Here is a 103,562-nt window from a genome sequence, read left to right on the forward strand (position 1 = left end):
ATAGCGGAGTCAGGGGGTATGGGGAGAAGGCAGGAACGGGGTACTGATTGAGAATGATCAGCCATAATCACATTGAATGGCGGTGCTGGCTCGAAGGGCCGAATGGCCTCCTCCTGCACCTATTTTCTATTGTTTTCTATTGTGTATTGAAACTCAGTCAGCCACAAATTTGAAGTTTCTTCAGAAAAAAATGAACTCAGTTTTCGGTTAGTTTAGAGATACAGCGTTGAAACAGGCCCTTCGCCCCATCGAGTCCGTGCTGACCAACAATCACCCCAATGCTAGTTCTACGTTATCCCAGTTATCCTACACACTATGGACAATTTACAGAAGCCAATTAACCTACAAACCTGCACTGTGTTGAAAGGTGGCAAAAGCTATAATTCTGATCAAAATGAGTGTAGCAATGCACCCAAGCAATGTAGATTTAGATTTATTTTTTTTAGACTTAGAGGTAAAGCGCGGAAACAGGCCCTTCGGCCCACCGAGTCCGCGCCGCCCAGCGATCCACGCACATTAACACTATCCTACACACACTATGGACAATTTAAACATTTCACCCAGTCAATTAACCTACATACCTGTACGTCTTTGGAGTGTGGGAGGAAACCGAAGATCTCGGAGAAAACCCACACAGGTCACGGGGAGAACGTACAAACTCCGTACAGACGGCGCCCATTGTCAGGATCGAACCTGAGTCTCCGGCACTGCATTCGCTGTAAGGCAGCAACTCTACCCCTGCGCCACCGTACCGCCCGTTAGTAGACTGATAGCTTCACAGGACTAGAGGTGTTTCCAAGTTATGGAGCACTTAGGAACAGTCGGGCTAATCAGGGACAGGCCAAACAACTTCATATTGTATACAAATAAGAATCATAGTCATACAGCATGGCAACAGGCACTTCAGCCCAACATCCATGCCGACCAAGATGCCCCATCTAAGCTAAATCCATTTGCACGCATTTGGTCCATATCCCTCTAAACCTTCCCTAATCATGTACCAATGGAATGTCTTTTAAATGCTTTTATAATAACATAACATAACATAACATAACATAACAACACTTTATTGTCACTCGGCACAACACCAAGCGAAATTTCAGCAGTCACACAAAACACAGCAAAAAAGAAAAGAACACAGGACACCCGACCCCAACACAAACATCCATCACAGTGACTCCAAACACCCCCTCACTGTGATGGAGGCAACAAAACTTTCCCTCTCTTCCCCCCGCACACACGGACAGGCAGCTCGAACCCTACCGAGGCAAACGACACGCACAGCCACTGCAAGGGGATGGAAGGCCCCCTGGCCGAGCCGCCCCAGGCACCGAAACGTCCCGCGGCCACACCGGGCGATGTTAAGTCCAGCGGCCGAGCCGCATCGGGCACTGAAACGTCCCGCGGCCGCACCGGGCGATGTTAAGTCCAGCGGCCGAGCCGCACCGGGCACTGAAACGTCCCGCGGCCGAGCCGCGCCGGCGATGTTACGGCCCGCAGCCGAGCCGCGCCGGGCGATGTAAGGCCCCGCGGGCGAGCTGCGCCCCGGGGAAGAAACCTAACAAAAGAAAGGTTTCCCCCCGCCCCTCCCCCACCCCACACCCCCACCACACATACACAGCCAAAAACAGAAACAAAAACCATCCCAACACCGACACAAACAAAAAAAAGAAAAAAAGACAACAGACTGCCAGAGAGCCGCAGCCGTTAGGCGCAGCCAACTCCTCCCTGCCTCAACTACCTCCTTTGGTAGCTCATTCCATATACCCGCCACCATCTGCGTGAAAAAGTTGCTGGTCAGATTCCTATTAAATCTTGCCCCTCTCACCTTAAACCTATGTCCTCTGGTTCTTGATTCCCTGCCCTAGTTAAAGGACTTTGTGCATTCACCTAATATATTCATCTCATGATTTTTTACACCTCTATAAAATCCCCTCTCAGCTTCCAGCACTCCTACCCTTTTCAATCATTCCCTATAGTTCAGGTTCTCATGTCCTAGCAACAACCTCGTAAATCTTCTCTGTCCTCTTCCCAGCTTAATGACATCCTTCCTGTAACAGGATGATCAAAACAGATCACCGTACTCCAAATGCAGCCTCGCCAACATATTGTACAATGTCTTGTAATTTGGGCACTACAAAGAAGTTACTGAGCTTGTAGTCAGAAAGATTATTGTGCTTTTAATGTACTTGAGTGATTTAATGTGCTTTTTAGGAAGTGTCACACAAGGGACTAATTGAAATGAGTGCAATGGCTGACGGATAGAAAGTAGCGTACAGGAGTAAGTACATGTCTCTTGGATACGTACACACCCCAGAATTACTCGAATAATCCTAGAATCTGAAGAAGGGTCCCGAACCGAAACATCACCTATCCATGTTCTCCAGAGTTGCTACCTGACCCGTTGAGTTACTCCAGCACTTTGTCTCTTTATTGGTAAACCAAAATCTGCAATTCCTTGTATCCCCAGAATTATATGTCAAGTTCTTTCCTATGTAGAATTTGGATCTGGAAAGAGTAAGATAAATGTGGAATATTAATACAAAATTAGGAGAGACAAATATTAAATACGAATCAATCTGGCTAAAATATTTAAAGAATTAGTAGGATAGCACTAGACATTTACCATGATTTTGGTTTGCACACCAAAGTTACCACACAGCCACCACTGACAATACTTTATCTTTCTAAAGAACCAGTCAAAGGAATTGAACTTTCAAAGGATATTTTGAAAATACACTTTAGTTTAGTTTGGTTTGGTTTATTGTCACGTGTACCGAGGTACACTGGAAAGCTTTTGTTGCTTGCTAACCAGTCAACAGAGAAACAATACATGATTACAATCAAGCAATCCACAGTATATGATAAACGGAATAACGTGAATAACATTTAGTACAAGATAAAGACCAGTAACATCTGATCAAAGATAGTTCGAGGGTCTCCAATGAGGTAGATAGTAGCTCAGGACTGCGTTTATACTTGGTAGGATGATTCACTTGCCCAATAACAAATGGGAAGAAGCTGTCCCTGAATCTGGAGGTGTGTGTTCTCTCACAACCAACCTGTTCCAGAGAAAGAGGTTGGTCAAATGCACCAACTTTTGAAGATGGTAGATTTTTTACTTTATAACATTTAGGTTAGTTACAGAAAAGCAGAAGAAGCAATTCAACCTAAACACAATTAATTGGAGGAAGGTCAATTTCAATGGCATGAGAATGGATATGGTCCAGATAAATTAGAACCAAATGTTGACAGACAAAACAGGAACAGAACAATGGGCTGCCTTTAAATGTGAGATGGTTCAGGTTCAGTTGAGCCACATTCCCATGAGGGTTAAAGTATAATGAAAGAGATACAGAGGAATCAGAAAAAAAAAAGAATATGCTTATCATATATGTTGGGTTGTAAGTAACAACAATCACAAAAACAATCGGAGAACAAATGAAAATTAAAAATGGGGGGCATCAAGAGTGAATTCAATGGGATACAGCCAAACAAAAATTGAATCCATCAGTTTTCTAGAGGAAAATACGTGGGAAAGGAATATTACATGAAGAAATTGGGCCGATTATGGACAAAAATAGAAAATTGCTCGGATGCTGACAACTTTGTGAAGGCACTGAATGAGAACTTTACATGGAAGAGTGTGCTTCTAAAGTTATGTAAAGGTTAAAAGTTGATAGCACAGCAGTATTAAAAAAAGATGGCCAGTCTTAAGGTAGCTAAGTCACCAGGACCAGTCGAGATACATCCTTGGATTTTAAAGGAAGAAACGGGAATGGACTATGATCATCCATTGCTCTTTGAACATGGTGTGGTGTCAAAGAACTGGAGAAGGACAAATGTTGCTCTCTCAAAGAGCTGCCGGTCAGACGTTTAATCTTTAGTGGTGGGAACGCTTTTGTGAACATTTATCTGTTTCAGGATTAAAAGTCGTCTGGAAGGAATAGGATTAATTGAGGTAAACTTGCAAGATTTTAAGGGCAAATCGGGTTTAGCCAAATTGATAGAATGTATTGATGAGTTAATGTACAAGGTTGATGGGGGGTAATGCAGCTGATATGGTGTGTTGGACTTCTAGAAGGTTTTTGATAAGGTGCCACAGAACAACCTATCAGCAATGTTGAAGCACATCAGCATACAAGTTACGCTGATGGCATGGATAACAGTAACAAGCAACAAAGAGTTGAGCTGAAAGGTTGTGAAAAGCAAAGTTCACCAGATCTGTGGTTGGGGGCATTTCTTTCTGATCATTATTTAGGACCTTGTCCTGGGTATGCCAGCTTTAATTTCCAAATGTGTGGATGACCCAATTTTTCCAACTTTGGTAACCTCATGTGGGAAAGATATAGATTGCAGCAGAATATTGACGGGTCAGTGAAATGGGAAAACCCATGGCAGTTGAGTTTAATGTGGAGAAACATGAGGTGATGAAATTTGGTGGGAAGAATACCAATAAAGGATAAAAGGAGGTCATGACCAGAGGAATCAGGAGTATGTGTCCATGAAAGTGACATGGGCAGGTTAGAAAAGTGATTAATGAAGCAGGTTCAGTTCTGGACAAAGCGTAAAACAGACAGTCTCCAGGAGACTGAAGATGTCATAGATAGGAGGAGTAACAGTGAGATGGCTACACCTCGGGTATGGACAGAAAGTAGTTCGGTGATCTGCAGGAAATGGAATAGGTAGAGTGTCCAGGAAAAGGGATGATGTACTGCAGAATAAATTCAGGGAGCTCGGAATAAGTTTAAAGAGTAGGACATCAAGGGTAGTAATCTCCAGATCCCCTGCAGCCACATACTAGAGTGGGTAGGAACGGGAAGATAAGACAAGTGCAGGCGTGGCTGGGAGTGCAGGGAGCAGGGGTTCCAATTTTTGGACCATTTGGATCTTTCGTGGGACAGAGGTGAGCTGAACAAGAAGAATAGATTGCACCTGAACTGGAGGGGAACTAATATCTTGCAGCAAGATCGCTAGTTCTACTTGGGAGAGTTTAAACAAAATTGGCTGGGAGCCAGCATCCAATGTTATTCCAACGCTTCTTGTCTATCTTTGGTATGAACCAGCATCTGCGATTCTTTGTTTCTGCTTTTTTGGCTTGCTCCTCTGTGAAATCTCTTCAAGGTATGCCTACTTTAAAGTACTCTTCCTCTCTCCGATGGGAGTACTGCAAGATCCTCATTCACTGCTCCCCTCTTCCATTATAGATGAGGTTCTCACTAGGGTCTCTTCTACATCCCGCAGCTCCGCTCTTGCTCCCCCTCCCCCCATTCATAACAAGGACAGAATCCCCCTCGTTCTCACCTTCCACCCCATCAGCCAGCGTATCCAACAAATCATCCTCCAACATTTCCGTCACCTACAACGGGACCTCACTACTGGCCACATCTTCCCATCCCCTCCCCTTTCTGCGTTCCGCAGAGACCGTTCCCTCCGTAACTCCCTGGTCCACTCGTCCTTTCCTACCCAAACCACCCCATCCCCGGGCACTTTCCCCTGCAACCGCAGGAGATGCAACACCTGTCCCTTTACCTCCCCCCTCAACTCCATCCAAGGACCCAAACAGTCTTTCCAGGTGAGACAGGGGTCCACCTACACCTCCTCCAACCTCATCTATTGTTTCCGCTGCTCTAGATGTCAACTTCTTTACATCGGCGAAACCAAACGCAGGCTCGGCGATCGTTTCGCTCAACACCTTTGCTCAGTCCACCTTAACCAACCTGATCTCCCGGTGGCTGAGCACTTCAACTCCACCTCCCACTCCCAGTCTGACCTTTCTGTCATGGGCCTCCTCCAGTGCCATAGTGAGGCCCACCGGAAATTGGAGGAACAGCACCTCATATTTCGCTTGGGCAGCTTGCAGCCCAGCGGTATGAACATTGACTTCCCCAACTTTAGATAGTTCCTCTGTCCCTCTCTTCCCCTCCCCCTTCCCAGTTCTCCCTCTATCTTCCTGTCTCCACCTATATCCTTCCTTTGTCCCGCCCCATGACATCAGTCTGAAGAAGGGTCTCAACCCGAAACGTCACCCATTCCTTCTCTCCTGAGATGCTGCCTGACCTGCTGAGTTACTCCAGCATTTTGTGAATAAATACCTTCGATTTGTACCAGCATCTGCAGTTATTTTCTTATGCTCCTGCCCAACCCCTTCCCTAGCCAACAATGGGCCCCACCCTGCCTGAGGTAATTTGTGACTGGCCCTCCAGTTCTTCACCCCATCTCATCCCTTACTTTCGTCTGCAGAAGTGTCCCGACCCGAAACATCACCTATCCTTTTTTGCCAGAGAGTCAGCCTGACCCGCTGAGTTACTCCAACATTTGTGTCTATCTTTGGCTTTCAGTTAACGTGTTTACTATCATCCGACTATAAAGCTACCTTTTGTGGTGCAGCTAATCAGCTGACAACCCTTCCTCACAGGATGTAACGCAGATTAAAAATGTAACTGTATTTCTAAATAGATTAAGAGATAGACCAATGTAAATTGGCAAGGAACCCAGTTCAAATTGTCTTGTTGCAAATTTAATCTCAGTGTTACTGAGGGAAGGGTCTCGACCTGAAACGTCACCCATTCCTTCTCTCCTGAGATGCTGCCTTTGACCTGCTGAGTTACTCCAGCATTTTGTGAAATAGGTACTGAGGGAAAGGTGCACAGTTAGGGGTACTGCTCTTTTGGCCAAGCACTAATCTCTCCCCTCCCCACCCCCATCCCTTAGAGAGACTGAAAGAGCCCATGGCACTATTTCAAAAAGAGTTGGGGAAGGGGGAATGAAGGGGTTCTCCCTGTGGTCTTTTCAACACTATTCCTTACCCAACATTGCTTTGCACCTGTAGAAATTCAGGAGATTATTCGTCAACGTGCCAAATCTCCTCAATCTTCTAAGGATGGGCTCATGGGTTTTCTTTATAATTGCATCAGGGTCCAGGACAGATCTTGATAGATATGCACACCCTGGAACTTGAAGTTGACTCTCTACACTCCCAACCTGTTGATGAAGACAGGTTTGTGGATCCTCGGCCTTCCTCTTCTAAAGTCAACAAGCAGTTCCTTAGTTTAGAGCAAGGTCTTTGTTCTGGCACCATTCAATCAGATGATTGGTCTCTCCCCTATCTCTCACTCATCACTGTCCGTAATTTGTCCAACTTCGGTGGTGTAGTCAGCAGATTTAAAGATGGGTTTGGAACTGTGTCTGACTACACAGCCATGGGTATAGAGTGACTAGAGTAGGCGGCTGAGCCGAGTCACACAGCCTTGAAGTTCCCCTTTGCTGTTGGTTATTGAGGAGGAATTGTTGCTATTTCACACATGCCAAAATAATCATGCTTCCAAAGGTACATAGTTGACTGGGAAACATTTGAGATATTCTATCACGAGAGATGCCTTGTAAAAGTTAATTTTGCAAATATTCTTTGTGTATTCCACAGAGAATTGACAAAATTTCATGTGTTTTTATACTATGAATGACAAACATGTACCACATTCCTTGAAAGTTGTGTCACAAGTAGTTGGGGGGGGGGGGGGGGGGGTCAAGAAGGCTTTTGGCACATTGGCCTTCATCAGTCAGAATATGGAGTGTAGAAGTTGGGAGGTCATGTTACAGTTGTACAAGACATTGATGATGCACATTTAGAGCATTGTGTTCAGTTTGGGCCATGCTGTTATTGGGAAGAAAGTTGTTAAGAAGGCAAGGATGCAGGGAAGATTGACACGGTTGTTGCCAGAACACTAGGGTGCGAGCTGCAGGGAGAGGTTGAGCTGGCAAGTACTTTATTCCTTGGAACGCATGAGGATGAGAGGTAACTTTATAAAGGTGTTCAAAATCACGAGAGAAATAGATAGGGTAAATGAACAGAGTCTCACACCCAGAGTAGAGGAATCAAGAACCTAAGGAGAGGGAGGTTTAAGGTGAGGGAGAAACGGTGTAATAGGAACCTGAGGGGCAACTTTTTTAACACAAAAAATGGTAGGGGGGTGGAAGAAAATAACTGCAGATGCTGGTACAAATCGAAGGTATTTATTCACAAAATGCTGGAGTAACTCAGCAGGTCAGGCAGCATCTCGGGAGAGAATGAATGGGCGACGTTTTGGGTCGAGACCCTTCTTCAGTTACTGGAGGAGGTATTTGTGGCAGGTACTATCACAACATTTTAAGATACATTCAGACAGGTACAGGGACCGGATAGGTTTAGAGGGATATGGGCCAAACGCGGACAGGTTGGTTGGCGTGGGCATGTTGGTTGGCGTGGGCATGTTGGTTGGCGTGGGCATGTTGGTTGGCGTGGGCATGTTGGTTGGCGTGGGCATGTTGGTTGGCGTGGGCATGTTAGTTGGCGTGGGCATGTTGGTTGGCGTGGGCATGTTGGACCGAAGGGCCAGTTTCCACATGACTATGATTATGATTGGCTATATTTAAGAGGGAGTTAGATGTGGCCCTTGTGGCTAAAGGGATCAGGGGGTTTGGAGAGAAGGCAGGTATAGGTTACTGAGCTGGATGATTAGCCATGATCACATGGAATGGCGGTGCAGGCTCGAAGGGCCGAATGGCCTACTCCTGCACCTATTTTCTATGTTTCTATGATGATTCTTTATGACTATGATTGGAGAAGAAAGGGTTAACGCTAAGTAACTCAGCTTCTCTGGAAAGCATGGGCAAGGCGACGTTTCATTCTGCAGATGTTTGGCGAGGAGAGGGTTAACGCTGTGAACATGGTGAATGTGAATCCGAATCCGAATCCGAATCGCAGAGACGGCATTGTATACACAGCAATAAATCACCGCGGACCTTGATTGGAAGTTGCCTCTTGCAGTCAGTCGGGCTCGGTTGCAGCTGGGGCTTGGCCGCGCCCTGAGCCGCTCTCATTGGCTTGGAACACGGCCCGGTCCAGGGAGTAGGTGGCTGGAAGCTGAGGACAGACAGCGAGCAGACCAGAGACAGAGACAGAGACGGACACCAGAGACGGACACTGGACAGCACGCTCCTCAGCGGCGACAAAGACAGGCAGAGGGAGGAAGGATAGATCCAGTGTTGACCCAGTGGCGATCCAGTGTCCGGAGCGGCCCCAGAGGGCGGACAGCCAGTGTCCAGCCAGACCCCCAGAGGAGAGCCAGTGTCCAGCCTGACCCCCACCAGGGGAGGGAGAACCAGTGTCCAGTCTGACCCCCAGAGGAGAGCCAGTGTCCAGCCTGACCCCCCACCAGGGGAGGGAGAACCAGTGTCCAGTCTGACCCCCAGAGGAGAGCCAGTGTCCTGTCTGGCCCCCAGAGGAGAGCCAGTCCAGTCTGACCCCCCAGAGGAGGGAGAGCCAGTGTCCAGTCTGACTCCCAGAGGAGGGAGAGATAGTGTCCAGTCTGACCCAGGGGAGAGAGAACCAGTGTCCAGTCTGACCCCCAGAGGAGGGAGAACCAGTGTCCAGTCCAGAAGCCCTGAACACTCACAGTGAGGGAGGGACCCATCGCAGTCCAGGTGTGAGCCGAGAGAGGTCGGGAGCAGGAGCTGATCACCCCTGGCTCGGGGAGGCGGTCAGTGTGGGATGGTGGAGCGGCCAGCCCTGGTCTGACCCAGCGGCCAGTCCGGAGAGGGGTTGGGTGCAAGCGGACACCTTGTGCACACATACTTCGTCTTCGTTTGGACAACCGTTCCCCCCGTTAAACTCGAGAAGATGGGAGCCGGCACATCGGTGCAGGACAGCTCCGGCCCCAGCCCGCCCGACGGCACGGGTCAGCAGCAGGAGGAGGAGGTGGTGGTGGTGGAGGTGGTGGAGAAGGTGAAGAGCCAGCGGGAGGCGAGCGAGGTGAGCTGGCCAGGACTTGGTTGGGCAGAGATGTCCTAGGATGTGAAGGAATTGCCATGGATCAACCTGACTTTGTCAGTGACCCACTCCCACCCCCCCCCATCCACGCACCCACTCCCACCCCCCCATCCACTCCCACCCCCCCATCCACACACCCACCCTCTCTCCCCCCCCATCCACACACCCACTCTCTCTCCCCCCCATCCACACACCCACTCTCTCTCCCCCCCATCCACACACCCACTCTCTCCCCACACCCACTCTCTCCCCACACCCACTCTCTCCCCACACCCACTCTCTCCCCACACCCACTCTCTCCCCACACCCACTCTCTCCCCACACCCACTCTCTCCCCACACCCACTCTCTCCCCACACCCACTCTCTCCCCACACCCACTCTCTCCCCACACCCACTCTCTCCCCACACCCACTCTTCCCCCCCCATTCACACACCCACTCTCTCCCCACATCCACACACCCACTCCCCCCCCACCCACTCCCCCCCCCCCATTCACCCCCCCCATTCACCCACCCACCCCCCCCCATCCACTCTCCCCCCCCATCCACCCACTCTCCCCCCCATCCACCCACCCACTCTCACCCCCCCATCCACACACCCACTCTCACCCCCCCATCCATCCACCCACTCACCCCCCCATCCACTCTCACCCCCCCATCCACTCTCACCCCCCCCCCATCCACCCACCCACTCTCCCCCCCCCATTCACCCACCCACTCTCTCTCCCCCCATCCACCCACCCACTCTCTCTCCCCCCATCCACCCACCCACTCTCTCTCCCCCCATCCACCCACCCACTCTCTCTCCCCCCATCCACCCACCCACTCTCTCTCCCCCCATCCACCCACCCACTCTCTCTCCCCCCATCCACCCACCCACTCTCTCTCCCCCCATCCACCCACCCACTCTCTCCCCCACCCACCCACCCTGCACGAGATACCCCAGCTGTTGGCGGTTGTGCAGTAGAAAACAGAAACCCACTCTCTCTCCCCCCCAACCACCCACCTACTCGCTCTCTCTCCCCCCCATCCACCCACCTACTCGCTCTCTCTCCCCCCCCCCATCCACCCACCTACTCGCTCTCTCTCCCCCCCCCCATCCACCCACCTACTTGCTCTCCCCCCCCCCCCCCCATCCACCCACCCACGCACACTCTCCCCCCTTTTTTAACGACGATTTGGGAGGAATTTTGCTGTAAAGTTCTTGACATACAGTTCACTTAAACGTGTTCACTTTCTGCCGATTATTAGCCATTGCAGGATACTTGCTGTTATTATGTCTCACTCAGTCCGTGAGAGACGATTATGAATCGACAGTGTAATGAATTTTTTGGTGGGGACTTTTATTTCCAAGAACATCTCTTTTTAAAATAAAATGTCAGATGGTCTTGCATGCAACCTCCATCGCTTGTTGGAAAGATGCATAGATCCGCATATGGATTTAAATTGTTTTGCATTGGGCTCGTGCACATTAGATTAGACCTCCTTGAGACGCTCCAACCATAACATTCCAGGCAATGGGACTGATTAACAAGTCTGTTTTATTCTGAAGATTGAACTGTGAGTGAACCTGGTGCATTAATTGTGCGAGAAATCTCTTCACTTTAGAGCAGTTTCTGTTTAGTTCGAATTTAACGGGACAAAATTCTGCCAAATACCAACAAGTTGTTTTGCGATATTTAAAGTGATTGCACTCAAAACCTGTACATCAGTGTTGTTTCACTCGCCAAGCTAATTATTTTTACCACAAAAAAAGTAATGAAGACAAGGGAATTTAATGAACTTAATAGAGTAGTATTGAGGACAGTCTGTATGAAAGTGGCGGAGATGCTACATATCCTAAGATGTGTGAAGATGGATAAATCTCCTGGGCTTTATTAGATGCACCCAAGGACACTGGGAAGCTAAAGAACAAATTACAGGAGTCCTGGCTGAAATATACAAATCATTGTTTTCCATGGGAAAAGTGCTAGAACACTGGAGGATGGATGGTTAATGTTGTGCCTCTTTAAAAGAGGCTGCAAAAAAAAAAACCTGGGAACTATAGACCATCATCCATGATAAGAAAGTTACTGGAGAGGATTCTGGGGGTAAGATGTACATACATTTGGAAAGAAGGATTAATTAAGTATGGTTTTGTGCCTGGGTGGTCATGTCTCAGGAATATGATGTTTTTTTGAAGAAATATGTAAGAAGGCTGAAGTCAGGGCCATATATATAGTCTATATGGACTTCAGCAGTATCTCTAAAGGGTTTGCATGGTGGGCTGCTCTGGAAGGTTAGATTATGTGCAATCTAGGGAGAGCAAGCTAACAGGATCCCAAATTCGTTTCATGGCAGGAAGCAGAGGATGGTAGTGGAAGATTGTTTTGGGCTGCAGTATTGGGTATTGGGCTTATTGGCGTTTGTCATCAATATTAATGTTTTGGAAGAGAATGCACAAGGCATGATTAGTAAGTTGACGGATGTCGCCAAAATAGGTGGTATTGTAAATGGTGAAGATGCTTAGCTGGAATCACAGCGGGATCTTGATCGGCTGGGCAAGTGGGCTGAGGAATGACTAATGGAGTTTAATTCACATAAGTGTGAGGTGCTGCATTTTAGGAAGTCAAACCAGGGCAGGACCTTCACAGTCCATGATAGGGCCCTGTGGAATATTGGAGAGCAGAGGGATTTAGGACCACTTGTCTGTAGCTCCCTGAAAGTGGCCTTGTAGGCAGATAGGGTGGTGAAGACAGCTTTTGGCACATTAGCCTTCATCAGTCAGAGAACCATGTAGAAGGTGGTGTGTTACAGTTGTACAAGAGTTTGGTAGTAATGTGTTTAGTTTTGTTCACCCTGCAACATTGACCTAGATAGGGTGCAGAGAAGATTTACAAGGATGTTGCCAGGATTTGAGGGCCTGAGCTATTGGCAGAGCTTGGGCATCCTGGCATTTTATTTCTTGGAGTGCAGGAGGCTGAGGGATGATCTTGCAGAAATGTATAAAATCATGAGGAATAAATAAGGTGAATGTACAGTACAGACTTTGTCCTAGGGTAAGAGAATCAAGAATTAGAGAGCATAGGTTTAAGGTGAGAACGGAAAGATTTATAGGGACCTGAGGGGCAATATTTCTACGCAGGGTGGTGGGTATAAGGAAGGGCCTGTTAAAGGAAGGTCAAAAGTGATAGGAGTAGAATTAGGCCATTTGGCCCATCAAGTCAACTCCGCCATTCAATCATGGTTGATCTATCTCTCCCTCCTAATCCCATTCTCCTTCCTTTTGCCCCATAACTGCTGACACCTGTACTAATCAAAAATCTATCTCTGCCTTCACTTCAAAATATCCACTGACTTGGCCTCTAGTCTTCTATGGCAAAAATTCCACAGATTCACCACCCTCTCACTAAAGAATTTTCTCCATCTCCTTTCTAAAAGAACGTCCTTTAATTCTAGGGCTATGACCTCTCATCCTAGACTCTCCCACTAGTGGAAGCATCCTTTCCACTCTATCCAAGCCTTTCACTCTTCTGTACGTTTCAATGAGGCCCCCCCCCCCTCATTCTTCTAAACTTCAGCGAGTACAGGCCCAGTGCCGACATACGCTCATCATAGGTTAACCTACTCATTTCTCGGATCATTCTTGTAAGTAGTTGAGGCAGGTACAATAACACAATGTAAAAGACAATTGGACATGTACATAGAGAGAAAAGGTTTAGACAGGTATGAGCCAAACACAGGCAAATGGGACTAGCTTAGATGGGGCAATAGGTTGGTATGGTCGAATTGGGAAACAGGTCCAGTTTCTGTGCTCCATGGCTGTTTGACTCCCTAACTTAAGACTGAACCTATGACGGGCCAGCATCATCGTTTGAGTGTTTTCTATTTGGAGGCAAATTATCCTGTGCAGATCACTTCAGAATTCCTGCCTGGTTTTCTGAAGTTTATTTACTCTTGCTCCACTGAATAATAATAGCAGCAAAATCATACAAAAAACTAGGTTCCAAAAGCCGTTTAATGGCTCTTTATTTGGCACCTAATTACTTGGCACAACAGGTTTTTGCATGTCAATGTAGCATTCATTTGTTGCACACTTTCAGGCAGTTAACAGGTTCTTTGGCGAGCTTTGTTTTGGGGAAAAATGAGGAATGTGGGCCAGAAGGTTATGATTTAAAGAACAATGTTCTTGTCCACAACTGGGTCAGGCTGGGTTGTGGTCTTGTTTGAATCCACAACTGCTTGACCCCGAGATGAGTAATCCTATGTTGTCACCATATGAAAATAACCGTAGAAACAAGTTTCCAATTAATTTTACCAACCCTTTCCCCGCCACTGTTGTAGTAATTCTTTCTCCTGCAATGTCTTCGTGGGATACCTACTCCAGGTTATGCCCATTCCTTCTCTCCAAGATGCTGCCTGACCTGCTGAGTTACTCCAGCATTTTGCTACACCAGGTCAGACTGGATGACCTTGATTGCAATAACAGGGTGGAGGTTGGTTAATTTAACTTGGGGAAACAGTTGAATTTAAGTTAGTTTTACTGTAGCCGATGAATAGTTGTGAGTTGCTGTAAGTTTTTTGATTGCCAACTTTTTGCAATTGAGAATCCTCGTATTTGGAAGAGCTCCTGTACAGCCAGTTGTCAAGACTTGGCGTTATTGAGTTAGCAGGCAAACTCCTTCCTACACACCTAGTCCATTGAGCCTGACTTCCTGTTTTTCTCTTTCTTTTTCCACCACCTCCCAAATCTCACGCCTGGAACCATTTGCATTTCTCCGGTTGCAGCTGGAAAATGACTTCCTCTCCAACTCTTGCTCAAATGTTGCTCCTGGGGAACATCTGTAAACACATCGATTTCCAAATGTACTTTGGCAACAACCATTGGGACCATGTCTGTACTACTTGACTCTTGCGCTGTCTTGAAATTATTCAATTGCTTGTTTGATATCCAGCATTGTCATTTTCTCAAACTAAGTATTGGAAAGGGAAAATAATAATTCTCTTCAGTCTCTTGCACAACTCCTTCCCTAAAACTAAACCAGATTGTGTTTGCAATCTCGGTATCTTAATTGATCTGGACACTATATTTATGGGCGCACTCTTGCAGAGACTGCTGATTTCCTTTCCCAACTCAACCTGTTTGTGTAAACGTCCAATCATGCTCATCAGGAAAGGGCTGTAAAGAAGGGTCTCGACCCGAAATGTCACCCATTCCTTCTCTCCCGAGATGCTGCCTGACCTGCTGAGTTACTACAGCATTTTGTGAATAAATGCTCATCAGGAAGGCTGGCTCCGTCCTGGGGGCGGAGTTTGGATTCGTGGGAGGTGGTCTTGGAGGGGAGGATGCTCCTCAAACTTCGGAGCATCTTGGACAATACAGCTCACCCCCTCCATGACCCGCTCGCTGGTCAACCTGAGGAGTACATTCAGCAATAGACTGCAGCACAGAACACCACAGGAGATCCTTTTTCCCTGTGGCTATCAAACTGTACAACTCCTTCCCCTTCTGCCGTAGGGTAGACTGACTCCCTCCCCCCCTCTCCCAATCTTTGCACCTCCCCAATCCTTTACACTCGTCACTTTAAGTTCATATTTCATGTATCTTGTGTTTTATGACTGTGGGCAGACCAATTTCCCTCCTGGGATAAATAAAGTTCTATCGGACCGTATGTTGCTGTCTTGGTTGCCCTCTGGACCTGAATATTGCAAGGCATGGAGCTGCTTCCCTAGCTTTGATCTTTCCTCAAACCCTTCCCACCATTCCTGCCCATGCCATCTTCAAGACCTTGAGTTAGGCAATGGCCTATTTTACACTCCATTGCTTTCATATCCCAGCATGGTCTTGTGCTTTCCCTGTCATTTCTGCCAGCTTTCTTCATCACATTTAACCTTTGGCTGCCTGATCCAGCCCACCATCGGTGGGTAAACCTGCTAAGATCCTAAGTTCTAGACTTCCCTTCACAAATCTTCCCACCTTTAAACTTTTTGAAATGCTTGTTAAAATCTACCTCTTTGACCTGGTGTTTTGGCGTCTGATATTGTGAATTGTTTGTTGTTAAATGTCATTTCAGAAATGAAATTCTAGGGCGGCAGAAAAGTTGCTGCCTTTCAGCGCCAGAGACCCGGGTTCGATCCTGATACTAGGTGCTTCTGTAATGAGTTTGTACGTTCTTCCCCCCCCGACCTGTGAGGGTATTAGTATACTGAGTCAGATTGGTGACAACTCTGTGAATAGGACAGTTCCATTGACCTAGAAAGCAGAAGCTAGGAACTGCAGATACTAGTGTACAAAAAAGGGCACAAAACGCTGGAGTAACTCAGCGGGCCATGCAGCATCTCTGGGAAACGTGGATAATTCCATCGGTCTGCCGGCCTGTGGGGAGAGAGTCGGCCCGTGTTCGTCTCCCACGGCCCAACGCACGACCCGGTGGACAGCGGCCTACAGGGGGGAGATGTCGAGCAGGCCTCTGCTCATCCCACGACGATCAGAGAGGATGGAGCCGGTGTTGATGACGACAGACGCAAAGGTGGACTGGCGAGCAGAGGGACGACGTGTGCAAGGAAGGCGGTGGCTGGAGGCCCACAGAAGCCTGAGGCCTGCATCGGGCGCCGCTCATAAGAACTGTAGCGCAGGCTGGACTTTGAAAATGGTGCCAAACCATGGCTCCTCTTGCATGTGGGCTCAATAGACTATTTCTGTATAGATGCTAATCGAGAATGTGTAGGAAAGAAAACTGCAGATGCTGGTTTAAATCGAATGTAGACACAAAATGCTGGAGTAACTCAGCGGGTCAGGCAACATCTCGGGAGTGAAGGAATGGGTGACGTTTCAGGTTGAAGCCCTTCTTCAATTTGAAGAAAGGTCTCGACCCGAAACGTCACCCATTCCTTCTCTCCTGTGATGCTGCCTGTCCCGCTGAGTTATTCCAGCATTTTGTGTCTCCATTCCACTCCTCAGAAATGGTTTGTAACCAGGCGTTTGAGCTGGAAATGCCAGAAGCGCACCAGAAGACACCCGCAGCAGCCAGCATTTCCATCTTGCCGACTCCCAAAGGCCTATTTGTATGTAAAGGATAGACATACGTTGGGGTTTTGTAAGCCGGGAGTACCCGCAAGTGCAAGGACGACCGGGGTGTATTATAACGATGTGGCGGAGCATCGAAAGAGAATAAAGGCTAGCATGAACAGTCTGGCCGAATGGCCTTGCAGCACTGTAAAATGATGAACCACCTAAGCACTGCAGCATCTATGTTATCTTTTTTGTCCCCATTCTCTCCTGATGCTGAGGAACAAACACCATCTTGGTTGGTCTGGGTGTCTGCAGAATTGCACCATTGAATTTTATTACAGTTTAAGTAAAATTAGTTGCAAACTTTATATTGTTTACATGAGTTCTCATGGCCTCTCTTTCCCCTCCCCACCCCCCTCGCCTTGCTCTCCCAAACGAAGAGACGGAAGAAATTAAAACATTGGCTTTCTTTCTTTGTGCGAATCTTAATTGGACAACCCTGTGTATCTGTCCTTGTTTCAAGGGGGAATTAAGTGCATTGAGCCGTACGGACACCAGTGTCTCATGGCATTTGTGAAAAATATTTTAACTGGATTACATAAAACAATTGGAAGCGAGTCTACCTCAACAGCATAGTAAATGCGGAGTGATTGAAGCTGACAGCATTCTTGTATTTCAAGGGGTGCTTCATTTAAATATGTGCTGCAGAATTTAGGCGAGGAGAATGGGGAGATGAAGTATTTGGACTGGGGAGAGGTTTGTGTGGGAGTATAAACACTGGCACCAAACAATAGATTGCTTCAGTGCTACAGATCATATAACATCTGCATCCAACTGAGCAAATCGCTTATAACTTGGACAGATGACTCTCTTGTGGTTGTGGCCTGGGGTTATTGGATGAGGTCTGTTGCCTTTGGTCGTGTTGAGCTTAATTATAGTGACCAATAAATAATTCGGTGAGGCCAAATGTGGTGTTTTGTATCGAATACTTTTTGTGGTGGTTTATTGGTCTCCCCCTCTCGTTGTGTAACTTTTGTTTGATATCAAAATAAAACTGCTTTGAATTTTGTGCTGTCATGTGATCAGGTCTTGTAACTGATGATGCAGGAGGCCATTTTGCCCATTCTTTCCTTGGGCTAGGGGAGGTGGTGGCCATCCCATTAATCCCCTCCCTCCTTTTCCGCTTTCCCTATCATGTGAATCTTGCATACTGACCTCAATCCCTGAAGGGGGTGGAGAGGGAATGGTATGGTACTTTATTTGTCACGTGTACACAGTGAAATTCATTTTTGTATACAGTTCTGTACAAGTATCACTGTACATAAGCACTTAGATACACATTGGATAAGCATCTCAGATACAGTACAAGCGTAGAGCAGTGTTACACTGAGACAGCCTAGAAAGTCGCCAGTTTGGCGCCATTTTCAAGTCCCACTTGTTGTAAATGCAGGGACCTTGATCTGACCACGAAGACCCGTTGTCCTGGTGGCGTTGGAGGGCCGGCGTGGCTGATGGTGTCCTCCGCCACTGCAGGCCGCGTCTGGTCCACGTGCTCTGTCTCTGGGAGTGGTGCCCGGTCCGATGGAGGCCCACTCCCTCGTCGAGGCCGTGCACTGGTTCCCACCGCCGATCTGCTCACCGGACCTCCAGGTGGGGTTCCCATGGGTCCTCGATCCGCGGCGGGCGAGCCATGTTTTCCGGGTGTGTTTGGGTCCTCCTCTCTCTGTGTGGGCAAGTCCCCAGTGTGTGGTGGGCGGGTGGGTGGTCCGGGCCTACCGGGTGGGATCCGGTTTGTGACGTGGGGCCACTGGTCTCGGCGGGTGAGTGAGGCCTACCTGGCGGGCGAATTGGAACTTCCAGGCAGGTCCTCGTTCAACGGTCTGCAGCTCCCCAGGATACTCTCGCCAGCGGGTGGCTTCCCGGTCGTGGGGGGTGAGGAGAATAAAATTGTTCCTCGTGTGGCACAGTCTTTGGGGAAAAATCTTCCAGGAAATAATAGGTTTTTGTCAGAAATGAGGAACTGCAGGGTGCTGGTTTACAAAAAAATACACGGTGCTGGAGTAACTCAGTGGGTCAGGCAGCATATCATATCATATCATATGTATACAGCCGGAAACAGGCCTTTTCGGCCCTCCAAGTCCGTGCCGCCCAGTGATCCCCGCACATTAACACTATCCTACACCCACTAGGGACAATTTTTATATTTACCCAGCCAATTAACCTACATACCTGTACGTCTTTGGAGAGATGTAGGTGATGACATCTATAAGTGATGTTTTGGGTCAGGATCCTTCTCCAGAAATGCTGCCTGACCCGCTGAGTTACTCACGCACTTTGTGGATTTTTATACATTTTGTTAGTTTATTTAAGGACAAGCAAATGGAGTACAGATCATTCATGATCTTGGTGTGTAGGAAAGAACTGCAGATGCTGGTTTAAACCAAAGATAGGCACAAAATGCTTGAGTAACTCAGTAGGGACAGACAGCATCTCTAGAGAGAAGGAATGGGTGATGTTTCAGGTCAAGACCCTTCAGACTGAAGGAGTTTATGCGTTATTCCCATGACCATGCGTGTTTTCCCCGGGTGCTCCGGTTTCCTCCCACACTCTAAAGACGGACAGGTTTGTAGGTTTAAAAAATAGTAAATTGTCCATAGCGTGTGCTGGTGTAACTGGGATCGCTGGTCGGCACAGACTTGGTGGGCCGAAGGGCCTGTTTACATGTTGTATCTGTAAACTAAAGCTAAACGGGTCTGAGGGGTAGACTGACCTCGTAATCTTGATTGCCTTCCCTTGACCTTTTGATCCCAACTTTATTAAAGCTATATTTTTTCGACTCCTCTCCTGCGTCATGATATTGATTTCTGCCACTGTAATAAAACCGAGATTGTCTTGGTTATTTTCCATGAGGTAAAATATTTGTCTCGAACCCATTTGATCGCCAGGCAATGCCCAGTGTTCTTAATATTGATTGGCCCCCAGTCAGAGAAAAAATGCCTTGAATTATATTTGCACTAAATCCACACAAATCAATTTTGAACATCCTACACTTGGCCCAAATTATGGTAGTTCGCCCCAAGATAATTTCAAACATATTTTGGACAGAATAGTCCTTTTTTCAATTTGCCATTTTGTTTTAAAGCATAAAGATTTCTGCGTTTTGTTTTGAATGAAAGAACATAACTTTTAGATGGGCGAAAAGAGCTGGAGTAATTCAGCAGATCAGCCAACACCTCTGGAGATAAGGAATAGATGATGACAATGCTTGTCTCATTCTTGTAATAGGCCAATGAAAATGTTTTGAAAATGCAGTGATCTTTGAGGATCTTGTCAGACACTTGTGAAATTCCTAATTTCCTCCACTTCTTGCTATGTTGATGTTAATCTTAACTCTATTGTTCTGTTTCTTCTGACTCTGTAAACATTCCCCCTCTGTCCCTGACATTCAGAGGCTGCACTGTCAAATACCCAGGCCTGTAATTTGCTTCAGAAACCTCTCTACTTTTAGACTTTGGAGATACAGCGTGGAAACAGGCCCTTTTGGCCCACTGAATCTGCGACGACCAGCGATCACCCTGTACACTAACACCATCCTTCACATTTGAAACATATAAGATTATTAAGGGATTGGACAAGCTAGAGGCAGGAAACATGTTCCCGATGTTGGGGGAGTCCCGAACCAGGGGCCACAGTTTAAGACTAAGGGGTAGGCCATTTAGAACGGAGATGAGGAAAAACTTTTTCACTCAGAGTTGTGAAGCTGTGGAACTCTCTGCCTCAGAAGGCAGTGGAGGCCAATTCCCTGAAATGCTTTCAAGACAGAGTTAGAGCTCTTAATGATAGCAAAGTCAAGGGATATGGGGAGAAGGCAGGAACGAGGTACTGATTGTGGATGATCAGCCATGAGCATGGTGAATGGCCTACTCCTGCACCTATTGTCTATTCTTTGGATTTTCACATTCTTAAAACTCTCTGCCAAATTATTCTGCTCCCTTTCTAAATAAAAACAACTTAACACTTGTTTTGGTGCGTTTTTTTAAATCAAGTATGAACAGCTTCAAAATGGTCTGTAGGAAATTAATCCAACAATATATAGGAAGTATTGGGAGAAAGATTAAAAGGTTGGTCAGTGGGTAGGTCGTGAGGCGTGTTTGAAAGAAGTAGAGGTTTAATGTTTTGAGGCTTTGACGGCCAGGTTAGACAATAGACAATAGGTGCAGGAGGAGGCCATTCGGCCCTTCGAGCCAGCACCGCCATTCAATGTGATCATGGTTGATCATTCTCAATCAGTACCCCGTTCCTGCCTTCTCCCCATACCCCCTGACTCTGCTATCCTTAAGAGCTCTATCTAGCTCTCTCTTGAATGCATTCAGAGAATTAGCCTCCACTGCCTTCTGAGGCAGAGAATTCCACAGATTCACAACTCTCTGACTGAAAAAGGTTTTCCTCATCTCAGTTCTAAATGGCCTACCCCTTATTCTTAAACTGTGGTCCCTTGTTCTGGACTTCCCCCAACATTGGGAACATGTTTCTTGCCTCTAACGTGTCCAACCCCTTAATAATCTTATACGTTTCGATAAGATCTCCTCTCATCCGTCTAAATTCCAGTGTATACAAGCCTAGTCGCTCCAGTCTTTCAACATATGACAGTCCCGCCATTCCGGGAATTAACCTAGTAAACCTACGCTGCACGCCCTCAATAGCAAGAATATCCTTCCTCAAATTTGGAGACCAAATTTGACTGTGTCTGAATGCTGGAAGTCAGATAGGTAAGAGGTCTGGCTGGAGTGGCACGGTGGTGTGGCTGGTAGAGCTGCTGCCTCACAGTGCCAAACACCCAGGTTCGATCCTGACCTTGGATATTGTCTGTGCGCGGTTTGCATTTTCTCCCTGTGACCAGTTGAGTTTCCTCCCACATCTCAAAGAGTTTAGTTTAGAGATACTGCACGGAAACAGGCCCTTCAGCCGAGCAAGTCTGTGCTGACTGGTGATCCCCGCACACTAACACTATCCCACACACTAGGGGCAATATACAATTTTACCAAGCCAATTGTCCTACAAACCTGTACGTATTTGGAGTGTAGGAGGGAACCGGAGCACCCGGAGAAAACGGGCGCAGGTCACGGGAATAACGAAAAACTCCGTACAGACAGCGCAGTTAGGATCAAACCTGGGTCTCTGGCTCTGTGTTGCAGAAACTCTAAGCCTGTGCCACTGTGCCATCCACATGACTTGTGGGTTTGCAGGTCTGTAAATTCCCCTAAGTGTGTATGGAGTGGGTATTATAGTGGGGCCACATAGAACTAGAGCTAACAGGGTGATGGAAAGATCGCTGGTCTTAATGACCACAGGCCTGTCGCACTTACCTCTGTAGTCATGAAGATCTTTGAAAGACTTGTGCTGGCCCAGCTGAAAATCATCACAAACCCCCTGCTGGACCCCCTGCAGTTTGCATATAGGGCCAATAGATCGGTGGAAGACGCAGTCAATCTAGGCCTGCACTTCATCCTCCAGCACCTAGACTGACCGCAAGGGGACCTATGCCAGGATTCTGTTTGTTGACTTTAGCTCTGCTTTTAACACCATTGTGCCAGAGCTACTACACTACAAACTCTCCCAGCTGACTGTGCCTGAACCCCTCTGTCAGTGGATCATCAACTTCCTGACGGACAGGAAGCAGCATGTGAGGCTGGGAAAGCACATCTCGGACCCGCAGACCCTCAGCGTAGGAGCTCCTCAAGGCTGCGTACTCTCCCCTCTTCTTTACTCTGTCTATACCAACGACTGCACCTCCACAGACTCCTCTGTCATGCTCCTCAAGTTTGTAGATGACACTACCCTGATTGGACTGATCCAGGATGGGGAGGAATCTGCCTACAGACGGGAAGTGACACAGCTGGCGTCCTGGTGCCATCACAACAACCTGGAGCTCAATGCTCTCAAGACAGTGGAACGAATTGTAGACTTTTGAAGAGATCCCCCTCCCCTCCCCCACTCACCATCAACAACAACATAGTCACATCTGTGGAGTCATTTAAGTTCCTTGGAACCATCATCTCCAGGGACCTTAAATGGGGGGCCACCATCGACTCCACAGTCAAAGAGGCCTAACAGAGGATGTACTTCCTGCGGCAACTTAAGAAACACAATCTGCCACAGGCAATGATGGTCCAATTCTATACTGCTATCATTGAGTCCGTCCTCACCTTCTCCATCATGGTCTGGTTTGGCTCAGCCACCAAGCACGACATCCGGAGGCTGCAACAGATCGTTCGCACATCTGAGAAGGTTGTTGGCTGCAACCTTCCCCCCCATTGACGAACTGTACACTGCAAGGGCCAGGAAGCGAGCGGGCAAGATCATCTCTGACCCCCTCTCACCCTGGCCACAAACTCTTCGAAGGCGACTCCGAACTCTGGAAGGCGACTCCGGACTGTCAAAGCAGCCACAGCCAGACATAAAAACAGCTTTTTCCCACGAGTGATAGTTCTACTCAATAACCAAAGTCTGTAGTCTCTTTTTTGCTCTGGTTTATTTTCACCCACATGTTTAGACCGTAATGTTGTGTCCTTATTGTTTTGATGTGGTTATGCTTTATTCTTAATTGTTAACTATGTTTGTGTTGTCATTTGTGAGCGGAGCACTAAGGCACATTCCTGGTATATGCACATACTTGGCCAATAAACTTATTCATTCATTTATTCATCGGCGTGGACTCTGTGGGTCGACGGGCCTGTGTCCATGCTGTATCTCAAAACTAAACTACGTCCATGCATTAGCCACTTCCTTCCTTCCTTCCTTCCTTGCTGAGCTTGTTGTGGAATGTACTATGGATCCTGTTGATACATGGCAAAGCACTTGCTCACCCATCAGGAGTCCTTCAGGTATTGTGATCAAATGCACCAGGGTATTACATTTGAGTTGAAACTTCTGCTTCTCTCCTTCCCACTTGGCCCTCTAGGAAAGTCAAGTGGTTTGTGGTTTCCCAAAAAGCTCCTGTTTTTTTCTGGAATCGTTTTTCAAGGTTTTGAGGTCAGTTTATTGTCACATGTACCAATTAAGGTACAGTGGAATTTGAGTTACCGCACAGCCATACTAAGCCATTCTATCTTGTAGTGGGTTTTACTCTGACTCTGTACTCTCTAAGTTTACAACTTGGCAGGATATTTGGATTAACTCGCTACAACCCTAGAAAATGGCATTTTCTTGGCTGGCTATTCTTGTTAACCGTTTGCAGGCGAGAATCTGAAGACAATTTCCAGAACTCGTACACGCTATTTTGAAGGTTTATGTTGGAATGCACTTTTACTCAAAGTTCACACTAAGGTATGAAAGTGAGCCTGCAGGAGTCATTATTGCAATGCCATTCTGTGAGGAAAAATGTACTCGTTCTAGAACAGATTAATGAAGAGGTGGGGGAAAATATTTTTTAGATGGAGTGGTGGGGGCCTGGGATGTTGGTGGAGGCAGATATAGTGACGTTTAAGAGACTTTTTGACAGGCACATGGAAGGGCAGGGAATGGGGAGATAATATACATGCAGATGAGATCAGTTGAGCTCCGCATCATGTTCAGCACACACATCGTGGGCCGAAGGCCCTTTTTCTGGTGCTGTTCTGTTCTTTGTTTTATGTTCTAGATTCTTTTGTGAGTACTTTGGCTGGTATTGGAATTGGTTTGATTTTGAACATGCTTTTCATTGTCACTGTGGTACTTGGGTGGCCGAGAAATGTGGTAAAGCATAGTCCTCTTGTTGGAAAAGCATTTTGTGCTCTAGGCCTATTCTAGATTTGTCTCCTTGGTTGCTCTGGCTGCCTGTTACAAAGCAATTGTATACCCTAGTGTCTGATGCCATGCAGGTAAGATGATATTATGGGTGTTGTTTGGGTGCAAGTAACTTGAATTTTGTGTAGGAAGGAACTACATGTGCTGGTTGATATCCAAGATAGACACAAAGTGATAGACACAAAGTGCTGGAGAAAAAGGATGGGTGATGTTTTGGGTCAGAACCCTTCTTCAGAAGAAGGGTTCTGACCTGAAACCTCACCAATCCTTTTTCTCCAGAGATGCTACCGGACAAGATGTTACTCCAGCATTTTGTCAACTTTTGTACCTTGTGTTTGGTGATGCCACATGTTTATGGGATGCTCTTGGAGGAAGCCAACTTTATGTATCTCAAAACTTAATGGATTTCACTTTGATCCCTGGGGGCCATCTTTTATTGTCACACGTACCAATTAAGGTGCAGTCATATTCGAATTACCACACGAAAAAAAAAAAGCAGCAAGACACACAAGTACATAAAAGTTAACATAAACATCCACCACAGTGGATTCCCCACATTGCTTACTGTGATGGAAGGCAAAAAAGTCCAGGGGCAGTCGAACCATCCGTCGGGGCGTTCGAAGCTCCCGCAGCCGGCGGTCGAAGCTCCTGCAGCTTGGAGTTCCCGAAGTTGATCTCTGACCAGAGACCGCGAGCTCCACGATCGCAAGCATCCACGGCTGGAGCACCGAGGTCGATCCCTGGCAAAGGGATCGCAGACTTAGCAATGTTAAAGTCCCGCAGGCTCCCCGCGGTGGAGCTCTCCAGCATAGGCTGCCAGCTCCTCGATGTTAGGCCGCAGTGCGGACCGAGATACGATACGGAGAAAAGTCGCATCTCCGTCGAGGTAGGAGACTAGAAAATGTTTCTCCAATTCCCCATAAAACAAGCTAAAGAACTCCAAAAACATACATTTAACCCATACTATTAAAACACAAAGAAGGGACAGACAGACTGTTGGCAAGGCAGCCATTGCTGGTGCCGCCCGATGGGCCAAATGGCCTAATTATCCTATCATTTAAGACCCTGCCAACGATGATGGCCAGATCCTGTGTCGAGAGTGCTTAATTGTCGTATGCATTGGGACCAGACCAATTACTTGCCATTAATTCAGGCACATTAAATGCTACAATACAACAATAAATCAGTTATTTGTGGGGAAACCACTCTGGGCGAAGGATTAAATATTGACCAAGAATCCACAATTAATTCTGTACTTAAACTGTGACAGATTGTAGGAACGACACAATGCTGGAGAAACTCGGCAGAACACATCTCTAGATAGACGGAATGGGTGACGCTTTGCATCGAGGCTCTTCAGACTGGGAGTCAGGGGAGAGGGATCACAGGTATAGAAGGGTAACGTGTGAAAACAAAAGAACAAAGGAGATGAAGTTCAAGGAAAATGTAGAAAAGATCATATGGGAAAGTGACGACGAGGCATACAATGTTAAAATTCAATCAGGCGGACACTCAGACTGCTTGGAGAACTAGGATAGGGGAGTATAAGAAAATAACTGCAGATGCTGGTACAAATTGATTTATTCACAAAATGCTGGAGTAACTCAGCAGGTCAGGCAGCATCTTGGGAGAGAAGGAATGGGTGACGTTTCGGGTCGAGACCCTTCTTCAGACTGGATAGGGGAGTGATGGAGATGTGGAAAGCAAGGGTTACTTGAATTTAGAGAAGTCAATATTCATACCGCTGGGTGGTCCGCCGCCCAAGCGAAATAGGAGGTGTAGGATTATTTCCATCAGCTGAACGCAGTTGGAACCTCATCCATTTCATCTCATCCAAACGATTCCATCTGGCTGTATCTTGATCTTGTATTTGTGGAATTTTGGAGCAATTTGGTCAACGAACCTCATCCTGGAGAAATTCTAAGTTGAGCAAAAACGTGTTAGATGCTGCAAGTTTTGTGCTTCCAATTGGCTTTTACATGAGAAGATTTGAATAGATTTAGTCGTGTCTTCAGTGATGGTGGTGGCCCTAGGATTCTCATGGGAATCTGTTTTGTGTTGGCTTAGCTCAAGGCTATTGTTAATGGAATGTTGTGACTCTGGCAATGAGAATCAAAATTAAGAGCGTGTTGGAAAGATGCTCTCTTTATCCTGGCAGTAAGTAAGTAAATTAATTATCTGCACTTTCTCTGTAATGCTACAATGCTGTGACATTGTATTCTGCTCTGATTTTTTTTCCCCTCTTTTTACTATCTGGTGTAATTAGACTTTAGAGATGCAACAGGGAAATGGGCACTTTGGCCTGTGATCACCCCGTATACTAACTAACACCATTCCACACACGGGGGGCAATTTACAATTTTAAAAAACTGAAGCCAATTAACCTACAAACCTGTTCATCTTTGGAGTATGGAGGAAATCGGAGCACCTGGAGAGAACCCACGCGGTCACAGGGGGAATGTCTAAACTCTGTACAGACAGCATCGGTAGTCAGCATTAAACCCAGGTCTCTGGCATTGTAAGGCTACCACTGCACCACTATGCCGCCGCAAAACTGTACATGGCTTGATTATACTTGTACATAGTATGATTTGATTTGAATGGACAGCACACCAAGATTTTCGCTGTACCTCAGTACATTTAACAATAATGTACAAAACACAAACTTCAAAAGTAGTGTGACATGTTTGAAATCCATCACACACATTTCGCCTGGAATTGGAGGAGCAGCACCTCATATTTCGCCTGGATTAACGCAACTGATCTCCCGGTGGCCCAGCACTTTAACTCCCCCTCCCATTCCCAGTCTGACCTCTCTGTCATGGGCCTCCTCCAGTGCCATAGTGAGGCCCGCCGGAAATTGGAGGAGCAGCACCTCATATTTCGCCTGGGCAGTTTGCGGCCCGGTGGTATGAACGTCGACTTCTCCAACTTCAGATAGCTCCTCTGTCCCTCCCTTCCCCTCCTCCTTCCCAGATCTCCCTCTATCTTCCTGTCTCCACCTATATCCTTCCTTTGTCCCACCCCCGACATCAGTCTGAAGAAGGGTCTCGACCCGAAACGCCACCCATTCCTTCTCTCCCGAGATGCTGCCTGACCTGCTGAGTTACTCCAGCATTTTGTGAATAAATCAATTTGAACCAGCATCTGCAGTTATTTTCTTATAACACAGGATATGTGCTCTCCTTTCCTCCCACATTCCAAAGACCCGCAGGGTTGTTCATAAGTGATGGGAGCAGAATTAGGCCATTCGGCCCATCACGTCTACTCTGTCATTCATTCATGGCTGATCTATCTCTCCCTACTCACCCCATTCTCCTGCCTTCCCCCCCATAACCATTTTAGGTTAAATGGCATGTATAAATTGCCTGTAGTATGTAGGAGTGGACGAGAAAATGGGATTACGTAGATCTAGTTGAACGAGTAGTCAATGGTCGGCATGGAATCATGGGATGAAGGACCAGTTCTCTAAAGTAAACTTAATAGAAACTATACTCTTATCCATTATCATTCCCCCCCAACCCCTCAATCCCTCCTCTGACCTCTCCAACAGTTGGATTTAAAATACACCGCGGCATTGATCTGAAGACCAGGGAATTTTTGGTGTCCTCAATGGTTTTCATCATCTTAAAGGGCCTGTCCCACTTAGGCAAAAAAATTTTTTAGGCGACTGTCAAAGTCGTAGCAGATCGGCAAAATTTTCTTTTACCCAACGACAATGACCACAACAATGCCGAGTCAGGTCGAGATTACACCGTCTTCGGAAACGTCGCAAAATTTCCACGCTGTCAATGCTTCTCCGGCGTCCTAATTTTCGCTGAAATCACTGACAAGTTGGTAAGTACTTGAGAGTTTTGAACTCTACATCTTGTATGGGTTACTTAAAAACCAAGCTTCACTGTAACAAGGCATAAACTGGATTGACGTCCAGTTTACTAATGGCAGTATTAAGAAATTTAATTTTAAAAGTGGTTAAATGGATTTTTGTGAAAAGTGTGTGGGCATTCATTGAAAATGTACGGGAGATGCATATCTGGTTTCTGGGTTGCATATCTGGGTTGGGAGCCCACTTTAAATGTAATGGCTGATGGCCATAAACATCGTGAAAATTCCCACGCTTACCTGACTGTCAAACTGTCGCCTCCAATCTACCTGTCAAATGTCCTGACGGTAAATAAATTGGTGAAACACAAGTATTTTATGGTATCTTGAAATGACTTTACTTATTTTAATATTATGTGCTTCTAAATGCATCTAAGAGAAACTAGCAAACCTGGGGACAGCATGCGACAGCGCCCGCAATAAGTGCCGATACCTGGCGACAAGCCAGCTGTCGCCGAGAAATTTCACTCCGGATGATTTCTCAGCGACGCGCTGAGATCCACTACGATTCTTGGAAGATCATGCCCGCGAACTGTCGGTGACAGCCTAGTCGCCGGCAGTCGCCTTAAAATTGTCTGTGGGACAGGCCCTTAACCAAACATGCATTTATTTGGCTGTTTGACAATTACATTTTACAAATCGTGCTTTGCTGGAATTATCTCCAGAGCTTTCCTAAGTTGCTGTTGTGGTTGTTCCTTGAAAGACCTCCACTGGCGGCAGTGACCTGGGGCGCAGTGATGGTGATGAATGGAAGTTTCTTCTGTTGGTCCCCTCCTCTCCTCTTCCACCCATTCCCTTTTACATCCCACTGTGCTGGATATTATGGCTTGTTTCATTTTCTGATCTGAGGAAGGGGAGACCAATGGATGAGATGTTCTGCAGCTGCTGCAAAACTGACGGTGGCTGCAAGAACAACTAAAAATAGCATGAGAAAATATACAGCATGTGAGTACAAATGCCGCCAGCATTCTGATGCAAGCTCAATGTGACCACTGTCCTAATTCCTTTTGATTTTAATGCTTTTAGCGATGCTCTTTTGGATCCTGATTCTTCACTGGTGGTACACCGCTATATTCTGCTCACCAAGTAAACATGATGGCTGTGTGTTAGACAATAGACAATAGGTGCAGGAGTGGCCATTCGGCCCTTCGAGCCAGCACCGCCATTCAATGTGATCATGGCTGATCATTCCCAATCAGTACCCCATTCCTGCCCTCTCCCCATACCCCTGAATCCGCTATCCTTAAGAGCTCTATCTCAGGGCCGTCTTTACAGCATTATGGGCCCCGGGCAAAGCAGTGTACTGGGGCCCCTACGACAACTACTCACAGGAATAAAAATGTAAATGGTCGATAAAATGGGGCCCCTATGCTCGTGGGGCCCCGGGCAAGTGCCCATCAGGCCCATGTGTTAAGACGGCCCTGCTCTATCTAGCTCTCTCTTGAATGCATTCAGAGACTTGGCCTCCACTGCCTTCTGAGGCAGTGAATTCCACAGATTTACAACTGTGTTCTACATAAATGTGTAGGAATGAACTACAGGTGCTGGTTTAAACCAAAGATAGACACAAAAAAGCTGGAGTAACTCAGCGGGACAGGCAGCATCTCTGCAGAGAGGGAATGGGTGACGTTTCGGGTCGAGAAGAAGGCTCTCGGCCCGAAACGTCACCCATTCCTTCTCTCCAGAGACGCTGCCTGTCCCGCTGAGTTACTCCAGCTTTTTGTGTTCTATATAAATGTGCTATGTGCAGCACTACCCTTCAGACAGCTGCTGATTTACAGAGCGGTGTGCTCACTCAGTGAACCCATCAATTACAGAAGCAGGTTTATAACTGTGGCGACTGGGTTTTCTGTGACAGAGCTTCAAAATCAAGCAGCACATTTGATCCATAGTCTTTGTGTCAGTTCAAAGCTGTTCAATTTAATCTCCCTCTCAGCCTTGCCCTGTAAATTGGCCACTTTCAATTGAAGGTCCAGCTGTCTTTTGAAGTGGTTATGGAGTCTAATTCAAGTTTATTAACTTCTGGGTTCATTCCTCAAAATCTATTGCCCTCTAGCTTAAGTCCTACTTATCAGAGGCTCTCATTTCTTCATCAAAGCCCCTGACACTTTTAAATACCTGATTTAGTTTTCTCCAACCTTCTCCAACTTCATTTTTCCGTTCCCCTTCTCGGCACCGCCAAATTAACTTGCATCAACATAATGAATCCATTGGGTTCCCGGAGTGCAATTCCTTCCTTGCCCTCTAACTTCTTCCCTTGCATGTCCATCAACTCTTGTTTCCCTGGGGTAATCTAGGTGTCAAATGTACAGTGGCGAAAAAACCACTGAGTGTTGAGTATAGACGTTGGGAGGCCATGTTGCAGTTGGTGAGACCGCATTTAGAATATTGTGTTCAGTTCTGGGCACCATGTTATAGGAAAGATATTGTCAAACTTGAAAGGATTTATGAGGATGTTGCCAGGAATAGAGGGTGTGAGCTACAGGGAGAGGTTGAGTAGGCTGGGTCTATATTCCTTGGAGTGCAGGAGGATGAGGGGTGATCTTAGAGGTGTACAAAATCATGAGAGGAATAGATCGGGTAGATGCACAGAGTCTCTTGCCCAGAGTAGGGGAATTGAGGACCAGAGGACACAGGTTCAAGGTGAAAGGGAAAAGATATAATAGGAATCCGAGGGGTAACTTTTTCACACAAATGGTGTTGGGTGTATGGAACAAGCTGCCAGAGGAGGTAGTTGAGGCTGGGACTATCCCATCTTTTAAGAAACATGTAGACGGGTACATGGATAGGACAGGTTTGGAGGGATGGGATATGATCAAGTGCAGGCAGGTGGGACTAGTGTAGCTGGGGCATGTTGGCCGGTGTGTGCAAGTTGGGTCAAAGGGCCTGTTTCCACACTGTATCACTCTATGACTCTAACCGGCCAGCACGTCTTTGGGACGAGAGGAAGCCAGAGCACCCCGGAATAAACCCGTCCATCACAAATGTGCAGTCACCTGAAAGACGGCATCTATGTCTCTGGAACTGAGGAACAATCTCCATTCCTCCTGCACAGAACTTGCCCACACCTGATATCTTGTATAGCCTCTGTACTTGAAGTTCGGTAGCCTTCCTAAAGTGCCGTGTCCTCGACTGTACACAGCTCTCACCTAGACAGCTGGCAACCTAGTTGTAATGGTTAGTAGGCATTGATGTTTGATTCTACAGGCATCTACTTTTCACCAATATGATCACTCTGGATTAACAGTTGTGCATCTGGTAGAGCTGCTGCTTCACAATGCTAAACCTAGGAATCTCTTACCAGAATCTTTCCACCTGTTTATCCCTGCTCTCTATAAGATGATATATAAAATTGAGAGGCATAGATAAGGTAGACAGTCAGACCCTTTTTTCCCAGGATGGAAAAAAAAAATCGACTTGAGCCCATAACTTTAAGGAGAGAGGGACAAAGTTTATAGGATATGTGTGGGACAACTTTTTATGTAGGAAGGAACTAGATGCTGGTTTAAACTGAAGATGGACACAAAAAGCTGGAGTCTGAAGAAGGGTCTCGACCTGAAACGTCACCTATTCCTTTTCTCCAGAGATGCTGTCTGACCAGCTGAGTTACTCCAACTTTTTGTGTCTTATCTTTGGGGCAACTTTTTAAAAGAGTGGTGAGTCCCTGGAACACCTTGCTGGAGTTGATGGTTGAGGCAGATACAATAGTGCCAATTAAGGCAATTTTGGATAGGGATATGGATTATGTGCTGGCAGATACGAGATGGTCTTGGCATTATGTTTGGCACGGACATTGTGAGCCGATGGGTCTGTCCCTGTGTTGTACTGTTTTCCATTCTAAAAGTGTCTCTCACAGGGTTTCTCACGGTTCTGAATCCACCCTTGATCTATAGGATCTTATAGAAACTTACAAAATTCTTAAGGGGTTGGACAGGCTAGATGCAGGAAGATTGTTCCCGATGTTGGGGAAGTCCAGAACAAGGGGTCACAGTTTAAGGATAAGGGGGAAGTCTTATAGGACCGAGATGAGAACATTTTTTTTCACACAGAGAGTGGTGAATCTGTGGAATTCTCTGCCACAGAAGGTAGTTGAGGCCAGTTCATTGGCTATATTTAAGAGGGAGTTTGATGTGGCCCTTGTGGCTAAAGGGATCAGGGGGTATGGAGAGAAGGCAGGTATGGGATACTGAGTTGGATGATCAGCCATGATCATATTGAATGGCGGTGCAGGCTCGAAGGGCCGAATGGCCTACTCCTGCACCTATTTTCTATGTTTCTATCTGGTCCTTGGTGTCCAACGTGAGGAGGTTGAGGGGCTGGATGATCTGTTCCTTGTTCTGTGCTTTTATACCTAACGCTCAGTGCTACAACGAAAACATTGTCACATGTGGATTCAGTGACATTGCCATCCTGGCTTGTAACACCCAAGTTTCAAATCTCAGTGTGTACACTGGAGTGTTGGGTGTGATGTTCAACTGAAACATGTTCTGAGCAGTTTGTTCAATGTGGAGAGTCACTATCTGAAGTGGGGCATTTAGAGTCTTGTCTGGTGCTAAATGCTGCTATTCATGTAATATGTTACTTCATTACTTTAGGGACCTGGCTAATAATTAATAATACATGACTTGTCTTTACTAGCTGAAGTGACCTAAATTCAACATTGGCGTACTTACGGGTTTTGGAATATTTTAATGTTAAGTTATGCGCTAATGCAAGATTGATTTTCATTCTTTTATTCCTATTGCATAGATTTTGGATGTGGAAGCATGTTAAGTGATTTGCAAAGGGGTGATGGCAAATTGGAAGGAATTACCAGAGGGAAACTCATTGCATATGGGTGGTCAGGTTTCTGGGAATCGACTGCATTAGGTTTGTGCTGAACTGCATTCAGTGTTATCATGCTGACTTTTTCTTTGTGGTCAGTGTTTTTTTTTCTCTTTCATGGGACATTATGGTAGTTGGAGCACATGCTTGCAGTATTTTTGCATGGCAACCATCTCCAGGATATTGTCTTGTTACCAATGCCACTGGTTTATTCCTAGCTGCCCATCTGAGAGTATCCTAATGAGGATTTGGGGAGCATGGAGGGGGGGTGGTTCGAGTTGAGCCGTGTTAAAATGCACCCTCAAATCTACTTTTATTCCTTTTTCTTACGAATTTTTAAAAGATTCTTCTCATTGTTCCACATCTCAGCATAGGCTTGTGATCGACATGCTTGCTTTCTACGAACACACCAGTGAGGAAATCCAACCCAGTGTTTAGTTCATTATTTCCATTTGAACTGGGGTACAGTAAAACATTTTTTTGCTCTGTTCTATCCAGTGAGTAAACCCACACGGTCATGGGAAAAATGTACAGACTCCATACAGACAGTAGCCATAAGTCGGGATTGAACCAGGATCTCTGGCGCTGTAAGGCTGCAGCTCTACTGCTGCGATGCTCAAAGGTCCAACATGTTTTAGGAGAATCTCGAGACAATAGGTGCAGGAGGAGGCCATTCGGCCCTTCGAACCAGCACCACCATTCAATGTGATCATGGCAGATCATTCACAATCAGTACCCCCTTCCTGCCTTCTCCCCATAACCCCTGACTTCGCTATCATTAAGAGCTCCATCTTGCTCTCTCGTGAAAGCATCCGGAGAATTGGCCTCCACCGCCTTCTGAGGCAGAGAGTTCCACAGATTTACAACTCTGATTGAAAAAGTTTTTCCTCATCTCCGTTCTAAATGGCCTACCCCTTATTCTTAAACTGTGGCCCCTGGTTCTGGACTCCCCCGACATTTGGGAACATGTTCCCTGCCTCTAACGTGTCCAATCCCTTAATAATCTTTTATGTTTCAATAAGATCCGCTCTCATCTTTCTAAATTCCAGCATATACAAGCCTGGTCGCTCCAGTTTTTCAACATACAACATTCAACAGTCTTTCAACAGGCAAACAATTGAACTAGAGGAACTTCCAAATAGAAGTTGACGTTGATGTGGGTCCCTTGAAGACAGGTGTGGGTCCCTTGAAGACAGAAGCAGGGGAATTTATTATGGGGAACAAAGAAATGGCAGACGAGTTAAACCGTTACTTTGGATCTGTCTTCACTGAGGAAGATACACACAATCTCCCAAATGTTCTAGGGGCCGGAGAACCTAGGGTGATGGAGGAACTGAAGGAAATCCACATTAGGCAGGAAATGGTTTTGGGTAGACTGATGGGACTGAAGGCTGATAAATCCCCAGGGCCTGATGGTCTGCATCCCAGAGTACTTAAGGAGGTGGCTCTAGAAATAGTGGAAGCATTGGAGATCATTTTTCAATGTTCTATAGATTCAGGATCAGTTCCTGTGGATTGGAGGATAGCAAATGTTATCCCACTTTTTAAGAAAGGAGGGAGAGAGAAAACGGGTAATTATAGACCAGTTAGTCTGACATCAGTGGTGGGGAAGATGCTGGAGTCAATTATAAAAGACGAAATTGCTGAGCATTTGGATAGCAGTAACGGGATCATTCCGAGTCAGCATGGATTTACGAAGGGGAAATCATGCTTGACAAATCTACTGGAATTTTTTGAGGATGTAACTAGGAAAATTGACAAGGGAGAGTCAGTGGATGTGGTGTACCTCGACTTTCAGAAAGCCTTCGACAAGGTCCCACATAGGAGATTAGTGGGCAAAATTAGGGCACATGGTATTGGGGGTAGGGTACTGACATGGATAGAAAATTGGTTGACAGACAGAAAGCAAAGAGTGGGGATAAATGGGTCCCTTTCGGAATGGCAGGCAGTGACCAGTGGGGTACCGCAAGGTTCGGTGCTGGGACCCCAGCTATTTACGATATACATTAATGACTTAGACGAAGGGATTAAAAGTACCATTAGCAAATTTGCAGATGATACTAAGTTGGGGGGTAGTGTGAATTGTGAGGAAGATGCAATAAGGCTGCAGGGTGACTTGGACAGGTTGTGTGAGTGGGCGGATACATGGCAGATGCAGTTTAATGTAGATAAGTGTGAGGTTATTCACTTTGGAAGTAAGAATAGAAAGGCAGATTATTATCTGAATGGTGTCAAGTTTGGAGGAGGGGGAGTTCAACGAGATCTGGGTGTCCTAGTGCATCAGTCAATGAAAGGAAGCATGCAGGTACAGCAGGCAGTGAAGAAAGCCAATGGAATGTTGGCCTTCGTAACAAGAGGAGTTGAGTATAGGAGCAAAGAGGTCCTTCTACAGTTGTACCGGGCCCTGGTGAGACCGCACCTGGAGTACTGTGTGCAGTTTTGGTCTCCAAATTTGAGGAAGGATATTCTTGCTATGGAGGGCGTGCAGCGTAGGTTCACTAGGTTAATTCCCGGAATGTCGGGATTGTCGTATGTTGAAAGGCTGGAGCGATTGGGCTTGTATACACTGGAATTTAGAAGGATGAGGGGGTAATCTTATTGAAACATATAAGATAATTAGGGGATTGGACACATTAGAGGCAGATAACATGTTCCCAATGTTGGGGGAGTCCAGAACAAGGGGCCACAGTTTAAGAATAAGGGGTAGGCCATTTAGAACGGAGATGAGGAAGAACTTTTTCAGTCAGAGAGTGGTGAAGGTGTGGAATTCTCTGCCTCAGAAGGCAGTGGAGGCCAGTTCGTTGGATGCTTTCAAGAGAGAGCTGGATAGAGCTCTTAAGGATAGCGGAGTGAGGGGGTATGGGGAGAAGGCAGGAACGGGGTACTGATTGAGAGTGATCAGCCATGATCGCATTGAATGGCGGTGCTGGCTCGAAGGGCTGAATGGCCTACTCCTGCACCTATTGTCTATTGTCTATTGACTTCCAAAATAATGGGTAGTGGATAATTAGTTTCACTGATGGACAGAAGTTAAAATGGGTGAGGTGGTGGGAGCAGTTTGACATTGAACACCAATGCAGGGCACTGAGGTAGATTGGACCTCGCTCTGACCTCCCACCTGCTTCACTGGAGACCCTCTGACTCTTTAATCGGACGTTACTGGACTTGTCTTGCACTAAACATTACTCCCTTTATCCTGTATCTGTATACTGTGGACAGCTTGATTCTAATCATGTATAATCTTTGTATTGACTAGATGGGATGGACAGGTTTGAACTATTTTCTCTGGAATGCCAGAGGTTACAGCAAGACCTGTATAAGATTATGAGAGGCGTAGATAGGGGAGACATTCAGAACCTTTTCTCCCCAGGATAGAGAAATGAAATATTAAAGGACAGAGCTTTAAGGTGAGAGGGGCAAAGTCTAAAGGAGATGTGCAGGGCAAGCATTTTTACCACAGAGGGTGGTGAATGCCAGGAATGTGCTGCCGGGAGTCGTGATTGAGGTGGATACAATAGTGGTCTTAAAGAGACTTTTGGATGAGCATATGGAAATGGAGGGATATGGGTATGTGCGGGAAGATAAGAGTTGGTCTTGGCATTATGTTCAGTACAGACGTTGTGGGCCGAAGGGCCTGCACATGTGCTGTACTGTTCTATGTTATATGAGAGGCCAAGATACAAGATTAGATTTTGTTATGTAGCCCAGGGCCCTATGGATGCCCAGCTGTCAGATCGGTTGTGAGTCTGGCCAGTTGAGCATCATTGTATTGCTTTGTAGTGGATGGTCTGAAGAAGGGTTATGACCCAAAACATCACCAATTCCTTTTCTCCAGAGATGCTGCCTGACCTGCTGAGTTACTCCAGCATTTTGTGTCTATAGTAGGCAGTTAATGGTGTTGGTGTGTATTACTCTAGGACCCCAAGAACTGGTCATCTATTGACATCACAATGTATGCTGTATCCATAGATGGCAGTGGTTCATTATCACCTGTTGATGCAGCACGATATTGAGTATAGATACAAAATGCTGGAGTAACTCAGCGGGGCAGGCAGCATGTCTGGAGAGAAGAAATGTGTGACATTTCAGGTCGAGACCCTTCAGTCTGAGGAAGGGTCTCGACCCGAAACGTCACCCATTCCTTCTCTCCAGAGATGCTGCCTGTCCCGCATTTTGTGGCTATCTTCAATTTAAACCAGCATCTGTAGTTCTTTCCTACACATATTGAATATGTCAGCTCGGGTATTGTGCCTGGAATGGAGGTTATATCTACTACTTTTGGCCAGCTGGCTGGAATGCTACCCCTCAACCATGGCTGTTGTGCCTGAGGGTTTTGCCACCAATTAATGTGAAGGTTTTGGGGAAACGTGTACATCTGTGTAGGTGCTGATGGTGGAGTATTTGATCCCTGACCCGCTTTGCTCTTCTGTTTTAAACACGTCATGATCGGAACCAGCATTCTGAGCACTTGGCACGTGGAACAATGCTGTTCTAGCAGTAATCTATAGCCTGTTCTTTGGCAAACCTACCTATTTGGGAGTGATTGTTGTATGTTCGGTGTCTCTTCTTGCTTCGTAAGATGGACTTCTACATTGAGGTAATCACCTCAAAATTTCAAAAGAAAATAAATTAATAAAAACTCGCAGATGCTGGAAATCTGCATCAAAACTCGAGACTAGCTAGAAATTTTGTCTATCTGTCTTGTGTTTCCGGCATTTAAATTTTTTAAATCCTGAATTTAACTAGCTCCCCTTCAAACTTTAAGTAACAGTGCTACCTGTCCCAGCTAATGGACTGAAGATCATTAAAATGGAGAAATGAGGAACTGCAGATGCTGGTTTACAAAAAAAGACAAAGTGCTGGAGTAACATAAGCAATCTTAGCACTGGGGAAATAAAACCACTTTTGGTATCCAATGTTAAGTTGATGTAAAAGTCAAAGTTGAATGTAACCCCTGAGCCAAGGATGTTAAGGTGATATCTGGGTCTAACTCTGATATCTAGGTCTAACTCGTGCTCTTCTGCCTCAACTAGGACCTAGAAGATTAGAAATGAGGAACTGCAGATAGACACAAAATGCTGGAGTAACTCAGCGGGACAGGCAGCATCTCAGGAGGGAAGGAATGGGTGTTTCGGGTTGAGACTTCTTCTTCGACTGACCCTTCAGATTGAGGAACTGCAGATGCTGGTTTACAAAAAACCCCACAAAAGTGCTGGCGTGACTCAGCGGGACAGGCAGCACCTCTGGAGGGAAGGAATGGGTGTTTCGGGTTGAGACTTCTTCGACTGACCCTTCAGACTGAGGAACTGCAGATGCTGGTTTACAAAAAAAAACCACATAAAAGTGCTGGCATAACTCAGCGGGACAGGCAGCACCTCTGGAGTATGTGGATAGGTGACGTTTCTGGGTAGGGGGCCCTTCCGAGCACAGAGCTTTGTATCTGCCGGTGCAGTCTGATCTGAAAGAATCCTGGCAGCTTTTCTTTCTGCAACTGGCAGTGTGTATTCACCAAACTTTGACATTAAACAAAACAAAAGGCTGACAGGAGGGCGAGGAATGTGCAAGTCTCTCCGCCACATATATCTGCTAAAAGCTTCTGCAAAATATTTATCTAATTAAATTCCGCTCAGTTGATATTTGCTGTTGGCCTTGCAGACTCCATTATACAAAATGGGACACTATCTATTGACTGCGAAATTCTCTGCTTATTTTCAAGCCTTTTCCCTGCCTTCTCTCCAATCAGCTGTAACCTAACATCACTGCATTCCTTCAATTCTGGTATTGTGTGTATATTCCTGACTTTAATCGGTCCGTTGGAGACCTGGGTGGTGGAATTCTAATCTAAAATTTTGGTTGAAATGTCTGCCCGCTTGTGAACAGGGAGCGTTCTGGTAGTTTTCATTGCATGCATTAATTAGAAGTGCAATAAATGTTTTCCTCTGAGATATTTCAAAAGCAATTGCCAAGATAGTAGATCTAGTCACACATCGTAATCTATCATGTGAGTTAGAAATGCAGTTCAGTACAGAGGGAACATGTTGCCACTACTGAGGATAAAAGGCTGCAGATGCTGAGATTTGGATTAAAAAAATCCAATCACCAATGCGTCAAATAGCATCCGTGGAGGCAAAGGATAAGCCAACATTTTGGTCTTCAACCGTGCATATTAAGACTGAGTGTGGAGGGAAGAAGGCCACTGCAAAGAAAGGCACAAAGTGCTGGAGTAACTCTGGGTTTGGCAGCATCTCTGGAGAACATGGATGGGTAACGTTTTGGGTCGGGACCTGAAACATCACCTATCCATCTTCTCCAAAGATTGCCTGACCTGCTCTAGCTTTTTGTGTTTGTTTGCCAGTATAAAGAGCCATGAGGGAGGGGTGATGCGGGTTGGGGGTGATGCGGGTTGGGGGTGATGCGGGTTGGGGGTGATGCGGGTTGGGGGTGATGCGGGTTGGGGGTGATGCGGGTTGGGGGTGATGCGGGTTGGGGGTGATGCGGGTTGGGGGTGATGCGGGTTGGGGGTGATGCGGGTTGGGGGTGATGCGGGTTGGGGGTGATGCGGGTTGGGGATGATGCGGGTTGGGGGTGATGCGGGTTGGGGGTGATGCGGGTTGGGGGTGATGCGGGTTGGGGGTGATGCGGGTTGGGGGTGATGCGGGTTGGGGGTGATGCGGGTTGGGGGTGATGCGGGTTGGGGGTGATGCGGGTTGGGGGTGATGCGGGTTGGGGGTGATGCGGGTTGGGGGTGATGCGGGTTGGGGGTGATGCGGGTTGGGGGTGATGCGGGTTGGGGGTGATGCGGGTTGGGGGTGATGCGGGTTGGGGGTGATGCGGGTTGGGGGTGATGCGGGTTGGGGGTGATGCGGGTTGGGGGTGATGTGGGTTGGGGGTGATAAGATGGAAGCAGGTAAGGTGGACAAACAATGGTCAGATAGACCCAGGACGGAGCCTTTGGGGATGGAGGCTGGTGGGTGACAGGGAAAATGGATTGGGGAGGAGGGGGGGTGGGAAAATTAGGCAGATGGTGTTGATCAGAGTAAATGGCAGTGTATTAAAATGTGTCACTTTGCACCCATTTCCCCTGTAGAAACTGAGGTCTAAATACCAGTAACACAATAAAATCAAATTGATTCCAAATATTAATGGGGAGAGTAACAATTTTTAAAGTCCAGTATCTCATTCAGCATAGAAACTGGCCATTCAGCCCAGCTTGCCCATGCCAACCATGATGCCCCACCTGCCTGCATTTGACCCATGTCCTTCTAAACCCCTCACGACCTCCCTTGGCCACCTAACAAAAAAGCAAGTGGGTGAAAAATTTATAGATGTTGTAGTGATAATCCAACTTTTTGCGCTTGAAGTTCCCTCTTGCCACATAGCATCTTATTGAAATGCAGCTGGTTTGGGAACAGCTCTATCCAAGACCACAAGAAATTGCAGAGAGTTGTGGACATGGCCCAGACCATCACACAAACCAATCTCCCTTCCATTGACACCATTTACACTTCATGCTGCGCTGGCAAGGCAGCCAGTGTAATCAAGGACCAATCTTGCCCCAGTCACTCTCTCTTCTCCCATTCAGCAAGAGGTACAGAAATTTGAAAATTTACGCCTTCAGATTCAGGGACAGTTTCTTCCTGGCTGTTACCAGGCAAATGAGCAGTCCTTTCATCAGATAGAGTGCAGTCCTGAGCTCCCATCTACCTCATTGGAGACCTTTGAATTATCTTAACTCAGACTTCAATGATATATCTTGCACTGAATGTTGTATCCTTTATCTTTTATCTGTGGACAGCTTGATTGTATTTATGTATAGTCTTTTCTCTGACTGGATAGCAAGCAAACAAAAGCTTTTCACTGTACCTTGGTATACGTGACAATAACAAACTAAACTTTTAAAAGAACACAAAGAAACAAGTACGTAGAGACTTGAGTTGAAATTGTTACAGGAATTAAAGTGAGCATTAGAACGAATGAGATGTGTGAAATAGACATTGATTTGAAAGAAGACAGACAAAGTGTTGGGAGTAACTCAGTGGATCAGGCAGCACGAGGTTAGGACCCTTCAGGCTTGAAAGATTTTCAGATCTTCTGTCTGAAACTAGTCAGATATTTAAGGCCACTAGCATGGAGTGCATCAATGTGGTCTACATAGTCGGCCAGAAGCTATTTAATTAGGTTCTACACACATTCATTCACAAAGGGGGAGAGTGCATTAAACTCTCGCCTTGTGCTGCGATATTTTAAGTTGGCTTTTGGTGATTGTGAATTGAAGATGGGTAAATTTGAGGGGGAGATCTCATTGGATGGTGGAGTGTACTGAAGAATTTGGTGCACTAATGTTTGGGGAGCCAGCCCAGTTGGTCTTTGCCTTGTGGCAATGACGTGTTCTGACTATTGTCTTGGGCAATGTTTTCTCAGCCTGCCTTGCCTCTCCATTTAGGGCTAGAGTATTGGGATGGGGAGGGAGCTCTGGCTCTCGCCTTTCTTTGATCTTGAAGGATATCAACTTGGCGTAATCCTCGCCTCCCTGGAGGCCTTCCTCTGGGGACTGTGCACACATTGTCTCCCTTTCACGTTTTGAGCCTTCTGCAGATCTCTGGCTTCTTGCCTTGCATTTTTAAAAATAAAACGGGGGCTAATAGATGTGGAATCCAACTGATTCAATATCGTCTGAAGAAGGGTCTCGACCTGAAACGTCACCCATTCCATCTCTCCAAAGATGCTTCCTGTCCTGCTGAGTTACTCCAGCTTTTTGTGTCTATCTTTGGTTCAATATCCTTGCCAGGTCTGGTTTAGTTTAGAAATACAATGCGGAAACAGGCCCTTTGGCCCACCAGGTCCGCGCCGACCACCGATCTACGCACACGGACACTCTCCTCCACACAAGGGACAATTTACAACTTTACCAAAGCCAATGAGCTTACAAACTTGTATGTCTTTGGAGAGTGGGGAGAAACCGGTGCTCCTGGAGAAAACCAACGTAGTCATGGGGAGAACGTACAAACTCCGTACAGACAGCACCCGTAGTCAGGGTCAAACCCGGGTCTCTGGCGCTGTAAGGCAGCAAATCTACCGCTGTGCCCAGATCCTTGTTATGGCATGTTTCCTGATTTTCCTCTCAGTCGGCCCATCGAGTTCCTTGGTTGTAAGAAGCCTTTCACAGTGAGGCCCAGTAAATGCCAATGATGCTTGTCAAGAAAATGTCTGGGTGTTCTAATGTGGTACTTAACCACCTGTTGAGCAATACAAACCTTCCATGGAACAATGTGAATGGGTTTTGGTGAAGCGGTGGTTTGCCTGGAATTAAAAAATTTCATTCCATACTTTAAACGTTATAGAATAAATGGCAGAAGAGTTGGTAAACAGGGGTGATGTTTTATGGTAAGCAACAAAATGCAAAGGCAACTTTCTGAAACATCTGTAAAGTGGGGGATGGAAATAGTTTAACAAGTTCCTGCACTTTTAAATGCTCAAGGGTACAGTAAAAGGTCAACAGGGTGGAATTCATTGGATAGTTTTCAGAGTTGGCATGGATACGTTGGGTTGAATGGCCTACCATTTTGTTTTTTAAATTGCATTCAATGTGCCTTGAGAGGGGCCTCACCAGTATTTTGGAATACGCTGCAACTGGGCTCCCTTGGGTTTTATCCCTTTTGGCTTGGTTTTAAATGTTGGCATGATTTCAGCCTAAATGGATGACATTAAAGTTTTGATTGCCTTCGGGGCATGGTTCAAATTGACAAGGGATAGGCACTTGGAGGCAACCAACTTGTGGCAATACATTGGTGGGAGCAAGGATTTGGCCGTCCTGCGTTTTGGCTCTTGGGATGGGGCTGATTCATAGCAGCATCTTTATAGTTTATTTCAACTCTTGGCCAAGAATGGGTAGTAGCACAGAGACCTTGGGAGTCAGAGGCCATGGGTTCAAATCTCTATGGTGCAGTGTGTTTGCAGTACTTGAATGCTGATTAACAAACGTAGAGAAACGGGGGCCCCTCAACCCATCAGGTCTGTGCTTCAAGAAAGGATCCTGACCTGAAACGTCACCACTCTAGGATACTGCCAGACCTGTTGAGTTATTCTAGCATTTTGTCTTTCCTTGGTAAACCAGGATCCGGAGTTCCTTGTTACTGCATTTAGATTGCTCCACTGCGAACTTTCCTCAAGGTATGCCTACTTTGAAGAAGTTTTCATGATGAAGGGTCCCGACTCTATTGTCTGTAAACAACTTCAGAACAAGTTGTGTGAACACCAAACTGCATCCGTGGGTAATGTAATACCACTTCTAATAACCCTTGGTGAAAAGACTTCTAACCTGCCCATTTCATTTCTGGTGATTATCCTCAGTCCACAATTCCTTTGTTTGCAACTCCAGTTAACTAGTGGGAACGAACTTTCACTGGTCTTCTCAAAGCCTTTTACAACCTGGCACGACGCCCACCAGCTATTCAGCCTTTTCTATTCCATTCCCTTTCTACAGCTTTGCCTCTCTTTTTTTTTTTGTACGTTTTCACTCCCTGAAGTACTTTGACCTTTTTTCTTTTCTGGAGGCTGACAGATAGTGGTTCAGTTCATGTTGCTCCCTTGCAATCAGCAGATGGAGAACTACATCACCCTTTAATCTTTCCTGAATTTGAACCCTTGTTGTATGTGTGAGTGGTAGGAGGATAGCTTGTTGCTGTGCTGCCCCGACGATTCACTGGGCTGAGTACACCAAAGAACTCCACACAGCAGTTTTTATTAAACTGGGATTATTGTTGCTGTGCAGAAAGCAGGCCTCTAGTATTGGTTATGGGCAACTTATAACAAGGGGTAATTGACGCATTTAATTCAGAATCCCAGACTTTAGACATACAGTGTGGAAACAGGCCATTCGGCCCACTGAGTCCATTCCAACCAGCAATTACCCCATGCGCAAGGACTATCCTACACACTAGGGACAATTTACAGCAGCCAGTTGACCTACAAACCTATACATCTTTGGAATGTGGAAGGAAACCCATAGAAAACCCACACGGTCTTGGGGAAAAATGTACAAACACTGTACAGAAAGCACCCGTAGTTGGGATTATATCTGGTTCTCTGGCCCTGTAAGGCAGCAAGTCTACCATTGTACCGCCCCAACTGTTCGCAGCTTGGAAATAGGGCCTTTGGCCCAACTCATCCATGCTGACCAAGGTACCTGACTGGACAAGATCTATTTGGCCCATTTCCCTGTAAACTTCTCCTTTCTATGTGCCTGTCAAAATGACTTTTAAATATTATCATTTACCTAGCAGATCGTTCCATATATCGAGCTTTTCCCTCGGGTCCCCTTTAAATTTCATCTTAAACCCCTGCCCTAGTTTTTGACTCCCTCACCCTTGATAAAAGACTGTGACCACCTTATCAAAGCCCCTCGTGGTTTTATAACCCTACTAAAGGGTCACTCCCGAGCTTCCTTCACTTCACGAAAAACTGTTCTAGTCTCTCCTTGTAACTCAAACTCTCCAGTCCTGGCCACAATATCACTGCCATCCTTAAGCCTTAAGTGTTGTGACGAGAGCAGCATACAATATCCAAGTCCATTCTCCCTAGCTCCCTTGCACAGCTGCAATGTGACATGCCAATTTAGACTTTTGTAAAGACTTTGAGATACAGCCGACCAGAGATCACCCCGTACACTGATACTATCCTACACACTAGGGTCAGTTTACTAATTTTACCGAAGCCAATTAACCTACAAACCTGTACGTCTTTGGAGTGTGGGAGGAAATCAGAGCACCTGGAGGAAAACAACACGGGTCACAGGGAGAATATACAAACTCCTTACTGACAGCACCTGTTGTCAAGATCGAACCCGGGTCCCTGGCGCTGTAAGACAGCAACTGTGCCACCCAAATTCTTTTGCTACTTGCCCTGGCTGATTAAGGCAAGTGGACCATGCACCACCTTTACCCACTTTCAGGAAACTATGTACAGGGATTTGCCAGTATGTGAATAACCTGACTTACTGGAACCAGTGCCCGCCCGGATTCTCCCATGTTTTTAAAACAGTGTTTAAACTAGTTCAGGCAGTTCCTGGGTAACGACCATGTTCCATTTTTACACTCCTCCCTCCAGATACTCTGCAAGTGCAATCCACTAGTCTCACGCCTCCCTTAGGGGCAATCCACTAGTCTCACGCCTCCCTTAGGGGCAATCCACTAGTCTCACGCCTCCCTTAGGGGCAATCCACTAGTCTCACGCCTCCCTTAGGGGCAATCCACTAGTCTCACGCCTCCCTTAGGGCAATCCACTAGTCTCACGCCTCCCTTAGGGGCAATCCACTAGTCTCACGCCTCCCTTAGGGCAATCCACTAGTCTCACGCCTCCCTTAGGGGCAATCCACTAGTCTCACGCCTCCCTTAGGGGCAATCCACTAGTCTCACGCCTCCCTTAGGGCAATCCACTAGTCTCACGCCTCCCTCCAGGGCACACATGTTTTCCCTTTCACTCCCCACTTTCAAAGTCCACTAATTGTAATGAATGACACCAAAAGAACAAGACTGAGAACAATGAATAAAAGTAGAGATAGGCCTACTTTTGTCTTTCTTTGGAGTAGTCAAATGTATGTATGTCTGGTTTTGAGTTCAATGATATTATGGGATTTGTTCAGATGTACATGTCAATAAGGTAGACACAAAATGCTGGAGTAACTCAGCGGGTCAGGCAGCATCTCGGGAGAGAAGGAATGGGTGACGTTTCGGGTCGAGACCCTTCTTCAGACAGATGTACATGCTAATAAGTCGGGCGTCTGTAATGCCAGAACGACCCATGATGATGTTTCATGATATTCATAATCTGGATGCAATAATATTCCTTTATTTTAATTATGGGCAATGTTTGGACGATTATGAAATGAAAGAATTAAAGCAAGCAGAGAGTAATTATGGGCAACTATAGAAAACAGGTGCTTCTGACTTGTGGCAACTGACCTCCATGGTCGGGTCAAGAACCCAGCACTTACAACAACTGGGATGTGAACATTAGCACCAAAGCTGGCGACTCTGTATACTGTCTCGAAGTTATTTATTCACAAATTGCAGGAGTAACTCAGCAGGTCAGGCAGCATCTCAGGAGAGAAGGAATGGGCGACGTTTCGGGTCGAGACCCTTCGAAGATCAGTCTGAAGAAGGGTCTCGACCCGAAACATCACCCATTCCTTCTCTCCCGAGATGCTGCCTGACCTGCTGAGTTACTCCAGCATTTTGTGAATAAATCGATTTGTACCAGCATCTGCAGTTATTTTCTTATACAAAAAATTAGCTTGCAGATAGTTCTCTGGAACAGAACGTGGACACAGAGTGTACTTATGCCCCTAGGGGTCTCTGTTCTGCACGGCACTGCAATTTGCCTGTGTGTGTGTCCTGCTCCTCCAGTTTATCTTTCCAAAATGCACCTCTTTTCACAGTTGTCTGAGCTAAATTCCATCTGCATTCCTTTGCCCACTTTCCCATTTAATCTAGATCGTGTTGCAACCTCAGGCATCCACCTCCATTACACTGCCAGTTTGGGAGTCATCAGCAACTGTACTAACCATTCATCCACAAAATGCTGGAGTAACTCAGCAGGTCAGGCAGCATCTCAGGAGAGAAGGAATGGGTGACGTTTCGGGCTGAGACCGTCTCGAGCAGAAAAGTCACCCATTCCTTCTCTCCTGAGATGCTATGCTGCCTGACCTGCTGAGTTACTCCAGCGTTTTGTGAATAAATATCTTCGATTTGTACCAGCATCTGCAGTTATTGTCTTATACTACCATTCATCCAAATCTTTAATATAGATGACATTCAGCAGGGGAGCCAGCACTGATCCATGCGGCACATCCATTCTCACTCATTTCCAATCTGAAAACCCGCCCTCCCCTATCACTCTCTAACTCCCTCCAGCAAGACAACTTAGACACAAAATGCTGGAGTGCCTCAGCGGGTCTGCCAGCATCTCTGGAGAAGAGAAATAGGTGACGTTTATGGTCGAGACCCTTCTTCAGACCGAGGGTCAGGGGAGAGGGAAACTAGAGGTATGAATAGGTCCAGAACAAATCAAGCAGCTCAAATTAGGTACTGAACAAATCAAATCAGACTTGGGGTGGGGGGAGGAGGGGTGAGAGAGAGGAAGATGGAGCCTACAATGGTCCATTGTTGGCTGTGGAAGAGGTGATAAGGAAGGTATACGAACAGTTAAACTAACATGACGACTATGGCGGGGGAGGGACGCAGGGAGAGGGAATGCAATGAAATTAGAGAAATCCTATTCACCCCAGATCCCATGTGATCGAACCTTCAGAGCAGCCTATCATGTGCAACCTTGTCAAAGCCTTGCTGAAGTCCATGTGGACAGTTTGCTGCCCTGCCCTTGTCAATCTACTCCGTCCCTCTTCAAAAAATTTGTGTGCCACAATTTCTCTCACAGAAAGCCATGGTGGTTAACCTTAATTTTTGCAGAATATATTGTGGTGGCGTAATGGTAGAGTTGCTGCCTTACAGCGCCAGAATCCGGGTTCGATCTTGACTACGGGTGTTGTTTGTATGGAGTTTATACATTCTCCCCATGACCTGCGTGGGTTTTCTCCGAGAATCTCCAGTTTTTCCCCCAACACTCAAGTTTGTGGGCTAATTGGCTTGCTATAGATGTAAATTGTCCCTAGTGTGCGTGTAAGATAGTGTTAGTGTGCGGGTATCGCTGGTCAGTGCGGTCTCAGTTGACCGAAGGGCCTGTTTCCTTAAAAGTATATCCCTAACCCAAATTAAATTGCAGCAGACACAAGAACAGCAGAACAGTAACAATTAGCTTGTGTTTTTGTCGGGCAGCTTCTACTGTTTTCCAGAAAGCTGCAAGCTACAAATCTTGCCGTTCTCCTCATTTACAGCACTGTGCCGAGTTCAACAAGCGACCGACTAGTTCTCAACCATTCTCGAATATCCCGAAATAGCAATGAAGCTTTCCAGATTTGGACCATCACTGCGTGCCAAATATTTGCTTTTGTTTTTTATTTTCTAATTCTTGTTGATGGCTGCGGGCCAAGTTTCAGGTTGTAGAGTCATAGTCGTACAGCACGGAAACAGGCCCTTCAGTCCAACTCGTCCATGCTGATCAAGATGTCCTATCTAAACTCGTTCCATTTGCCCACTTTTGGCCCATATCCCACAAAGCCTTTCCTGTCCATGCACCTGTTCAATTGTCTTTGAAATGCTGTTATCGTATCTGCCACAATTACCATCTCTGGCAGCTTGTTCCATATACCTCCCCCACCCTCTGAGTGGAAAAAAGTTACCCCTTGGGTTCCAATTAAATCTTTTCACTTTCACTTTAAACCTATGGTTTTTGTAGACACAAGGTACTGCAAATGCTGGTTTACAAAAACAGAACCTTGCCGAGGTGCTTAAAATCATAAGGGGAATAGATTTGGTGAGTGTTTAACCCAAGGTAGGGGAATCAAAGCCCAGAGGAAAAACGAGTGCTGGAGTAACTCAGTGGGCCAGGCAGCATCTTTGGAGAATATGGATAGGCAATGTTTCAGGATGGGATCCTTCTTTACTCCTGCACTTTGTCTCCCCCCCCCCCCCCCCCCCCCTCTGGTTTTTCATTCCCTTACCCCTGGTAAAAGACTGTACATTCACCCTATCAAGTCAAGTCAAGTCAAGTCAAATTTATTTGTCACATACACATACACGATGTGCAGTGAAATGAAAGTGGCAATGCCTGCGGGTTGTGCACAAAAAGAATTACAGTTACAGCATATAAATAAAGTTAATAAGTTACTATTAGTGTCGACAAAAATGTAGTCTCTGGGGTTATAAAAGTTGACAGTGCTGATGGCCTGTGGGAAGAAGCTCCGTCTCATCCTCTCCGTTTTCACAGCGTGACAGCGGAGGCGTTTGCCTGATCGTAGCATCTGGAACTGTCCGTTACTGGGGTGGCAGGGGTCCCTCATGATCTTACTTGCTCTGGATCTGCATCTCCTGATGTATAGGTCCTACAGGGGGATGAGTGTAGTTCCCATGGCGCGTTCTGCCGAACGCACTACTCTCTGCAGGGCCATCCTGTCCTGGGCAGAGCTGTTCCCAAACCAGACTGTAATGTTGCCGGACAGGATGCTCTCTACAGCCCCAGAGTAGAAGCAATGAAGGATCTTCAGAGACACTCTGAATTTCCTCAATTGTCTAAGGTGGTAAAGGCGCTGCCTAGCCTTACCCACCAGTGCGGCAATGTGCGTTGCCCACGTCAGATCCTCTACGATGCGGACTCCCAAGTATTTAAAACTGCTCACCCTATCCACAATCGACCCATTTATCTCCAGTGGCGTGTACGTCCTTGGATGTTTAGCCCTTCTGAAGTCCACAATCAGCTCCTTTGTTTTAGTGACATTCAAGAGGAGGCTATTGTCCTGACACCAGAGTGCCAGATCAGCCACCTCCTCCCGGTAGGCCTTCTCATCGTTGTTGGAGATCCGGCCCACCACCACAGTGTCATCAGCAAACTTGATGATGGAGTTTGAGCTAAACCTGGCCCCACAGTCATGTGTGTACAGGGAGTACAGTAGGGGGCTAAGGACGCAGCCCTGGGGGGATCCTATGTTCAGGGTGAGGGAGCTAGATGTGTGTTCCCCCATCCTGACCACTTGGGGCCTGGCATATCGATTCTCCTTATGATTTTAAACACTCTTAAGATCACTCCTCAGCCTCATTTGCTCCAAGTTATGGTTAGAAAGACTAAATCTTTGAAGGAAGACAAAGATTTACCTTGAAAGGCTCCACGCAAGTACTGGTGACCCAGTGCTTCACAGGAAGTGGGCCATTTATTGTGGTGGCAAGGGTGCCTTCGCCTGTTTGACTGGTCGACGCTGGAAATTGCTCCTATACCGTTGCTTTGTAACACTCCCTTGTATCGCCTGTCTCGTCTCGAGCAGGGTCAAATCTTTCGTGACTTTTGATGTTCTTTTTAATTGTGTTGTGGCATTTAGTTCAGTTTGGAGACACAGCACGGAAACAGGCCCTTCGACCCACTGAGTCCGTGCCGTCGAGCGATCCCCACGCACTAACTCTACCGTACACACGCCATGGACAATTTACGATTATATCAAACCAATTAACCGACAAACCCATACATCTTTGGAGGGTGGGAGGAAACTGGAGATCCTAGAAAATTTTCTACACAAATACAGCGTGTTGTCAAGAGTTGAGGGTGATGACCAAAGTAGGGTTACTTTGGGGCATTTCACTTCAGTTGTAAATCCAGTAAAGAGACAAGTATGGCATCTTGGTCTCCGACGTTGAATAAGGACGCAAATATCATGTTGGGAGCTCCATTTCATCTCCTTGATTACTCAATTTGGGCTTTGTCCTAGAAATAGGCATGTTGCAGTCATGGGAATTAGAGGACTTGAAGGTGTTTGGTGGCGAAGGGAAAGGAAAGAATGGACGAAGGAATTAGAAGCAACACTAGCAAGTTTGCAGATGACACAAAGCTGGGTGGCAGTGTGAGCTGCAAAGAGGATGTTAGGAGGTTGCAGGATGACCTGGACAGGTTGAGTGAGTGGGTAGATGCGTGGCAGATGCAGTATAATATAGATAAATGTGAGGTTATCCACTTTGGCTGCAAAAAGAAGGAGGCAGATTATTAGCTCAATGGTGTCAGGCTAGGTAAGGGGGAAGTGCAGCGAGACCTGGGTGTCCTTGTACACCACTCACTGAAAGTTGGCGTGCAGGTACAGCAGGCAGTGAAGAAAACTAATGGCATGTTGGCCTTCATAACGAGAGGATTTCAGTATAGGAGTAAAGAGGTTCTTCTGCAGTTGTATAGGGCCCTGATAAGACCACATCTGGAGTATTGTGTTCAGTTTTGGTCTCCTAATTTGAGGAAGGACATCCTTGTAATTGAGGCAGTGCAGCGTAGGTTCACGAGATTGATCCCTGGGATGGCGGGACTGGCATATGAGGAAAGATTGAAAAGAGTAGGCTTGTATTCACTGGAGTTTAGAAGGATGATAGGGGATCTTATCGAGACGTATAAAATTATAAAAGGACTGGACAAGCTAGATGCAGGAAAAATGTTCCCAATGTTGGGGGAGTCCAGAACCAGGGGCCACAGTCTTAGAATAAAGGGGAGGCCATTTAAAACTGAGATGAGAAGGAACTTTTTCACCCAGAGAGTTGTGAATTTGTGGAATTCTCTGCCACAGAGGGCAGTGGAGGCCAAATCACTGGATGAATTTAAGAGAAGTTAGATAGAGCTCTGGGGGCTAATGGAATCAAGGGATATGGGGAGAAGTTGGGCACAGGTTACTGATTGTGGATGATCAGCCATGATCATAATGAATGGCGGTGCTGGCTTGAAGGACCGAATGGCCTCCTCCTGCACCTATTTTCTATATTTTTGCATAGTCATGCAAGAAGAATGTCTTGTGCATTGATCATCTGGAATGAACTACCAAAGGTGGCAGAAATGGTGGTCTTTGAAAGTGGCAAGTGAAAAGGGAAAACCTTTGTGTCATGGAGGGAGCAGTGAAACCAATATATTGCACTTAGACTGTTTGTTCAATGGGCCAAATGGCAGACATCCTTTTGACCCTTTGAAGAGATTTTATACACTCAATAAAATCTGAGAGGAATAGATCGGGTAAACGCACAGTCTCATGCCCAGAGCAGGGGAATCGAGAACCAGAGCACACGGGTTTAAGGTGAAGCGGGAAAGATTTAATAGGAATTTGAGGGGTGTCCTTTTCACACAAAGAGTGGTGGGTGTCTGCTATGAACTACCAGAGGAGGTATTTATTCACAAAATGCTGGAGTAACTCAGCAGGTCAGGCAGCATCTCAGGAGAGAAGGAATGGGTGACGTTTCGGGTCGAGACCCTTCTTCAGACTGATGTCAGGGGGGTGGGACAAAGGAAAGATATAGGTGGAGACAGGAAGACAGTGGGAGATCTGGGAAGGGGGAGGGGAAGAGAGGGACAGAGAAACTATCTAAAGTTAGAGAAGTCAATGTTCATACCGCTGGGATGAAGTAGTTATTCCACAAACAATTAGACAATTAGGCTCCTTCTCGCCTGATTCTGTCTGAAGAAGGGTCTCAAGCCACAACGTCTCACATTCCTTCTCCCCAGAGATGCCACCTGTCCCGTTGAGTTACCCCCCTATTTTGTGTCTATCTTCAGTGTAAACCAGCATCTGCAGTTCCTTCCCAGACAGTTACATGGATGGGACAGGTTTAGAGGGATATGGGCGGACAGGACTAGTCTAGATGGGACATGTTGGCCAGTGTGGGCAAGATGGGCCGAAGGGCTTGTTTCCACGCTGTATCACTCTTATGACTCTAAGCAGTGGCACAGCGTGCGAGTGGGGAAGGGTCTACTGTGGAAATGAGAAGGGTTGGTGGTGTGACTGATTTATAGTTACACTGCAAATTCCATCTCAGCAGATGGAAAGGAAATGAGTGTTTACAGAGAAAATACTTTGAATCTTTTTAAGAATGCAATGGGAGGAGCACAAGGCTGGTGTTTCTCGACTGTTTAATCAGGCACAACAATGTTAATGTACAATTGAGGTTAAACATTGTATTCGGGGATTTGCAGTTTACATTTGTTCACCATGTGATTAACTGCAGAATGCTGGGGCTATTCATGTTTATCTCAGAGACGGAGGCTCTGAGAGGCACAGTCTCGATGTGTGGAGCCTCAGCACAGACCAAGCTGAGCTGACCTTATGGGGGCTCCTATGAATCGTAGCTGCCTTGCTCAATTTGATGATTTACTCCACCTTATTGCAGGGTGGGTAGTGTGCTGCACAATGCTCTTAATTTCACATGTGTAATGATGATTAGCAATAGATACCAGTGTCTAGGTTCATTCAATTGCCTGAGTTCTCCCTTTTTTCCAAGTTTGTTCCATTCTTCAGCAGAATTTTGATGATGGCTTGTGTGATTTATAGTTTTTTTGTGTAGGTTAGAGGCACAGCATGGAAGAGGGCCCTTCGGCCCACCGAGTCCACACTGTCCATCGCTCACCCTTTCACGTTCAACGTTGTCCCACTTTCACATCCATTCCCTGCACACAAGGAGCAAATTAGAGGCCAACTAACTTACAAACCCACACATCCTTGGAATGTGAGAGGAAACCCACATGGTTACAGGGAGAACCTGCAAACGCACAGACTGATGTCAGGATCAAACCTGGTGCTTTGAGGCAGGGGCTCGACCAGCTGCACCACTGTACCGCCCTAAAGTGTCCAAGTTCAGAAGATTTTTGCATCGGTCTGGTCTCCTAGAATGCATGAATCTAAAGAAGCATGAAACTTGATAATCTGACTTCCTTGGAAGTTTACAGAAAAATTCTATTATAAAATGGTAATTTGCAACTTTGGTGATAGAAATATAGGGGTAAAAACTTGACTTGATATGGGGATTGAATCTGCTTCTGAGTTGTTCCATCATTGATATCCTACACGTGGGTTATTTCAGATATTCACCTAAATTAACATCAATTGGATTCAGCTGAAGACTTAGGTTTCCCCGTGCCAATGTGTAATATATTATGAAGATTCTTATCTTTATTCAGAAATGGTATTAATTTTAATTCCCCAGTTATTGCAACAACAGTTGAGCCTTGTGATAGTGAAAAATCCCAAGGCATTTGTCAGAGAATTTAACACAAGATAGAAAATAGGAGCAGCAACAAACAGCTTGTGAACTTTGCTGGGCTTGGCAGCCTGGGCACTCCACTGAACAACATATGTGGAGGCTTTGGAGAGGTTGTGGAAGAGGTTCACCAAGATGTTGCCTGGATTAATTATAATTTGGAGAATCTTACATTGTTTTCTCTGGAGTGTCGGAGGCTGAGGAGTGGCCTGATAGATGTGTATAAAATTAAGATGCGTAGATAATCGGTGTTTTCCCCAGGGTAGAAATGTCCATTCTAGAGGATGAGGTGAGAGAAGGAAAGTTTAAAAGGAGATGCCTGGGGCAATTTCTTCTTGGTGATAAGTACATGGAAGGTGCTGCTGGGGGAAGTGGTGGAAGTAGATACGATGATGGCGTTTAAGAGACATTTAGACTAGTACATGAACTTGAAGGGTTGTGGATCAAGTGGAGGCAGAAGAGATTGGTTTAATTTGGGATCATGTTTAGCACAGGCACTATGGCTAAAGGGCCTGTTCCTGTACTGTTCTGTTTCATGACTGCAGGAGTTCCCAAATACATCGCAAATATACTCTGTGTCTGTCAATGGAAATGTGATTAAGGGCCACATGTGAAGATATGTTGCCAGTTTTTTAAAATTTATTTATTCTTAGGGTCTGGGCAATACTGTCAATCTTTATTGCCCATCCCTATATGCCTTTGGTGATGCTACGCTGCTTTCTTGTTTCAAGTCAGTCTTTCTGGTGAAGGTAGACACAAAAAGCTGGAGTAATCCTTCTTCTGAAGTAGGGTCTTGACCCAAGCCACCTATTCCGTTTCTCTGACACGCTAAGTTGGCACGGTGGCGCAGCGGTAGAGTTGCTGCCTTACAGCGAATGCAGCGCCGGAGACCTAGGATCGATCCTGACTGCGGGCGCCGGCTGTACGGAGTTTGTACCTTCTCCCCGTGACCTGTGTGAGTTTTCTCTGAGATCTTCGGTTTCCTCCCACACTCCAAAGACGTACAGGTATGTAGGTTAATTGGCTGGGCAAAATGTAAAAAATTGTCCCTAGTGTGTGTAGGATAGTGTTAATGTGCGGGGATCGCTGGGCAGCATGGACCCGGTGGGCCGAAGGGCCTGTTTCCGCGCTGTATCTCTAAATCTAAGATTTGTGTCTATCTTCGGTTTAAACCAGCATCTGCAGTTCCTTTCCACACACCTTTCTGGTGAAGTTGTTCCCACGTGGCCTTTGGTGAGGGAATTCCAGGGATTAGTCTCAGCAGCAATATAGGATTGGTGATATTTCTACATTGGGTTGGTGTGTGGCTTGTGGGGAGTTAAAGAAAGAATCAGATGATGCTCCCAATGCTGCTGGCTTGTTCTGCTGGCTGATGGAGGTCTTGATTTCGGACGATGCCATCGGAGTAGCCTGGGTGAGTAACTGCACAGTGTTTTGTAGAAATTGCACTCCATCATCATTGGCGGCCACTCGAAGCTAGTATGACTGTCCTCATTCCCTTGCACAGACAGACACCACACGGTCCTTGACAGATCTGGGTCAGGATCCAGTGGCATGGAGTCCAAGACGACCGGGGACCCTTTTCTGCTGCAGCATTCATCTGCCTTCCCAGCCGTTGTGACGCTCCACTAAAGTCAGCCATCATCCTCCGCCTATTCCACCGTTGAGGTCTTCGTTGGATTACTCTTTGTCAGGGACCTCCCCCTCGACCGTACCACCAAGGGTCAAGTCAAGTCAATTTTATTTGTATAGCACATTTAAAAACAACCCACGTTGACCAAATGCTGTACATCTGATTAGGTACTAAGGAAAAAAAAATGAAACATACAGTAGGATCTCTAGGTGAGCATAACTCCAGACGGCATCGCTCTCAGGATCTCAGGACCACACAAGCTTCTCCACCACGACAAGGTGACAATCCGCGGAGAAGGAAAGTGCACCCTACAACCACTGCTTTGGTGGTGGAGGGAATTAATCCATTGGGTGGTGGTTAGGTTGGCAATAAAATTAATACCTTGGTGTTGTCAAGCTGCCTTTGTTAGAATTGCGCAGATAGAGGGAATAAAGTATTCCATTTAACTTGTGCCCTGTGAATGGTGGAAAGAATTTGGGATATCAGGATGAAAGTATTTTGCTGCAGGATACCCATAGGTAACTATGCCCTTGTGACGTGGTATTTATATGGGTGGTCCTGCTGTGTTTATGACTAATGGATATTAATAATGGCAGACTCGGTGATGGTAATACTATTAAATTTCAAGAGTGACTCTTGGGGATGGACAATGCCTGTGACTTTAGTTTCGAGATACCGTGTGAAAACAGACCGACTGAGTCCGCGCCGACCAGCAATCCTCGTACTCTCGGATCGAACCCGGGTCTGTGGCGCTGTGAGGCAGCAACTCTACTGCTGCGCCACTGTGGAGTCAGGGGGTACGGGGAGAAGGCAGGAACGGGGTACTGATTGAGAATGATCAGCCGTGATCACATTGAATGGCGGTGCTGGCTCGAAGGGCCGAATGGCCTCCTCCTGCACCTATTGTCTATTGTCTTTCTTCAGCTGCTGACTTGTGTAATACATATTTCCCTTGCTCCTTGTCAGCCCATGCCTGAATGTTGTCTCCATCTTGCTGCACACAGGTTTGGTTCCAGTAGACAATAGACAATGGACAATAAGTGCAGGAGTAGGCTATTTGGCCCTTCGAGCCAGACCGCCATTCAATGTGATCATGGCTGATCATCTACAATCAGTACCCCGTTCCTGCCTTTCTCCCCATACCCCCTGACTCCGCTATCCTTCAGAGCTCTATTTAGCTCTCTCTTGAAAGCATCCAGAGAATTGGCCTCCACTGCCTTCTGAGCCTTATTTGCTGAGTAGCTGCAAATGGAATTGAACATTGCTGTAAGATCCAGAGCCTGCATTCAGCAGTTTAAATGACAGTAGGTGCACACCCTCAGTTACCACCAATCTTGCTATTCACCCGTGCCTCAGCAGATATCCCCTGCCACTGGCAATCCAAATTGTATACCGTTTGCCCATTAGCCTATTTATATCCCCTCACAACTTGCACTGCCACCCACCTCGGGGGCATCAACACATATGGACGTTGTATTTGGTGTGCCTACCTCAATCATTGTATTGTGAACAACTGGTGCCTCATTACTGACCCCTGCATGATTGACAATCTTCCAGCCTGAAAATGACATGTTCCGATTATGTTAAATCATCTGCCGCAAATGATGTGCACTCTAATTTTAAGTAACCACTTGTGTGGCACTTTATTGAAAACCTTCTGAAAGTCTAGTGCACCACACCCATTGGTTTCTCCTTGTCTGTTCTGCTGGTTGCAACTTCAGATGATTTCTTAAATGTGATTTTTTTCTTCTTTCTTTTAAATGCCTGTTGGCTGTTCCCAATCCAGTACCCACTGATCTTGTAGATGGACGTAAAATGCTGGAGTAACTCAACGGGGTCAGGAGAAAAGGAGTAGGTGACGTTTAGGGTTGAGACTCTCCAGGTATGTAGGTTAATTGGCTGGGTAAATGTAAAAATTGTCCCTAGTGGGTGTAGGATAATGTTAATGTACGGGGATCGCTGGGCGGCACGGACTTGGTGGGCCGAAAGGGCCTGTTTCCGGCTGTATATATATGATATGATATGATATGATATGACACCTCAGTTCTGAAGAAAAGTCTCGGATCTGAAACGTCACCTAGTCCATGATCTCCAGAGGTGCTGCCTGGCCCACTGAGTTACTCCAGCACTTATCAAAACATATAAGATTATTAAGATCTTATCGAAACATATAATATTATTAAGGGGTTGGACACGTTAGAGGCAGGAAACATGTTCCCAATGTTGGGGGAGTCCAGAACCAGGGGTCACAGTTTAAGAATAAGGGGTAGGCCATTTAGAACGGAGATGAGGAAAAACGTTTTTGGTCAGAGAGTTGTAAATCTGTGGAATTCTCTGCCTCAGAAGGCAGTGGAGGCCAATTCTCTGAATGCGTTCAAGAGAGAGCTAGATCGAGCTCTTAAGGATAGCGGAGTCAGTGGGTATGGGGAGAAGGCAGGAATGGGTTACTGATTGAGAATGATCAGCCATGATCACATTGAATGGTAGTGCTGGCTCGAAGGGCCGAATGGCCTCCTCCTGCACCTATTGTCTATGGCACTTGGTGCCCTTTTCTGCACTGTTTCTAACTCCTCTCTTATTTATAACATTATGATGACCCCTTTTAACACAGATACCATAAGCAGAGTTGTTCCTGGAGATACATCATATCATATCATATCATATATATACAGCCGGAAACAGGCCTTTTCGGCCCACCAAGTCCGTGCCGCCCAGCGATCCCCGTACATTAACACTATCCTACACCCACTAGGGACAATTTTTACATTTACCCAGCCAATTAACCTACATACCTGTACGTCTTTGGAGTGTGGGAGGAAACCGAAGATCTCGGAGAAAACCCACGCAGGTCACAGGGAGAACGTACAAACTCCTTACAGTGCAGCACCCGTAGTCAGGATCGAACCTGAGTCTCCGGTGCTGCATTCGCTGTAAAGCAGCAACTCTACCGCTGCGCCACCGTCCTGCATGCTACGTGAGGTGAGGCACCACCGGTGTTGTGCCACCGTTTCCCCTTGCGTTTTCCTGCTCCTCAGGTCTGTCTAATGGGCCTGTGTGTGGTTCTGTTATTCGCCTCTCCTTCCTTTCTCTGCAGTTGGGTTACATTTGATGCCTTCTCAACTTTGCCAGCCTTTCTCACTCGTGTATATATTTTAAAATCAAAATAAAATTTATTCAGAACAAAACATGTACACAAAACAAGAACTGTGCAAAACTTCTTCCTACTTTCTCAGAGGCTGTGCATAAATTCATTAGTGTGGTATGGTAGTGTTCATTGAAATATCATTGTGCCCAGCACCCTTGCCACTCGTGTCACCCTAGGGCGATATCAATAGACAATAGGTGCAGGAGGAGGCCATTCGGCCCTTCGAGCCAGCACCGCCATTCAATGTGATCATGGCTGATCATTCTCAATCAGTACCCTGTTCCAGCCTTCTCCCCATACCCCCTGACTCCGCTATCCTTAAGAGCTCTATCTAGCTCTCTCTTGAATGCATTCAGAGAATTGGCCTCCACTGCCTTCTGAGGCAGAGAATTCCACAGATTTACAACTCTCTGACTGAAAATGTTTTTCCTCATCTCAGTTCTAAATGGCCTACCCCTTATTCTTAAACTGTGGCCCCTTGTTCTGGACTCCCCCAACATTGGGAACATGTTTCCTGTCTCTAACGTGTCCAACCCCTTAATAATCGTATCCCTTGTTTGAGGGGCGTCTCCACCACACCCTGCCCCCCAATGTATGTGCACACAGAACAAATGATTGGCCTTAAATGCTTAAGAAAATAACTGCAGATGCTGGTACAAATCGAAGGTATTTATTCACAAAATGCTGGAGTAACTCAGCAGGTCAGGCAGCATCTCGGGAGAGAAGGAATGGGTGACGTTTTTCGGGTCGAGACCCTTCTTCAGACTGAGGCAGTGTGATGTTTAATGTTTATTCTCTCTCCTTTAAAGATACATTCAACCACTCCAGTAAGTCTGTCTGAGTGTCCCAGTTATCAAATAAAAACCCCGTGCTCAGTAGCTGCGTCGCTCATCCAGTGCAAGGGGAGATGATCTGTGTGCCTTTGAGGCAGATTAGAAATGGTGACTATTGCAATCTTATCAATAATCAGGAGCCTGAATGTCTGGATATGACCGCATTTGAAAGGAAATTCTTCCTCTTGGTGGATTCGGCCACTCCAGGTCCGGTGGCCCCTGAGGGTTTTGCAAACTATCTTGAGCGTTGTAAACAGGCATTGCACTCCTCAAGGTCGCTTGCCCTCTGACTGCTGCCGTGAGTGAGGAGGATGTTTCAGCTATTGCCCCACCCCTCCTATCTCGAGTCGCAGACGCTCGCTATAAAGGGGCTTCTGTTAATAGAAACACTTTAAAGAACAATCCGCCACCCTCCTTGATGCAAGTTGCTAGAATTGAATCACTTGATAACATTGATACTGTTGGATCTGCACTTTGTAAGGACAATGCTGGTTTCTTGCTAACTGTTTCTTGCATTGTTCCTGCAAAGGCAGTCGTAGTACGTTGTGCAGACGTGGGTTAATAAGCCCCTGACCCGCGTTGCATCATCCATTTGTTTTTAAAAGCCTTTTTGGCTCTTGGCTTTTATTAAAGATATAAATTCAGTGGATATGCATTAAGCTGTTCGAGCAGATTACGGTCGATTTGATTCTGTTTCGGATTGCTTGGTTGGGTTTTTTTATTAGCAGGGGGAGAGTCATATCTTTTCCCTGATTTACGGAGGGAGGCCTTCGCTTCTGATGTGAATCCTGCAGGGCTGCATGGGGTGATTCAGGCCATTCCATATGCTACCCCCTCTTGCAAGGACTGTACAATTAATCCCATTATTTCCTCTCTTTCCCCCAGCCCCCCAATTCCAGTCGAACATTATTAATAGCCAGGGGCTTGACTTGCCCCACCTCACTTCCAGCTTTCGTTCCCCCCTCAAATAAGTCTGAAGAAGAGTCCTAACCCAAAAGGTCACCTGTCCATGTTCTTCAGTGGTGTTGCCTGACCCACTGTGTTGCTCCAGCACTTTTTTTTCCTAAACCAGCATCTGTAGTTCCTTGCCTCTCTTTATTGAAACCATTGCTGCATATGGAGGTTGCTTAACCCAATGGGTCAGCTGAGCCTTTCAATTAGATCGAGGCTGATCTGTACCTCTGTTCCATTTCCCCTTGGCTAACATCATCTTTATTACGGAGAACCTTCCTGTTCTATACGGTGGAGCAGTGGTGAAGGACACCAGTGGCTGCACTTGGCCCGGCCTGCCCTGCAATACTGCCAGGACCAGAGGCCTTTATGACCAGGCCGTTAAGAACTCTACCCCAATAACAACTTGGATTTGAAAATGGTGCCAAATCTGGAGACTCGCACACTGTCTCAGTGTAATATGTCCTTGTACTTAATTTAATGTTATGCTTATGTATAACTGTTCTGTGTGCAAGCATGAATTTCACCGTACCTCGGTACATGTTACAAAGTACCACTGGCCATTGACCTACATTTTATATATTCTAGTTCTTGATTTCAATCTCTCCTTCCCTCCCCTTCTCCCATAAGAAGTGGTTTCTTTGAATCTGTTCACTTATGAATAAGCAACTTAATCTGAAGAAGGGTCTCGACCCGAAACGTCGCCCATTCCTTCTCTCCTGAGACACTGCCTGACCCGCTGAGTTACTCCAGCATTTTGTGCCTACCTTCGATTTTAAACCAGCATCTGCAGTTATTTTCCTAAGCAACTTAATCAGATCATCCTTTAGTTTATTTTACTTGAGAACAATGGCCACATATAAGTGAAGAAGGGTCTCGACCCGAAACGTCACCCATTCCTTCTCTCCCGAGATGCTGCCTGACCTGCTGAGTTACTCCAGCATTTTGTGAATAAATCGATTTGTACCAGCATCTGCAGTTATTTTCTTATACTATAAGTGATCTATCCTTGTTCTGAGCTTCCCACCCACTTTATTCAGTGCTTCAGCCTATGGGCATATACTCTTTATAAAGCCTTTTATGGTGCAGGATTCCTGATTTATTTTTAAACAATTCTTATCTCTTGAGTTTTGTAAATGTTTTAGTTACTCTTCCAGCTGCTTGTGGATAATCCTCATTAATTGATTTAATTCCCCTCCCCCTACCTCTCTCACAGAGATACTGCATTATCCACCTCCGACTCAGGCCATTTAGAACGGAGATGAGGAAAAACTTTTTCAGTCAGAGAGTTGTGAATCTGTGGAATTCACTGCCCCAGAAGGCAGTGGAGGCCAATTCTCTGAATGCATTCAAGAGAGAGCTAGATAGAGCTCTCAAGGATAGTGGAGTCAGGGGGTATGGGGAGAAGGCAGGAACGGGGTACTGATTGAGAATGATCAGCCATGATCACATTGAATGGTAGTGCTGGCTCGAAGGGCCGAATGGCCTCCTCCTGCACCTATTGTCTATTGACTCAAAAGCTTGGTATGGAACAGAAATATGGATTTGGATACTTAAATCTGTCCTTGAGGTTTATTCTATACATCTCTGAACGTACAGTACATGGATTAACCAATACATCTTGTGTTGTGTCATAACATTGACTTTCTCTCACCCACCACGCCAGCCTAAAATGGTGTGACCTCGTGGCAGAGGGGAAAAATGGATTTGAAACCTATTCCTCCCTCTTCTCCCCCCTCCCATCTGGCAAGAGGTACAGAAGTGTGAAAACACATACCTCCAGATTCCGAAACCGTTTCTTCCCAGCTGTTGTCAGGCAACTGAACCATCCTACTAACAACTAGAGTGGTCCTGACCTACCATCTTCCTCATTGAAGACCCTCGGACTATCTTTAATCGGACTTTACTGGACTTTCCCTTGCACTAAATGTTATTCCCTTTACCATGTATCCATACACTCTGGACGGCTCGATTGTAATCATGTATCGTCTTTCTGCTGAACGGTGAGCGCGCAACGAAAAAGCTTCTCGCTGTACCCTATTGTACATGACAATAAACTAAGCTAAACTAAACTCAAAGGTCCAGTGTGTGTCCATTTAACAGGCTGAAGTAAAATAACTGTGTGGGTAGACACAAAATGCTGGAGTAACTCAGCGGGTCAGGCAGCATCTCAGGAGAGAAGGAATAGGTGACGTTTCTGGTCGGGACCCTTCTTCAGACCGAAGACCCTTATTTCATTTTCTTTCATCGGGCAGTCTGGTCTGAGCATGAGATACCAGCTTTTCAACCTCTCATCTTTATTTCACTTGGCTTCATGTTATTTCCCCTTCGGAGAAGGGAGTTACCTTGGGCAAAGATTCTTGAAGAAGGGTCTCGACCCGAAACGTCGCCCATTCCTTCTCTCCTGAGATGTTGCCTGACCCGCTGAGTTACTCCAGCATTTTGTGTCCACCTTTGATTTAAACCAGCATCTGCAGTTTTTTTTCCTACTAAAATAACTGTGTCCTCCTGTTCCCACAGTCTGTTCGGAAGAATGGCCAGATTTCCGGAATGCAGGGGGAATCGGCGGTTCAAGAGACTCCTGATAAAAAATCCGAGCAGCTCAATGGGATCCAGGAGGAGATGCCTTCCAGAGAGGGTAAGCACGTTGAGTTGGTTTTTCTTTGGGTGGGGGATGACACGGAGAGCAAAAGGTGATGCTGAGTGTCAGACCTCATCCTTTGGGATTTGTAGGCAACGCCATCTCAAGCCGATGAGATGAAAGGTCACGAAGGCTATTTTGTAAAATTAGTTGCCTCAAATCTAGTTCCTCGTGTCCACAGACCCCACTGCAAATGCAAGAAACCTCTGGGCAAGCACTTGAGATGCCAAGGTGATAGAGACGATGGCCCAAATGCTGATAGATGAAATTGGTATGTACCCGACGGGGTTGGATGTACATGATGGGCTGAAGGGCCTGTTTGTTGTGTGGCTCTAAAAGATGGCACTGATAATATGCTCGGATTGGATTGATGGAGGAAATGCCTTGGTTTTGCAAATGTCATGCAGGGCAGGTAGCTGGTTTGGGAAGTCTATTCTTGGGCTATTGACAGCTCTAGGTGGACAGTGGTATACATGCTAGTTTACTCCATCATGGAGCTCGCAAGTATGGATTTGAATCCCCATGCATTGACCCTATGGGACCTTGCTATGGTGCCAAGACCAATGATCTCATGTCAGTATTAAACCTTTCCTTGTTCAGAGGCCGGAAAGGTTGTTAAATAAAGCAGGCAATCGCCAACCAGTGACAAAATGCAATAACCTCAGTCACTGTGAGCCACTGGATGTGGCGAGGATGAATTGTGGGATGGGGAAGTAACAATGCCTTGAATAGAAGTGAAGAAATCCATTGCAAATGCAGATTTTTCTGTTGGGTGTGCTCTGTAATGGTGTGCCCACTGCTCCTCTGCTCCTGACCTTGTGAACTGAATCAGAAGGTTGTGAGTCCATTTCTCGCCCCCAAAGCAATAGTGAAAATACATTGCTGCCTCTTGGATGTCAAACGGAACCACTGGGAAATAATGCCTTGATAGTGATCGACTTCAGGATGCGTAGCAGTACACATACCCTAGTTTGCCCAAAGGCGGCGAAGCAGAGATGTTTGAAACGTCAAACTCCTCGGAGTCAGTTGAACCAACGGCTTCTCCTGAACCACCCATTTAGAAGCAATGACCAAGAAAGCATACCAACACCTCCGCCTCCTTAGAAAGCTTAGGAAGTTCGGCATGTCCCCAACTTCTCTCACCAACTTCTACAGATGCGCCGTAGAAATAAAGCAGGTTCCAGGGATGTCTCAGCCAGTGGCAGGACAGATAGAATCTTCATTGAAAGATGTAACGAGTGCATCTAGAACACAAAACTATAAGTGGTAGGCGGCATAAACTAACTGTTAGGCCACCATGATTACATTCTTTTTGATATCAAAGATGAACAAAAGCTATTGTGGTATATTTGAATGTTTGAAAACAAAGTACTTGAGTTTTTACAACTACAGGGACAAATAGCATAATGGATGAGCTGAGTGCACAGATTGTTAAACGATTTCAATTAAGATACTGTCAGCATTAATAATTGCACCATTGTACCCGATTTGCTTAAATCTGGCTTGGAAATGAGTCGAACTACAAAATTTAGAGTCATAGAGTGTGGAAACAGGCCCCTCAGCCCAACTTGCCCACACCGGCCAACATGTCGCATCTACAGTAATCCCACCTGGCCTTTGTTTTGCCCATATCCCTCTAAGCCTGCCCTATCCATATACCTGTCTAAATGTTTCTTAAACGTTGCGTTATCTGCCTCAACTACCTCCTCCAACTGCTCGTTCCATACACACGCTACCCTTTGTGCGAAAAAGTTACCCCACAGGTTCCTATTAAATCTTTTTCCCCCTCACTTTAAACCCCTGTCCTCTGTTTTTTTTTTTTTTTTAAACCTTCAAATTGATGTAATTAGTACTAAGGAAGCCGTGGACAAAATGACAGGAACATTGTGTAATCGGCAAATGAATTCCACTGCAAGGCTTTGGTTGAAGGATGAGGAAATAATTGTCCCCCTGGAGCAAATAGTTCCCTGGATGATTTAACGGAGAAAAGATTCTGCTCTGGGGAAGCAAGTAGACCACTCCTTGAATGTTACAACACAGGTCAATGAGGCCATGACAAGCCATTAGAGCACTATGATACAGTTGGAAATCATTAAATATGTAGTGAATCTTTGGCCCCATTTCTGGCCTACATTCTATAATGGAGATGAGGGTGTAAGGAGTTTTTGAAAAAAAACCACAATTGAAACCATACAGAGAAGGACTCTTTAATTTCCAAGAGCAGAGTGGTCGTGTTCTGGTGGAGGTCTTTAAGGAGTAGTAGATCCAGAAAGCTTCTGTATGAGAGGGTACATCGAACAATCCCTGTTCCGGACGTTCATCGGCCCCATCCCCGAACTCTACCTCCGCTACGTCGACGACTGCATTGGTGCTACCTCTTGTACCCATGCAGAACTCACTGACTTCATACACTTCACTTCCAATTTCCATCCTGCCCTTAAATATACCTGGACTATCTCCGACATCTCCCTCCCCTTTCTGGACCTCACCATCTCCATCACAGGAGACAGACTAGTGACTGACATCTACTATAAACCCACTGACTCGCACAGCTATCTGGACTACACTTCTTCCCACCCGGTCTCCTGCAAAAGGTCTATCCCCTACTCCCAATTCCTCCGTCTACGCCGCATCTGCGCCCGGGATGAGGTGTTTCACACTAGGGCATCAGAGATATCCTTATTCTTCAGGAAACGGGGCTTCCCCTCTTCCAAAAAAATCAGCCACATCTGTATGAGAGGATGTGTTAGAGGCTATAGGGAAAAGTATGACCTGACATTTAATACAAGGTGGTCACTCAGAAATCCAGTGGGAAGTCAGATCAGACTTTCATCCAAAAATGATAGTGTAGACAAAGTGTGTCGGAAGGAACTGCCGCTGCTGGATTACACCCAGGATGGACACAAAGTGCTGGAGTAACTCAGCGGGTCAGGCAGCACGTCTGGAGAAAAGGTATAGATGACGTTTCGGATCGAGACCCTTCTTCAGACTGAGATTCAGCGGAGAGGAAAACTAGAGGTACGAAAAGGTGCAGAACAAATCAGAGCGGCACCGATGACGAAGGAAAGGTGGAGCCATTGGTCCAATGTTGGCTGTGAAAGAGGTGAATGAAGGGATATATGTATCCAAACAGTGGAACTAGCAGGATGACTAGGCTGGAGGGGGGGGGAGGAGCGAGAGATGCCAGGCAGGAAGTACAGGAGAGAGATCGACACAAAATGCTGGAGTAACTCAGCAGGATAGGCAGCATCTCTGGATAGAAGGAATGGGTGTACTGAGTTACTCCAGCATTTTGTGTCTATCTTCGAGGTAAACAAGCATCTGCAGTTCCTTCCTGCACAAGTACTGGAGAGATGTGTAGGAAAGAACTGCAGATGCTGGTTTAAATCAAAGGTGGACACAAAATGCTGGAGTAACTCAGCGGGTCAGGCAACATCTTTGGAGGGAAGGAATGGGCGACGTTTCAGGTCGAGACCCTTCTTCAGACTGATGTCAGGGGATGGGGCGGGACAAAGATAGGATATAGTAGGAGATAGGAAAACTGATGGGAGAACTGGGAAGGGTGAGGGGATAGAGAGGGAAAGCAGGGACTATCTGAAGTTAGAGAAGTCAATGTTGATACCGCTGGGGTGTAAACTACCCAAACAAAATATGAGGTGCTGATCCTCCAATTTGCGCTGGGCCTTACTTTGGCAATGGAGGAGGCCCAGGACAGAAAGGTCAGATTGGGAAGGGGAGTTAAAGTGCTGAGCCCCAGGAAAATCAGGTTGGTTAAGACGGACCGAGCGAACGTCTTCAGCGAAACGATCGCCGAGCCTGCGCTTGGTCTCACCGATGTAGAGAAGTTGACACCTGGAACAGTGGATACAGCAGAGGAGGTGCAGGTGAACCTCTGCCTCACCTGGAAAGACTGTTTGGGTCCTTGGCTGGAGTCGAGGGGGGAGGCAAAGGTACTAGAGAGTTGCATTGATGCTTCTGAGGCAAAACTATATTAGAAATCAAGGCGAAAGTAATCTGATTTATCTATTGAATTATTTTTCCACTTGCAGCGCCGTATGCTTACTTTCCATGTGTTGGCACTTTGGAAGAACTCTTTTGCTTATGTGCACATCCCCTGCATTGCATAATTGGAATGTCCCCATTCCAGAGTGCTTGTCTAATACCCTTTTTAATCTGCTTCCACCACCTTTTTGGGATTGGAGCATTCTGCATTTCAACAGTGGAGTGAAAGCTTTTTTTTTTAGGTCTCTCCTTGATCTTTTGCCAATGAATTTCGACTTGCAATCCCTGGTTATTATCCAACTTCAGGATTTTAATTCTTCTCCATCACAACCTCTCGTTGTAAACCACTTGGGCCACTTTCTGGCCTTCTGTTCCAAGAAGAACAGTCCTGGCATTTCTGGGCTCCCTTAACTGAAGTCTTTCATCTATTAAACAGTCTTAAACCTCTTGATCTTTTTAAAGCCCTCTTGTACCTTCCCTCAAGACTTGTGTGGACCATACGCCAACCATTACCTAACCTGTGATTTGAGTTCTGTCCACTCATGATACTTTTGTTCCTGCAGTTCGGGGCCTTGGTAACTAATGTTGGTTAACTGGCTCTAGTAGAATTTGCACCTCTCAACGATGAGCTACTCATCTGAAATTTCTGAATGGCCATTCTAGATATACAGTGAGAGGAGACTTGTGTGCAATGCACAGATAAATGGATGGACTAAGTGGGCAGTGTTGGCATTGTGCTGTACATCCTATGTAGCTAGGGGTGATCAGAAGCTGGGACTGCCCAGTGAATGGTACCAAGGTAAGGGCCCCCTCCCTCGCCAGACCAGCTTGCAGTATGACCAAGGGCATACAGCATGTCAGTAAGTGTGCAGGAAGGAACTGTAGACGCTGGTGTACTCCGAAGATGGACACAAAATGCTGGAGTAACTTAGCAGATCAGGCAGCATCTCTGGAGAAAAGGAACAGGCGACATTGCGGATTAAATCCTTCAACCTGCAATGTCACCTATTCAATTTCTCCGGAGATGCTGCCTGACGCACTCTAGTTACTCCATCATTTTTTGTCTGTCTTCAGTGTAAACCAGCATCTGCAGTTCCTTGCTACACATTTTGCCAAAGGAGGTAGTTGAGGCAGGAACTCTTAACGGCGTTTAAACGACACTTGACAGAACACAGATAGGAAAGATTTAGAGGGATATATGGACCAATGAGGGGCAAGTGGGACTAGCTCAGATGGGGCATCTTGGTTGACACCATGGAGCAGTTGGGCAGAAGGGCCTGTTTCGATGCTGTCTGACTCTACGATCCTAGCCGATACTATTTGCCTTTATTTAACCTTTGGAACCGTACAGGATAAAAACAGGCCCTTCGGCCCAACTTAAGTAATTCATTTTTGGGATCGGGATGATGCTTTCCAGGGCAGTATTTATTACCCTGCCTTAATTTCCTTTGAGTGGTGATGATCTGCTTTGAGTGTGTGCAAGGTCAAAGTTCTCCCACAGATTGGGTTAGGAGTTTCCAGTTCTTGAAAGAATGGCAAAGTATTCTGAGACTGGACTATGCGTGGGACCTTGAGTGGAAGGGGTGTGGGGGCGAGAAGGCAAACAAAAATAAAAACTGCTGGAAGAACACAGCAGGTCAGTCAGGCAGCATTTGTGGAGGGAAATGGGCAGGTGATGTTTCAGACTGGGACCCTTCAAGACTTGGACAATCATCGTCTGCCCATTTCCCTCCACAGATGCTGCCTTGACCCTCTTTGAGTTCCTCCGCCATTTTTCTTTGTGCTCAAGATTCCAGGATCTGCCCCAGCTCCTGGCGGTTGGGTTTTTGTGGGTTGGGAGGTACTTTCAGAGTAGCTCGGGAGGCTTTGCAAGGCATTTTGCAAGCCTGATGTTGTTCTGGCGAACACCGTCCCACAGCTCTGAGGTATGCTTCGTGCAGTGTCCACAATCAAAGCATTATAAAAGACGAAATTGCTGAGCATTTGGATAGCAGTAACAGGATCATTCTGAGTCAGCATGGATTTACGAAGGGGAAATCATGCTTGACAAATCTACTGGAATTTTTTGAGGATGTAACTAGGAAAATTGACAGGGGAGAGTCAGTGGATGTGGTGTACCTCGACTTTCAGAAAGCCTTCGACAAGGTCCCACATAGGAGATTAGTGGGCAAAATTAGAGCACATGGTATTGGGGGTAGGGTACTGACATGGATAGAAAATTGGTTGACAGACAGAAAGCAAAGAGTGGGGATAAATGGGTCCCTTTCGGAATGGCAGGCAGTGACCAGTGGGGTACCGCAAGGTTCGGTGCTGGGACCCCAGCTATTTACGATATACGTTAATGACTTAGATGAAGAGATTAAAAGTACCATTAGCAAATTTGCAGATGATACTAAGCTGGGGGGTAGTGTGAATTGTGAGGAAGATGCAATAAGGCTGCAGGGTGACTTGGACAGGTTGTGTGAGTGGGCGGATACATGGCAGATGCAGTTTAATGTAGATAAGTGTGAGGTTATTCACTTTGGAAGTAAGAATAGAAAGGCAGATTATTATCTGAATGGTGTCAAGTCAATGAGATCTGGGTGTCCTAGTGCATCAGTCACTGAAAGGAAGCATGCAGGTACAGCAGGCAGTGAAGAAAGCCAATGGAATGTTGGCCTTCATAACAAGAGGAGTTGAGTATAGGAGCAAAGAGGTTCTTCTACAGTTGTACCGGGCCCTGGTGAGACCGCACCTGGAGTACTGTGTGCAGTTTTGGTCTCCAAATTTGAGGAAGGATATTCTTGCTATTGAGGGCGTGCAGCGTAGGTTCACTAGGTTAATTCCCGGAATGGCGGGACTGTCGTATATTGAAAGGTTGGAGCAATTAGGCTTGTATACACTGGAATTTAGAAGGATGAGGGGGGATCTTAATAAAACATATAAGATAATTAGGGGATTGGACACATTAGAGGCAGGAAACATGTTCCCAATGTTGGGGGAGTCCAGAACAAGGGGCCACAGTTTAAGAATAAGGGGTAGGCCATTTAGAACGGAGATGAGGAAGAACTTTTTCAGTCAGAGAGTGGTGAAGGTGTGGAATTCTCTGCCTCAGAAGGCAGTGGAGGCCAGTTCGTTGGATGCTTTCAAGAGAGAGCTGGATAGAGCTCTTAAGGATAGCGGAGTGAGGGGGTATGGGGAGAAGGCAGGAACGGGGTACTGATTGAGAGTGATCAGCCATGATCGCATTGAATGGCGGTGCTGGCTCGAAGGGCTGAATGGCCTACTCCTGCACCTATTGTCTATTGTCTATTATCTATTGTGCTGACCTCTTGACCCGAGGGCTTGGCACATTTAATCCAGTGTACAGCTGAGGCAATGACGGCTTCCATTGCCATGCAGGGCTGAATGTGAGACTGGGGATGTGGGCTGCATCACTTCGTGCTGCCTCTGTCTGTACACGCGGCTTGAGAATAGGAAGAGCCAAGACCTATTGTCTATGGCACGGATGTAATGCTGAGGCTTGTAAAGGCACTGTTCAGACTGCATTTAGAGGGGAGTGAGCAGTTTTGGGCCTCATTTCTGAGGGAGGATATGCTGGCATTGGAGAGGATGCAGAGGAGGTTTATGAGAATGATTGGGTTAACATGTGATAAGCGTTTAACGGCACTGGGCCTTTACTGGCTGGACTTTAGAAGGATGAGGGGGGACCTCACTGAAACGTACGGATTAGTGAAACACCTGGATAGCGTGAATGTGGAAATTATGTTTCCACGAGTGGAGGAGTCTAATACCAGCGGCCATCGCCTCGGATTTTAAAAGTTTGTACCTTTGGAAAGAAGATGGAGGAGGAATTTCTTCAGTCAGAGGGTGGTGAATGTGTGGAATTCATTGCCACAGATGGCTGTGGAGGCCAAGTCAATAGATATTTTATTAAGGCGGAGATTGATCAGTAAGGGTGTCAGGGGTTGTGAGGAGAAGGCAGGAGAATGGGGTTGAGAGGGAAAGATAGAACAGCCATGATTGAATGGCGGAGTAGACCTGATGGGCCGAATGGCCTAATTCCGCTCCTCGAGGTTATGAACATGGGTGGGGCTTTGTTCTCTGCTGAGCCAAGCATCGGGAACATGGAGGATGGGGATAGTTGGGTGGATGTGGCTTTGAGGGGTAGAAAGCAAAAACTGCTGACACTATGTGAAATATCCTGTGCCCCTCTAACCCGCCACCCCCCCCCCCCCCCCCGCTCGTTCAGTCATTGTCTTGAGAGTAACATTCCAATAATGTTTTTCTCTCTCTGCGAAGTGTGTGTGTTAGGTGGGTGGGTGGGTGGGAGTAGCTGAGATTTGCTGCCTGTTACTTTAAACAGCTGGTGTGTTGGGATTGGGCTGCTGGACCTGGGAAGGTCCCCAAACCGACCGTGCGACTCTCTCTCTCTATCTCCACTCCCCTCCCCTCGCCAGACGCAGGAATGCGATTCATTCTCCCCACCCCCCATCTCTGAGGTGTTTCTCTCAACAGAGCAACCAGCCTGACAGTTGTCAGCTGGGGGGGAGGGAGGGAGGGAGGGGTGGGGGGAACCGGTGGGGAGAATATCCTTCACATAGCAAGAGACTGTTGTAATGTGCATTCGGGTTGCCTCACTCTTGGACCCAGCGAGGGAGCACATGCTGACTGCTTTTTAATGAACTGTACCAGACCGCGTTTAACCCAAGTGCTCTCTGCAGTCAGCTGTTCTCGCTCAAGCCTCCCTGTGTGATATAAAGCGTCATTTCTTCGCCAGCTGTAGCAGTGGCTTGCAGAATGCCGGGTGCTTTAGAAGCCACAGGTAAGGCTCTCTTCTCATCCCAGCTGTGTGAGTGTGCTTTTTTTTTCTCTCCCCCTTCTTCATTTAAACTTAAGACGCTCTAGCAATTGTGCGTCTTTGTGCTGGAGAGAGATTCAATGGGGAGGGTGTGGCCTGGTCCGTTTGCCAGGGGTTTGAGTCTTGTGCTGCCTCTTATCAGTTGTAATGTGTGATTTAACAAAAATATATCTTCCTTCTAGTGCTCTGATTAAAACACAGCGACGCTCTGAATCTAGCAGTTTGAGCTTTAAGATTTAAAAAAAAATTAAATCTCAAAACTGAAAAGGTTTAGAGCATCACTTTATTTTAATTTGCGCTCTGGGGGGGGGAGAATAAAAATTGGTTGTATTGTAACGCAGGTTGTATTGGGACTACAGTCTGTTTTTTAGGTGGGGGGGTGGGGGGGGGTGGGGGGTGGGGGGGAGGCAGCGAGGAATCCTCCAGGATTACAGATATCAACTTCTGCAGGACCTAGTGTTTTAATTTGAGGTGACATTGGAATATATCGTTTCTCCACCAATTGATCTATCAACAGCACCTTAATTTCTCCTGGGAATGGGATAAATCTTTAGAACTTGCTGAGAATAAATTCTGGGGGGAGGGAAGGGGAGAGAGAGAGAGAGAGAGAGAGAGATGTGGGGTCATTTTGCTAAGTTTCTCCCATTGCTCCTCTCTTTCTTCTCACGAGTTAGAAATAGTGGAGGTGTTGCAGGCGGGCGTGGCATGTTCGGGGCCGAGGTGGGGCGTGTATTGTGCAATCCTACAGCCTTCATCCAGCCGGGTAACAAAGGGAGGCTGCAGTTTTCAGTGACCTTGATTGCTCCTTCCCCTCTCTATCCTTCCTCGCATTCTCTGTACTTTTGACTTTAAAGCCGTCCATTCTAAGCGTAGCCAAGCGTTGGATTGTCGCGCTGCCAAGTGCAACATATCACAGACCTATAAGCATTGGCTTATGAAATACTTCTTCTTGGTGCAGAGCTAAGCTCCCCTGCAGGGAGTGGGGAGGGAGGGGGGGGAGACACTACAAAATGTGGCCAGGTTCAAGTTGGGAAAACAAGATTGAGTCAGGCTTTCAGATCCTCCAATCCGGCCGAGGAATTTGTGGAAGCGACCCTATTGTATTGTCGTCAGTCTGAAAGCTCTGTGCGCTCCAGGAGGGGAGCAACAATGGGCACTGGATGGAGGGAGTCAACGAATCCCCGAAACCTGCAAAATGCCTGTCATTTCCAGAGCCGCGTTCTTGGGTGGAGGGAGAGTGGGTTGCAGCTGTTGCCCGGGGACCAGTGTGTGTTTGCTCAGAGATTTCTCCCTGCATTTTCAGTGATTAACTGCAGCTGCCTCGTGTTGGTTTTAAGGCATTAATCAATACCCTCGTTGTAAAATATCTCTGCAAACAAAGTGAACGGCTTAATTGCTAACAGCACAATTTCAGTGGGGGTTTCGGTAGGTATCTGCGTTCGAAATCCCCATAACATTTAGATAGAGCTCTAGGGGCTGGTGGAATCAAGGGATATGGGGAGAAGGCAGGCACGGGTTACTGATTGTGGATGATTAGCCATGATCACAATGAATGGCGGTGCTGGCTCGAAGGGCCGAATGGCCTCCTCCTGCACCTATTTTCTATGTTTCTATTTCCAGCAGAAGATTGCAGCTTTTGAGTTCAGCGTTGATCCAACATATGCAGGGGTTAGCATGCAAGTTGTTATAGACAATAGGTGCAGGAGGAGGCCATTCGGCCCTTCGAGCCAGCACCGCCATTCAATGTGATCATGGCTGATCATTCTCAATGTGATCATGGCTGATCATTATTAAGGAATAGGAATTGGCTGGTTCAGCCCTTTTGTGTGTTGTGCTGCCTGGTTTGTGTATCGAATCATGCAGGCAATTCGGACTGGTGCTGAGGTCCGAGAGCAGAAACCATGCTAATATTTAATGAGGAAAAGGGACTGTGTAGCAGACACTAGCGCACAGTGATAACCGCTTGCTGGAAGAAGAATGCTGAAGTGATCTGGTTGGTTGAGAGGCAGTCTTTACGCAGTGTGACACCAGCATCGTTCTATTTGACAGTCTCAGCACCTGAAACTCTAGACATGGCTCCACTGGGCACGCCACGCATCAGCTGCAGTCTCCAAGTCTGCAGTCTTTTGTTCATTCAGCCGCCTTCACTTTATGCACTCGCAGAAGATGACTGAAGTGCTCTGCAGGCAAATTTACATGCACCAAATTAGAGTCACAGTGGTGCAGTGTGGAAACAGACCCTTCAGCCCAACTTCGAAGGTATTTATTCACAAAATGCTGGAGTAACTCAGCAGGTCAGGCAGCATCTCGGGAGAGAAGGAATGGGCGATGTTTCGGGTCGAGACCCTTCTTCAGCCCAACTTGCTCACAGCGACCAACATGTCCCGTCTACACTTATCCCACTTGCCTGCGTTTGGCCCATATACCTCTAAACCTGTCCCATCCACGTGTCTGTCCAATTGCTGCTTAAAGGTTGCGATAGTATTCGCCTCAACTACCTCCTCCGGCAGCTCATTCCAGACACCCACCACCTTCTTTGTGGAATTGTTACAGCAAATTCAGGCCAATTGTCCTTTTCGATGATTTGTAGTTGTCTCATATTTGGCCGTTCACGAGGGAACCACCCCGTTGCTCCTAAGTAGTGCTAGGATTTTAATGACGGGCTGAAGGGGCAAATAAGGCATTGATCCAGCGTCGCACCTGAAAAATAACACCTCTGACAATGTAGCACCCCCTTGGCACTGCACTGCTGGATCAGTTTGTTTCATGCTCTTGATTGGAGTTGGGGGGGGGGGGAGGGAATCTGGTGTGGGTCCAAATACTACCACTGAAATATGACAGATGCTGACAAGGTCGACTCTTTGGCATTCTCCAGCATCTACCAACTTTGTCTAATCCTCTTCACGTTCTCCATGGAGCCTTGCTGTGTGCAGATTGGCTCCTTCAACTGTTTAAACAATGCTGACACTGTTAAAAGCGCTTTGGAGATGCCAATGTGCCAGGCACAGTGTGAATGGAAGTCTTCACTGCATGGTAGCTCGGACTCCATTTCAAGTCCTCGAATCTGTAAACAGTCAGCACTTCCTAACACAAGCCTACATCCATTGGAGAGCAAGCCTAGAGTCTGACGCCAGCACCGCCTCGCAATGTCCTCTCGTTTAATGCAGTAGCTGATGTTATAGGTTCATCAGTGTCAGTCGGCGGGCCATCCATCCAGGATTCTACTGCGCTTCCCTTTCTCTGCCTTCACTGCACTCTGTAATTTGGATTGTTCTCTGTGTGTGTGTGTCTGTTCCCAGGAAGCTGAGGTAATGTCTAATATCTCTGCCAATCTCTCTTGCAGGCCCAACGTTCTCATCCGCAGCTCTTCTGAGACACGATCTGACTTTTCTGCTTTTGCAGCCTTTCCCTTAAAATGTTCCCCGTGACCCTGTTTTATCTCCAGTGTAAATACTTTGCACGGCTGTGGCTCAATTTTCCTCTATTTAATCTTGACATCATATATTAGATGGCTGCCATAAATCAAGAGGCTGAACAACAGTGCGTGATGATGTCCTTTGACCAAGACCACTGATTTACGATGATTAAGTTAAATTTCATTTCAATTACATGGACATTTTTTGGGGACTGAGAATTCTCCAATTTTGTCTGTGAATCTATGAATTTGTTTCAAAAGCATGCATCATTTTATAACCTTGTGATTTTTTTTCCGCCCTGTCAATGCTGTCGATCTTTGACCCTAGTAAAGATGCCATTTCGTGTGTAAACATAAAGAAGACCTATTATACACTAATTGGAAAAAGATTGTGGTGTAATGACCTGCTTTTCTACCAAGCTTTTAAGCAAATTTCCCTGCTGTTCCCCCGACTGATTCTCATTGTGTCAATATATTCCAACTCTTAAAGTCTGTTCAGTTCCTCCCTCCGTTTGATTGCTGTAGAATATTTTGCATTTTATTATTAGCCATTAGCTTTTGGCTGCCAAGTTGCAAAATTGCAATCACGTATGGTCAACACAGTAGCGCAGCGGTAGAGTTGCTGCCTTGCAGCACCAGAGACCCAGGTTCTATCCTGACTGCGGGCACTGTCTGTGGAGAGTTTGTACATTCTCCCTGTGACCCTGTGGATATTCTCCGGGTGCTCCGGTTTCCTCATCACTGTGCTGCCCTGATTGTGTTTGAGGGCAGCGAGGACTGAGGGAAGAATGAATGGACGTGCCCCGAACTGAGATGTTTTAGTGGACGTGGAGAAGATATTAATTACTATTGGCAGGATGGTCTGTATAACAAGACGACCAATTTAAAACGGAGAGACATGAAACTGCAAGTGCTGGAATCTTGAGCAAAACACAAAATGTTGGCTATGAGGGAGACACAAAAAACTGTTGGTGCTGGTTTACAAAAAAAAAAAGTGCTAGAGTAACTCAGCTGGTCAGGCAGCATCTCTGGAGAGCATGCATGGGTGTTGTTTTTGGTCAGGACTGACCTTCAGATCGATGGATGACATTTCAGGTTGGGGCCCTTCAGATGCTCAAGCTAAAATGGTTGACACAAAATCCAGCAGGGATTGGGAGGAGGAGTTTCCCTGCTGGATGTTTTGTGATGTTTGATTGGACTGCCAGAGAAGATGATGGAAGCAGATTTATTAACTCAAGGGCAGCGTGCTGTGCACATGGGAAATAAATTGGGTCGGCTTGTGGTGAAAGGAGAGTGGACAGGAGAATTGAACTGATTAGAAAGCCGATTGGAAATCTCCTGATGATGGGCCAATTGAATTGTACTCTTGTGTTGCTCTCCCCCCCCCCCCCCCCCCCCCCCCGTGAAGAAAAACTGAGATCCGTCATAACATTTTCCCTCTCCTGCTCACAATTGTCAGGGCTTCCACTTCTGCTGAGTTTAGTTTAGAGATGCAGCGTGGAAACAGGCCCTCTGGGCTACCGAGTCCGTGCTGACCAGCGATCACCCATTCACTAGTCAACCTACACACTAGGAACGATTTACAGAAGCCAATTAACCTACAAACATGCATGTCTTTGGAATGTGGGAGGAAACCCACGTGGTCACAGAGAGAACATAGAAACGATGTACAGACAGCACCCATAGTCGGGATCGAACCTGGGTGTCTGGTGCTGTGAGGTGGCAACTCTACCGCTGCGTTACTGTGCCGATCTAATTTATTTCCTAATGCTCATTTCATGCATTTTTCAGGATCTCATGCCAGAGATGAGATTTGTTCTAAAGGGGGCGGGTTTACTGACCTTGGGTGGGGTTTTTTTTCTGTCTGTAATATCGGATACGCACTTTGCTCATCACGGTAGCGCAGCGGTAGAGTTGCTGCTTTACAGCGAATGCAGCGCCGGAGACACAGGTTCGATCCTGACTACGGGTGCTGCACTGTAAGGAGTTTGTACGTTCTCCCCGTGACCTGCGTGGGTTTTCTCCGAGATCTTCGGTTTCCTCCCACACTCCAAAGACGTACAGGTATGTAGGTTAATTGGCTGGGTAAATGTAAAAATTGTCCCTAGTGGGTGTAGGATAGTGTTAATGTACGGGGATCACTGGGCGGCACGGACTTGGAGGGCTGAAAAGGCCTGTTTCCGGCTGTAGATATATGATATGATATGATAAGGCGTCTTTAATCGGAAGATGGCTCTGGTTCTCTGTTCAACGTCGCCATCTACTGCTGCTGCACGATTCCTACTGCTTGCCGGCTGAAGATCCCGGATATATTTAATCACTGCAGCCTTTTTGAAAGGTGGGATGGAATGCAGACATAAACACTTCGCCGCAGGGTGAAGTGTATGTGGTCTTGTGTAGGGACTTGGGGAAATATTGCTAATTACAGAGTATAATCAAGTTTAAAAGCAGCACTAATGTGGGCAAAAGGATGGTTGATTTAGCAAAAAAATAGGAGTGTCACTGACCCCTCAAACCTGCCCCATAATTCGGTATGATCGTGGCTGATCTACACTGACCCACCGCTACTTCTATGGCACTTCCCCATAACCTTAATCTCCTTGATCTTTCAATATTTGCTCTCACCGCATTAAATGTATTTAATGGTCTGGCCACAACCAACCCGAGCGCAGGTAATTCCAGAGATCCATTACCCTCTGAGTCATTTCTAAGCATTTTAGTTTTTTAAATTTACAGTGCATAGGACAGGCTCTTTGGCCCACAATGACAGCACTGAACATGATCCAAATTAAATGAATACCTTCTGCCTGCGCTTGATCCATATTGCTCCCCCCCCCCCTGCATATTCACGCACACTGTTAAACATCAAAGCCTTTTAAACATCATTGTCATATCTGCTTCCACCACTAGCAACAACCCCATTCTCCTGCCTTCTCCCCATATCCCCTGACACCTGTACTAATCAAGAATCTATCTATCTATCTTCGCCTTAAAAATATTCATTGACTTGGCCTCCACAGCCTTCTGTGGTAATGAATTCCACAGATTCACCACCCTCTGACTGAAGAAATTTCCCTTCATCTCCATTCCTAAAGGAACTTCCTTTACCTCTGAGGCTATGATCTCTGGTCCTAGACTCTCCCACTATTGGAAACATCCTCTCCACATCCACTCTATCCAGGCCTTTCACTATTCGGTGAATATCTTAAATTTGCTCAGCTCCTTGATATTTTGCTACAGTGAAGCAATTTGATACAAACAAAGTGGTTTATTGCATAGAACTAATTTTACTAGTGATTTTTCAGTAGCTATATTGCCCTCTCCTGCACCTTAAGTTTGACGTACACTAATCCCTATCCAAGTGAAGGGAGGTTTACTGGTAGGTATGGGCACATGAACAGTGTGGCAGCTGGAAGTCACTTTGAGTGTGTGTCAAAGACAAAGGACCAAAGATGCAAGGGATTAGCAATAAGCAGAAGAAACATTGCTTGAGGCCGGCTGGGAGGCTCTGGAATTTGTTTCTGGATTGCAGGGTAAGGAAGAAATGTTAATCTTAGATGGGTGAAGACAAAGGAGCTGTGGGCTCACCATTAAATGTGTTGCACAGAAATACTCATGGACTGCAACGAGAAGGTCTTGATACAATTGATATTTGTTCAAGAATGATTCGTCAGTCACATGATGTTTGTTTTTATTCTCTTTGGTCCAATTTACTTGTTTGAGTGTTAATCTATTGTATGAGTGAGCAGCCTTGTGGCAGATCTTGCAGGGGACTGAAGGGCTTTTTAACAGATGATGGTATCCTCCAGCCCTGTGTTGTACTCCCTTCTATCAGAGTTGTTCTACCTATGTTGTTTCAGCCAAAACAAAGAGCCACAAAGTGCTAGAGTAACTCAGCGGGGGACCCTCCATCGAACCTAGCTCTCCATGTGCTCCAGACATGCTGCCCGACCTGCTGAGTTATTCCAGCACTTTGTCTCTCACCTTGGCGGCACAGTGGCGCAGCGGCAGAGTTGCTGCCTTGCAGCGCCAGAGACCCGGGTTCGATCCTGACTACAGGTGGCGTTTATACGTTCTCCCCATGACCATGTGGGTTTTCTCCTGGTGCTCCGGTTTCCTCCCACATCCCCAATACGTACAGGCTTAGGAAAAATTGTAAATCGTCTCTAGTGTGTAGGATAGTGTCGGTGTACGGGTTGATCGCTGGTCGGCTCGACCTTGGTGGGCCGAAGGACCTGTTTCTGCGCTATATCTCTAAACTAAAACTTGTGTATGGTGTTTTTGGAGGCCCACCATTGTACTGGGCTGAAGCCTGGATGTTGCCCTGCTGGGTGGCGAGGTCTCCATGTGGAGGGGCAGCTGCAGTTGTACACTTGAGCTGCAGTGATGGTGATGCTGCCCTGTGCTCTGCTCTTTAAATAAAACATTAATGTAAGAGGATAAAAGCTCTGCAAACAGCGCATTTCACTCCTCCTCAGAGTCGCAATCAGTTTCACAGTTGGGTGCCACGTTTGGGTTTCATTTGCATGTCTGCTGCTGCGGTTGGAAGCTAGCACACAGAACCTGCCACGCTCCCTCATGTAAAATGTGTGGTTTATCGCTAAACCACTTTAACCTTTTGTTAGCCCATCAATGGCTGTGCATTAATAACAGGCCTGGATTTTGCGGTTAGCTAATGAAGCTGTATTTTATCTTTTTGAGGTGTTGGGGGGGGGGGGGGGGGGGGGGGTGGGGTGGAGGGGGGTGGAGGAAAATTGATTTGAATTGATTGAATGATACAGCAGGGGAACTGGCCTTTCGGCCCACCAAGTCCATGCCAGCTGTTGATTACTCATTTACACCAGATTTGTTATCCCACTTTTGCATCCATTTCCTAAGCACTCCGGACAGTTTACAGAGGCCGATTAACCTTCAAACCCACACGTCTTGGGTATGTCGTAAAAACCGGGAAACCGGAGCACCTGGAAGAAACGCATGTGGTAACAGAGAACATGCAAACTCCACACAGATATCGCCCAAGGTCAGAAAATGGAACCCAGGTCTCTGGCGCTGTGAGGCAGCAGTTCTATCAGCTGACATTGGTCTGCGGTTAATAAAAAAACAGTACAGATAATGTGGGCCCTAAAGCCTGATGCAGTGATGAGCATTATCCTTACATTCTGTAGATTAAATAAAATACTGGGTAAAATTTCAATGCCTATTAAAGCTTTAATGTTGAGAAAAGTTAGTTGAAATCATCTTCCAGACTGAAAACGTCAGGTGTATAAGTTCATAACTTCTGGGAGCTGAATTAGGCCATTCAGCCCATCAAGTCTACTCCGCCATTGCTAATCATGCCTAATTTATCTTTCCCTCTCAACCCCATTCCTCTGACTTCTCCCCATAACCCCTGACACCCATACTAATCAAGAATCTATCAAAGAAGATGGAAATATTAGCTCTTGCCGAAGAAATTAAACTGTGAGATAGCAGCTCTACCTACTGAGCTGCTGTGCCAAGGTTCACTGAGACCAAGGTTGGGTAGAGTGAAGAATCCATCCATAATGCCTGGCTTTGTGCAGTAACTCTGAGTTAGTGTGGTCCTGTGGAGAGACTAGCGCCTGAGGCAGGTTGGTGCACAAGTGTAGAGGGTGCTGCACTTTAATGTTGAACCGAGATCCATCCCAAGACACTGTTGCCGAGCCAGGGAGTTCCCTCTGAATGCCTGGCCAGTGCTTGTCCGTTTGCCCACACTTTATCTATCCCCCTGCATAGCAGCAATTTGGATAATATTCTGGGCTGCGCGTTTAGTTGAGGTTAGCAAGATGTTGGCTCAAGGACTTCATTCTACAAATTACCCTAAAGTCAGGTATGCTGTACTTTGGATTATTTGAGCTGTGGCAGCCATTTTAAGTGTAGGAAGGAACTAACTGCAGAAGCTGATTTACACCGAGGATGGACACAAAAAGTTAGAGTAACTCAGCGGAGCAGGCAGCATCTCTGGAGAGAAGGAATGGGTGACGTTTCGGCTCAAGACCCTTCTTCAAACTGCATTTTAAGTGTTTGCCCAAGAGTGGTATTTATTGATCTTCAACTAACTACAACAGTGGTCGCAAATCTTAAACCCCATCTAGAATCAAAGAGACCAACTTGCCCACACCGGCCAACATTGTCCCAGCTAAACTAGTCCCACCTGCTTGCGCTTGGTCCATATCCCTCCAAACCTGTCCTATCCATGTACCTGTCTAACTGTTTCTTAAACAATGGGATAGTCCCAGCCTCAACTACCTCCTCTGGCAGCTTGTTCCATTCACCCAACACCCTTTGTGTGAAAATGTTAACCCTCAGATTCCTATTAAATCTTTTCCCCTTCACCTTGAACCTATGTTCTCTGGGGCTCGATTCCCCTACTCTGGGCAAGAGACTCTGAGCATCTACCCGATCTATGCCTCTCATGATTTTGTACACCTCTATAAGATCACCCCTCATCCTCCTGCGCTCCATGGAATAGAGACCCAGCATTCTCAACCTCTCCCGAAAGCTCACACCCTCTAGTCCTGGCAACATCCTCGTAAATAATTTCTTTACCCTTTCAAGTTGACAATATCTTTCCTATAACATGGTGCCCAGAACTGAACACAATATTCTAAATGCGGTCTCACCAACGTCTATACAACTGTGACATGACCTCCCAACTTCTATACTCTAAACTCTGACTGATGAAGGCCAATGTGCCAAAAGCCTTTTTGATCACCTTATCTACCTGCGACTCGACCTTCAAGGAACCATGCACCTGTACTCCTAGATCCCTCTGCTCTACAACACTACCCAGAGGCCTACCATTTACTGTGTAGGTCCTGTCCTTGTTCGACGTCTCAAAATGCAACACCTCACACTTTTCTGTATTAAATTCCCTCAACCATTCTGCAGTCCACCTGGCCAATCGATCCAGATCCTGCTGCAATCTTTCACAACCATCTTCACTGTCTGCAAAACCATTCACTTTTGTATCATCAGCAAACTTGCTAATCTTGCCCTGTATGTTCTCATCCAAATCGTTGATGTAGATGACAAACAGTAACGGGCCCAGCACCGAATACCAGTAGTTACAGGCCTCCAGTCCGAGAAGCAATCTTCCACCATCATCCTCTGCTTCCTTCCATGGAGCCAATTTGCTATCCATTCAGCTATCTCTCCTTGATCTCCATCTGATCCTTGATCTCCATCCCCACCCCCATCTCGTTTTGAAGGTGCTTCTTCAAATCTCATCAGCGTTAGTTTTCTGAGGTGTAGTGGAACATTTTTCTGCAATTTGCTTGTGAGTCAACTGAACCAGAAGAAAGCAGCCATGAGGGATTAGGGGGGGGGGGGGGGGGGGGGGGGTTCTATTTGAAAGCACCTGGAGCTCGGTGACCCAGTTTTAGATTTACAATGACTGTTCCTTAGGTGAAAATTCGACAAGAAAAGTGGGCAGTGAAATTGTTTTGAAGCTGAAGGCATTCATTTTTTTTCCTGCAGCTCTGTTTAAATTCCCTGCTCTGGCTGGGGATTAAGTACTTGTGAAAATCACAAAAGGAGACAAAGTGCTGCATTAACTCAGCAGGTCCGGCAGCATCTCTGGAGAACATGGATAGGTGACATTTCGGGTCAAGAACTTTCTTTAAATGTCACCTATCCATGTTCTCAAGAGATGCTGCCTGACCTGAGTTATTACAGAACTTTCTGTCCTTTTGTGTATTAACCAGCATCTGCAGTTCTTTGTTTCTACATTGTGCTTTGAAATTGTCCTTCTGCCCTCCCCCCCCCCCCCCCCCCCCCCCCCGTTATAAAGTGTCAGTACAGGGATCACAGAGCTCAAAGTAAATGGTCTTTTGCCACTATTGCGTGACCTTGATAGTGTGGTATCAGAGAGCCCTCGGCACGGCTGAACAGTGAGATGCTGGATAAAGACTGCATTGCAGAGCCAGCTCAGAGCTGGGAGTGGAGGCTGGTGCGGGGAGTGTATGTGCCTCTGAAGAGAGGCTTGTGATGAGTCAAGTTGCTGCAGCGTGTTGCTCCGTTGCAGAGCTTGCCAGAAGAGCTGCTAGTCACAGCCCCCGGGAGGTGAGCAAGGATTACAGCTCCATCAGGTTTGAAAGACCTTTCCTACTCTGAACTGTGACAATGATTTTTAAAATTTCAGATGGAGTGCGTTTCAGCATCAGAGTAAAGCAAACATGCAGGCACTACAGATGAAATGGGGTGGGGTGGGGTGGGGGGGGAAGAATGAGGGGAGGGGAGGAGAGGAGGTGACAGGGTAAGGGGGGTTGTTGGCAAGGTAAGGGGTGGGGTGTTTGGATGGTGGGATGAGAGGCGTAGGTGGTGGTGTGGATGCTGGGGTAGGAGGGTGGTGGCTGAAGATAGGAAGGAATGGGAGAAACCAGGGACTGCCGATGCTGGATTGCAAAGAACATGAGACTGTCTGTTTCTGAACTTGTCTAACACTGGACAAAATGGCACCTGATTTAGTGGACTCTATACACCAGAAGGTCTGCGGAATCAGAGATGTTGGTGTGATCACTCTGGATAGACTTTCAATTGTGACCCAAAAGCATCTGAAGCCTAGATAATGGATGTATGAAATCAGCAGGGCTAATGTTCTGTAGTGTGCTTCCTGTTCTTGTCAGGCTTCTTTAACCCTTAGTCTGCTGCACTCCACAGTGCTGTTATTGTCAAGGGTGTATTTATCTCTATAGCTGTACGCTTATTATAATGACTGACTTGCACTGTCGGTACAGTTGCAAAGGCATGGCTTCTCCCGTTGGCCCTCTGTTTCAGGGAAGCTCTTTATTGTTGTGCCTGAAATACTTTATAGATACAGCAAGGAAACAGGCCCTTCGGACCACCGAGTTCGACCTGACCAGCGATCACCCCGTATACTATAACACCATCCTCAAGTCATCTCAAGTCTCAAGTCAAGTTTATTTGTCACATACACATAAATGTGCAGTGAAATGAAAGATTACCCACAGTCCAACAACAAGAGCAATAAAAATAAGCAATAACACACACAATCAAACAAAAAGAAACATCCATCACACACACCAGGGACAATTTACAATTTTACCGAAGCCAATTAACCTGCAAACCTGTACGTTTTTGGAGTGGGAGGAAATCAGAGCACCCAGAGAAAACCCACGTGGTCACAGGGAGAAGGTACAAACTCCGTACAGACGGCACCCGTGGTCAGGATCGAACCCGGGTCTCCGGCAGCTGTAAGGCAGCAGGTCGACCGTAGCACCACTGTGCCACCCTAAGCCTCTCAGATTTTGAAGTTTACTCTAATTGGACTCATTGTTTGCCCGTGAGTCTGATATTTATTTACCCGCAATGTTTGCCCCAAGTGTTAAATCCCATGTTTTGTAGTAAGAGGCTCAGGGAGGTTGCCAACTTTGATTCTAAACTGATACAGAGGCAGGAGGTCTGTGGCAATGGTGGATGGATGCTACCAGTCGAGCTCTACAGGGCTTGGTGTTGGTTACTTGATCCCCGATTATAATTTTAACCACCTCTTCACCTCTCCCATCCCACCCCTAGACACCTGGACAGGTACACGGATAGGAAAGGTTTAGAAGGACGTGGGCCAAACATGGACAAATGGAACTAGATTAGATGGGGCATCTTGGTCAGCATAGATGAGTTGGACTGAAGGGCCTGCTACCATGTAGTTTGACTGAATGGTACTATCTTCTATGCAGTTGATCCTGAGGGGGGGAAAATAGACTGCAGGAAGCCACAGATGGCCTGCTAAGTTCTTGGTTCTTGGTCCTCCAAAATATTCCAAATGGAATTTAAAATGGAGGTAGTGGAGTTATGGACTTAAGCAAGAAGGAATTCTTGGAGAAGAGCTGCCTTAAATTTAGTTGAGTCTGGTTGAATAACTAGTAGGGTGAAGACTATTCCATGCTTTAATTGTGCGGGGGAAGAATGAATTGTTACACACATCTGTCTTGACAGCTGTGATCTCAAATTGAATCGAATGCCCTAGGTTGGACAAGGAAGGGCAAATGTTTAATTCAGAAGTGTGAAATAATGTACTTGGAGGTGCAAAATGGGAATGCACAAAAAAAATCAATCAGATCAGTACAAATTTCAGATACAGCAGGGTGCAATGAAATTCCAAATGCCTAATTGGAGTATGTTGGATGGTGTGGGGGGAGATCTTGGATTGTATATTTGCAGATCTTTCTGGAACAGGACAGTGAGAGGTGGAAAGGGGCATTGGATTATTTCCTGTATTATCCAAGGCATAGACCATAAAAGCAGGAAAGCTATTCGGGAACTTTATTCAACATCGGTGAGGACATGGAGTATTTGCTGCCTACAGTCCTGGATACTAGACGACAGGAAAGATGAGATTTTACACTGGAAAGAGAGCAGTGGCACTTCACAAAGATGTTGCCAGGACTAGGAAATGCGAGCTCTGAGGAGAGTTTGGGTCGGGGTGGAACACAGGAAGCTTAATTTTTTTTGTCGATTCCAGCATCTGCAGTCTCTTGTCACGAAAAGGTAGAAATGTAGTTCAGGGTTTGTGACCTTAACTGAAGGACCTTACTTCATGAAGCAGAAGGGGATGTAGCTAACATTGGATGAGTGGAGGTATCAAATTATAGTGGGGGATGACTTAACAGAGGACGCAGGTTTTAATTTTTACACTGGTTGTTAGGCTGCTAATTGCAATGGGCAATGATCGAACTAATGGGGAACACGTTCATGAGGTAATGGTTGTTGACGAGTAGGAATATGAAGGAGTTAAGACCAAGAGTAGAAGGACTACCCTGCAATCATGGTCTCATTCAGAAAGCATTATCCATAAATATATCTATAATGGGTGGGGTAGGGGTGGGGGGAAATATTTAATAGGCACCTGGGGGGCAACTTGACTTACACAAAGGGTGGTAGGTATATGGAACGAGCTGCCGGCTGGAGGTAGTTGAGGCAGGTTCTATCACAACTTTTAAGAAACAGTGAGACAGGTTATAGGGGCAGGACAGGTTTGGAGGGATAGGGACCAAATGCAGGCAGGTAGGACTAGTGTAGATGGGGCATGATAATCAGCATGGGCAAGTTGGGCCAAAGGGCCTGTTTCCATGCTGTATGACTCTGACTCTGTAAATTCTAAATACTGGCACTGTGCAAAACCAGGGTTTCCACATCAATCACCTTAAATCTGCAATAAATGCCTTTCCAGAAAGGGCAAAGCATTTTAACACATAATCCAAGTGGAGTTGTTGCATGAACAAGGATTCAGAGTTCAGCTTGAGTGGTGGTTGGCTTTGGGATCTCTATTTGAACAGCATACTTGAAAATTGGGTTCATTGTCTTTTGTATACCGTCAAAAGTCTGGTTCTGTGACGTGACTTGGGTATTTGTGTTGCAGTTGGACAAGGAGACCCTGCGGTTGTATCCGAAGTGGAAGAGATGGAGGAAATGGAGTTAAACCAGGAGGAGGTGCCGATCGAGAGTGAAGGCGGAGAGCAGATCAACGCCCAGGAGGGAGGGGACTTGCACGAAGACAAGGGAGAGCAGGCCGAGGAAGTGCAGGCAGCTGAGATTGGCTTCAAGAAGGTCTTCAAGTTTGTCGGCTTGAAGTTCACCATGAAGAAGGAGAAGTCGGTGAAGCCTGAGCCCGTCCAGCTGCTCACCATGACCAGGGAAGAAAACGGCAGGGCAGGAGAAACGGGCGGTGAATCCCAGCAAGTAGTGGCAGGAGGCACAGAAGCCAATGGAAGCCCCACCGATGAGGCCGAGGGAAGTCCACCAGAGATCCTCTCGCCGGAAAAAGTGGAAGAGAACGTTGTGCAAGAAGAAACCAAACCACCAGACGCCGAGGAGCCCCCGGCAACCGCGGAGCCCCCGTCAACCGCGGAGCCCCCGGCAACCGCGGAGCCCCCGGCAACCGCGGAGCCCAGTGCCAACACAGCAGAGAACCCTGCCGTCGACTCTCCGCTCAAGAGATTTTTCAAGCAGGGCTTTTTCTCGGGGTTGCGAAGGAAGCAGAGTTTCAAGAAGGCCAAGGATGAGCCGCTCATCATCGGGGAGAAGACGGAAGCAAACGGGGAGCAAGCTGGTGCCGCTGAGGCTGGGGGGAGCGGGGAGATGGAGCACGGACCTGAGGCACAGCCTTCCACTTCCCAGGAAGCAGCCGAAGTCCTGGCTGCTCAAGCGCCGGAAGAAAATCGAGGGGGAGAGGAGGACTTTGAAGATCTCACCTCAGAGTTAGCATGCGTTAGGGTGGCAAGCGAGCCACCGACCATGGTGGAAAGCAAGACCTCACAAGCTAAAGAGGTTGGTGTCCCCGCGGAGAACTTGGTTGCCACTGATACAGGGACGGGTCAGGTCATCTTCAGCGGTGGAAAATCACCAGAGGGAGCAGTGGTTGCAGAGTCCGCTGCCCCCAAAGCCACGACGGAGCTTCAAGCCCAACACGAGGAGATGGCCCAAGAGAAACCTTCAGAACCAATTGCCGCCGAGGGTGAGCTCCTGTCTTCACAAAGGTCAAAGCATCAAGATAGTCCACTGAAGAAGCTTCTCAAAAGCAGCAGCATCAAAAAACTGTCCGGCAAGAAGGCAAAAGGCAAGAAAGGGGAGTCCAGAGCAGGGGACACTGACGACGAGGCAAAACTGCAGTCCTCGACCGAATCCGAAGGCAGCCCCGATGGCCAAAAGCCGGACAGCCCGCCGACATTCCCGGAGGAAACGGGCAAGGGAATCTCGGCAGAGGTGACGGAATCGGGTTTGTTGCCCGCAGAGCAGGAGGAGGTAAACGGCGGTGCTGACGGGGAGAGGAGGAAGGAAGCCATCACTGCCTGGGCCTCCTTCAAGAAGCTGGTGACCCCCAGGAAACGATCCAAAGGGCCGTCGGAGAGCGACCGAGACGACGAGCAGAACGACAAGGCGAAGAGCGCCACCATCTCCTCTGTGGAGAGCAATGGCTCCGAGAAGCAAGAAGAACCCAAGTCCAATGGCGAGGAGCAGAAGTTGGAACGGAGCATCGAGGACCCAAAGAAGAAAGCGGATGCCCCCGTGACTTGGGAGGCGTTGATCTGCGTCGGGTCATCCAAGAAAAGGACGAGGAAACTGTCCGAGTCGGAGCTTCAGAAGTCAAACGAGGAGGCCCAAAGTCCAGAGGGAAATGGCCAAGTACAAGACAGTACAGAGGAGATGAAAGTCAGCAGCCCACAAGCACCTGAACAGGAGCAAGGAGGAACATCTCCGGAATGTGCTGAGAGTCCTGTGGAAGGTGAGGCTACAGAAGCGGCCATCTCCACTTGGGAATCCTTCAAGAGAATGGTGACCTCCAGGCGTAAGTCAAAGTCCAAGCTGGAAGAGCGCGTGGAGGAATCCGTACCTTGCCCGGAAGCCGCTCTTCCAGAAGCTGAGGCCGGCAAGGAAGAATCCTGGGTGAATCTGAAGAAACTGATACCGGGCAGAAAAAAGAAGAGGTCGGACGCTAAAGGAGAGCAACTTCAGGGCGAGCTCGTGGACAAAGAGGCAGAGTTTGGAGGAAGCAAGAGCGAAGATGAATCGGAGACACCGGCGGTGGTGCCACTCTCCGAGTACGATGCCGTGGACGATCAGAAAGAGCACGAGGAGAGGCTGAGAGCAGGGCCCGAGGCGGTTCCAAAGGTGGATGGAGTTATCACCACCTCTGATGCCGCTCAAACAGGGGAACTGGGCGGTGAGCAGACCGCCGCAGGGGAACCTGGATCTCTGGATGCCATCAAGAGCAGCGTGGACGAGAGGTCTCCCTCGTGGATATCGGTGGCTGTTTCGGAGATAATCGAGGAGGTGGTTGAAGATCAGGTCGCTGAGGAGGCCCTGGCGGTAAAGAAGCAAACGGAGGATGGTCCCAAACCTGTGCCGGTGGAGGAGGCAGGTGAGGTCGCTCCAGATGAGGTGGCCGAGGAAGCTCGGGCGGCCGTCGCCAAGGGAGCAGCGGCAGTGGACCACCCGGCAGACGAGTCGTTCACCGAGGAGACGGCCGAGATGGTCTCGGCGGTCTCCCAGCTGACGGAGACGCCGGTGACTACGGCAGAGGGCACGCCCGTCCAAGAGGACGAGGCTGTGGTGAGCAGGCAAACCCAGGAGGTGCTGGAAGAGGCTGCGGAGAAGGTGAAGCTGGTCGGGTCCTGCCACACCCCGGCCGGCACGCAGGTTGCTGAGTCGGGGCCGGAGATTCCCACCGGGAAGATGCCGTGCAAACAGGAGCCGCTCGCTGCTGAGGTACTGGCGGCAGATTGTGGAGAGAAAGCAGCCGAGCAGATCTCCGAAGCAGCGATCACTGGGTCTCCCGCACCGGGCGACGTCCAGGGGGGACCTGTTGAAGTGATCGTGCCAGCCGTGCAGCAGGGGGCAGCCGTGCAGGGGACCGAGGCGGAGAGCAGCGCCGCAGCTGCAGTGGTGCAGGAGGTGGAAACGCTTGCAGAGCATGCCGGTGAAGAGATGTCGTCCGCGATCAACAAGAACGTCGTGACCCACGAGAGCACGACAACCACAACTATGAGCAAGGGCCTGGCCACCTTGGTAAAGGAGGTGAGGACCGAAATAGTGGAAATTGTACGGGAGACCCGCACTTCGGAAACTGGCCACGGAGTGGACATTGAGGAACCAGAGGTTGCTGGGGAGCAGTCTGTCAAGGCCACCGAGGAGGGATATCAGACAGAACACCGGACAACTGATCTTTCACCTGTGCAGGCGGAGAAGACAGAGGCAGAGCCAGTGGTGAAAAGTGGAGAGGCTGAGGTAACCCCAGAACCAGTCAGCAGGGATGAAGAGGCAGCAATGGAGCAAGTGGGTGACGTGACTCCAGGGGATGCCGAACAGGAGAGAGTAGGAAGGGTTGAAGCTGCTTCTGTGGACGTCATTGACAATGCTCCAGAGATGGGGGCGGAGAAGACCTTGGGCGAGGGCTCGGAGGATGCAGGTGTCCAGGAGGTTGAGAAGGAGCAGGAACAGAGTGCAGAAGCCCCAGCAAAGGTCGAAGAGGGTGTGATTGAGACGGTGCTTGTTGAAGAGACTGGGCAAATCGCGGAGCCAGTGGACGTGAGCGCAGTCGAGACTTGTGAAGAGCACATTGAGGTTACCCCAGCAAGTGTGACTGAGGTTCTACATGGTGAAGAAACCAACCAAATCACTGCAGCAGAAGGGAGCAAGACTGAGAGTCGTGTCGAGCCTGTTGAAGCCATTTCAGCAGTGGGAGTGACCGAGAGGGTGTGTGGTGAAGGGACCACTGAACTCGCTCCAGTGGGAGTAACAGAAGCTCTACTGGGCGAAGAACCCGTTGAAATCTCTCCAGCACTGGGAGTAACCGAGGGGCTGTGTAATGAAGAAACGATTGAACTCGCTCCTGTGGGAGTAGTTGAGGCTCAATTAGGTGAAGAGGCCATTGAGATCACTCCTGCACTCGGAGTGACAGAGGTGATGTTCAGAGAAGTCAATAAAACTAGTCAGGAGGTGGCAGCGGAGGGGGTGTGCGGTGACGAGACGACTGTGATCACTCTGGTGGGAGTAACAGAGATGATAGTTGGTGAAGAACTTGCTGATATCAGCCGGGTGGATTTAACTGGGGTTGTACCTGGTGAGGAACCCATTGAAATGGCTCCAACAGTGGGAGTGACGCAGGTGGTATGCAGCGAGGAGGCCTCCAAAATCACTCCAGCCGTTGTCTCGGAGGCACTGCCTTGTGAAGAGCCCGTCAAAATCTTTCCAACAGTCAGAATGGAGGAGCCAGTGTGCAGTGAAAACACAACGGAACTCCCTGCATTGGGAGCTGCGAAGATTGCATCAGCTGAGGAGCCCGTCAAAATCACTCACGTGAGTGTGGCTGACGTTCTAGCTGAAGAGACGAGCAAAGTCACCTCTCTCGATCTATCTGAAGTTTTACCTGGTGAAGAGAAGATGGAAATTGCCCCGGTGGTAGTAACCACGGTGTGTGCTGAAGAGACCATTGAAGTTGCACCAGTGGTGGGAGCGGATGTGGCGCGTAGTGAAGTGGCTCCAGTGGAGGGGAGAGTAGAAGAGAGGAAGAGTGAACCCAGGGAAGGAGAAGGTAATGCTCCGCAGGAGGGGGCAAGTGATAGAACCGAGGGGCAAGTACAACAGGTAATCATCTCTGAAGTAGAGCAGTTCGTGGCCGTTGAGATCCTGCAACAGACCGTGGACGTCCGGCAGGATCAGCGAGTTGTTGCAGAGAAGCAGGAAACGAGAATGGAAGAAGTAGTCTGTGAAGAGCTTGCTGAAGAGCAGAGAGCTCAGGAACCTCCTGCTGATGCCATGGGTTCAGCCCCACAAATCCTATTGCCCACCACCATTGAAGGGCCATGCAAAGTAACCAACAAAACCACCATAATTAAAGTTGCAAGCGTCGTTGTGACCAGTGAAGCTGTCTGTGATGTGCTGGAAGGCATGAAGCCCGTACAGCCCAAAATTGAAGAGACTCGCCTTCCCTCCGAAGAAATGGACACTGGGTTGGTTGAGGTGTCCAGAGGTCGCTGTGAAACCCCACCAAGGGAGCAGCCTGAAGAACTACTCGTGGAAATGGCCGCAACAGAGGCAGCAACCAAACACGTTGAAACGGAAGTGACTAGCGAGCCACTGAACACGACCAACGGAGGTGAAAGTCTGAGCCCCGAGCGAGCTACAGGTGTGGTTGAGCCTTCGGGCGATGCGGAGGGTAAACTGCCCTCCCTGGGCAAGGATGAACCAGCACAGGGTGAACACCAGTCCCCCGAAAAGATGCCATTTACAGCGGGCGACCTTGTCCAAAGTGACCAGCTGTCCGTGCGTGCCCCCAATGTTCTAAATATGGCTGCTTCTATGCTACTTAAAAACGTTGAGTCGGTCAAACCACAGGCTGAGGTCGAGTTCAGTCACGCAACCGTCAAACTAGTTACTGAAACAATCTGTCCAACTGCTGAAAGTGCCCCCAAAGTCACATTACACGCTGCTTCTATTACTGATGAATGCCGAGCTATACAGAACGAGACGGTGACCCCAATGGAGGACCTTCCTATAGATAAGAGTTCAGAGTCTTGTAAGGAGACTTTCCTTGTGACTGCACTTTCTGTGGAGGAGCGGGTCATCACGGAGACGGTAACAACGGCAGCGGCAGAGGTTCCAGAGCAGTGTGGTGCGGATCGAGTCGTGCTTCCATCTGAGGATGTTAATCGAACGTCAATAGCAGTGACTGCGGCTGTCATTGTGGACGCTGCAATAGAAATGGCCTCAGGCTGCTTGTCGGGCAGTGCCGAGGGCTCTAAGATGGGCTCAACCCTCGATGGACAAACGGTAAAGAGCTTTGTGAAGGAACAACGTAAGCCTCAGCCGGCTGACTGCAAAATCAAAGAAAATGTTGCACTGAGATCGGAGTGTTTGGAAGTGCAGAACGAGGTAGAAGCAAGTCAGACTCTGGCGTCTGAAGAGCTGAACATGCAAACTGCTCAGGCTCTCACTCAAGATGCTCTGGTAGTTGTTCAGCTGCAGGGACAAGAGGGTACAAAGGAGGAGGCAAACGTACCAGGGCCACAAAAGGATCTGGCGATTGAAGGAACAGGTGAAGTGGTTGATCATAGATTGAAGACTTCAGGAAGTAAGGGCATTGAAGAAGGAAAAGTGGTAATGCAGTCAGCGGAGATGGTGCCCGAGACGACTGTAAGAGCTGACCAGGTGCCAATTGAGACTGAAACTCCTCCATCAGTGCACACTAAGCAAGCAAAGGAATTATCTGATGGTACTTTAGACAATATTTCAGTCTCTCCAGATGTGATCAAAGCTGAAAGTTGCTCTTCCCTGGAGGAGCCTGAAGGAATATTTCATTCCACGGAAATGGTAGAGAGAATCAAACTCGAAACAACCCAGCCTCTAGCTGAAGAGAGAAATGACGTACAAGGCAGAATGATCTCATTGACTGAAGAATTAGCAAATGAAAACCTGGCTACAATTGAGGTGGAAACCAGGGTTCTAATAGAGGGCGAAGAGACGGGCCAAAATCAGTCACCGGGAACAAATGAAAAGAAAAGCCAGGAAGCGGAGACTAAGCCAGCTACTTTAGAATTTGTAAAAGATGCAGCGGAAAAAACACCCTCTTGAGGCAAGTGAAGCTCATTTTGTGGAAAATAAATCTTGATTTTGTGGAAAATAAATCTTGATTTTGTGGAAAATAAATCTTTTTTGTCCACTAAGCGTTTTCACTCAACGATAGATTAAATGATTCAATTGTTCTACAGCTCTATGGGCAAAAGGGGACTATTTTAGGTGGGACTTCGTCGTCGGCATGGGTGAGTTGTGCTGTATGGCTCTGACTCAAAAGTCTTAATTTAAACTCCAAATTTTAACCCTTATAGCTTTCATTAAAACTCCAAATTCTTGATCAGAGTTAAACAGAATTTCAACAGACTTTAAAAAAAAAAATTTAATTTAAAATTTAGATTGAAGCTCGTTATCTTTTACATTGGGCATCCCAGAAAACTTTGTGGCTAATTAAGTATGTATTTATGTGCCAAGATATTTTAAGTTGTATTTAACCCAATCTAAATGAATGCAGGTATTGGAAGATTTCACAAACGGAACGGAAAAATTACCACACAATTTGGGAGAATAGATATTAGTTTCAAAGGAGAACTGACCTGTTCTTTGAACAGCGCCATAGGTTCTATTTCAGTAAACCCTCGTTATCATGGACCTCTTTATAAGGGATTTTGGTTAGAGCAGACAGACCTAACCAGGCCAGGCTGCCGATGCCACCCCTAGCCCGCACCGACTTCCCGCCTGTTTCCCAGCCATGCCTGCCATCGCCAACCAGCATTCCAGCTGCCCGTGGGCAGCAACCAGCGACTCTGCCGATCCTCGCCTTTCCCGTGGCTAGTAGCAGCCTGGATTCCAGGCCCAGTTCCAGACCGAAGGCCTGCAGGATCTCGACCCAAAATGTCACCTATCCTCTGTTCTCCAGAGATACTGCCAGATCTGCTGAGTTACTCCAGCACTCTCTCTCTCCTTTTGTGTATTAACCAGCATCTGCAGTTCTTTCTACTATGCTAATACTCAGTTAAAGCAGGTAATCAGCCTTAATGGAACGCCATCCATAACACCCCCAGTTCTGTTATAACGAGGGTTTACTGTACATTAAGAAAATAACTGCAGATGCTGGTACAAATCGAAGGTATTTATTCATAAAATACTGGAGTAACTCAGCAGGTTAGGCAGCATCCCAGGAGAGAAGGAATGGGTGACGTTTCGGGTCGAGACCCTTCTTCAGACTCAAAGTCTGAAGATGGGTCTCGACCCGAAACGTCACCCATTCCTTCTCCTGAGATGCTGCCTGACCTGCTGAGTTACTCCAGCATTTTGTGAATAAATGTTTACTGCACATTTGTTGATGTGACTGAGTAACGCTTCTGTTTAAAATCTATTGGAAAACCTATTTTAGTGCTAGAGTATCAAGTCTGGATTATGTTTGGAAGAGTCGGAGTTATACTCTTTGTCTTATGCCACCCAGCCAACCTGCTATCCATGCTAGTGTCTGCCCTTTGATGCGGTGGGCAGCCTTATGTGTGGCACCTCATCAAAGGCTTTCTGAAAATCTAAATAAACCACATCTACTGATTGACTGTCCTGCTATTTACCTTTTCAAAGAATTCCAGCAAATTTGTCAAGCAAGACCTCCCCTTCACAAAGCTATGCTGACTTTGGCCTATTATCGTGAACCTCCATAATCTCATCCTTTGTAATGGACTCTTAAAATCTTACCAACCACCGAAGTCAGACTATAGTTCCCACTATTCTGCCCTGCTCCCTTTTTGTGCAGTGGGGTAATATTGGCGATGTTCCAATCATCTGGGACTACTCCTTCCTGACTTGTGATTCCTGAAATATCACTATCAATGCCTCCACAATCTCTCAAGCCACCTCTATCAGAACCCTCGGGTGCAGTCCAGGTGACTTACCCACCTTCCCAAGCGCCTAAATCCCTGGCAATAGCCATTCCACTAACTTCTACCACCCGACTCTTGAATTTCAGGCACATTGCTGGCGTCTTCCACTCTAAAAAAGTTATTCAACTCCTCTGCCATTTCTTTATTCCCCATTACCACTTCTCCTGCATCATTCTCCAGCGGTCCAACGTCCACTCTTGCCTCTTTCTTGCTCTTTGTATAACTGAAGAAACCCTTGTTATCCTCTTTTATATTATTGGCTAGCTTCCCTTCGTATTTCATCTTTTCTCCTCGTATTGTCTTTTTAGTTACCATCTTGCTTCCAAATCCTCTGGCTTCCCACTAATCTTTGCTATGTTATACGTTTTCTCTTTTAGTTTAATGCTGTCCGTGACTTCCCTTGTCAGCCTCGATCGCCTCTTTCTCGCCTTAGAATCCTTCTTCCTCTTTGGAATGAAAAGATCCTACATCTTCCAGATTATTCCCAGAAATTCCTGCCATTGCTGTTCCACCGTTATCCCTGCTAGGGTCCCTTTCCAGCCAACTTTGGCCAGCCCTGCCCTCATGCCTCTGTAGTCCCCTTTCCCCAGCTGCAATACCAACACATCTGATTTCACCTTCTCCCTCTCAAATTGCAGATTAAATTGTTAATTGAAGTTCAGTGAATTGTTGTGACAATTGTTGAAGAGCTCTTGCAAGCCCTTCCCAGTAGCTCTCGTTTCACTCCTGCCATCGGGAAAAAGGTATAGGAGCCGGATAACTAATGTCCGGGTTCAGGAGCAGGTTCTTCCCAACCATTAAACACTAACTTCCAACTAAGCTCTGAACCACATAGACTTGGGGAGATTGTTTTTGTCTTTGCACTATTATTGTGTTTTTTTCATATACCAAGCCTTTTTATTATGGTGTTTGCAGAGTACCATGCTTACCAAAGTACCATACTTGCTGCTGCAAGTTAAGAATTTTTGTTCAGTTTTGGGACATACGACAATAAAACACTTGACCCTTGTGTAGGAACGAATTGCAGATGCTGGTCTACATTATAGACACAAAATGCTGGAGTAACTCAGTGGGACAGGCTCTGAGGAAGGGTCTTGACCCAAAACATCACCTTTCTCCAGAGATGCTGCCTAACCCGCTGACTTACTCCAACATTTTGTGTCCATCTTCAGTGTAAACCAGCATCTGCAGTTCATTCTTCCACATATTTTTCTCAGTTTGGAGCAAAATCTCGCTGACTTAAGTTTTCCTTTGCTTTCGAGTTGATGTCAATGGTTTATTTGTCTTGGTTTTTGCATCGTGTGTAAATGTAGTATAAAGTCTGATCTGACACAGCAGTCAAGGTTGCTGTGACAATTGAATTGTGACTGTGAGACTAACGTTTGCCTGTGAATGTAATTGCAGATTTCCAAACAATGGGAGAACTGAATGAGAAGCCAGGGGGAATCTGAGAATCTTGCTCTACTGTGACAAGACCTTGTACCACTGTCGTGATGGTCCTGTTAATTGACAATCCTGAATCAGTTCAAGAGCTTTACCTACACTAATAATTATGTAATCTAATGTTTTTTGCTTTTAACCTGATCTGATGATAAATGCGACGTGTGATGTTGAAGCAATGCTGCTTCCCCACGGCCTGCAGGTTGCATGTGGGGAAGGGAGTTGTAATCGGAACATTCTGGGAATGGTTGCAGTATTTGTCCACAGAACTAGATGAAAGACTCCTTTATAATATTGCTTAATGTGAAACTTAATTCTGAAAATATCCTGAAAATACTGGCATCCTCATTGGTTTGATTAGAACACTGTGGAATGTTTTGAAGTCCCCTCTAAATTGTCTAGGGCTTGGTTCTTGATGTTTGCCAAAGTATTCAAGTGGAACAAACCTCTTGTCTTTGGATATGAGTGAAATAGTCCTAAAGTGACACACATTGGCCTGAACTCAGAGCCTGACGTAACTGAACTGCATTGTGAGGGGCAACAAGATTTTTAAATCCCATGGAGAGGTAGTGTATTGTTCAGGTTTGATGAGCCATGCAATGTTTCTGAACCAAGGTTATAGTTTTACCAAATCTGTCACCAATTCACACAAAGATGACATACAATTGCCTCTGGCTAGTTATTTTCAACTGTTGGATTGTAAGAATTGAAGTGGTGTTGTCTAAGGGAGTTGTCTAAGCAAAGGCCAAGTTCACAAAAAAAAAATTGTTTCACCATGAATTGAAGATCCATTACACTGGGTTACTGGTTGAGGTTTGTTTAGATTCCTATAACTTCCTATGATGTGCCTTGGTATTGCATACTATTAATGCTCAACACTTCATTGTATCATTATGGTTTTGATGTTTCATGTCTTTGTGAAGACCCCCCCCACAATAAATATGCTTCCTATTATTAAAGCAACATTGGGAGTCGATTGTCCAGGTTGGATAGTCCTTCCAGCTCACTCTCCTCTCCCTTGATAAACCCACCGCCCGAGTGTTAACACATCACTGTCCAGTTCCTGTCTCGTGTTAGTGACATTTTTCAGTATGCCATTAGATTAACATGGCAATTACTGTACACAGATTCGCCTCATTTTATTAACCAGGGCAGGAGCCACAAAGAGCTGTTCTCATTAATACTGCTGTGCTTTTATAACTGAATGTGAAATTGATATTTGTACAAATTGTATTACCCATGTACCTAAGCCATATTGGAATACTTCTACAAATAAAGTAATATTAGCATTAACATTTTTGTGCTTGCCCGACTGAACATGGAATGGAGGTATAAGAGACTGCAGACGCTGGAATCTGTAGCCAAGGAAGGAGAGGTGCTGGAGAAGCCCAGCAGGTCAGACAGTATTTGTGGGTTGAAAATAGGCAGTCAGTGTTTCAGGTACAGGGCTCGCACAGTTGCTGTCTTACAGCGCCAGACACCGGGGTTCAATTCTGACTACGGGTGCTGTCTGCACGGAGTTTGCACATTCTCCCTGTGACCTCTTGGGGTTTTCTCCGGGTGCTCCGGTTTCCTTCCACACTTCAAAGACGTACCCGTTTGAAGGTTAATTGGATTCTGTAAAGTGTAAATTGTCCCTAGTGTGTAGGATAGTGCTGGTGTACGGGGTGATCGCTGGTCAACATGAAATCGGTGGGCTGAAGAGCCCATTTCCATCCTGCATCCATAAAGCCAAAAGGTAGAGAAATGGACGATAAGGAGGTGGAGGGGATAGGCCAAGAGCTTACAATGGGCAGAAATTTAAAATGGTTGGTAATTGGGAGATCCAGAGAGCGACAACAGATGGAGCACTGGTGCTTGGCAAAGTCGGCTGCATTTGGTCTTGGAGAGGTGCAGGTGAATCTTGTCTCTCCTGGAAGGGTTGTTTAGGTCCCTGACTAGAGGTTAGGGAAGAGGTATGAGGATGGGTGATATACTTATGATTGCTGACAAAAGTGTCTGGGAAGGGAGAGGCTTGGATGGGAAATGAATAGCAAACCAGGGAGTTGCAGGGAAAGTTGTGCCTCCGGAAAGCAGGAGGTGAGAAGGGGAAGATGTAACTCGGAGTAGGATCATGATGTAGCTGGCAGAAATATCAAAGAATAATCTGCTGTATGTAGAGGGTGGTAGGGAGAAAGGTCTGGGGTTAGGTGGGGTGAGAGCAGAAGTGCAGGGTATAGAGAACAGATGGTTGTGGACGCCAGTGGATAGTCTCCTGCGATGGAGACTTAAGAAAGGTGAGAGAGGTGTTGGAAATGATACAAGTACATTTGAGGGCAGATTAGGGGTGAAGCTGATGAAAGTTAGTTGTGCACTGGTGCAGAAGGCAGCATCAATGCAGCCATCAGTATAGCTGTTAGAGATGGGAAGTTATTCTAGAGTAGACTTGGGACAATGATTACTCCATGGAGTCAATAAAGAGGCAGGCATAGCTAGGACCCTAGGTTAATTGACTGGGTAAATGTAAAAATTGTCCCTAGTGTGTGTAGGATAGTGTTAGTGTGCGGGGATCACTGGGCGGTGCGGACTTGGTGGGCCGAAAAGGCCTGTTTCCGCGCTGTATCTGAAATATGAAAAAATATATATATATATGAAAGTGCTTATGAAGACATCTTTGATTTGTTTGAAGTGGGAGGATTCAAAAGAGAAACTGTAGGATGAGAAGTTACACCAGATAAAGGAGTGTTAGCAGAGGGGAACTGGTTGGATCTATGTCGCAGAAATAAGCAGACACTAGCATTAGTCCTTGTGCCAATCTACATGTTACAACTTGCCAATTTGAAAAGATCCATCCATCCCAATGTTTTCTGTTACCAATTTATCCATGCATTTCAATATTTACACCTGACATTGTGAACTCTTGCATCTTTTTTTTCAGTGCTTTCTATGAATCAAAATGTACTACATTACTAGTCTCCACTTTATCCACCCTGCTTGTGTTCAGAAAATTCTAATTTTGTCAAATAGGATTTCCTTTTCATAACTACAATGATGCTGACTGCTTGACTGTGTACATGATTTTCAAAAAGTTCTCTTCATACTTAATGAACTCTTTAAAGACCTGTTGTGCTATCTGGACCAGTTTCCTTATTTTTATGAAGAGGAAATGCTCCAATTTGGTGTACTCTGGTTACTGAACTCTGAACCATTCAGAATTTTGAACATCTAATAATTCTCTAAGAATAACCACTGGCTCGTCATCCTATCAAAAAAGCTAAACTTAGAAATGAACACTAATCTGGATGGCCTAATCAATGTGTTTATGAAGCTTTTGCATTTTGTTTCTATCATTTTTTAAAGAGTTAAGGATTTTGCTTTTTAAACAAACATTTCAACTCATCCAGCCATCTTAAGGATTCGACTGCTTATTCTTCTCAGGTCTCAAATGTTGTACAATGTTCTTTACATTTTCTCTTATTCTTCCCATATGTTTCGTCTCATTTTGTTATTCCTCAATTTACAGATGCTTGATTTCTGAATTTGTAATGATACCTTTTAATGTTTTCGGGTAGTGACTTTGATTCTCTTGCTATAGTAGTGTGTGTGCCACACTGTCTCAAAGGAATACATGATCAAACACTCTCCAAGAACACATGAATGGCTGAGGTGTGGGTTGTAAACCCTGCACTCCCTCAGCATTCAAAAACAAAAAAAAATATTTACTGCTGCGCTACAAAAAACTTTAAGCTGTGGGATGTTGTTTCAGGGTTAGGTAGACCAAGGGTATGGTTTCAGATGAAATATTCCCTTAGGTAGTTTGTCTCTTACTGAGTAGTCAAATTTAGAGCAAAAGAAGCACGTTATACTAGAAAGTTTATTTAGCTTAATGATATCATCCTTATGCACGAGTGGTGAGATTTCCACCAAAAATAAATTTGATCCAATTCCAAAGGCTAGTGAGTTTTTACATTATTGGGATTTGGGTGTTTTCAGTGGGCCACTGTCTTGAACTGCTTCAATTCTTCTGGTAACAATACTCTAAATGTGCTGTAGGGTAATAAGTTCAAGGTTTAGACCCAAGGACAATGAAAGGCTGAGAATAGAGTCTGAGTCATATAGAATGGAAATGGGTCCTTCAGCCCAACTCACTCACTCACCATTTGGCCCATCAAGTCTACTCTGCCATTCAATCATGGCTGACTTATCTTTCCCTCCTAACCCCATTCTCCTGCCTACTCCCCATAACCATTGACACCTGCCTATCTATGCTACTGACAATTAACTGCATTTGGCCTACATCCCTCTACACCATTCCAATGCACGTTCCTCGCCAAATGTCTTTTAAATGTTGCTGTTGAACCTGCCGCAACTACTTCCTTTGGTAGCTTGTTTCATATACATGTCCATCTCTGGAAACAAGTTACCCCCTGGGGTCCTATTAAATATTTCCCATATCACCTTAAACCCATGCCCTCTAGTTCTTGATTCCTCAACCATGAAAAAAGACCATGTGCATTCATCTTATCTCTCTGCCCTTTGCAATTTTTATATACCTCTATAGGACCACTGCTCAATCTCCTATGCTATAGGAAATGAAGTCATAGCCTGCCCAATTGCTCCCTAGAGTCCCTAGAGTCCTGGTAATATCCTTATCAATCATTTCTGCACCATTTTCAGCTTAATGGCAGCATGATTGAATCTTAATCGAATACTCCAAGTACAGCATACTCCAAGTACAATTGCAATGTAACGTCCCAATTTCTTTACTGAACAACCTCATTGCTGAAGGCCAACATAGCAAAAGCTTTTGGGAAACTACGTAACTCCCCTATTAGGTCCCTCTGCTCTACAATCACTGCCCAGGCCCCGAATGCTCACTGTCATAATAAGTTTCCAGGTTGGGATTCCGATGATGGTGTTCTAACGTGCCTGTTTCCATTGTTCTTTTTAGTGCTATGAGTGTTGAAGTTGCAGTTGGAGTAGTGCTGGCGAGGAGCTGCATTTCCATTTGCTGAGGAGCTGTAAATGGAATTAATCATTGTACAATCATAGTGAATATTCTCACTTCCAACCTTGTATTGAAAAGCAGCTGAAGATAATTGAGTCTAGCATACTATCATAAGAAACTACTGCCATGCTGAGGATAATTGCCCTCCCACAACCATTTGCCTCTGAGAGCTATGAATACCACTCGTACATTTTTTTTTGTGCACAGACTTTTTACCTGTTTTACCAGGACTAGGAATTTCCTTTACTTTGATAAGTTTTAGGGGGAATATGAGCCATGCGTGGGATTAGAGTAGATGGGGAATCTTGGTTGGCACAGGCAAGTTGGACCAAAGGGCCTGTTTCTGTGCTTTATGACTCTATGGCTCCTTGGTGCTGTACAGTCAAATACTGCCATCATGCCACATGGAAATTACTGATCATCACATACATATTTTAATTAAATCCTATTCTAATGCCATTTTATCCTCCCCACTTTTCCATCAACTACCCCAAGATTTGAACACTCAACTACAAATTAGGTGTAACTTATATTGGCCAATTGAATACCAATCCACCTTTCAATGGAATATAGAAAAAAGAACTATTTGGAAGAAACCCATGAAGTCACAGGAAGAGTGTGTGAACTCTACAGAAAGCACAAAATGTGCATATAGAGTAAAATTGGACGTATAGTGTACAGCACATTAGTAGTTTCAATAGTTGAGACACTACTAACGTGCAGATTGATGGCCTTTGAGAATAGCATATTAAGAAATGAATAGCTTTTAACCTGAGCCACAAGAGTAAAGATCAGGACCATCCTATGTCAGGAATTTTTTAACATTTGGTCTGGATTAATAACACTCAGTATTAAATAAAAGATGAGGGTAGAGGAATTTTAATTATAGCGGGAGAGTTAGGTAAAACTAGGTAAAGTGCACAACTGCACTAGAGATACAGTAACTAAACTGTGTACAGTGGGACTTTGAATTTCCCCCAGTCTTTATCTTTCTGCCATCACAATGGATGGTAACGTGGTAAAATCTCTGGACCAGCAAAAGTGTATTATTATTCCAGAGTTTGAATTGAACTACATCAGATGGGGGAATTTTAAATCTTGCTGATTAATCTGGAATATAGTCTCTTCAATTATAAACATGGAACAACAGAATTGTCACTGAAACCATTCTGATTCACAACTTCGCTCAGGATTGGAGAACTACTGTCCTTACACGGTCCAGTCTATATTTAATTCCACACCCAGCATTAAACTGCTGTCTATTCAGTTCAGCCACTCAGTTTAGGATAGTAATTGTTGACATTTGGTCACTTGCACCTTACATGAACATATAAATTAAGAACATTTTCTCAGGGTACCTTCAGAATCAGAAGACACTAAGAATCAATAAGAAACCATCTGGATGATGCAAGCTAATAATCATTAGTACTTAGAGAGGAGTATGCAGCTTAATACCAGAACCATCAGTTTCTAATTTACAAAATTGAATTGAATTAAAATTTGCAGATGATTACAAGCAAGCTGCAAGTTATGAGAGAGCTCAATTAGAAACAGCTGACCATGTAGGCAGACAACAAAAAATAATAGAGGGAAAGGGAAGGCAAAAACAGCAATGTTAGTTACAAATTACATAAGATTCAGCATTTCACATGTTCAACCTTATTTCTCCAAACACAGAAACAGATTGAATACTGTGTCCAGTTCACTTTTGGTATGTGTTTGAATCTTTCTGGATGAACAGAAAATACTTACCTATAATTATCTGTAATTTTGAAATATCAT

At 46.4% G+C, this 103,562-nt stretch overlaps 1 protein-coding gene across 3 annotated transcripts; it reads left to right on the forward strand.

Annotated features, from left to right (window-relative positions):
* The first annotated feature begins 8,876 nt into the window (after positions 1-8,876).
* Positions 8,877-98,121, forward strand: akap12b (A kinase (PRKA) anchor protein 12b). Of its 3 annotated transcripts, XM_078405550.1 has the most exons (4): positions 8,877-9,790; positions 63,027-63,144; positions 86,803-93,513; positions 96,758-98,121. In XM_078405550.1, the coding sequence occupies exons 1-3, from the start codon at positions 9,659-9,661 to the stop codon at positions 93,510-93,512; spliced, it is 6,960 nt and encodes a 2,319-aa protein (XP_078261676.1). In that variant the 5' UTR covers positions 8,877-9,658; the 3' UTR covers position 93,513; positions 96,758-98,121. The 3 variants fall into 3 exon arrangements, with proteins under 3 accessions (XP_078261676.1, XP_078261677.1, XP_078261679.1); XM_078405551.1 differs by lacking the exons at positions 8,877-9,790; positions 63,027-63,144 and adding an exon at positions 71,724-71,953 and having other exon boundaries at positions 96,758-98,119; XM_078405553.1 differs by lacking the exons at positions 8,877-9,790; positions 63,027-63,144 and adding an exon at positions 83,346-83,512 and having other exon boundaries at positions 96,758-98,118.
* The last annotated feature ends 5,441 nt before the right edge of the window (positions 98,122-103,562 follow it).

The sequence above is a fragment of the Rhinoraja longicauda genome, chromosome 9, assembly GCF_053455715.1.
Source record: "Rhinoraja longicauda isolate Sanriku21f chromosome 9, sRhiLon1.1, whole genome shotgun sequence".
NCBI lineage: Eukaryota > Metazoa > Chordata > Chondrichthyes > Rajiformes > Arhynchobatidae > Rhinoraja > Rhinoraja longicauda.

What these genes read in the sequence shown, in the direction of transcription:
- akap12b (XM_078405550.1), top strand. Translation starts at nt 9,659, where the DNA reads ATGGGAGCCGGCACATCGGTGCAGGACAGCTCCGGCCCCAGCCCGCCC. An exon ending in GCCAGCGGGAGGCGAGCGAG is followed by an intron (nt 9,791 to 63,026) that starts GTGAGCTGGCCA and finishes CTGTTCCCACAG; the next exon opens with TCTGTTCGGAAGAATGGCCA. An exon ending in GGAGATGCCTTCCAGAGAGG is followed by an intron (nt 63,145 to 86,802) that starts GTAAGCACGTTG and finishes TTTGTGTTGCAG; the next exon opens with TTGGACAAGGAGACCCTGCG.